The sequence below is a fragment of the Carassius gibelio genome, chromosome B3 (assembly GCF_023724105.1).
Source record: "Carassius gibelio isolate Cgi1373 ecotype wild population from Czech Republic chromosome B3, carGib1.2-hapl.c, whole genome shotgun sequence".
Classification (NCBI taxonomy): Eukaryota; Metazoa; Chordata; class Actinopteri; order Cypriniformes; family Cyprinidae; genus Carassius; species Carassius gibelio.
In genome coordinates, this window is record NC_068398.1 from 11,350,299 (window position 1) to 11,489,502 (window position 139,204).

The 139,204-nt window shown below is 38.7% G+C and overlaps 1 protein-coding gene and 1 long non-coding RNA gene across 4 annotated transcripts; both read left to right on the forward strand.

Annotated features, from left to right (window-relative positions):
- Positions 1-10,214: 10,214 nt before the first annotated feature.
- Positions 10,215-83,802, forward strand: LOC127953774 (noelin-2-like). Of its 3 annotated transcripts, XM_052553059.1 has the most exons (7): positions 48,901-49,313; positions 51,655-51,684; positions 68,417-68,566; positions 73,685-73,840; positions 75,899-76,118; positions 76,695-76,801; positions 82,837-83,802. In XM_052553059.1, the coding sequence occupies exons 1-7, from the start codon at positions 49,170-49,172 to the stop codon at positions 83,509-83,511; spliced, it is 1,482 nt and encodes a 493-aa protein (XP_052409019.1). In that variant the 5' UTR covers positions 48,901-49,169; the 3' UTR covers positions 83,512-83,802. The 3 variants fall into 3 exon arrangements, with proteins under 3 accessions (XP_052409022.1, XP_052409019.1, XP_052409020.1); XM_052553062.1 differs by lacking the exons at positions 48,901-49,313; positions 51,655-51,684 and adding an exon at positions 10,215-10,661; XM_052553060.1 differs by lacking the exon at positions 51,655-51,684 and having other exon boundaries at positions 48,902-49,313.
- Positions 83,803-129,036: 45,234 nt separating this feature from the next.
- LOC127951958 (uncharacterized) lies at positions 129,037-131,664 on the forward strand. Its single transcript, XR_008152781.1, has 2 exons — positions 129,037-129,841; positions 130,128-131,664. It is a non-coding gene; the product is annotated as an uncharacterized LOC127951958 (long non-coding RNA).
- Positions 131,665-139,204: the final 7,540 nt, after the last annotated feature.

The window sequence follows — 139,204 nt, forward strand, 5'->3', positions numbered from 1 at the left end:
TGATATGACCCCTATATATAACATACATGAAAACAACCTGTAGCAGATCTAGTCAGGTGTATTTGAAAGTAGAGCAGCATGCTCATTGGATGCTCATGTGAAAAGAAACCAATCAGCTGTGCTGTGTGATTAATGAGGTGATTATTTCAGATTAAGTTAGAACCCATTGACCTGCACCATCTAGGTTTTCATGACAGAACTCTGTGTTAAAAATAGTAAAACTGTTAAATATTATTAGTTAAATATTATTACAATTTAAATCAGCTAATGTATATTTGAATATATTTTATAATGTAATTTATACCTGTGATGTCAAAGCTGAATTTTCAGCAGCTATTACTATAGTTAATAAAAGTTGCTTACTATTTTTGTGGAAACTGTGGAACATTTTCTTTTTCCAAGAGTCTCTGATAAATGGAAAGTTCAAAAGAGCAGCATTTACTGTCACTTTTGATCAATTTAATGCATCCTTGCTGAATAAAAGGATCAAAACGTCCATACTGTAGGCTTTTGAACATTACTGTAGTCAGCAACTTTAACCTGTCATCTTATAATCAAAACCATTTGTATTCATGTGCATCATTAGAAGCAGAGGCAGAACTAGAGTTTTATACATGGGGTGGCCCAGGCTGCTTCAGGGGGTCCGAGGAAATTTAGTGTATAGGGCAGAGTGGAGCACAGCCTAACCGTTTTTAGCTTTCTCTCATTTTTGTGTATGTGTAAATTGACTTGGGGTTCAGAGAATTTTTTTTTCCCACATGTCTAGTACAAATATGTGTTCTTGTTTCCTTAAGAGTATACTTTTTTTATACCCTGAAAGAATGGAGGTAAAATGTGACATCATGCCCCATAAAGACATTGTAATGGGTTGTACCATGAGTTGCATGTGACATTATAATATGACAAAACATATATATACGGCACCATTAAAAACTATGGGAACAGACCGATGCAGAAACACATTTAGAGACACAGCAGTACAGCAGAGGTAGAACTTGTTCAGGAAGCCTATTTAAACCTGATGGTAAACAGCTTAATGTATTTCAGATATGATGCACAACCAATGAGAAGCACAACACCATCATGTTCTCACGTTCAAGGCAACAATCCAACATCTAATCACTCAGTCTAATCACCTCACAGGCTTGCTTCAAGAATGGAAAAATGGGCATCAATGAGTTTTGCTGTAAAAACAGTGTGAATGGAAAGAGCAATCTACTGTATATTATTATATCCCTCTATGAAGCATAGACTTTATTCAGCCCACAGAAAGACAGATGTATTACTGATACATTATCTTTCAGTCTAGGCTGAAGCCATTATGTACATTAACAACAACGTCAGACAAATATAATGCACATCTCCTGCAATCTGAGTCTACCTTTAAACTTATTCTTCTGTATCTTGCAACCAAGGTTAATATTTAATATTCAGTGTCTATAAATTAATAATGTGGAGTGTATGTCAAAACAAATACTTTTTTCTCAGGAGGTGAAATGAAACCACCAGCAGCCACTGAAAATTTGTGATGTCACCCCAGGGTGGCCAATCAGATGTCACAGGTATCTCAATTAAAAGTGTGGGCAAGGTTAGTGTTGTTGGTTAATGTTTTTAACGGTGCTTGCGCTTCAACTTATCGTCTTGGCCTGTTGTGATACAGAACCAGCCAAACCAAGCCGCTCTTTAAAATGAATGTTTTGAGGTATCTTGAATAGAGATGCATGAGATTGCAGTTTAGTATTGGCTGATCCACTACATATATAGTCAGGAACAACTGATATGATGTTGTCACACTTGGCATACCATTCCATGCTTTAGTGCTAGCAACAATACAATCATGAGTTCAAATCCCAGGGAAGTCATATACTGATTTAATGTATACTTTAAATATAGCCATGACTAATAAGTCAATGACTGCATATAACCTCACCTGATTTATTTCAGCACAGGCTTTGTGTGAAATGTGTGTCACATTGCAGGTCAGCCTAAAACAACCGCAGTGCCAACGATGAACAGTCTGCAGGAAGGAATAAAGCACTGCAGGGTGAGAAGTGAACAGTGTAAGATGAGCTGGTCTGCAACCATCAATCATCACAAACACAGTTTGTGTCTGCATGAAATGAACTTAAGCTTCACAAAACACTAAAAAGCAGCATGTTTCAATGTTTCAAAAGACTAAAAAAAAAAAAAAAATCTTCTTTTGTGTTCCACAGATGAATGATTTGATGAGTTAATGATTTTTGGGTGAACGATCCCTTTAATTGACAAAATAATAGTATTGTTTTCCTGATACACTCCTGATACCGCTCCACTGTAAGATTTTTTATCCAGGAACACATATTAACCCCTAATAATCCAATGAACTGATCAAACTTGTATTGATTAGAAGTTTTAGAATGATTGAAATTGAATTGAACCACTCTTTGGATTTGTTTTACAATGCCTTTAGAACACTTTTGGAGCTTTACCGTTTTGATTACCAAGTCCTTCGATGGAGAACTAGCAAGGTTTCATGAAAAATGTCTCACTTTGTGTTTTGAAGATTAACCAAAGTCTTACAGGCTTGGAACGACATGAGGGTATGTTTTTAGGTGAACTTTCAGCATATTATTTTACCAACCATCTCATTTCTCGTCGCCTGGAGTAATAAGTGACACAGTTTACCCCACTCTCCCCTGCCTTTTTTGCATCTTGATTATGCAATGCCCTTAAGAGCTCCATTCCTCCCGGACTCTGCAGAGAACAGCTGACAGAAGTGAGAGCAGAGGAATTCCTCCGTCAGAGTGCAGCGCTGTCGGCCGGCAGGGGAAGTGCATCATAATGACTGTTTAATTACTCTCCCTTTATCTCTGGGGTATAAGAAATGCAGGAAAACAGGGAAATTCGTCTCCTTTCCGGGCTGATGCCGTGCATTTCAGGGCAGGTTTGCGGATTGCTCCGACGGGTTTTGAAGCGATTGTTCCATAGCAGAGCTGTAATTAAACCATCAGTGACAGTTTGGAGTATTTAACTTCATAATGAGCCCAAGTGCATGGAGTTCAGTGCTCTGCGGCTAAGCTCCTGTAATCGCTACTATCTGCTTAATTATGTAAAACCATTCTTTTATCCCCCAGCCCGTTTCTCTCTGCGTCTGCTCATACCCACAGACTCATGGAAAAACACACCCGATTTCAGCTAACCTCTAAGGACGAGGCTTCACTTCCGGCCAAAGCTGAGCGAGGAAGCCAGGAAATTTCTGTTGTTTACCCCGTCTGCCTGTAAATCAGATCCTGCGACGCCAGAGAGGGAGTGATGTCATAATCTCGAGAGTCTGTTAATGGCTCGACGGCCCTTGGTTTACAAATACCGTTGCTATGCCAACTCTAATAGACCTTTACAGAATCAGTTGTCATATTTGCATGAATTATTCCCTTAAAAAAGAAAGAAAAGCTTGTAATTTCACAGCACAATGCCCTTCATGACCATACTTCTTCAGATGGCTATTACTGTTACCCCACGTTTGAGAAACGGGGCGCGATCGCCGCTAACGTAAGGAGGGTGACCGTCTAAAGACCTCCAACACCAGCACGCATTAAAACGACATTCACTGGGTTGTTGAAAACACAGGGAGCCCATTCTGAAATTAAAATTAATGGGGGAAAAACATGAAATGTCTTCTGTTTCAATGGAGCAGAAAAAAACAACAGGGAGAATTGCCGACAGCAAATAACTGCAGGTTTCGGTTGGCAGAGAAAACTGGGAGATATGCATTTCCTCGTATCCCATTATGCTTCTTTCTGCATCCAATTAGACACAAATACGGGCTACCGAGCGCGGCCCAACAAATGTCTCATCTCTAGACTGAATGTGTGCCTGTGGCTCTAGACTGAAGTGCTGTGATTGTACTGATGAACGGAACAATCTGGTGCAGTTCAGAGTCTTTCCTTAAATAATCAGTCAGCGAGCAGCAGTGAAGCCTTATCTAAGTGCAGATATGTGTTGTTTACTCATCTGAGTTCATGGCCATAACAAACAATGCTTCACAAGACTTCTCTATGAACTTTATTTGCCCTTGCCCCTGTTGCCTTGGTTACGAGCAGGTACTAAATGTGCAACCGTCCAAGGGAGGGTGTGAAACGCCATGTTTGGTTCTGTGTGCCGCTGGCCGACAAGCAATCTGCCTCTCACATCTTCTCCTACTGGGACCGTAATGGACATTGCTATGGCAACAAACCACTCCTCATACCTCTTGCCCCATAGGAGGGCAATGGCTGAACGACGTGACCAGGGCTTTTTATGCCCCAAAGAAGCACCTCCATCAGCAGGTACTGTGGCTTGCAGATGGGACTGGGGAATGACCAGTCGTCTCAATATCAGCTAGATAGTGACGGTGCAAGGGAAATAACTGTGAGCTGTGCTGGACTGATGCTGCACTCCCATCGGAGTTAGATGTTTGAAGTTCCTACTTGATATCACCAGCTTCTGGTCTTATAGCTTTCTGTTTTCTGATGTTGGGATAAGATGATGTATGAAGCAATGCAATCATTTGTTTTGTAAGGGCAGCGTTCCCAACAGAGAAGATTATCACCTGCACCAAAGTGGCATTTGAAAATTTCCCTCACAGTTTTGTTATGAGAAAAATTGCTACAGACTCATTATTATAATTATAATGTAATGTAATAATCTTTATCTTTTGCTGGTTTGCACAGCACACGCACATTTTTTTAGTGAAGTTCACTAAACATTAAGACTCGCTTAAAGTGTTCTGAGTAATGAAAATGTGCACATTGAATTGATTCAGTCGTGTTCAAATGATCAATAAACGTATGTCATGATCTCTCACTGCTTGGATGATAAATGTTATTTTAGAAAGTAATAATTATTTTAGTTTAACATGACATACTTGTTCAGTGATAAAAAAGATAGCCATAACAATCTTATCAATGTTGTATCTGAATGCAGATACGAAAAATTTTGTTACATGAAAATGTAAATGTGTAATGTCATAATTATAAAGTTTTTACTTATGTATTTACATATGTAATTGTTGCAAACGGATATGCATTAATAAGTGTTTATTGATGAAAAAAAAACTATTTAATGTCTTTTCATTTGCAATAGCATGAACCACAAGTAGTCGAGTAACTCGAGTATTTTTTAAATAAAAAAATCGACTAGTAGAAATCAGTAGCCGTGCAACCCCTAATATATATATATAAATTACATTTTGCAAAAAAAATTACTACATTTTAAATTTATATTTAAGTTATATTTTTTTATTATTTACTTTACTTTGATTTATTTGAATACTTTGAATATGAAGGCATATTTATGAGATGTCATACACCATCACTGAATTGCAGTTTGAACATGTTTGGGCCTATTTAAGCAATCTAATCACATGGTCTAAAGCGCACAGTGTCAGTTTAATTTTAAATAAAAATTTATGCAAGCAAACACGTAGCCTAATTCCAATACATCTGATGACTATCCATTTTGACAACTAGGCACTAGGCAAAAACACTTGCGCCACATTGCACAGGGTGTATGATAGGGCCCTAGGAGTTTGTGACAGTTTCCATATTTGGTCACTTTTGTTTTGTTCTCCCTGGATGCTGGGATTTTTGTGTTATGGGACACTTGCAACACTTGCACTAGCTTTTTATTTTAACTGTACAAAATAAATTTAGTCTGGTTCTTTGTTAATACATTAGGTACAATATGGTGGCCTATTTACATCACATAAGCAAACAATCACGCAGTGGTAATAATCTTATTATTATGAGATTGAAAAGTCAAAATTATGAAATACCAAGTCATAATTATGAGATACATATCAAAATAATGTAATAATTATTATTGAAATAATTGTAATTTTTTACTTTTTGTCACAACTGTTACTTTCCATTTCATATTTTTTCAAGTTGACTTTTTAATAAATGTTGTCATAATTTTGAATTACCAAAGTATGATATAGACAGAAACAGCCTTTCAAAAATGTGCAGTATGCCCTTAGTATGCTGAAATATAGCCACATGCTGGGCTTCACTGAGAGTGTTTGACATTTGTTTGGGAAAATGGAAGTGACCGGAAGAATGCTGATGGTGCTGACACACAGTTAAGCTGCGTTCACATGAGGACTACACAGCAGCTCAGACATCTTTCAGACTCCAGTGCGTCTTTCTACCGTATCAGGATGGGACCAAAATCAATGCACAGAAATTTTGAAATGAACAGGTATCGATCTCTTTCTGTTTCCACTGTTCACTCCTCCTTAAAACCACTACATTGCCTCTGAAGGCAGCCTGTTGTTGGATATCTGGTTCCCACAATAAGCATTTTCCACTTCATGTGTGTCATTTGGAAAATTAAGCTTTAGGCTTTCGAAGATTTGCTGTGTTGCTGCTAGAAACAATAACTGCTCAATACACACTTCTCTGACGCTTCCTCCTGAATAAATGTGCAAAATCACACACTAATTTCTAGACACTGTGTCCTGCAGTCTTCAGTATACAGAAAGACTATCTGCCACTTTTAAGGAGACAGAGAGAGATAGTGGGGAAAATATAGACGCTTTAGCTCAATGTCCTCTTCATAGTGTGTAGCCAAGTGTGCAAAAACACACACAGAGAAAGAGAGAGAACTCCTGATTTGGCTCTATGCCTCAGAAAACACAGAACTTTTTCTTCCCACTGTGTGTGCGTGTATGTGTGTGTGTGTCTTTAAAATAAAGTCACTTTTGTCATGCATATTTAATGATGAAGATAGATTTAGCAATCTCATTTGTATTATCTGATATGCATCAATGAAAACTGACACTGAAAACCAAGAAAAAAAAAAGCTGTATTTTCTGTAGCTTCTTAAATAATATGCACTTCTATCACTACTCAACAAAAGTTAAGAAACTCCAATATCTGCATTGCAGCTTCTCCAAACTGTCATTTCCTATTACAACACTAAATATTAAATGTCAAAGATTTATCGTAAAGGCCTGCGACCTTCACATGAGCCTTGATTGCTTTTAAACAAGAGAAATCAACAAGTAAGCCTACTATGGCCATTATAAATTTGCTCATATTTCTTCATAATTCATAAATAATGCACTGGGAGTGGCAGGCATTCGCACTGGAGTTTGATGCAGGACTGTGCGTTCTGGCGTCTTTGTTTATTAATGCACATTCATTTTGCTTGCGGGCAAAAAATATAAACCACCCCATCAAACCCAGGATGATCAGAGCCCTACCACACACTCCACAAACATCCAGAGGTTCTGCTTCTCCTCCTCCTGTCTCTCAACATTTTATTCTTATTTATTTATATATATTTTTCCCACAGAGCGATGCTTCATCTTACTGTGAAGAAACAGTAACAGGACTGCAGTGTGTAACATTGAAGCAACCGATACAGAAGTATACATTGTACAGTATAGTAAAGATACTGTTATTTCTGCACCATTTCCAGCACCACTAAATGTAAATGCAGTAGTTATGTGTGTGTGTGTGTGTGTGTGTGTGTGTATGTGTGTGTGTGTGTGTGTGTGTGTGTGTGTGTGTTTTGACACACCTTCTCATTCAAAGAGTTTTCTTTATTTCATGACTATGAAAATTGTAGAGTCACACTGAAGGCATCAAGGGCTATTTGAGCAAGAAGGAGAGTGATGGGGTGCTGCGCCAGATGACCTGGCCTCCACAGACACCGGACCTGAACCCAATCCAGATGGTTTAGGGGTGAGCTGGACCGCAGACAGAAGGCAAAAGTGAGTTGAAAAGTGAAAAGCAAGTGCTAAGCATCTCTCGAGGAACTCCTTCAAGACTGTTGGAAGACCATTTCAGGTGACTACCTCTTGAAGCTCATCAAGAGAAACCAAGAGTGTGCAAAGCAGTAATCAAGGTAAAAGGTGGCTACTTTGAAGAACCTAGAATATGATATATTTTCAGTTGTTTCACACTTTTTTTGTTATGTATATAATTCCATATATAATTCCACATGTGTTAATTCATAGTTTTGATGCCTTCAGTGTGAATCTACAATTTTCATAGTCATGAAAATAAAGAAAACTAAACTTTTGGTCTGTACTATATATATATATATATATAATGCCATGCATGGACCACCAAATATGAAAAAAAAAAATTTGAGATTTATACATAATGAGAAAGCTTTCCATTGATGTATTGATGAAAACTAAGCTGATTTCTTTGATGTATGGTTTGTTAGGATAGGACAATGTTTGTTTGAGATACATTTATTTGAAAATCTTCTTTAAAATTGTCCAAATTAAGTTCTTGGCAATGCATATTACGTATCAAAAAATAAGTTTTGACATATTTACAGTAGGACATTTACAAAATATCTTCAAGGAACATGATCTTTACTTAATATCCTAATGATATATGGCATAAAAGAAAGATTGATCATTTTAAACCATGCAATGTATTTTTTTCTATTGCTACAAATATACCTGTGCTACTTTTGACTGCTTTTGAGCTCCAGGGTCCCATATAAAAACACATTTACAAATTAAAATATTTGACATATTTACAGTTTTTTTAGTAAGATCTTTTTATGTTTTAAAATGCATCTATTTGATAAAAAATGAATAAAAAGTAAAGTAAAATTTTTAATTATGCAATTAATTCCTGTGATGGCAAAGGTAAATTTTCAGAAAAAGAAAAATAATACTTTTTAATATTTTTGTGGAAACTTCTTTTTCAGGATTCTATGATGAATAGAAAGTTAAAAAGAACAGCATTTATTTGAAATATAAATCTATATGAATATTTATAAATCTTTAAACTGACACGTTTGATCAGTTTAATGCATCCTTGCTAAATAAAAGTAGAAATGTCTTTCCAAAAAAAAAAAAAAAAAATATATATATATACACACACACACACACACACACACACACACACACACAGGTGCATCTCAATAAATTAGAATGTCATGGAAAAGTTCATTTCAGTAATTCTCAAATTGTGAAACTTTAATCCAGTGCACACAAACTGAAGTAACTGAAGTCTTTGGTTCTTTTAATTGTGATGATTTTGGCTCACATTTAACAAAAACCCACCAATTCACTATCTCAACAAATTAGAATACTACATAAAACCAATAAAAAAAAATTGAAATCACGCACTAAAAGTGAATTTTTAGTGAAGTGTTGGCCTTCTGGAAAGTATATGTTCATGTACTGTACATGTACTCAATACTTGGTAGGGGCTCATTTTGCTTTAATTACTGCCTCAATTCAGTGTGGCATGGAGGTGATCAGTTTGTGGCACTGCTGAGGTGGAATGGAAGCCCAGGTTTCTTTGACAGTGGCCTTCAGCTCATCTGCATTGTTTGGTCTCTTGTTTCTCATTTTCCTCTTGACAATACCCCATCGATTCTCTGTGGGGTTCAGCTCTGGTTAGTTTGCTGGCCAGTCAAGCACACCAACACCATGGTCATTAACCAACTTTTGGTGCTTTTGGCAGTGTGGGCAGGTGCCAAATCCTGCTGGAAAATTAAATCAGCATCTTCAAAAAACTGGTCAGCAGAAGGAAGCATGAAGTGAAAATCTTCTCTACAAGGCTTTTCTGGTCAATCTCATACACAATCTTAATTTAAAGTGCTTTACCTACAAATGATCAACTATTTTTTAATATTGTCGATTTCTCATGGCTACACTGTATGGGAATCCTGCATTTCTTAAATATTGCAGCAGCCTATCCACAGTTTCCAAAACTAAACAAAACAACTTCTCTCGAATTAATATTTTATGTCAGTTTATTTATTTGTGTTGTTAAGTAGCCCTGTAATAACTGGGATAATGTGCAGTAAGCTGGTCATTATCACCAAATAACCCCTTACAAGACACCTCTTGATCAGCCCGTCGGAGTCCTTTTGCAATAATGACCGGCTGACTACATAGATTATCCCTTACTTAGAGACGCCGCTAACTGTCAGCAACTCTCTTTCACATGCAAAACGCCGCTAATACGGTTCTCAGAGTCTAATCCAATCATCAAACCGCCCCTATCATAATGTCACAGCTTTCCTGGGGATATGCGTGTCATTTCATCCCATCTCAAAAATCCATTGTTTGTGCAACAGACTGGGATGTCAATACAAAGCCTCCTCTTTCACCCTCACACACACACACACACTGAAACGGCTGGGCTGCATCTCTAGCAGGGCATCTCTTTGATTCCGTTCCCAGAGCGTCAATGTGTGCTGCTCCTAGCGTCGGAGCATCGCAAGCACATTAGTCACCTTCCAACCTCTGCAACTCGAGCTCAGGCAGTCGATCCCATTTCAAAAAAGCCTGCTGAGAAGAGAACTGCTCGACTTCATTTCCCGTGGCCGTTTACAACGGTGACCTCTTGGTGGCGGTCACAAGCGAAAGATAGGAGACTAATCATAAAACACAAGGCGGCTCGTTGTGCCGTGGCACAGTGGGGGTAATCTGTCTCCGTGAGCGGAATAAACCCCAGCGCGTGCCGCCTGTGATGTGGATCGTCTCGCGCGCTCGACAGAACATTGACAGAATCCTGCGCGGAGCTTAAGGAAGGCAGACGAGCTCTGAAAACGAAAGTGTCCTAGAGCTGGTGGTGGTCGGGAACGCTGTCATTTCGAGAGGAATGCATCTCTTCAGTGCCATGTTCCTGCTACTGATGTTATCTACTATACCCTGTGAGGTAAGATGCCCTCGTAGCATGCGAAATACTGCTCATCATCACAACCTGTGTTGTTAATACGCATTGTGGCGAGATGCACAGTGGCTTATTTGATTATCAGTTTCTAAACAAGGGCTGAGCACTCTAATTAGCTCATTGGAGGTTAGTGGCGGAATCACTGTTGAGTTGTTTGAATAAATCACAGACGTAGACGCAGGGAAGGTTTTCTAAGAATCTGGTAACTCGATTAAGAGGACGACAGCTGAAAAGTTTAGCGATGATTCACAGTTCTCAACCCCGAACGTTTCATCACAACCGGACTTTGTGATTTGGTTTTTTGGAGCACTCTTCGTATCGTCACAGAAGCACTTGTAAGAGCTCTTTTTGTTTGTTCGCCTCAAGTGTGAGATTTCCTCGCGCTGGCTGATGAGAGCTGAAGTGACAGATGTGAATTGAAGTGAAGGACGGCGCATTACCTGACCTGGAAATATACAGGCAAAATCAGACATGCGAAGATTTCACACGGCTACTTGAGAGTGAAATTTCCATAGACTTGCCAATACTACTCTTCTGTTAGTCGTTGTCGTATAGGTGTCAGTTGTTAATTATCAATAGCCAAACTGGACACTTTGAATTGTGAAAAGTAAGCGTTTCCTTAGGAATCACGCAATGAAAAACTATGGCCAGATTGGTCAGGACCATGGACAGCGCTCAGCCAATGGCGTTTATGTTGGCTGAAGTCGCCTCGGACATTTCCGCAGACGCACTCTGTTTCGAGTGAAGTGTTACCTGTGCAACAACTTAATAAAAGCTATAACTAGCAGTGTAATTGGTAAATATTCAGTTTGTTTCAAATGCTGCTGCAATAAATAGTAGGAGAGGCTGGAGAGTGTCGTAACGGGGTGAGTTGTAATTAACCAATTGGGAATGTGCTACAGAGTGACATCATTAACATTCTAACGTTGTAGAATGTTGTAGGTCACATCTACAGTATGTTTTAAAATATAAAGATTTGGATGTGAGAAAACAGGTGAAGTCATTTTTTTATTATTATTATAATTTGTAGCAGAATAATGCAAATGGCTGTTAAATTAGTATTTTTCATTTTTAAATGACAGAAGTAGTGTCATCTGACTGAGCAGATGGGGACGGTTTTACAGTAAAAAAAAAAAAAAAAAACCTACTGCATTTGCCACACTTGTAAGACAGCTACTGCACACGGTCTGTTATGTTGTTAGAGACACAAGTCTTTGTTTTGATTTGATTTGCTATTTTGTATTAGGCCTTACATGATTACCATTTTTTTTATTAGATTAGGTGATGAGATGAATAGGTTAGGGGTTATGAAATTTTTATTCTGAACAAGTAAATTTGATTACCAAAATACATTCATGAAGCAAATTTATATTGTCCATGTTATCAGTTAATACAATAAGCTATTTTGAAAGAATGTAACAGCAAAGGATGTTTGACACTAATTACACTGATTACTATTTTCTAAATTTCTGAAATAACTTAATTTGTCAAAGTATATATATATTAATGTTACAGACTCTGAAACAATGTGTTACAACACTCCCTGGTCTTCCATAAATTTGTTCACTTCTGCAAAATAAATAATTAAGGCATTTTCTTAAAACTGTGTTAGCACAGCTCTGCTGTGTTTTATCTTATTTTCAGTCTAGAACTGAAAATTATACTTTTTTTTGCATTTGATGCATTTGATTAGGTGTAACCTGTGTGCTCTATAAAGCAGTATGTTAAGCAGTCTGAGACTGATTTTAATATTAGAGAAAAATGAAATGATATGGTGCAAGATGTGTGCACAGTTTGCAAATTTTAAGATTTTGCTGTTACAGACATACATTAGAATATGTAAATGTGAATGCATCAGTAAAAGATATGAGAGTCCTGTAGGCATGTGCAGGAATGTATATTTCTATTTCTTCACCCCAAACTTCTTATAATTGGCCCAAGGGGACAATTTGTTGTAAGTGTTTGCATTAAATATTAAATGTAGAAGAGAAAATATGGCACCACCCATCTCCCTGATGTAGAAATGTAGACATAAAAAATGGATGAATTCTTCTGGTGTTTCTCTATCCTGCTATAGGACTACTTCACATGGGATGCAGGGAATGTTCACATGCATGGACTTACAAACTTGTAGCTATACACACAAACCTTCAGACTAACACACCCATGCAAACCATGAAATATGCAACGTTTAAATGAGACAGATGCACTTGTTTGCTCACGACTTGTGTTTGTTGAGTACCCACAATGCCCTGGGGCCCTGACAACCAGTGATACAGATGGCGGTCAACTCGACCTTGATGATCCCCTTTTATGATGGGGTTACATCCCTTGCACACTTAGCACACTTCACACGTCTGTGCATCTCTGTGCATGTGTAAATGCTCTCCGATGTGCATTGTGTTCTTAAAAAAGGACAAACAGAGGATCAAATTCTATTTAGGCCATAAAACTGGATAGAACTGGGTTTAATTAGACTCTGGGAAACAGAGTTTAAGCAGAATGTAGATTAGCAACAATAACAGTTTAACAAATTAAAAGCTCGTTTTGTTCTCAGCTCTCTGCGATGATTCACTCAATAATCATTAACTTGAATCAGCTCACAGACCTTTATTGCTACACTGGACGCAAATGGCATTTTTGCTTTTCCTTTTCTCGGTTCATAGCGCATTGTATTATTTATAGGCAAACCTATTCAGTCTGTATCAACAGATGTACGTTTATTAGAGTCTCATATTCTTAATTAGTTTTGAGTGGCTGCTCGCAGTCGGGATCGGACATCTATTGACTGCTATCATTAGCACTGTTCAAAGCGAGGGCTACCACCAGGCGCTAACACACAGGCATCTTAAAGAAACTTTAATTAGTTTATTTTAAAACATTATTACACAGATTGACATTTTAAATCTACACGCTCCACTGTGAATCACGTACTGTATACGTTGACAGCAACGAGCGATGATTCCACAGCCACACAATGACAGACATTAGCCACAAATCTGCTCGCAATCAACATCTCCATCAAATGTAATTAGCTAGTGCGTTAGAGGCAAACACGTTAGCTTAGATATGCAGCTCAAGGGGCCCACTGGATGTGTCTGATCATTCCTTGCTTTAATGGCATCACAGAGCTGTCATGAGAGCATCGGATAGCTCCTTTCAGCTGGAAGGCAGAGCGCTTCCATTTGAAGCCATCCATCAATGAAATTATCATTTTTTATTTTTTTTTAAAAGGAATGATATGGGAGGTTCGGTGGACAGACTTTGCCAGGCCCCAGAGACATCGAGAGATGCAAAACCATTACTTTTAGCTTGTCAAATGAGGGGGTTGCCTGTTTACTCACTATTTAGCCCTGTTATATCAAACTCTCTGCGGGGGAGAGGTGCTAATTGGTTGCGACTGTGAGACAAAACCCTCATAAGTTGATCAAAATCTGTTCAGGGCCCTATTTTTCACTTTGTTTTGAAAAATACACTGGGGTACGTGCCTCAAAAGTAAATGGCTACAATTGTTTAATAAAAGTGTTTAAACGTGCAGGCTTTTGAGAAATGGAGAAGCCACTCACTGTGGAAAGTCGCCCAGCTGGAGAGAAGTGAAATAATGTGCTTCAGACCTGCTGTTCGCTAGAAATTCTCGGTTGTACTTTGGAATTCACTTTAATGCAGTCGTTTAATAATAAGCTAGGTAGGAACTGGCTGCCGCAGTCCCGAGATTTTATTAAAAGGGAAATATGAGATCAAATGAATAATTTCAGTAAAGCTGCAGTAAGATGTAATTTCTGCTCCCCCTGTAGGAGTTATTAGTCATGCGGGGTCAAGCGAAGCTTCCCCTGGATCATGTGAATGGGTGTCATTTTTTTTTTTTACAGCTAGTAAAAGCTAAAATTTTGGGCATGTGAAATAATGCCCAATTCGAATAAGCAACTGGTGGCAGCATGATCCAGCCAGAATTGGCCAGGACAGAGTGTTTGCATGGCACTGGACCAGAGCGTGTCAGATACGAGCAGCTGTATCACTACTTTCAGGGCACATCTAGCCTAAAGAAATATGTGCAGTGTTCTGAATTATGATTGGTCCAGTCCAAGTCAGTTCATCTTGCCCACCAGCTAAAAGGCCTATTATACACCCATTTGATCAGATGTGAGATAACGCGAGTGAAGCTATTAGGCCTCCTTTCTAAAGTTAGCTTGGCAATGAAAATGGCCTCATTGTAAATTTTGGATGTTGAGAGACTAATAAATATCAGAAGCGGTGATGGTGCTCTTGGATGGCGGTCAGAAAAGGGCAGTGAAGCTTCAGTCTCCTACGAGATCAAGGGCGTGCAGGCAGATCGGACAGGATGTGCTCTGCCAGCCATTGGTCTGACTTCCAAATGGTGAATTAGACAAATGAAAAGGCCCAGGACGAACAGCATAAATGTCTTCACCAGAACCTCGAGTACGAACAAGAGTGGCCACCAAACCCACTACTGCTCTGCATCCTCACTAACACCAGCAGCTGTCAACTTGAAACTCTGTGTGATGTAATTTTTATCATAAAAAAATCCACTGATGTCAGTGCAAGCTGTTCATGTGAAGGCCAGTTTTGCGTGCACAAACAACATCACTTGTGCGAGTGATCTGAGCGCTTGAAAAGAATAGTCCCATAGATAGTGTGGATGTGTGTGCATCTGTCCACGCTCATGGTCAAAGGTGTATAGGTTGAAAGGCATGCATGCTCAACTGTGTGCAAGATGGAAAATAGAAAATGAAGTATACCTGAGCCTTAATGCCCCACAATTAGGGCTGGGAATCCAACATCGATTCCAATTCCAGAATCGGATACATAAAGGGGTAGTTCACCCAAGATGAAAATTATGTAATTTATGACTCACCCTCATGTCGTTTCAAACCCATGAGACCTCCGTTAATCTTCGGAACACAGTTTAAGATATTTTAGATTTAGTCCAAGAAGTTTCTGTCCCTCCATTGAAAATGTCCAGAAAGGTAATAAAAATATCTCCATGTGACATCAGAGGGTCAGTTAGAATTTGTTGAAGCATCGAAAATACATTTTGGGCCAAAAAGAATAAAAATTATGACTTTATTCAGCATTGTCTTCTCTTCCGGGTCTGTTGTGAGCATGTTCATAACGCTGCAGTAACACTGCTGACGTATGACGCTGCTGACGTGTTTTCTGGTGCGCCCAATGACAAAGAAAACACGTCAGCAGCGTTGTGAACATGTGAGAAGACGATGCTGAATAAAGTCGTAATTTTTGTTATTTTTGGACCAAAATGTATTTTCGATGCTTAAACAAATTCTAACTGACCCTCTGATGTCACATGGACTACTTTTATGATGGTTTTTTTACCTTTCTGGACATGGACAGTATACCTTACACACAGCTTCAATGGAGGGACTGAGAGCTCTAATCTAAAATATCTTAAACTGTGTTCCGAAGATGAACGGAGGTCTTATGGGTTTGGAACAACATGAGGGTGAGTCATTAATGACATAATTTTCATTTTTGGGTGAACTTCAAGGTCAGGAATCAGATACTTGTACTTGAACTTTAAGGTCAGGAATTAGATACTTGTTGTAAAATTAAAATTTTAATTCCGTATACTAATGGATGTATGCACTTTTTTCTTTTTTTTCATCTGCCATGACCTTGCTCACTAAACTAGCGGTTTGAGGTTAGAAGGGAAATAGCTAAAACTACTGGGCATGCACACATCTGTATAGCATGTTTTGTGTCACACTGCAAAGCAATAAAGTAATTTGACATTTCAAATAAAGATTTATCAGTTACATCGATATGCCAGTAGGTTGAAAAAAGCCTCTGTTAAAATGTATTTATATTTGAACCATTCAAGAGATTCGTTCAAAAATGCTGATTCATCCAGTAATTAAACAAGTAAATCTTGAGTGAGCCATTGAATAAATTATTCATAAATTACATGTGATTTTTATTTAGTTGAGAGAACCAAACACACACAAAAAAACCTGGAATTCAATAATTCATAAATAGCCCCCTTTTTTCTTGTCATTTTTTAATCACATTGGATTTGAAACCGGGAATTGAAAATAATCGATTAATGGGAATTAGAATAATAAGAATCGAAAATTGGAATTAACAAAATTCTAATGATACCCAACCCTACCCATACCCATATCCAACAATAAAGTTGGGGTCAATATAATGGTGCTGTCCTTTGGATGAGATGTTAATCTGTCGTGACTCTCTGTGGTCATTAAACATTCCAGTGAGTGTCTCAGAAGATTAGGAGTGTTAACCTGGCTACATTTGCCATTTGTCCCCGATCAGGCTGACCAGATGTTCCCTATTTTCTTTGTACAGTTCGTGTTTTTGGTGACTAGTCCCTGTTTTTTATAACCAGTCAAAAACAGCCCACAAATTCCTAAGACTCACTGAACAGAAGACATTTAAAAAGTAACTAAACCGCTAGTGACTTGTCAAGTTGCTGTGCTAATAGGGGCACAGAGAGGACAGAAGATTATATAAATGATTAAAATAGCTTCATAGGTATTGCTTGCCAGTGTCAGTTTATTTGTAGTTTGCCTCATTAGAATCATGAAATAAATAATTAGATGAAGTACATTATTTGAATTCATTTAGTTTCATTAAGGCCGGCGGTCAGCCAATATCGAGCCATAGTTGAGTGTCTGTCGGCCTAGTTTTTGAGGTGTGTTCAGCATCATTGGCATAAGTTGGACTCCCATCGGCAGCTTTCTGGCCAATTGAGCATTTTGAATGGGAAGAGGAGCCCACTGGTGAACAAGATACGATTTTGATTAGCTGATTAGCTCACTGAACCATGCGCAAGGAGAAAACTGCAAGTGACGAAGGCAAGCAAATGGCAGAATCATTTATAGAGTATACATTGATGAATGCCATTTAGAGAAATATGAGTGAGCATGATAAATCATGGCTAACCATAATACTTCATTTATTTAATTTATGGCAAAATAAAAAATGGAAAGTCCTCCAACTCTGACGTCCGACTTGAAAGGTCCAGTTTTCATTTCAGTAACTGATCACCTCAGTCTGCTGTAGAATATAAATAAAAGAAACTACTAACTAATGCAACATGACCTTCCCTCCTTCCTGTGAGTGTGTGCTTTTGCATATGTATGTGAGGGCACACCTGAGCCATGCAACAATCACAGTGGCAGGTGGACAGAAAATAATGTTAATATTTTCATATGCGACACATGCAGGGGTGTCTGCTTAAAATGATACTATAGCTGACATCATAATAATGTCACAGGCAGCGTATGAGCTGCACTAATAAGCAATGAGTAATGAATAAACCCTCCTCCCTTCGCCCACCTTCAAATGTTCCCATTAACATTCAGTTGTAAGGCATTACAATCAGGGAGCATACGCGGATGCATGGCTAGATGAGGCGATTGAATGGCACAGCCTACACTGAGAGGTGGCTGATTAGAACCCACTGATGAGTCTGTATTGTGTGTGGCACAGCGGAGGGCTGAATGTGGGCAGAATGCATGCATGCGCGTGTGTCTTTGTGATGCACATGTCCGGTGTGAACAGAGATGCTACTGCTGTGCGACTGTGGAGGTGTTTGTGTTGTCTGCAGGAAAAAGGAACAAGAGAAGTGTGAGATTAGATTCTAGGTTTTGTTCCCTCGCATGACAGTTGTGCGAAAACCCGCTGCTATCAATATTTATTTATTTATCCACATAAGAGCAGGCTCACAATGTGTGCTGACACTTCTGTGGGTCCTCACAAACACGCAGGCCTCAACTAACAGCACAGAGCTGTTTAGATTGTAGTTGCCCAGACCTACAAAATGTTAGCATTTTAACCATTGTGGTTTTTGATTTATGAGTAAAATAAGGTATGTTGTTAATAGTTCCTATTTTAACATTTTGTTATACAACTTAAATTACACAGTACATCAAGTGTGAATATTTAAACCTTAGTGTGGTTTAACCCTTGTGCTGTGGATTATTTTGTCAATGTTAATTTAAAAACAGACGCATAAACTCAGATTACTAATGCCAACTACATGTATCAGTAAGGCTGGTTAATTTTGACTGTGAATAACAAGGAACGGAAAAGTCCCTATTTGAGCAAAGTCAGTATGTTTTAGACCAGTGGGCTAACATTAAGTAGCATTTTTTTAAACATGAGATTTAAAAATGGAAGTTGCTACAATTGGACCATAGATCTTTTTAAACCCATGTAAAATTCACAGGGCAACTTAATGGAAATCAAGCCTTCGGGTTGTCCTACAAATTTACATTATCAAGTCAAGTCACCTTTATTTATATAGCACTTTATACAAAACAGATTGTGTCAAAGCAACTGAACAAAATTACTTAGGAAAACAGTGTGTCAACAGTGCAAAATGACAGTCAAAGGCATTTCATCATTGAATTGAGTGATGTCATCATGCAGCTCAGTCCAGTTTAAATAGTATCTGTGCAATAATTTGCAATCAAGTCATTGGTATCGCTGTTAATGAAGTGTCCCCAACTAAGCAAGCCAGAGGTGACAGTGGCAAGGAACCGAAACTCCATCGGTGACAGAATGGAGAAAAAACCTTGGGAGGAACCAGGCTCAGTTGGGGGGGGGCAGGTCTCGTCTGACCAGACAAAACCAGCAGTTCAATTCCAGGCTGCAGCAAAGTCAGATTGTGCAGAAGAATCATCTGTTTCCTGTGGTCTTGTCCTGGTGGTCATCGGAGACAAGGTCTTTACAGGGGATCTGTCTCTGGGGCTCATCTAGTTTTCCTGATCTCCGCTGTCTTTCAGGGCAGTAGAGGTCCTTTCTAGGTGCCGATCCACAATCTGGTCTGGATACGTACTGGATCCGGGTGACTGTAGTGACCATCTGATCTGGATAAAGACTGGATCTGGTGGCTACAGAGACCTCAGAATAAGAGAGAAACAGACTAATATTAGCGTAGATGCCATTCTTCTAATGATGTAGCAAGTACATTGGGTGTTATGGGAAGTGTTCCTGGATCCGGTTTACCTAAATAATGCAGCCTAAAAATCCTTTAATGGATTTGAATATTAGAAGCATATTAGTGTGTTATGTGTAAGCCAGGTTAAAGAGATAGGTATTTAATCTAGATTTGAACTGCAAGAGTGTGTCTGCCTCCCGTACAATGTTAGGTAGGTTATTCCAGAGTTCAGGCACTAAATAGGGAAAGGATCTGCCACCCACAGTTGACTTTGATATTCTAAGTATCAGAGTTTCGAGAACACAGTGGACATGGAGAACTACAGTATAATGTAACAAGAGCTCGTTGAAATACTGAGGTGCTAAACCATTCAGGGCTTTATAAGTTATAAGCAAGATTTTAAAATCTATACGATGTTTAATAGGGAGTCAGTTTAATGTTGACAGAACCAGGTTAATATGGTCATACTTCCTGGTTCTAGTATGAGGCTGCTGCATTTTGGACTAGTTTGTTTATTAAGCGTGCTGAACAACCACCCAATAAAGCATTACAATAATCTAACCTTGATGTCATAAACGCATGGATTAACATTTATGCATTTTACACTGAAAGCATAGGTCGTAATTTAGATATATTTTTGAGATGGAAAAATTCTGTTTTACAAATGCTAGAAATGTGGCTTTCTGGGGAAAGATTGCTATCAAATAGCACACCTAGGTTCCTAACTGATGACGAAGAATTGACAGAGCAGCCATCAAGTCTTAGACAGCGTTCTAGGTTATTACAGGCAGTTTTTATGTCCTATAATTAACAGCTCTGTTTTTTTTCAGAATTTAGCAGTAAGAAATTACTCATCATCCAGTTTTTTATATCGACTATGTATTCTGTTAGTTTTTCAAATTGGTATATTTCGCTGGGCCATGAAGTAATATAGAACTGAATATCATCAGCATAACAGTGAAAGCTAGCACCGTGTTTCCTGATGATATCTCCCAAGTGTAACATGTAAAATGTAAGGAGTAACGGCCCTAGTACTGAGCCTTGAGGTACTCCATACTGCACTTGTCTGATACCTCTTCATTCACTGCTACAAACTGATGGCGGTTATATAAGTATGATTTAAACCATGCTAATGCACTTCCATTAATGCCAACACAGTTTTCTAGTCTATGCAAAAGAATGGTGTAGACAATAGTGTCGAATGCGCTAAGATACAATAGCACTAATAGAGAGATACAACCACGATCAGATGATAAGAGCAGGTAATTTGTCAGTTGTAGGAGAGCAGTCTCAGTATTATGATACGGCCTAAATCCTCACTGGAAATCCTCACAGATAAAATGTTTCTCTAAGAAGGAATATAATTGTGAGGATGCTACCTTTTCTAGTATCATAGACAGAAAAGGGAGATTTGAGATTGGTCTGTAATTAACTAGTTCTTTGTGGTCTAATTGTGTTTTATTTTTATTTTTTTGATGAGAGGCTTAAAAACAGCCAGTTTGAAAGTTTTAGGAACATATCCTAATGACAATGACAAATTAATAATAGTGACTTTAATAATTAATAATCTCTGACTTCTGGAATCACCTCTTTAGGAGCGCAGATGTTGCATTCATGTTGTTTGTTTAGATGATTTAACAAATTTATACAATTCTTCCTCTCCTATAGTAGAGAATGAGAGGACCTGTTCCTCATACTTAAGCTGACAGCTGCATGGTTACAATTTTATGTCTCATAGTATCGATCTTAGAAGTCAAGTAGTTCATAGAGTCATTACTGCTGGACTGTTGTGAAATGTCAACACTTGTTGATGCTTTATTTTTTATTAATTTAGCCACTGTATTGAATAAATACCTGTAAATAACAGTGTCAAGGTCCATAAAAGGTATGAAAGTCGTCGTCAGAATACTCCATCTACCATCAGACATGCAATCTGTGTTATAAGAAGCGACGGGAACACTTTTTGTGAGCGAAAAAAAAACTACTTTATTCAGTAATTCTTTTATCAACGGTCTCCTCTGTGTCAATCCATAACACTGTGCTGTGTGTGCTCTTCTATGTCATCCACGCCACAAGGTTTCTACGTGTATTTAGCTTTGATTTAAAATAAAACAGCGCATCCTTGTGGCATGGAGGACACAGAAGAGCATACCCAGCACAGTGATATGAAGTGACACAGAGGAGATAATTGACAAAGGAATTATTGAATTAAGTTGTTATTATTGTTTTCTTCACTTACAAAAAGTTTTTCATACCTTTTATGGACCTTTTATGGAATATCTTAAATTGTGTTCCAAAGACGAACTGAGCTTTTACAGGTTTGGAAAGAAATGTGTAAGTGGGTAAGTAATGTTAAGTGATTAATGACAAAATTTTCATTTTGGGGTGGAGTAACCCTTTAAAGTGTCCCCCCAAAATAAATAACAATTCAATAAAATGTTTCTACATTTAGTGCAGTGAATATTACAAGATACAATGGAATTTTGTTTGCTGGTGGGCCAATAAAAACATCCGAAAAATAGATTGAGCCTGCTAATCTGATTAAATCTCTCAATTTGTGAAAACAACTATTGTCATTCTGTGTACAATAATCATCAGACAGTCTGAGAACAGTCTGAGGCGACCATTTAACTAATGGATTCAGTATTTCTCTTTTACTAATTACTGGTAATGACCGAGTTTTTCCTCTCAGTGTTTCTTTCCATTTTAATGTGAGTGTACCTTTTGGGGTAAGCAGTGGCAAACCTCAATGAAAAGTGAGCTATGAAAGGCTCTCAGAAGCAGTTAGTGAGGATTTTATGAACATCTGCTTGATGATTCTTTGACAGGTGTAGGGGCATTGCGGCAGGATGTTTGGGTAAATTTGTGAACTCTCTGTGTCCTGATTCAAACCTGGCCCAAGGACCAAACAGGAAAAATATCTTCCTCATTCGCTAATTTTTCTACCTGAAAGCATGTTTGTCCTGGTGTGACACCACACTCCAGCAGGGCTCAGGGGAACAACGGCCTGAGCTGACCACTCCAGGTGTCTTGACTGAGCTTTTATAAGCCTCTAGGTGCCTTTTTTGAATGTCAACGATTTGCAGATGCCCTTGTTTGACTATCCCGCGGCCTAATGGAGCACCTAACAACGCGTCCTTAGATGACAGCTTGAGTGAAGGGTCTGTTTCCATCTCGTTCCCCAGGCGAGACCCCCAGGCTCTACTCTGCTGCAGAACGCTGTAACATTAAAGCGCTACAACTCAATCCGACCCCAAATATCTGTCACTTCCCTTTAACGAATGGCAAAATAAAAAGCCACGGGACTCTGCAATTTCACCCCGTGAGGAAAAAAAGAAAAGAAAAAAAGCACAGCGTGGTCGGGTTGACATTATTAAATTACATTTAGTACAGCTGGTACATGAAATTCTTCTTTTAGTTCTGCTGAATCTGTTCCGTCACCCAAGCGGCAGATTAACAGAGCATCCTGTTCAAGCAGCATGTCATCGTTTCCTGCCTCTCTTTGTGTCGGGCTACGGCTCTGTCTGCTTGGTGGCGTGAATATCAGGCATGTGGTATCAGGTCTGCTGGGCTCCCTCGGCTCTGTGGCCTTGACTCTAAGCGAATGTGACATTTTTCTGACAGCCGCGAGAGCAGCCAGTGAGAGGCCCATCCTCCTCTGCTCTGGCCTACTAATACTGTACGCCACCGCACATCTTGACCTAATAAAACACGTGCACAGATGTACCCTAACTAGACAACACACAGCGAGCGAAGGCAGGGTCATCTGTGACCAGTCAAAAGTCTCCAGGAGGTTATCGTAATAATGGGACGGTGGGGATCTTGCATGGCCGCTTTGCGTTTGCCAGACATTGGTGTGTTGTAGTAACTACCTTCTGACCGGTTTCCTGTGCGACCTTGCTTTCCACCGCCGAATGAATCTTTTATGAGCTCTGCAATGTGGGTTTTCGGTGTGGGAGATTGGAATATAAATATGGCAGTTGCACACAGGGCCTCAAGCCGTGTGATATTAAACTCTTTATGCTGGGAGTGTGCTTGATGCGTGTCACCTGGCGACATGCTTCACATATATGTGTGGTGTGAACCATAAACGTACTTATTTTTATGCATAAGGATGCTTTAGAGTGATGGAAAGATTTCACGATTTTCTTTAGCAGTGGTATCTATGCAACAGTCTCATTTTAAAATAAAGCAATCTGCTTTTCAATTTTGTAACAGAACAATGCACACTATAATTTGCTCTCCAAACTCTTAGCAACAAGGCTTGACAGTACTAAATATATTGACAAGGTGTTTTAAGCCTACTATCTCTTTGGTGTCTCATTTGTGTCAGCCTGCGTTATGTTTTGTACTACAAATAAATGTGGCCATCTGCTCGCGATAAATTGAAATTTGATATATGATGGCCATCGATGGCAAATGTGACACACTGCAAGGGTGCAAAGCTAATTAAGAGTGAACTCTTATGGAAAGGTCACATTTACACTGTCAGCCAGTTCCGCTTTTGTTTGTTTTCATTAATATCTGGCACAGATTGGATCTTGTTGGATGCGTGTAAACAGCAAAAACATGTTTTCACATCTGATAGTTATCTGATGTCATCTGAAGTTTTCTGCATGTTTATGTGACACATACTATTCAAAAATACAGTAAAATATAAAATATAATACAGTAAAAATGTAGCAATATTTTTACAATATTAAATGACTGGTTTATATTTGAGTATACTTTCAAATGTAATTTATTTCTGTGATGGAAAAGCTAAATTTTCAGTATCATTACTACAGTCTTCGGTGTCACATGATCCTTCATGATGATAAATCAGTCTAATATGAAGAATTTGCTGCTCAAGAAACATTCCTTCTTATTATAAATGTGGACAAAATGGTGCTGCTTATGTTTTGTGGAGTATTTTTTCAGGATTCTATGATGAATACAAAATTCAAAGTTTTTAACACCAAACTTTAAAAAAAGTAAGCGAGTAAACGATGACAGAATAATGCACTATTGCTTTATTTAGTTTGGAACATTTAGAACAACATTTTTGAGATTGAGAGCAATTTTTATACAAAAAAGGACCTCAGCAATCTCATGTGAGTCTCAATTTAATCTCAATGCACTTATTCATGAAACAAGTTAAATAATTTTTAAAGTAAATCATAAGTAAAATGGGAAATTTTACGTGAGATGTATATAGAAATTCACCTGACACCAGACCTTTGGTGTGTGTGGCAGAAACAAAATTATTTTATTTTTTCATTTTCTTTATACTAGCAACCCATTCCCAAGTCTTTTTTTCTTCCCTTGATTTCTCTCTTTATTTTATCTCCCCCTGTCCCTGTTTATTGTTTTTCAGAGCATATTTTTCCTCTCTGCACCCTCAGGTGTGACAATGCAGAATCTCCTGCAGAAAGATAACCTGTCAAAGAGAGAGAGAGCGAGATAGAGAGAGATTTGAAGGCAAGAGATGCAGATGCCGTAGAGGGAGAGAAGCAGAGAGAGAGGAGATTCTTTTTTATCGACATGTTTGTTCTGTCATAAGACAGACAGCCAAAGAGATACGCTGGCCACTCTGGGTGCCGAAGCTGTGGCAAACTCTGATGAGGAAATGTTCGTCCCTCTGTGGCGGTGCTTAAAAGCAGACTCAGAAGTAGAATATCTGCAGTGGCTACACCTGAGCCAGGCCCTGTACTGAGGGAATTCCTTTACAGAAACCAAGAAAGAGAAAGAAGGAGCCCTTATTTGATATTCTCAAAGATATCAAGCCTCTCCTGTTTCCACACAGCAGCACAACCTGCTCGCTCTGATACTTACTCCTGGGATTGACGTGGAGCACATGAAGTGCACAGACATTACATGTTTGAGGAGCAAGCAGCTGATTGCAAAAAAAAAAGCTTGACATGTCCATGCTGTAAAACATTTCCACCTGATTCAGCCTTCACTTGAAAAAAATTGTGTAGAAACAATTTTCACTCAGGAATTGCTAGTAAATTTGACAATAAATTACAATGTGACAGCAACTAATGCATTGAATTAAAAGTGAAATTTTGAAGAAGACTGAAATAGTATGTTGCTGTAGAATGTACTTCAATAATCAATAATCTGTTTTTTTATTAATTCTTGTCTAGTTGAATCTTGTAGAACTTAAATGGAAATATATACAGTATAAATGAGCCATTCTACAGAACTGATCCAAAGTCGGAGTTGGAAATGTCTTGAAAAAAAAATGAACAAAATAAAAATCATCATCTTTTTTTCAAAAATGTGTGCATGTATGCAAACTGTATAATGTCCAATGTACACATTTCTAGTAAATGTGCACTTACATACTCATATGTGACCCTGGACCACAAAATCAGTCTTAAGTGCCAATTATTTTCAAAATTTATAGATTTATACAACATCTGAAAGCTGGATAAATAAGCTTTCCATTGATACATGTTTTGTTAGGATAGGACAATATTTGACTGATACAAAACTGTTGTGGTCCAGGGTTACATATTGTGTTTTCAGAAAGTGTTGAATATTTGTTCTCTGCCTAAATTTGTCATTACTGAAACTACTAATTAGAAAGGTTACACTGACCTATTAGGATTTTGCTTACATCTACATTGTAATATATACACACACACACACACACACACACACACACACACACACACAATATTTAACAATATTTCAAGTGTAATTTATGAGATTTGTTGTATTTTGAATCCAATTTTTCTTTGTAAAATTCATTTTGATCATATTTATTTCAAAGTGAAGGATTCATTAGTTTGAATAGATATTGAAACAAAAATCATAACATCTTAGTTGATAATTCAATATACTTAATGTTTGAAAAACATCCCATGTTTTGGTATTGTCTGCACTTTTTTTGGTAAAAAAAAAAAAAAAAAAAAAAAAAAAAAACCTCCACCAAATGTTATGGTAGTGGCGATGTTAGATATTTTTTAAACTAGTTCAAAGATGCTAATAAGCACATGGTTATCCAGCACAGTTCTGAACAGTGGTACACATATGAAAACTAAATGGTTTCTTAATTGCAGAAAAGCTGTTATGGATCTGCACAGCCGAATCCCTCCATAACTTGCACAGATTTGCAGAAAATTCACGTCTTTTGACAAATAATATACATTTAGTTGCATGTGTATTCCCAACTATTTATTATGTAAGCTTTATGTTACACTTCAAATAACAAGGGAATTTAAAGTAACGTTAATAGTAATTAGACAGTCTGCAAATTCATTAGCTTGGGTATGTGGAGAATTTGCTGCATTCATTATATGGACCACATGGCCTTTTAAGATGTGGAGGTTCGGTTCAAAGTAAAATATTCTCCATGTTTGAAATGTTCTGACTTCTTAATATTCTTTAGAAATGTTTGTCCTTCAGTCAGGAATATATATTAATTTAATGTAAGAGATGATTCCCTTCATTTCATGTGAGAGATGATACTTTCATCAAATTAACTGGACCATTTTTTAAAAAGTTAAGGGTTGCAAAACATTCTTTTCAGCTGCACATCCTCATTCGAATATTTCAGCACCTCCAACCCCAAATATCGTCTCATATTTCTGTCAGATATACAGTTTTAATAAAACCACAATATCATAAGTAACTTTAAAGACCCTATGAAATGAAAATACGAGAGGCCATCTAAATGCTAATGCACTGCTTATTGAACCGTCGATGCATGAATTATTAAATCACAAAGAAAAAATATTTTTTTTTTACATCAAAACTTTGTAAACTTTTTTTATACATTTATTATTTATTTTTATTAGTAGTACAGTTACACGATCGTGCATTATAGTGGACATCCTACATGTAATATAAGTTTAGACAATAACAAAATAATGAGTACTGGAGTACCTGAAGAACAGTGATCAACAGATATTGATTAAAGATCAAGGTAACTGGTGCTTCACCATTTCAGTCAGCCATGTCAATTTTTTGTCATAAAAAACACAATGACATATATTAGAGAGGAATTACAGGATCACAGGAAAGAAAACATGGCTCTCCAAACCAATTCTTAGACTGGAAGTCTGTAATGGTTGGCTGCAGTACCTGTGATTACCTGCTGTGTAAGAAGTGAACTGTAGCCACAGAGTCATCTCTGTATTAAAGGGGAGAAATTATTCTGGAAAATATGTGTTACTTTATTTATGTTCTTAAAAGACACTTTTCTGCTAATGCACTTCACAAAGCACCTTTCACTAAAATGTGCACGTACATCATTCAGTGCTAAACTAAGAGATACCAACTAATAGATAGCCCAAAAAAGCAGCAGCATTCATAATAAGAATTCAGAGCAGAACGTCCAGTTTCTTCCTGCAAGCAGTCAGACTTATGAACGGCTGCGTCTAACAGCTGTATAATTTATAGATATATAAATCTGAACAGAAATTGAATATTTGGGTGAATTTTAATGACTTTGAGTCATTAATTTTATCCGAAATCCAGAGTCTTCACCAGCCCATACTAACAGGGGGGGTTTTGGGAGCCTCATTGAAATCAAGATTGGGAGATTTGTTCCCTGTCAAATCGGTAAGGTTGGGGGGGGGGGCACAGGGGTATGACACTGCTAATATCACATTTTATACGGCTGGTCTTTTGTAATATACTTTTATTTAATTTTTTATATCCTGTAGATTTTCTTGTTATGGTGTAAATCAGTGGTTCCCAACCCTGGTCCTAGAGGCACCCCAACACTGCATGGTTCCCTCTGACACACCAGTTTCAGGTCTTGGAGTCCCTACTAATGAGCTGATGAACTGAATCAGGTGTGTTTGATTAAGGAAACATGCAAAACGTGCAGTGTTGGGGTTCCTCCAGGACCAGGGTTGGGAACCACTGGTGTAAATAATCCAGTTATACTATAAAAAGTCGAGGTCTGTTAAATCACAACACAAGCGCTCGTTTCTGCTGCTCCACTCCTGCACATTTTATATTGTTCTGTTTTACACACAATGGTGGAACGCAAGACAAATCGGTTAATTTCAGTGCTGAGCAGAGGAAGAGTGTGTAGACGTGCTGAATCCATAATCCTGCTGAAGGGATTCTCGAAAAAATAAATGTGAGTGAAAGGAAAGAGACAGAGACAGACAGAGAGAAATAATGACAGAAGTTGGAGAGAATGTGCCTCTGGGGTTATTATCTTAAACATCCTTATAAAGAACAGAGCAATAATTAGAGCCCTATCACTCTGTCACTTTGATTTTATCTTGCTGAATAGCACTGGCACTCCTTACAGTTTGCTTTTAATTAGAATTATATTGTTAAATCGATACTTGCACCACAAACTTTTAACAATAGTGGGTGAATGTGTCTTTTTACTGTAGGAAACAGTGTACTGAAAGGAGAACCAAAAACAGTGGTGTGTGATGGACTTGTTTCCATGTAAAAAGCATAGACTTACCTTACACCAAAGTTCAAACTCTTTCTGTTTCAGTGACAAAATGATCTGTGTTTGACCCTTTCTGTATACAACCCTTTCTTGAGGTGACATCTTATCACCACGTTCGCATTTCTGAGATGCGCACAGTTAAAGTAGACAATGTGCAAAGCACATTCAGATCACACTTTAGAATTCAATTAATGTTTAATTAACCAAACTTTAGTCAAACTGGCAACACAGACTAACCATTGCTATGTAAATTCAAATATGTTGATTAGAACTTCACTTCCTCCTTGTGCTTATCTAATAGTCGAATCAGTCTAGTAATTTTTACTATTTTAGTAGAATTCTTCTTTCTTTATAAGTCATTATTTGTAAAAATCACTATCAATCAATCAATTCCAGAATATAATATACTTTACTATATATATATATATATATATATATATATATATATATATATATATACAGTGGGGATCGAAAGTTTGGGCACCCCTTGCAGAATCTGTGAAAATATGAGTAATTTTCAAAAAATAAGCAAGATCATACTAAATGCATGTTATTTTTTATTTAGTACTGTCCTGAGTAAGATATTGTACATAAAAGAAATTATTAAAATAACCCTACTCAAAAGTTTGGGAACCCTTGGTTCTTAGTACTGTGTTCTGTTACCCGATGATCCTCGGCTGTCTTTCTGTTTTGTGATAGTTGTGCATGAGTCCCTTGTTTGTTCTGAACAGTTAAACTGAGCAGCGTTCTTCAGAAAAATCTTTAAGGTCCTGCAGATTCTTCAGTTTTCCAGCATCTTTGCATATTTTGAACCCTTTCAAGCAGTGACTTTATGACTTTGAGATACATCTTTTCACACTGAGGACATTTGAGGGACTCAAACACAACTATTTAAAAAGATTCAAACATTCACTGATGCTCCAGAAGGAAACAAGATGCATTAAGAGCTGGGGGGTGAAAACTTTTGAACACGATGAAGATGGCCAAATTTTTTTTATTTTGTTGAAATATAATTGTTTTCCATTTAGTTCTGTCCTTCGTAAGCAACAGAAGATACTTGTATGTTTCCCGGTACACAAATTAAGTACAATTTACATTGATCTTCAAATTCCAAAAGCTCGTAATGCATCTTGTTTCCTTCTGGAGCATCAGTGAATCAAAATCAAAATCAAAAAATGAATCAAAAAATAAGAGAGATCTGTATATATATATATATATATATATATATATATATATATATATATATATATATATATATATATATATATATAGTTTTTACTAGTGCTGTCACATTAATCACATCCAAAATAAACATTTTTGTTTACATAATATATGTGTGTACTGTGTATATTTTCATGTATATAGTATATAAACACACATACATATAGTATATATTTTTAAAATATGTACATGCACAGTATATATTTATATAACTTATAGATAATTATATTTAATATACAAACATATTTTTCTGAAATATATACATGCATGTGTATGCATTTATATACACATAACAAATATACACAGTAGACACACATTATGTAAACAAAAACTTTTAATTTGGATGCAATTAATTGCGATTAATTGTATGACAGCACTACTTTTTACATATGTATTGTTATATATATATATATATATATATATATATATATATATATATATATATATATATATATATATATACAACATATTTAGACCACAGTCAAAGGTCTGTGGAATTTTAAATTCTGAAATATTTATTTTAAATAGTTAAATATGCTTTAATATAAGTGAGCTACTGTATTTTTTTCCCTTGCTTCTCCGAGAAAACGCCCATGGAGGAGGGACAGGGAGTGAAATCGAGTATGATAGGGATCCTCTGATTTGATGAATGAGGCGACTGTGATGCATGTGACATTTCTCTGAGATTGAGCTTCAAGGCTTTGTCTCCCGCTGATTGCCATGTTCTCTGAGCGATATGGCTTCACTGCGATCCAGAGGTGCAAGAAGAGCAGTGGAGGAGAGAAAATACTGACACAGACAGACAAAGGCAGAGATTAGATTTAAGCAATGACAGCATCCAAGCCATTACGCTGCATGATGGACAAGTAAAACCCAGAATAATTCTTGCAAAACAGTCGCTAGCACATGCAGCGTGCCTGATCAGGGCTATACCACTCCCTGGCTCGCATGCTGCCATCTTAATTCTGAGCTTGTAGCAAGCAAGGACAGGACAGATATGTCAGCACTCTGCCAGACTGGGGGGGTGAATATGTCTGCCGCATGAGGAGGCCCCCCCAGCCACTCAGACGCCCTCAGAATCTCTCCACACCTCTCTCCCGCAATCTGGCTCGTGAAGCCGTGGGAGAGGAGAAGGGAGAAGTGGAGTTTGACAGGAACAGAGACAGAGAGCTCCTCGCAGCCTGACATACACATTTTTCTCGTTAGGCTCGCCGGGGATCGATGGTTGCAGTTGGGCTGATACCTTTGTTGGTGCTCGAGCCCTCTGGAAAGCTTTATTAAAAACGAGTGACTGAACGGATCCTCTGCCTGTCTTTATTTCTTTAGCGTGTCTGCCAGTTTTGCGTGTGGGGACTATAAATGGTTTTTAGTTGTAGTTAAAGCAACAGTTTACCTGAAGATGTCAATTACACAGCTTAATATCATTCTGTCAATACAATGTCTGTAGTGCTCTTTTCCATACAACTGAAGTAAACACTGGGACTGCTGAAATAATAAAAAAAATATCATAGAAGTGGTCCATTCCAAGTCTTCTAGAACCATACATTAGCTTTGTGTGGGAAGAATATGTTGATATGGATTGAAAATATTACTGTCTACAGAAGTTTGCAAATCTCATTCGCTGTTTTACACTGCTTAACTGCTTAACTTAAGCTTAACTGTCACTGGTAGTGTTGTTTTATTATAATTTGTATATTATTATTCATTTGATATTTTTTATTCATATTTTGAACTGACTTTAATTTCTCTTTTTTTGTTTTTTTTTGTTTTATTAAAAAAATTGTTTATAAATGTTTACATTTATTTAGATTTTTTATTTTGTTATGTGCTATTGTCGTTTTATTATTAATTAATTAATTGTTACACTATGCATTTTAAATTTGGTTATAATTATTTACAACAATATATAATGCATATTATGAATAATAAAGCATTATTCCCTTTAATAACACTTTATTATGGATTATACATAAAGGCTTTAAGTGTTATGTTTTTTTTTAGTCTTTATTTATAATTTAAATAACTTTATTTTTTTTTACGTTTTTTCAGTTAGTTGGCAAGGCAATATTTAATTGTTTTAGCTTTAATAATTCTGGTCAAAGGTCAGTCTATGCTTTTATTGTGTAAAAAAATGTCAAGGTGTTTATCAACAGAAAAGCATTTGAAATAAATAAAAAAGGGTGAAAAATAATTTTGAACCCCATGAGGGAAGTAAATCAGAACAGACAGTTAATTTTCTGGTGAATATCCCTTTAACTGTGCGTTACAGAAATGTAATTCATGCAGACATACTAAAAACCATATTCAGTAAATCAGTAAACCATTTTCAACTTTATTTCATTTACATAAAGTAGAATAAATTGAATGGATACTGCACTTCCTAATCCTCTCACATATTCACAGAAACAAACCCCATGCAGGTTTGACCGAGGTTAGTCATTAGACTAACATATTTAACAAATGTACCACACCAGTGCTTCCAGTTTACTTGATGCTTCAAATTACCAACAGACCCTGAGAGGGTGTGCAAACAGACATCTATTAATGAGGAAAAATGGCATGAAGTATAACATATTAATAAAGGGAAATTTGTCTCCAGGGAGGTCTCATTTCACATTCCCTGCATTATTCTGAATGGATTAGCAATGTGATAGCATGCTACGGAAGCAAAGCCAGGGTCTCATTGTTATGGGCCATGGCTCTTCACCTAAGTGCACTGCTAATACACTGAATAGAAATGTAAAGCTACAGGAGTATTTGCCTGGCATTTGAGAAATCTCAAATTGCTGCTTACAACCCTGCAGAAAAGACCAGCTTAGACTAGCATGAGTTCCCATGCCGGATCAAACTGGTTTATGCTGGTGAAACAACACACAGTAGTATAAAACTTTACTGCGGAATAGTTTTCTAGGAAAACTGGTTGATTAAAGAAGTTTTAGGTTAAGAAGCTTGGTGGGGTCCCAACATCCCATGATCTGACATTCAATGCAGAACATAAGCTGGTGACCAACTATGCCAATCTTTCCATGCATAGTTTTAACAGAAACATCTGTGCAATAATTTATTTGGATATTTTTATATATGGGATAATCCGACTTTTTATGACAAGACAATGCAAGTTCAGGTTGTAATGTCATCGGACATGAATTATCAAACACATTCATGATGATATGATGATATTAATTTATGATGCATCTTGGAGACGTTGCCAGAGTTTTTCTGGATTGAGTCTGTCTCAGTTTGTTCTGTTTCTTCATGTCATTCCAGAAAGATTGATGATGGTGAGATTAGATCTCTGTGTGGAGCACCGGCTGTTGTCGGTGAGCGTGATTTCACCAAGTACAACATGTTCCTGGATCAACATCCTTGTTGATTTTGGAAAAACATTCCAATCAACCAATCAGAATTGAGATATAACATTTTAAGAAATATATTTTTTAGGCTTACAATCAGAGTTAGGTGCTTCTATGCCCTTGTTAATCAGCTATCATTTCCCACTGATTTTAGGAATAAATTATGGGTAGGATTAGGTTTAGGGGTAGGGATTGGGTTAAGTTTATATTTTCGTACAATAATGTTGATCCAGGATCATCAAAAGATGTTGATCCAGGAACATGTATTACTTGGCAAAATCACTGCGACCGGCTGTTGTAAGACTCCTTGTGCAAACAAAAATCTCACTGGATTTTTACCATTAATGGCAAAATTAATGTTTGGAAATGTAAACTATTGACACACTACAGCAAAAGATAGAAATAACTGACTTAAGACCATTTTTTAGCTGCTGAAATAATAGTATTCTAATAATTATGGCCACCACTGTATTTAAAAACATTTTTGAAAATAATGAATAAAAATATGCATATAAACAAATATTTTAATATATTTTACTTGGTTACATAGCTTTGTTTTAATGGTTTACATTTTTTTCTTAAAAATTGTATGGTAAATTGTTAAGACTTAGAAACCAAAATTAACAGAGAGACAAATTTTTCCCATTTTTTCTTTACTCTAATGTCACTGGCCTACGTCCATAGGAACTGTACAAAATCACAAGGTCATTGAGCAAGAAGGGACAAATAAGTTCCTGCATGTCACGCTTTGATGACTATGCAAACTATCCTCTTCATCACATGAGGACAAATCTTGTTTGCCTGCTTATTTTTTCCTATACTTTCCCCTTCTTTCGTTTGTGCAATCATGAAACGAATCAATGAGCTATACATGCAATTACTGAATGTCACCAGTGGGACACGGGCCAAAAGAGTCCTCCAGTAGCCACAGGATTAGTAGGACAAGAGGAGTGAATGGAGACACACTCTCGACTTAGTACCATCCCTGCCTGCCTGTTTAACTTCATCTTATCTAAATTATCACTTTATCGCCTGTTTTTACGCCCACAACTGAAAAACTGGCATGTTAATGCATTTCACTCATGTTCTCATTAGTCACTGTAATCTTCTGTCCGGCAGAAAATCCAAGTCTAAATGTAACCAACATTATTTCTCTGAAAGGAAGCTGTGTGTAGCAATAAACAAGTTTCTAAATGCCAAACTAAACACACAAATCCTTGTAGAAACCACAACACATTATTCATTTTGAAATTATGGATGTTTACTCTACACTGCATTAAATGTGAAATCCTTTTTTTTCTCCTCAAGAACATTTCCCATTAAGGCGCTGGTCTGGGTGTTGTGATTTATACGTCCGTAGCTGTTCGAGTAATTACAGCAGCCTCCTCATTAAATTAAACATTCCACATTCGCATTCATAACCTGCAGAGAAGCAATCTCTGGAAGAAAGTTTGCTCGTGTTGCACACTAGAGGCGTCTCTGAATCTGCACTGACCCTCACTTCCAAATACCTTTCGGTCTCTTAATAGCCATTTGCACCTTCACAGTAGCGTCAGTTAAACAACTACCATTTAATTAGTGGGATTTATCTATTTCTTTTGCATGGAAAGAAAGTTTGTTCATGTTGCACACCAAAGGCATCTCTGAATCTGCACTGACCCTCACTTCCAAATACCTTTCGGTCTCTTAATAGCCATTTGCACCTTCACAGTAGCATCATATAAACAACAACCATTTAATTAGTGGGATTTATCTATTTCTTTTGCCTTGTCTTAATGAGCACTCAAAGAATGTGCTTTTGTCTCAAAGGGTCCAGTAGGGTCTTTCTGTGCCAGCCTCTCGTCACCTTTTAGCTCTAAAACAATAGTAATCTAATTAGTAATTAGTGTATTATGAGCACTTTTATTATCTTTTACCACTGAAAACTGTGGCAGTTTATGGCTGGTTTCTGAAATGTCACTAGTCTTTCACACTCAGAGCACTTGAGAGTAAATACATGTACTGTAGCCCCATGGTCTGAGGAAAAAATGACTCCTGCGAGACCAGGATTGACACACAATCTTTATAGCCCACTTGATGTCATCATGTTTGATGTCCTGGAGTGAGCATTTTTTTCCATCTATAGAATGCTAGAGGCCACTGACCTATTTTACACAATCATACGCACTTATCCAGACATGTTTTACAAAAACAAGAATATATATCTCTGTGTTTTTTCTACTTTTCTATACTGTAGGCTAGAAAGGATTGAAAACTATGTTTAAATGTTATCTGTGACCCTGCTGCTGCTGCTGCTGCTAAAGCTTCAAAACAGTCTTGTGGTATTATAAAATAGTATAATGTACAGTTTCATGTACATACACACACACAATAATACAGATTATAATGTGACAGATTATAAAGTGATTTACAAATGAAGAACAATTTGTCATGAGCCCAATTGTAATTGTAATATATACACAAATCTATACATACATGCATATGAAGTATACATACATGTGTCATACACATGACATTTTAAGCTGAAGTGATGATGTCTATGCAGTACATGAATGTGGAATTGTAGTCATTGGTAGACCAACTAATGCAGTGCAGTTGCCAATGGCCAAAAAAAGGGAAAAAATGTCTCACCAATTGAGTTGAGTCTACCTGAAGGACCCCAAAGCAATTCCACTGGCTGAAAGCACTTTTAATGAATACTGTATTTAGAGCCTTCATGACCATAAATACCTTTTAAACAGTTACATATAATAGTATATAACCATAGTTGTAGATTAAATACTGTGAAATTAAATACTTCCCAATCTTTTGTTTTTAAGTAAGCTTAGCAAACCAATAACCGTTTTTCCTGTTGGCTTAGCATGTTCTCTCTTTTGTTTTATTTTTCAACCTTTAATTCATGTAATGATGTTCAACTATACATTTAATAGGTAATATCAAAGACTATATATGCCACAACAGTGCACTGGTATTGTCAAAAGTTTTGAAACTTTATGATTTTTAAATATTTGAAAAGACTTCGTAAAGTTTTCTTTAGTAATACATTTTAAAATGTATTCCTGTTATGCAAAGCTGAAATTTCAGCATAATTACTCCAGTCTTCAATGTCACATGATCCTTGGTCAGCCTTGGTTATCATGACAGAATTCATTAAAAATATTTCAAAATCATGATGTTTGCAAACTTTTGACAAGTATACCATATGAACGGGTAAAACTGCAACACATAATGTGGCTCCAGGGTGACTCTAGTAATGCAAGTCCTATCTTCTAATTTAAAGAGCCAATTGGTAAAGTCATCTCAGAACTGCTGTTAGTAACTCTTGTAAAACTTGCACTTAGGCTATGCATATGAGCATTGGTGGGACCGGCCTGAAATATGCTTTGGGACAGTTCAGACTTTTGACTGATTTTAAATATATTTTTTAAATGTCCTTTAGCCAGCAGTGAGACTTGATACAACATTTCATGCTAGGGCCAATGTAAGCACAATACATCCATATGTGATCCTGGACCACAAAACAAGTCTTAAGTCGCTGGGGTATATTTTTAGGAATAGCCAAAAAAAAAAAAAAAAAAACACTGTATGGGTCGAAATTATTGACTTTTCTTTTATACCAAAAATCTTAAGGATATTCAGTAAAGATCATGTTCCATGAAGATATTTTGTCAATTTCCTACTGTTAATATATCAAAACTTAATTTTCGATCAGTAATATGCATTGCTAAAACCTTCATTTGGACAACGTTAAGTTTTTCTTAGTATTTAGATTTTTTTGCACCCAAATAGTTATATCTCGGCCAAATATTTGTGTGTATGTATAAATCTCAATTTTGAAAAAAGTTTTGTGGTCCAGGGTCACATATACTGTATGAATGGGCCCATATGAATCTCATAAATAATCTGACTGGGGCTAATTCATATAGAGCTGACATGAAACCTATTTGAGTCTGAGGATGTTCAGTGAACTGACTGTCCTTGATAATAACTTTTGTATTATATAAAAAAAATATTTTGCATATTTTCTTTTGATCAGGCATTGCAAACAGCTGTGCAGCATAGGTCTAACTCTTTGTGACACTGTAACCAAAAAGGCTGTTGGTCTTTGTGACCACCTCTTGCTCGTATAATGTGAGATGGCTTTAGAAGGGCACATCATGTATTTCTTGGCTATGGTATTGTTTGGATGCAGTTCTTGGCAGAAGTAGATAGAAACCACATTCAAAGGGAAACAAACAATGCTGCCTCTATGGCAAGTTGCGAGGACGATCTTTGGATATTAAATGAGTGGTTGCCACAGTATACAGTCAGTCTTAACCTCTTCTAGAACCTGATTAAAAAGGTAGGAGCTATAGGTAGTCTTGTGATTATGAGACTTTTTTAGAGAGATATAGGAGGTTTTCACAGCACTGGGACCCTGTGAGTTGAGCAAGTTCACTGTAAGTTCAGAAGTTCAGCACAGGGCTTTCTGTTGCCTACACCATCTGATCCCGAGGCTTTGTGGATTTCAGCTGCTTTGTGGATAACACAATCTGAAAGGTTTAAACAGAGTTTACAAGCTTTGTGTAATTTCAGTTACCTGTCATGATAATTGCCAATAACGCTACTGGTTCATTTAACTGTGTGCTGCTTCGGTGAGGAAAGCATCTGCTGAAACATAAATGCAAATGTAATGGGGGGTGCCAGTTTAATGTGATTTACCCAGTTGAATGTGTCAACATGTTTGCTGTTTTTGGATCCACATGCCCATAAAAACCAATCAGATTTTATGGTTAGGTTCAGGGTTGCATTTAGGAGCTTGAGTATTCATCTTTATCATCCAGTCCTTTCCCTTTTATTTCAGGTGTAGGTTAGGGTTAGAGATCAGGTTAGGACTATGATTGGTTACTAGCAATGGTGGTCCATGGCAAAAAGTTAAAAGGATGTAGATTCGGGAACACATTTTGCTTGGTAAATCAAGTTGTGTGATTGGGTGTAAGGGACTGAATGTTGCCGTGTCAGAAGGTGGGTCAGACCACCATAGCAGGTGTAAAGAATTGAGTTCACTGGTCAGAAAGACTTGAGTGTTACACGCCATCTTTTGTTCTGCTTGTTCAAGGCAGCCATCTTTAAAGTATTATCTGTTCTTGTCTCTTTCTGGGTCCCATGTGAAAAATAACCCAGGGTTTATTGTTGAGGGAGTATTATCGTTTTTAATCGAAACTTACTCATAGAAACATCACAAAAATTGTTCAAGTAAATAAACATGGTTTACTCTTGGTATGTAAAAACTGATCATACCATAGTACCTTATCATGATCTACTGAATCAAGGATGACAGATCCACATCTTTATGTTTTAACCATGTTTTCATTTATGTCTTATCAATCAGTGTGCTTATTTTAAAAGATCAGATGCATAGTTACATAATGAAGTTCAGTTTGAATAAATTCACACATTTTTCTATAACCATGTATTGGTATCTTCTCTGTTATCACTAGCTGTTGACAGCTTTTGATTCATTGGGACTATTTCCCAACTTATCATTCTGAATGTACTGTTTATATGAACGCTAAGGCCGGGTTCACACCGCAAGCTGCAGCAGAGCAGAAGCAGCGCGTATTTTTTTCGGTGCCTATGTTAACAGATGAGAGCGTTCACACCGCACGCAGAAGCTGCGCGGCAGAGCGTAGCAGAAGCAGAGCAGAAGCAGCAGTGCCGCGATCGTTTCGGCGCTGGGTCTATTTTTGCAGCGCTGCTGACGCTCAGTTAAAGTGAAAGTACACCTTTGATGGACAAAATAAATATGATTTCACACAAAAAGTGCTTTAACTGCACAAAAAAAGCACATCTAGGGTGTTTTAACAAGAACTAGAGTATGTTACGAAAAGGAAATTAATATAAAAAAATATGTATAGAAGATAAAGTGACCATGGCCAAAATGATCATGATCATGGCCAAAATACACATGTACTTAAGCGAAAATTTGCCCAAAATTTGCATTAATGATATCGACTGTGTTCTTAGCAAATTACATAAAAAATGTATGATATTTAAAACCACATATTTTTCTATTTTTTATTATAATTTTATTTTTAATATTATTTTTTTTTTTTACAAAATCTGTTAAAGTACTTACAGTTCTATCCAAAAATAGACTTTTTTTTGCCGAAATACAAAAAACAACTTTAAATAATTTATATTGCTAGCTTAGCCTTGGAGATTTATTTATTATTAGTAGTTGTCGTATTCTTTTAACTAGGCCTATGTATTGGCAGAAGAACGGATGTCGTGCTAACAATCATAAACAACAGCACGTGGTGTCACAGGCGGTGGTCTTCAGAGTGCACCTGGAAAGACAATAATGGACGACACTCGTCTCATTGTGGAAGTTGAGAAATATCAAGTTCTTTATGATCCACACAATGTACTTTAGAAAGACTTGCAGGAGAAGGAAAAAGCATGGGATGAAGTTGCAGCGGCTCTTATTGCAGATGGTAATTAATTTTATAGTGTTTTTGACGCTTTCGCTGGCACACGAGCAAACAACTCAATATTTGATTCAAAATTGATTCAATTGGAACCATTTATTTACAATTTCTAAATTACACAAAAGCACACAAATAACAAAAGCAGGTGATACATGCATATATAATAAACAAGTAAATGCTGATTTCAAGATGAGCAGGAAGTCAAGGCTGTGAACCATTTACAATACACGTAATTTAAAACCGTTTATTAAATTGGTTTTCAGGGTGTTTATTGGTCAATTTGATTGCAAACAAACCCAGTGACAAGATGGTAATATGCACCATGTTCTCTCCTACGTCGGTTAATGGGATGAACCCAAAGTCTGGGTCTTTTTAGTCTCCTTAATAACAAATATAGCGCGATGGCCTTTCTTCTATCAACAACACGTACTGCACGGAAAACAAAGACAGCAAAACAAAGATCCAACAAAAGTAACAATTAAATTAATAATTAAAAAAAGCTTCTTGCCTAGTCTTTTTATTTAAATGCATTTTAAATGGGAAATAAAGCAATGCGAACGTATCCATTATAGAGCACTCTGACCAAAATCTGCTGTTCAGTTGCGCGCTGCCTCCGCTGCCGGTGTGAAAGCAAAATAGGCGCGCGCTGCTTCTGCTCTGCCTACCTGCTGCTAACGCGCTGCTTCTGCTCTGCTGAAACTTGCGGTGTGAACCCGGCCTTAGTAATCATATTAATGTGTGAGTTATTTGTTGTATACATTTATATTTATATCATAGTCAACCCATCCTGTTTTTATTTAGTTAAGTTGCCCAAAGGCAGGAAATTGTAGTCTTGGGCATATCTTAGTCATGCTGCATAATGATTGAACTACACATCACAATTATTTGTTCATCAGATAAATGTTTGTTGATATTTTCAGGTCATCAGCACTTATTCCACAGTGTCGAGAGAGTGTGTGCATGGTTGCCAGGTTGGATAGATAAAGTAAATCTCTGGGTAGACAATGTGTCATATGACAGAAGGATTTAAACTCTTCACATTTTGTAAAACCCATCAAGGTCTGCTGTTTGTTTTTTTTGTTAATCAAGAAAATATAAAGAGAGATTTTACATTTTACATTTTAAACAACACTGGCCATTCGTTTACACAACACGAGTGTTTAGACAGCCTGAAAACTCAAAGTTTTGAAAACGGGTTTCAAAGTGCATGTTTTTGAAAATTATATGTTATTGTCTCTGTATAAACAAAAAAAAAACATGAATTTGTGGAAATGGTGGCATCATGCGCTGCACATTCCCTGTGATTGTTTTGACAATACTGATGTCTGTACCTGAACCTTCCCTAGTGAAAAATAAATATGCTAAAATGTATTTGAAATACATTTATTTATTTATTAAGTATACTACAAATACATTTTCATATCTATTTACTTAATAAAAAATACCCTGCAATTGTACTGTTGGTATACTAAACTGGTAAAGTCTGCTAAATTAGTCTTGTCTTGTTTATAGTTAGAGTGTTTAATGTTGTTGGTGTCGTCTCATTTAAGTATACATGCATGCTGGTATACATGCATTTCAATGATATGTGCTAGCCATTGTCTTTCATGCTACAAAATTATGGATGAAACCATGGGAGGAAGACCACTGCAGGCAAACATTGCACAACAGGAAGTCAATGTCGGCTTCTCACGTGACAACTTACTAGATACATTTTCCTCTGTAACGCTAAAAGCACTCCCCTCAAGCGAGTTATTGTCCTAGAAGCCGACATTAACAATTGGCATATGTTTTTTTTTCTTTTCAAACTGCGCTAATAATCTGATTATTAGGCTCCATGTAAGCACAGCTACTGAAAAGAGCCTTTTAAGTCCCATTAGCAACAAATCCTTGGCTAATGCTGCACGTGTGCCCAGTTCGACCGATTAATTGAAAAAAAAAATTGAGCATGAGCATTGACTTAAAAGCCCCACTGGGTCCTCATACTTTCCCAGAATCTTATTAGTACAGGTGCCACGTGTAACATATGTGTAATAGCTTTCCAGTGCTTTCTCCTTGGTCTAATGGTTTATAGTCACATGGTTTGTATACAGAGGTATAGTAGTACATATAGTGTTTAGTTTGCAACAAGCATTTAGTAAGATCGCAGTTCCCTTATCACAAGGGTTTATGTCAGTGCGCAGTTTTTAAATTATGGGATACTGGAACATAAATGTGAAAAGGCTATTTTGTTGAACATTCGCTCATCCCTGAATTTATAAATCACTGGTGAGAAGGAAGCACTCTTAAGGGGAACTTAAGAGCAAACATGACAAGTTACAAAACCTACTCATATTGTTAAAAAATATGGCATTGCTACTTATGGCTATACAGTTTCTAGAGGGATATTTCATGGTTATTAACACCATTACTGTTTATTTTAGCTTTAGCATATAAGGGGATCCACTTTATATTTGTCAAATCTGGCACAAACAGACCCCAGAGAACAGTTTGAGAAGTCATATTACACCAGTTCCTATTTATTTAAGTGATTTTTTCTTATTTAAGTTATCTTTAAACCTGGTTTTGAGTTGCCAAGAGTACCAACCTGCTGTCAGTAGTACAATACAATCCCAGCAGTTTCAGTGAGATCCAGGCTAGCTTGGAAAGTCTTTCAACTTAACTTTCAACCGTTTACAGGTTAAAGGTTTACTTCCATTTTAAAAGATTGTGCAATTTAAAGAGAGTAAAACCAGCTCAAATGTGGAGTAGCTTTCATTCAGCTTCAGACTGAAAAGCCAATTATTTTCAAAGACAGCGTCAAGGCTAAACCCAGAAGCGGCCAGACAGGCATTTAGACGACACGCATAACCGTGTGGAGTAACCTCAATTAACAGGCCTTCTCATGGCCTCGGCTTCCTCTCGCTCAGGCTTAAGACACTCAATTTTCTGTCAGTAATTAGTCAAATTACAAGAACGGAGGGGATTTTTTTTTTTCATTTCCCACCACAGAACGAATGTTTGATTAGTTCAGATCAGCGGGAAGGGTCAGCGTGTCGAGTCAGTGTTCACGGGGAATGTTATTCACAGAATTAATCTCCGTGGCTGTGGGTGTAATTGGGTCACTGAGGCGCGGAAAATGCGAATGGTAATCATTGTAATCGGTTGTGAGATGAATGTGCACAGCATCATTAACTCAAGGGGGAGGAAAAGCAGTCTTATTCTCACCTAGAGAGACAGCGAGGCATTCGGCTAGTTCGCCACTGCTCCGGTTTAAAGATCTCTTTCTCTTCGTGCCTATTGACTCATCGTGGTATACAGAGGGACCACTCACAAACAGAACAGGCCAGGATGCTATTGCTATGGCTCTGTGTCCCCCCACAACAGCAGCGTTGAGCCATATTGGAAAAGGATGTGAGGAGAGGAGACAGCTTGGCTCTATTTGCAGTTATGTTCTGCCCAAACCACTGTGTGCATGTGTGAGCTGCTGCATGCATGTGGGCAAGGTTAGAAAAACATCTTAGATAAATAACATTGTTGTTTTCATACTCCTTAAAGGTGAAATAATTTCTCTGCCACTCGTGGCAATAAGGAAACTTGTAGAAATAATGTTTGGCTATATTTGAAACGGCACGCTAGCATGTTATAAACTAATGCTTATTTACTGTATGTATAATGTGCAAAATATGCATAGTATACTTAGATGACCTACTGCATTTGCAGTATTCCACAGAGCACACTGCGGGGAGTGCTGTATCCATCAACTTGACCATGCATTTCAAATGGAACAAAATTCAATTGAGATGTTTTTTTTTTTTTTCGTTTTTTTTTTTTTATTAAGATAATATAAAAAAAAAATGTAGCTGTGGATGCACTGTGTATCAATACCATTTCAGTTTTGTATAATACCATTTTCATTGTTATTTTGTTTATTGAATAGATTTGATTGCTGAATTGTTCATATGCAATCCCGTTTATAAATCTTTAGATTACCTTCGCTGTCATCTAAAGCTTGCTTAAAGTTTAAGAAAACAGACAATTTTATTGAACATATATTTTCATTCTGCACATTGCAAATTAATTTTTTTGTATATTATTTTTATCTAGACAAAATACAGAATATATAGAATTTTTCATAGTATAGAATTTGTATTAGATGAAAATAATGACTATATCTGCTTATAGGCTTATTATGCATTAATAAGGATAGTCATTTTTATTTATGAGATGGGCTCCACATGCTGAATGAAACGAGTTTATTTTTGCATAATGCATACGCTTTCATTTTCCTTTTAAAATTGAAATCAGGGAAATCAACCTACAGGTTGTATACTTTTACGGAGTTCATTTCACAGTAAAAGCTAAATAATTTAGACACTTACCAATGAATTTTAAAACTTCCCATTGTGGTCCTTTAAATTAACGCAGTGACAATGAAAACTGTTTGACAAGGCATTGACAGAGTCTGGCCTTTATGTAACTTCACACACATATACCAAACAAATATGTTCAATGTATTAGAATAAACACACACACACACACACACACACACTCACACACAAACAAAAAACAACCTGAATCTGAAATACTTCTAGTTGACTCTGTACATTAACCTGGGATAGTAGAAAGTATTTTAACATCAGAAAAATTATACATTTTAGCTTTAAGCTTCTACTCACAGCCATCACTCATAAGAGGAAATTACACACTTGCATCCCTACAGCATCAGCTCTCAAAACCTCTTCTGCCTCCAAAGTGCTTCATCTCACAGAACATCCTGTTCCCCGCTGAGCACCAGCTCAATAATGCTGCCATTTTAGACATTTATCATGGGAAAGGTAACGCTGACATAAAATAGGAAGACAAGTTTAACCAGCCAGTCGCCTCAGTCATCCCTCATTCAGCACTGTCACAGTCTGTTTGTAGCACATGGCTAAATGCATAAATGCAGGCCTACATCACGGCACTAATATTTCTCAGAACACGTAATGGGAGTTGATGTGTTCGGGGTGCTGTGACGCTGCTGGATCCAGGGCTGGCTGTGACAGGCTGCATTATTAAGCGAGACTTGGGCAGGAGTTAAGTGCTGGCTGAGGGAAAGCGAGATGGACGTTGCATGTTACGTGCACGGTGGTCTCTCGAGCGGCTGCTGTATAGCACACGCTCTCAGGAATCTATGTCGTAAAATCCCACACGCACAAAGCATTTACTATCCATATACTGATCTGTATGCAACAACTGCGGCACAAACCTGAGCTGCATATAAATGCATTTTTGTGAAGAGAAATAGGTTAAGTTCACGCCAAAATAAAAAGAAAATTTTAGTATTCACTCACCCTCATGAAGACTGGTTGTGAATGATGAGGAAGTTTAATTTTATTATAATTTTTTTTTATCTATCCCTTTAAAAACAGTTAAGCACTTGATGTAGAAAACAGTGCCTTGTGTAGTTTGTGGTGTTTGCAAACTGAGAGTGGTGAATATTTGATGCGTTGTTGACTGAATTCTTTGTGCATGTGCAGGTGTAGGAAAGCATTTACAAGACAGTGACTGTGGTCTTGGACATGCCGAGCGGACACATTTATTATGGTACAGGTTCTTGAATAGGAAATCTGTGTCCTTGGAATTGGTTCTGAGGCCATTGGTAAGCTCTAGATCTTTACTGCCATCTGCAGGTGGCCAGAGGCACTGCGCTCTGCAGCTGAAGTTCATTTAAATTGTGTGAACTGATTAAAAATGCCCTTTAAACCAGACGCCCTGAAGGCAAGCACCACAATCAAATTTTAAATGAATGCTTAGCATTGCGTGCTCGATAAACACGGCAGCCCGTGTTTGAACAGGTATGTGTGCCGTGCATGTTTGCCTGTGCGAATCCATTCTTTAGTGTGTATGTGAGACCGCATTAGTGTGTGAGAATATGAGTAAGATCATTAATGAGGATGGGATGCTGTGGACAGAAATAGCAGACTGAGAGGCCTGCAGGGCAAGAAGGTAACAGCAGCTCGTGACTGCAGCACAAAATGCACGGCTGTATGGTTCACATAGTCAGAGCTTGGGATTTTAAACTGTATTTACAGGTGTGATTCTAAAATAGTCATGTAGTCTGCATATAACAGCAAACAGGCACGGATTGAATGGCGTCTGCATTAACGAAGGGGATAAAGTTTGGCTGGTAAGCCTGGCCCTGTTAGTACACTCCCTAATTAAAACACTTGCCCCCGGTTTCACAGACCATGCTTAAGTCTAGTCCTAGACCAAAATGTAAATCTGAGCTGTTGCAACTGAAAGAAACCTTTGCTTGCTCTTAAGATGCACACCAGTAATGCTTTTTTCTAAGGCATGTATATAAAAATGTGGTCTTTCCTGGAGTGGCCATCTGTTGAACAACAGCATCCTCTAGTGGACATTAGCATAGGACAAGCTACTTTATAATGCAAAACCTCATTACCACAGACCGTCTCATAAAATGTACCTGACACTGAGAAGGACACTTTTGTGTTTACTTTAATGATTAGAAGAATGAGAAGGTTGTTTGTTCTGTCTTTCCAAAATCAATTCTCGCTCTGATACATTTTATGAGGCTATCAAACATAGGCCCAAAGTAATATACTCTGGCACTGGAGAATAATACAGCAAGTGCTAAGTACATCTGACAGTATTTGGATACAAAGTGTAGTTCCATTTCTAAATAACCTCAGATGAACTGTAAGCATCTCTATCTGAAAAGTGTTTTCGCTCAAACAGAAAGGCTAATGTAGCTTTGGCGAAAACCTTCAGTTGGTGAGGTTAAGTGTTCTCAGGTGGGCGAAAATTATTTGTCCTACTTAAAAAAAAAAAAAAAAAAAAAAAAAAAAAAAAAACTACAATGAGTCATTTAAATGAAACAGTGTTGCTTGTGCTCTCTTTGCATGATAGTAAAATCTGTGGGTGAGGTGTTAGATTTGTGACGTGACAGTTGCAGATCAATTTTACTGATTTTTACATGTATGCATTTGTCAGATGCTTTTATGCGAAGCAACTTTTATCAGTATGTGTTTTCTATGAGTATAAAAACCCATGACCTTGGTATTGCTAGCACCATGCTCTACCAGTTATATTTATATATATGCTGTATATGCTAGTGTATGGTAAATATGGAAGTATATGCTTGTTCAAATGCATCTTAACCTGATGTGTATTTAAGAACACAACACAAAATTTACATTTCAGCCTTTTTCTGATAGCTGTTCAAGTAGGCGCTACTTACACAGTGCCTTCTGGTAGTTTTTAAAACTTTGAGAGCCCCATTCATTTTCATTATTTGGTCATTCTGCAAAACAACTTATTTTGTGTTCTACAGAAGATAGATAGTTTTACAGAAAATAAACCGCATTCTGTTTAAATTATGATTTTTTTTTTTTTTTTTGGTTTACATGTTTACATTTGCTTGTTGCTAGGGAATTGTTTTTATCATCTCTTACTGAAAATCCATTTTAGTGTGGTTTATTTTACTGAGAAATCAGGTCATGCTGTTCAGTGTAACCTTTGAATTCCCATTGATGTGTCAAAAACAAATAAAACCGATTGCTCTGGAAGCCTAGCAGCCAAAAGGCTTTGACTAGTTATTACTGTACAGTCCACAGAGTGTGTAAGATACACGTGTATGTTATGCAGTATTACTCCTGCTCTTGCAAAATTTCAAGCTTGGGTGTATAATTAATGTTTAAACAGAAAAAAAAAAAAAAAAAAAAAGGTCAGGTTTGCCTAAAACTCCTGTCTGCCAGGTAGTGCCATAGCAAACTCAAAAAGGACTATTTTAACGCTGAAAAAAATTACACATAGTACCTTCAAAATTTCACAGTAGTTGCAGTACTCATATACAAACACATGATGGCAGTGTTGAGCTGATCCGACTCTATCACTACTGATGCATCAGGTGAGTTGAGACCACACAGGGTCTCAGGCAGCTGTCACTTTTCATTCACTGTTGTTATTATGCTGCAAAACTCAAAGTCACTCTTAACATATTTGTGAGGAAAAACCTGAGGTAAATAACTAGTGAAGATCAAACAAGCTATTTAGGCTTTATAATGGAACAGGTTGTTTTTGTAAGTAAAGTGTGAAGAACTGTGACATTGTGCATACTTGGAACTACTTAAGGTTTGAACGACACAGTTCTCCAACAGTCCATCGCTCAAAGTTAAACAGCCTCCACGTAGCTCATCTGTTTAATTATGTGACTTATGTGGCTTCAGGCTGGAGATGATGGGAGAGAGCGAGAGTGGCCTGCATGGCTGGGCTGCTGATGGACTGCAGTCAGCTCTGGTTAGTGCCGAGCACCAGCTCCATGCCCATCCACATTCAGATGTCCCATTACTCTTTGATTAAGGGAGTGCCAGATGCACATGTGATTGATGAGCTGTCGGGGAAAGCCGCCGACTGGAACGCCTTATCCTCTTCCTCATTAGACACTCCAGTAGTACATCTCCTCTTCTTCTCGCACATACAAACAATACACCCATGGAGAGAGATCCTAATTTAGCTCGAACTGTGAGCCGCCTCTGTGCGGTTGTGAGGGAAGACAACCCCTTCAAACAGCGACGGCTTCAAACAGCTGATTGTTGCACAAAGATCTGGGGGTGTGCATCTCCCCTGCCTCTCTGATTTTTTGGTGCTCACAAAACAGAGGGATCAAGAGGCGAAGAGGAGCCAGAAGAGAGGGAGAAGAAAGAGGGATGGATGTGAAACAAGGCTGGAGAGAGGCAGGGGAGGGGAGGGAAGGGAGAGAAAGAGAGAGACAGATGCAGCCAATGCGCAGCGCGGCATCTTAAAAGAGCGAGAGAAGGGAGAGAGAGAGAGAGGAGAAGGGAGGGAGAGGGAGCAGAGGAGTGCGAGTCAGGCACTGGCAGTTGCTCTTTGGCTGAAGAATAATGTGTGTCGTGCATCGCTGTGATGCTGTCGGATCCAAGCAGCTGGTACGTGTGAGCTGGTTTTGAGACTCTCTTGTACACGTGCAGCCGATTGTCCCTTGGTTGGAGGAAGAGGGAGGTTCGTGTCCATTCTTGCGTACTGCATCTGGACCCCGGTGCCAGGGAGTGTGGGGGGGCACTAGGGCCAGGCGGCTGGCCGGGGGACGACATGAGCGTTCCGCTCCTGAAGATTGGCGCGGTGCTCAGCACCATGGCCATGGTCACCAACTGGATGTCCCAGACGCTGCCCTCGCTGGTGGGGCTCAACGGAACCACCATCTCCCGCGCAGGCACCTCGGAAAGGATCGTCAGTGTGCGTAACCCTCGGCTTTTCTACTCTTTCTGTCTGTTTATCTCTCGGTGTGTCTGTTTGCTCATGCGAATAAGCCAATAAGTCAGGACCTTATGTGTTAAAGAGTAGTTGCACTCCTCTGTGGTTGCAATCCTCAGAGATTTGCTAGACAGGCTTTTAGAGGGATTTTCAGGGTGAGAGGCAGCTAAATTGAATGCGTGTCTGGCTTTGGGGGTTGGTTACAGAGGAATTGATGGCTGCTGTGGGTGAATGATTCTCAGTGGGAGATGATAGACGAGGAAGTTATACCCGGTGAGATTCATGACTCCTGCGAGGACATCCTCACTTGGCAGGGGGAGAGGAGTTAAGTGCATCATGACTGATGTTCAGGTCAAATAGAGACAGGGAGGCAGGATTGTCTCCATGAGGCAGTGTCTCGTCTGCTGGAGATGATGCTCCTCCTGAGACATGAGGTTAGACTTTAATAGCATTTGATCCAACTCTTTTCTTCCAAAGAGGCACAATTTCTCTCTTTCCCACTCTCCATGCTCTGTTTTTAATCAAATCCACTGTACTTTTTCGTGAGAACTGTGCGCTAGGTTTCTGTCTTTAACAGAATTAAGTGCCTTGTGGCAGAGGGGCCGAGCCTTTGGCACTGTCAAAGCTGTCACATTTTTATAGTAAAACACCGGAAGACAAGAACAAAATCAAAGTACGACTCTAGAGCTAAGCACCTTGTTATATCTTCGAAGGCTGTTAAGTAAGCAATTGCTGAAATTTAAACCTTCACAATTCTGCCAGCATGCGAGTAATTCGATTGCCTGTGTGAGTGTGTATGCTTTTGTTGGGTATTGAAAAATGGGACCAGGTGTGAGTAGGTGGAGGAGGGTGGATAGAGAGTGAGATGTGATCCCTGTAATGTTTTCTGGATCATTAATGTTGAGAGACCATGGGGTATCTGCTGTGTAGTATCTGAGCATCTGCCCCTCAATAAAAGCTTTGCTTATGGCCAGGGACGACACTCCATCTGGATGAGAGAGGAGATGCTGTAGGGGTCGTTTGGGTCGGTCAGGATGCCTATGCTGATTTCCATCTGTCTTAGAAAGAGGAGTCTGCAGAAACTATCACAGCTTTGTCTTACTTGTTCACACTCACTCTGGAAGACTGTTACTACTCACCACAAGCTAAAAACTGTAGGAATGGATGTTCCTACTCTACACTCAACGCTAACACTGCTTCTTATGAAGCCTGATTATTCATCTACTTTAGACATCTGCTTGTGTGCACCCAATGATCACGCCATAAAATGGTCCACTGAGTATTATACTGTACATCCACATGCCAGTCACCAGAAGTTAAGCTTGGTATGTAGGTAAATGAGAGGAAGCCAAGCAGGAAATTCAGAATTGGCTCCTTTTCAATTAATGAATGTAAATTTAAATTGAATCAGAATAACAGGATGAGTAATTTACCGAACTGCAATTCTGTTAAATGAAGCAGTCTTTCATTCTGATCTTTCTACCTTCAAAACTTGACAAACTGTGCTTTATTAAAAATTATAGTCACGTGAACTTAAGGAATTTCAGTTCATTTTAATGTATACTTGTTTACAATCAAATTTGAACTGCAGTTGTACATCCTGCTTGCTATTTTGATTAAAATTTCATTCCAATTTGCGACAATTGGCATTTAAAAGCCATTTTCAATTCAGGGCTTAAAGCTACACAAATCGACAGCTCAGGTTAGGTGCAAGCTCCATGAATTTGATGATGCATGCATTCAATAGTTGCAAAGTGGAAACTACAGGAAAATGAGCCAAAATTGTTCAGGACATTTATTTATTTAGCTAAAGTGGCACCCATTGAAGCTCCGCTATCGGTAGTCATCATTACCCAAAACACATTAGCATTTGTGAACTCCCCTGTATCTCATTTCAAGCAATCACTTTAAAACATTGCCTCACTTCACCTCAGGAAAAAACCAAGGGGAAATTAGCATACGTAAAAAAAAAAAAAAAAACAATCTTCCCTGAAGCGAAGACTTTCGCTTTTAGATTTGAGGCATTAGACAGATGTTACTCTCATGCCGGGGACTAATTTATTCTCTGTGATAAGTGTGAACCCATCCAAAGCGATCTGGCTTTGTAAAGACTCCAAATCTAATCTCAAAAGCAGCTTGCTCTCAGTCAGAAAGAGAGATGCATCCCTCTGTTCTTGAGATGAGGTGATGATCATGTGAAATGAGCTGCAGGATGGAGGTGTGGTCTGTGAAGCAGAGTGACTGATGGACTCATAGCAGGCTGCAGGGAAGTCCTTTCTTCTCTAAAAAACGACTTGTCTTCCATGCTGCCTTGATGATCTAGGACCCACATGACTGTCCAGTCTACCGTCATGTCAGTGCTGCACGTTAAGTGTGCCATATTCCATCAGCTCTGAGCAACAATCAACCTGCGCTTCACTTGCTCTTTTTGCCCTCCTCAGTTCAGCTGCTAATTCATGTGAACTCGTCACGTGTAAAGATCATCCCTACACTTGGAGGTGAAGTGTGCAATTTCTCCGCTACTAGTCATACCAAACCGAATTTTAAAAATGCTTTCTCACTTTTCCCACTGCCTATTCTGTCCTACCCTAATTTTATCCCAATGTTCAAACAGGTAGTCTCACCCCTAATTAACGGAGCTGTTTAAACATGAAGCTGATGTCAAAGGGATGGTTCACTCAAAAATGAAAATTACCCCATATTTTTTTTCAGACAAATACATTCTGATTGATATTAAAATATGTCCTGTCTATTCCAAGCTTTATAATGGCAGTGAATGGGAATTGAGATTTTTGAAGCCTAAAAAAATGTGTTCATTCATAATAAAAGTCCTCCACATGGCTCCAGGGGGTTAACTCAATCCCCACCAAACATGGAATTTCCCATTATTCAGGAGACAACACTTCCCTGCCAAACACAGAATTTTGTGTTTGTGTTTTCACTGTTATACAATAGGTGGCGCTATTACGCATCTCTTGAATGAGAATAGAAATTATCATTTAGCCTTTTTCACACTTCTGTGTATCTGGCTTCCAGATTGGCGCTTGCAAGGTAAAGGGTTTTCCGATGACAACTGCGCTGTACTTAACAAGAATGAGTTTGAGAATTTAAGTCTTCTTATAAAAATGAGAGATCATGAAAATGCTTGAACTGCCAGTACTTTACTCTACAAAGCGCAAACATTTCAATTAACTTTTTGCGCCAGCTTGTGTGGCAGTTAGTAATTCAGTTAGTTTTGCCTTTCTCGCTGTGCATTATCACTCTCCACGTGAAATTTTTTTTGCCTATTTTATTATTCAAGTAATATTGTATTTTCTACTTGCTCTCCTTTGCATTATTAACTTGATAGTTTAAATGTACGTTGTATGAATTGACATGGGAAATAAATATTAAACAAAAGATGACTCAGACTCATGACTTTATTCCTATTTTATCAGATTATGTTGTTGTGTCGAGTTTAATATGCTTCAACCAGACATTGAATTGTTTAATGTAGTCTTAGAAAAATATGTGCATCTGGACATAAATGATGTCATTTTAAAGTAATTAATCATGTGGTGATTCGAGGGAAACTGAGATAATACTCTCAAATGTACCATAGATCAAGGACTATATAAAAAGGGAGAATAGAAACCATGTTGAGCATATTATCTCACTAGTCAGCAGTCTTAGTGGCCATACAAGTTACTAACAAGTAAAATGTTATTTCTTTTTAAAAAGGTTAATAAAGGCCTTCTGAAGAGATGTGTTTATAACTGTAACTGTCATACACAGATTCATTGATATTTTTCTTATGCAAGCTTCTTCAGAAAGCCTCTATTCACTTCCAGAGCCATGCAGAGTATACTTTTACGAGGGATGGATGAACTTTTTTTGGGTTTCAAAATCTCGACCCCAACACTTAGGATGGTTTGAAGGTGAGATACTCAAAAATGTGACAAAGCTACAATTTACTTGTTATTTAAGTTACACTTCACCAATAAGGATCAAAAACTCATGTAGGTAAATAAACTACCTTTACACATGCAGAGCAAGAGCAGCAGAGCTGTAGAGGCTGTAGAAGCAAGTAGACAGGAATGTCTTAATACCATAATGATTGCTGGGTAAAGATTTTGTTCCATGTATGCGTGTAGGCGAATGTGTGTGGCGAATACTGCTGGTTCAGGGGTGAGTCTGACACTAACTGTCTCCTCGATTATGAGAAATAAATGAGAGGCGAGTGAGAAGCTGTAGGACAATTTGCAAGAAAACGTGTAATGAACACAAACGCTTAACAAAGCCACATGCCCATGTGGCTGAAATCAGCCGCTGTTTCTCATTTCCATGGGACCAAAATATTAAAGGAACGTCATGGAAACCGATATGCATAAATAAGCACCAGAAACAACATTCTGCTAAACTCTACTGACTCTTTGGGAATTGGAAACATGGAGCTTTGGATTTTTTTATTTTTTTCGTTGAAGCGGCTCAGATGTGTCTGTTATGAAAGCACCAAAACACAGCTCTGCTCAGCTGTTGCTGCCCACCAGGGATCTCTAAATGAAAGTGAGGTTGAACAACTTTGGCTGCTGTCACCGTCACACACACCCACAGATGACAACGTTGAGATTTACAGCCTTAGAAGGGACATCTAATCAGACTCAGACTTCACGTTTATTTACTCTTTACAGGCTGATAGAAAAGGTCAAAGTGTTGAGGTCAAAGCCTCGTTAGCCCATGTTGGTAGATGCTGTTACCATCTGACTGTGAAAAGCACATTTCTCCATTTGCGGTCCTTAAAAATTAGCTGTGTATTTTGACTACAGTTATATTTCCAAGCACATATATTCATTTTAATAACGTCAGTGTTTGGCCAATGCACAATTATGATTTGGAGTGCTCTTAAAAGCATGAAACGGACCTTAAAATGTTTATTCTTTCCATTCTGATGCCTTTGAGTCACATCTCAGGACATTTTAATGAAAGTTTTGGGACTATGTTTGTTACTGTGGTGGATCAGCCAATCAGCTCTGGCATGACATCATTTTGCTGCAGCCCTAGAGACACTATGTACAGATCAAGAGATTCGCTTAAAATGTTATGTGGTTTAATAAGCTAAGATGGCAGAACAGCATCTGCCATTCAGATGAATTTAAATGCTAATGCCTAATATGTTTCTCAATGTAATATAAACCTCATGGTTCCACCTCAGAAAGGTGCTGATTAACAGGAAACTACTCTTGATGTCTTTGATGACAAGCTAAAGGACTGTGAGAAAGAAACCTTCACATGAATATTAATATTCCCGTAGTTAAAAAACTGTAAATCATGTTGATGCTATATCCCATCAGTCCCTTGAGTGGCACCTTTGCAGATATGAGGAACCAGGACCGTATTGGAGGGAAAGCTCTTCCAACATTTCAGTCAAATTATCAATACCATACTCAAAAATGCTAGCTGAATCCTTATTTTCAGAGGCAGAAGCAGGGCAGTCTTTAAGAGCGCCTGCAGGAAATTGAGCATCTAAATATTCTCAGAGGGCAAACATAGTAATATCTCGTCTGCTCTATTTTTTTTAGAGCTTAGAGAGGGGACAGTAGCAACTGTGTGTATGCAGGACATTCATGTTCATTTGCATCAGCATCTGTGCTTAACAAGAGTACTGGATATATTAAAGTTGTTCATGAGTGTTATGGAAGTATGCTATGATAGAAGAAGCGCTCCGAGCCATGGCAGAAGCTCGCATCCATGTTTTAGAGTAGAGACAGATGCCAATGTTGGGCTTCAGGGTAATATGTAATCACAAAGCTCCACTCCAAAGCCTTATGTTGATAAAAAAGAGAGACGAAGAGAGAATGGTAAAAAAAAAAAAAAAGGTCAGAAAAACGAAAACACACTAAAGGACATCTAAAGAGAAAAATAAGGCAATTTTCTCGCTCCTTGTTACTGTGGAAACCCGGGTTCACAGAGCGCCAATAAAGGTCTTTCTGTAGAAAACAACTCGTGGCCATCTCCCACACACTTTTTATGAAAGTTGTAATAGACTTCCCGTCACTTTCATGAAATGGAGCCTACAGATTTACGATCTTATTTACGCACAGACTACAGTGCCGAGCTCAGAGCTCGGTCTAATGAAAACCGCCCTAGGTTCAAACCCACATACGTCTCGGGGGCCAACAGGCCTCTGTAATTGGTTTATATTTTCCGTAATGTGTTAGTAGCGACCTCAAAGTAAAGGCCAGCCGGAGATCATGAGCAGAAGTGGCAACGGTGAGTGAGAGGAAGCCCAGAGAGGGGAGGTGACCCGAACTTCCTGCTCTCAATGCTTATTGATCAGCTTTCCTTTGTCGCAATTGGACGTCAATACCTGGGTGGTTCTCCACAGTAGGGAGTGTGTGGGATGTGTGTGACGGTTTCCAACCGAGCCAGGGCTGAAGATCAGACTGCAGGATCGAGGCTGGTAAAGGTCGAGCAGCGTGTGGGGCTCACAATGAGGGCTGGGCACGTAATGGAGCTGGTGTCAGGCTTTGGCAGCGGTTCGGCTGAGTAAGAAACTGCCACTCTAGGTCTGAAATTAGACCTCAGCATCTTCCCCCTCAGCAGCTCTCTGCTTTCACTTGGTGCTGTCACTCACTCTCTCTCTTTCTTTCTCTCTCATTCTCAGTTTTTTTTTTTTCGGTATTTCTATCCCTCCCGCTCTCACAAACACTAGCTGCGGCATCTTGTTATCTACTGCCCTCATACCAGGTTCTTTCCTCCTTTTGATCTGTTGTTCTGGATTTCTCGGTGAAGCTATCAGTGTGCTCTTCTCCATGCCTTTCACTTGACATTTTTGTGTTGGAGTACAAAGTGAGCTTGGGCCTGTGGGACATCAGTTTAGACTCTCAACTTGCCGATTATTCCTCTGTGGTGCCTAGGACACCATTCAGCCTTGATGTCATCCCTATTGGGTAAAATGTGCCAAATTGATTTCTGATCTCCCATCAGTCTTTGCTCTCAATGCTGCTCTTATCCTTGTAATGGCTCAGAGCTCAAAACAAATTTAGGCTCTCACATAGTGCTCTGACCAGGTACAACAAAACAGCTCTCCAGTGAAAATAAATCTTGCTGTTCAGTAAAAATACAGCACAATGTGACAAACAGGGCCTCAACTAATGGTTAGGTAATAATCTATTAATTGTTATTCTGTTTGATTGATTGGTTAATCAGAAAGATCCAAACGTTAGGATAAAACTAACTGTCTATCATTCTAAAGCAGAAGTTCACTTAAGATTCACTTAATTAAGAATCACTTAATTATAATTGAACAATTACTATGAGGAACACACTTATTGTCACGGTAGGAAATCCAGTGTTTCCTCCGTGTCATGTTTTGTTATTGTTTTTGTACTTACGTTGTCTCCATGTGCTCGTTTAGTTGATTGTCATCACCTGGGTGTTGATTGTCTCGCTCCAGCTGATCGTCATCATACCTCTGCTACTTATACTCACCTCGCTCTCTCTCTGTTGTCAGATCCTCTCTTATGTCTCCATGCACTAGCTGGATTACCGTCCTCCGCGTTTGTGTGCTGGTTTGGATTCGTGTTGTCGTCCGCGTGTCAGTGTTCCGGTCTGTTCCTGGTTCCAACCATTGACCACCTTCACCTGCACCGCTGACTTCACCATCCCGCTCTTCTCACGCCACCGTAGACCTTCCTTGCCATTGCCAACACTCTGGACACTCTTTATCAATAAACAACATCTGATTGCCTGCAATTGCTTCCTCCTCTTTTATCTGTCGTTACAGTAGGATCTGACCATCATGGAAGCAGCAGGCGATCGCTCCCCATCTCATCTCGAAGAATTTCTGCAACGAGCTGTGGGTCGTATGGATCGCCAAGACAAGGCGATAGATGAGATGGGTCGAGCCTTCCAAGCAATGGTGACGAAGGTGTCCGAGCTCGTTCTCCAGACGCAACAACAACAACAATCGTCACCCGCTGCGCCTCCCACGCCACCCACACCGCCGATCGTCTCCGGGGGGATTTCCCAGCCCGAACCACGCCTCCCCATCCCGGAGAAATATGCGGGTGAGCCAGAGTTCTGTCGATCATTTCTGTCTCATTGTTCTCTGCACTTCGCCCTGCAGCCCCGCACGTTCTACACCGAAGAAATGAAGGTGGCATTCGTCTTATCTCTACTTACGGGAAGGGCTGCCCTCTGGGGGACGGCGGTGTGGGAGAACCAAGACAGCTGCTGTGCCTCGTTCCACGCACTTTCGGAGGAGATGAGACGGGTCTTCGACCGCTCCGCCGCCGGGAGGGAAGCGGCTTGGCTTCTCACGGACCTACGTCAGGGGGAAAGGTCCGTTTCCGATTATTCGATTGAGTTCCGCACCCTGGCGGCGGAGTGTAAGTGGAACGAGCAGGCGCAGTGGGATCACTTCCTGCATGGGTTGGCTGACCGCATCCAACAGGAGATCCGCGCCGTCGAGCTCCCCACTTCTCTCAACAGTCTGATTGACCTAACCATCAGAGTGGAGAATCGACTCGATCAAGCCACCAGACGGAGGGGGAGAGCAGTTCTCGCGAACAGACCGGAGGCTCAGTATCAGCGCTCAGATGTTGCGGTCAGCCCACCGGGAGATCTTGAACCCATGCAGGTGGGGCGAGCTCGGCTCTCCCGGGAGGAGAGGATCAGGCGGAGATCCCTGGGACTATGTTTATACTGCGGCAGTCAAGAACATCACATCCAGCGTTGTCCGGTAAAAGGACCAAGCCCGATAGTAAGACGGAGGCTACTATCGGGTGGGATCTCTGCCAGAAAGACCTCATCTACATCGACACTCCTTCCGGTGAGTCTACGGTGGTCCACCCACGCACTCGAGCATCACGCCTTGTTGGATTCTGGGGCAGAGGGTAATTTCATGGACTTCCAGTTCGCTAGTAAGCTTAACATTCCTCTCACCTCCCTCAAACGCCCCATTGCACCCTTTGCTCTCAATGGACACAGACTACCAGTCATCACTCAGACCACCTTACCTGTTTCCCTCACCACATCTTGCAATCATACTGAGGAGATATCATTTTACATTACGGACTCACCTCAATCCCCCATCGTTCTCGGTCACACCTGGCTTCAGAAACACAACCCCAGCATCAATTGGCGCCTTGGATCTGTGGTTAGCTGGAGCGAGGAATGTCATTTGTCTTGTCTTTTGTCTGCTGGTGTTAATGTTTCTGAGTCTGTGTTTCAGGGGGAAGCAGTGGATTTGGCTAGCGTGCCCGCGGAGTACCACGACCTGAGGGAGGTGTTCAGTAAGTCTCGTGCTGATTCTCTTCCTCCTCATCGTCCCTATGACTGTGCGATAGAGTTATTGCCAGGTACTTCTCCGCCTAAGGGCAAGTTATATTCTTTGTCTGTTCCAGAGACGGCGGCCATGGAGAAATATATATCCAGTTCTCTAGCAACGGGGTTTATCCGCCCTTCCTCTTCTCCAGCGGGGGCGGGGTTCTTTTTTGTGGGAAAGAAGGACGGATCCTTGCGACCTTGCATTGACTACCGAGGGCTGAACAACATAACGGTAAAGAATACCTATCCTTTGCCGCTTATGTCTTCAGCTTTTGAGAGGTTGCAGGGAGCGTCCGTTTTCACTAAATTGGACTTACGTAATGCTTATCATTTGGTCCGCATCAGGGAGGGGGATGAGTGGAAGACTGCCTTTAACACCCCTAGAGGCCATTTTGAGTACTGCGTTATGCCGTTCGGGCTAACCAACTCGCCGGCAGTCTTTCAAGCACTCGTTAATGACGTGTTGCGAGACATGGTCGATCTGTTCATATATGTTTACCTGGATGACATATTGATTTTTTCTTCGTCTCTCCAGGAACACGTGCAACACGTACGACGAGTGCTTCTGCGGTTGCTAGAGAATGGATTGTTTGTCAAGGCGGAGAAATGCGTTTTTCATGCACAGTCTGTTTCTTTTCTAGGACACATCATTTCGACTGAGGGTGTTCGCATGGATCCTGAGAAGGTTAAGGCTGTGGTAAATTGGCCATCCCCAGAGTCTCGCAAGGCCCTGCAGAGATTTCTGGGGTTCGCCAATTTTTACCGGCGTTTCATTCGCAATTTCAGCCAACTAGCCGCTCCTCTGACCGCCTTGACCTCCCCTAGTTTGACGTTCAGGTGGTCAGACGCAGCTGAGGCTGCGTTTGCCAAACTGAAAAGCTGCTTTGTTTCAGCTCCCATTCTCGTCACCCCTGATCGCTCACGTCAATTCATAGTGGAGGTCGACGCGTCAGAGGTGGGGGTAGGAGCAGTGTTATCCCAACGCGCATCCTCAGACGGAAAGGTGCATCCGTGCGCGTATTATTCTCACCGTTTATCTCCTGCAGAAGTTAATTATGACATTGGCAATCGAGAGTTGTTGGCAGTCAAACTTGCACTGGAGGAATGGCGTCACTGGCTTGAGGGGTCGGGTGTACCTTTCATTGTATGGACGGACCATAAGAATCTCGAATACATTAGAACCGCCAAAAGACTTAACTCCAGGCAGGCTCGGTGGGCATTATTTTTCGGTCGTTTCGATTTTACACTTTCTTACCGGCCGGGTTCCAAAAACATCAAACCCGATGCTTTATCCCGTCTTTTTGAGCGTTCCGATCGTACTGCTACTCCCGAGCCCATTTTACCGGGGACCATCATTATCTCCGCGCTCAGGTGGGAGGTCGAATCGAAGGTGTTGACCGCCTTAGAAGGGGTAACGCCCCCGGCTCGTTGCCCACCGAACCGATTGTTTGTGCCGGAGAGGTTACGGTCAGACGTTCTCCAGTGGGGTCATTGTTCCAGTGTTGCTTGTCACCCAGGGGTTAGTAGAACTAGATTTCTGGTCAAGCAACGATTTTGGTGGCCTGGTATGGCTCGTGACGTCCACGATTTCGTCTTGGCTTGTTCAGTTTGCGCTATTGGTAAGACTTCCAATCGACCTCCAGATGGGTTACTCTTACCGCTGTCTGTCCCTTCAAGACCCTGGTCCCACATTTCGCTAGATTTTATCACCGCCCTCCCGCCCTCTAAAGGCAATACGGTGATTTTAACCGTAGTGGACCGGTTCTCGAAGGCGACTCATTTTATTCCCTTGCCCAAATTACCTTCAGCCAAGGAAACAGCGGTAGCTGTCATTGACCACGTCTTCCGCATACATGGCCTCCCGACAGACGTGGTTTCTGACAGGGGTCCCCAATTTGTGTCCAAATTTTGGCGAGAATTTTGTAAATTGTTAGGAGCGACTGTTAGTCTTTCTTCCGGGTTCCATCCCCAGAGCAATGGTCAAACCGAACGAGCCAATCAGGATGTCGAGAGGGTTTTGCGATGTTTGGTTTCCAATAATCCTTCGTCCTGGTGTCAGCAACTCTCAGTTGTGGAGTACGCACACAATTCTTTGCCAGTGTCATCTACGGGCATGTCTCCATTTAAGTGTAGTTTAGGGTACCAACCACCTAATTTTGTCAGTACGGAATCCGAGGTTTCGGTCCCCTCCGCACACGCATTAGTCCAGAGGTGTCACCGCACCTGGACCAGAGCTCGCAGAGCTCTGCTCCAGGCTAGGTCGCGCACCAAGGCTAAGGCCGATCGCCACCGGTCGAAGCCTCCCCGTTACGTCGTCGGTCAAAGAGTGTGGCTTTCTACCCAGAATATTCCTATGCGGTCCGTTTCTAACAAACTTGCTCCCAAATTTATTGGCCCGTTTTCTATTACCAAGATCATTAATCCGGTTACCGTGCGTCTTAGCCTTCCTCCGGCGTACAGGAGGATTCATCCCGTGTTCCACGTCTCCAAAATTAAATCGGTGATTTCTTCCCGTCTTAATCCGCCTGCTCCGGTTCCCCCCCCGCCTCGTCTCGTTAATGGGGAAACCACCTATTTGGTTAATCGTATTCTGGACTCTAGACGGAGGGGACGCGGTTTTCAGTACTTGGTGGATTGGGAAGGTTACGGTCCGGAGGAGAGGAGCTGGGTTCCTGCTCGGGACATATTGGATCACCACCTTATAGATGATTACAATCTACAGGTAAAGCAGGCTGGGAACGTCAGGTGACGTCCTAGGGGAGAGGGTACTGTCACGGTAGGAAATCCAGTGTTTCCTCCGTGTCATGTTTTGTTATTGTTTTTGTACTTACGTTGTCTCCATGTGCTCGTTTAGTTGATTGTCATCACCTGGGTGTTGATTGTCTCGCTCCAGCTGATCGTCATCATACCTCTGCTACTTATACTCACCTCGCTCTCTCTCTGTTGTCAGATCCTCTCTTATGTCTCCATGCACTAGCTGGATTACCGTCCTCCGCGTTTGTGTGCTGGTTTGGATTCGTGTTGTCGTCCGCGTGTCAGTGTTCCGGTCTGTTCCTGGTTCCAACCATTGACCACCTTCACCTGCACCGCTGACTTCACCATCCCGCTCTTCTCACGCCACCGTAGACCTTCCTTGCCATTGCCAACACTCTGGACACTCTTTATCAATAAACAACATCTGATTGCCTGCAATTGCTTCCTCCTCTTTTATCTGTCGTTACACTTATTTACTCATCAGAACATCCAATTGTAATTATATTCAATGTAGAGTGCATTACAGTAGTCCCTTTACTGTGTCAACTCTTAAGAAAATTGAATAAACTTATATAATTTCTATTAATAAATATTTAAGCACAATGTATATTGTGGTCTGGTTAGTTTGCTTATGAAGCAGTTAAAGTGGACATAACACACACAATTTCACCCAATCTCATGTTAGCCTTGAGTACCTACAGAGTAGTAGTGCATCTTTCCTATCTCCGAAGAGTTTGAATCATGACCGGGATCTTTTATGGCAGGAACAGCTCCATCATTCAGTATCAAACAATATGCAAATCCAGTGCCGAAATGGGCTGAATAAAATATTCGTCACCAAAATGACAGGAAGAAATAAACACTTGCCAAACTCTGTTTGTGCCCCGGAAAATTAAACTGCATTCACTGTTCACATAACGTTAGGTTCTTTGGGAAGCTGAACAAAGTTATATTTCCCTTACATCCAAAAACACACTGCTTTAGAGACATCTATCTTGAGCGAGTCCTGTGCAGCGCTGCCGATGATGTTGATGGGCATGCTCTCACTCTGGGGTGCGTTTCCCAAACACAACTATGGTCACAAGTTCCTCTGTTACAAGCAGAGTCAAATAACATGTTGATGTGTGTGTCTGTGGACAATTCTGAGAGAAATGCCCATACAAGAAATCCTGTCCTTCATGATGTCATGAAGGTCCATGCTCGAAAAAAAAAAAAAAAAAAAAAAAAAAATATATATATATATATATATATATATATATATATATATATATATATATATATATATATATATATATATATATATATATATGAACCTGGAAGGAGTGCATAAAATACAGAATTTCTCCGTCATATCTCCAAATCGTTTTTTGAAACATTGGCCAATTCAACTCTTTAACTTTGTAGATTACACTGAAACATTCTCATGTTTTGTATTGAAGAGGGAAGAGGGGATCTTAGGCTTAGATTGTGCAGTTTTTCTTTAGCAGCTCAGTCTTTGTCCTCCATTATTTTCCAGATGCATTTTGTCCATAGAAATGGATTTTTTCTTTTATATAGCTGTATAGTGACATGATTGATTGAATGTTTTCCTTGCATGTTACGCAGACATGCAATTATTTTTATTTTCAGCTGATAATTACAATTGATAATTGATTTTATCAATGCATTACAAAATCCCCAAAAAGAGTTGTGCATTGGTTATCGTGACACGTCACATATTCAAGTCAGAAACAACACAGAAGTAGTTTCTGTTGAAACTAACAGTTAACCCAACTATCTGAATTCTGACTACTCATTTTTATTACTTATGCATAGCATAAATATGCTATATTGCATGATGTATTATGCATATTATAGATTAGTATATAAACATATTATGTATATAATAGATTTGTGTTTCCACCATGTTTCAAACTGAAATGCAACCCTCAATTTCAAAACCCAGCCACTCGTGTATCATCTGGAATTCCGAGTTTCCCACCCGTAAATGGGACTTGCACGGTCATTCATGTGCACGAAACTTGTAATTACGATATTTCAGACTACACTTGAAGAGCTGTCAGCCACATAATTGCTGTCAGCCATGATTAATTTATTCCACAAGTGACTGAATCCTTTAATAGAGGTGAAAGTGAGTCATGTGATTAAACATGGCCGCCCCCTTGAGGTGACCCTCTTAATGTAGAACAAAACTACTTATATTAGGCATTTTCTCATGTAAGTGTATATGATTTTTAACTAGCTCCTATTAATTTCCTTCTGTACAACTATTTAAATGAGGAAAAAATGAGTATCCGGGGATTTTGGACCAATGTGATTTGACTGCAGACAGGGTCTTCCCTGCTCAATGCGACAGAGATAGAAACCAAGCAGCTGACAAAATGTCTTGCTCATCACTTACCATGACCCCGGCAGGTTAGGACAACAACTAAAATGAAGATAGAAGGCGTACCATATTTTGCCTTCTGCTTTATCGTGTCGCACCTGGTTAAGATACACAACATATGATCAGCAACTCATTCACTAGCTCGTCTTCTTAAATGCCAGCAAACAGACTGCGCACTACTGACAGAGTAATCTGATCATTTGCAGGCTGTTAAATGTAAATGAGAAGTAAAAAAAAACAAGCGCACGCGGCTACACTCACCCTGCCGTTTACGGATGGCAGCTCAACCATTACTAATTAAACCTTGGCTCATTTCATCTGACCTGTTTGTTCATAAATAACTGGCCTATTCCATAACACGCAGCCTAATACAGTACAGATGCTGGATAAGAAGATCTGAATAAGGACAAGATGCTACACCCATCTGTGAGTGAAATGGTGTGTGTGTGTGTGTGTGTGTGTGTGTGTGTGCCCCCTGTTCTCTACTCTGCCATTAGCAGTAGATGAGAGGAAATTACAGCAGAATGAATTGGTGGGTGGTAATGAGTCCAGGGGTGATTCTAATCAGTTCTTAAATTAAAACTCAACATTTATGCAACATTAATGAACAGAAAGCATATTTATGTGAAAGCACAGCTCCCCATTGGCCTCCCGGCTCATATCTTCCACCCGTCGGATGTACACACGTGCCTAACCGATGTTTAACATGTGAGGTGCATGTACTGCACCGATGATTGATGAAGGGGCTGCAGGCAGCAGATTGGGGTATAGATTGAGCCAGAGCTCAACGGTAACCATATCTGACGTGCTCAGACACTAAGTCGCAAGTCTGTCGTGACGGGAATGAGACTGATGAAGAAATGTTAGGGTGGTAATACACTCGAAGAGCGCATTCTTTCAGGCCAGGGCGAGACACGCTTGGGCTAGTTTCACATCGGCTACGAGTGGTCAACAGAGCGGGCCGTGTCTCAGAGACTAACCGGCAGACCTGTCTGTGTTCATCTCACGGAGAAGGCTGGATTTCTGTATCGGCTCACCTGGGAAAATACCATCCAGCAGTTTCAGCGAGTGTTTGATGATAGTGACACGAAGCACAGAAAATCTCTGCTAATGGAAGTGGAGACCCTGCTAGGTTTGACAGCCGCTGAATTCCGGACTGGACAGGAAAATGGCCATTTATAACAGTATGTGGCATTCTTATGCAAATCAATGTGTACTGTACAAGCAAGAGGTTAGATGAACAGAAGGAACGAGGCTAATGACTTTGAGCTAGAGCAAACTTTTCAAATCTAAATGTGTGACCACTGGGAACCATGTATGTGTGTGTGTGTTTGTGTGTGTGTTGAGCATCAGCAGTTGTATGTGTGTCTGCCTCTCATGCCTTCAGGCTATGCAAGCACCTTAACCGGAGTGAGAGGGGAGACTTTATGTGTGTCGTAATCTACTGGGTCAAAAAAAAAAACGAACGAACGAAATTTGGAGTTTGGTGCATTTTTAGACCTTTAATTTTCAATATCATTTCATCGTGTTGACATTGTGTTTTGTTTTGCTTCTTTTGAGAGAGAGAGAGAGAGAAAGCTAGGTTGTTAATGCCAGTGTTAGGTAGCCAATGCTACCTAAACGAAAATGTGCTCCAGGGGAGAGACAGAGATGGAGAATAAATTGGAGAAACGGATACCAAGAGAGAAATGTTCTCAAGGCAGGATTAATCAAAACAACAATCAATGTTTTGCCTGCATCTTCAAATTCAACAAACTGATCAAATTGAAAAGACAAGCGCCATTAGATGGTTCAAATGAATTGCAGCTTCACAACGAATGAAAACAGACCTTCAAAGGGATCAAAATTGTGCACATTCCTTGACTAATAAAGAATTCAAGTCGAATGAAACTCAACTGACAGTCAAAATGCTAAAAAAAATCGGGAAGGCTTGATGGAAGCAGAGTTGTTTTTTAAGGGAGCATAGCGCTTCCATTAGAGACAAGCAGAGGATGAAACATGGCTGTTTTCCAAAATAAAAATCACTTAAAGTTGTTTTTCCTCAAACAAAATCTCTGTGATGCTTACAGAAAAACTCATCAGAGAAACTCATAAAATTATAAAACTGCACTTCAATATAAATGGCAGAAAAACATATAAATTATCAAGTAGAATTGTTTTTTATTAGCATAATAATTGTTTGTTTTTTGTTTTGATTTCACAATTTCACAACAACATGTCATCATTCATAAAGCCGTAAATTGTTCCGTCAAAACGAAAAACATGCAACAATGAATGCAAGTCACTCCAGACATAACAGTACGATTTTCTAAGCTGCTTCGAAACGGTGTGCATTGTGTAAAGAGGTATACAAACAAATTTGACTTGAATAACATCCATTGTGATCATTTGTGTTTGTGAAACCTGTATTCTTTATTGCCTCTGCACCTAAATTTGCAAATCGATTCCTTTTGATTTTGTGAAATTACATTTGCCTGGCAGGCTAATAAAGCATTATTGAGTTGAATTGCCGTAATTTGAATTACATTGAGTGAGCGAGAGATTGCTCAGGGACGAACAGAGCTGAAAGATACAGGAAAAAGGGACAAATGAGAATGATAGGAAGGTGAGAAGAGGACAGACTATGGAGGAAAAGGAGTGATGTGGAAGGAGTGAAAAAGGGAAGGAGACAGAAAGAGGGCAGAGAATGGCAGGGATTGGCAGGAGTGACAGGATGTGACCGTGAGCTCATGGGGTGGCTGCTTTACTCTCCAATCACATAGTCTCTCTGTCCACTCGCCCATTTAATCTGATCGGGGAAGTGTGGGGAGAGAGAGGGTGAAGCGTGAGAGTGAAAAACACAGAAGAGGGTAGGAGAGAATGAAAACAGGAAGGTTAGAGCAGAAGGAGACATTTTATTGCTGCTCCTTTTTCTTGTAAATGCTATTTATCTTTAATGACATCCTCGTGTTCTTTTCCAAACTGGCTTTATTCTTCATTTACTCTTAAAGGATAGTCTCTAAAACATAGAGCTGCTCAATAATGGCTAAACAGTTAATAACAAATAAATCTAATTATTAATCATGATTTTTCTTTTTTATAATTTTCACATATGCACAAGTCAAGAGAATGTCAGCTTGCATGTTTTGCTCGCAGATTTATTCACAACAAACCATGTGAAAGAAAACCGACCATTACACATTTATTTGAGCAGAATATCTCAATACAGATTGCTAAACTCCAAATTGTTTACCGGTGATTTTAGCTCATCTGGGCTTTTTCTGTAAAGTAGAGTGAGCATGTGCACATGGTTTGGGAAGATTACGTAGACAGAAAGCAAAAAATGCATCGATTTATGGAAAAAGCTCTGATTGAAATCTGGCAACCACAACCATGAAAGCCTGTGGAGGCTTGTTACCAATGCAAGATAACACAAATGGCAAATTATAATATAGGGTAACACTTTAGTATAGGGTCCAATTCACACTAATAACTAGTTGCTTATTAGCATGTCTATAATGAACATATTGGGTGTTTATTAGTGCTTATAAATTGCATATAATGCATGACATTCATAATCCTACACAATAACCTAAACTTAACAACTACTTTATGAACTATTAATAAGCAGCAAATAAGGGGTTAATTGAGGCAAAAGTCATAGTTAATGGTTAGTTAATAGTGAGAATTGGACCCTAAAATAAAGTGTGACGAAATATAGTTCTCAGGATAAATATCCAGTGGGCAAATGTTGCAGATGATTATGCTTAAGAGAAGCAGAAATTGTATTGTGCAGCCACAGTAAAACCTGAAATCACCAGCATCATAAACATACCTAATTGTGTTCTCTACAACTTAAGCTCAATCAAAGGCATTTGTGTAAATGATGATTAGCACAATCATTTATTTCCATTTGTCCTTCCTGGGCTACAGAGAGGCACTTATTGTCAGAATACAATAAAATATTCTATTAAATAGCTAGAAGAGATAAACAATGATTAGTTTAAAAATTTATTTCTAATTGTGTATTTCCACTTTTACAACTTTGTTGTCAAGCCAACACCATAAACCCAACTGTAAAAATGATTTAAACAGCTTTACAGCTCAATTAATACACATTCTTTACAGAAGAATTCATGTAAGTGCCTTTAAATTTTTGTGGTTTGCCAAAATTTACCCATTTACTTTAAATAAATATTTAAATAAAATCTCTATTACCTCTTTTATGAAAGGTTAATATTCAATATTACTCCACAAATGTTAAGTTTAAATTGTTTCTATACTATTAATGAAGAAGCAGGAAGGTTTGTGTGAGTTTTAGTGTGGAAAGAAACCACTATAGAAGTCAATGGAAAGTCTCCACTATGATAAAAAGCAAACATCTCTCTGTGTGTTTGTGTGTGTGTGTGTGTGTGAGTGTGTGTGTGTATTTGAGTCTATGCATTGTTTCAAGACATCCATCTCCTGACTCCACCCCCAATGAAAAAGCAGCATTATCGATCCGAAGCAGCTCTATTTCCTCCAAGTGTCTAAGCTTATCAAAACATCCTCCTCTCACAGATGCCACATTCTATTCTGCTCATGCATTTTGCTCTGTCTCTCCATGCACCTTCTGCTATCTCTCTTTTTACATCTCTCCATGTCTTTTTCTATGCAGGCCCTGTATCCGAGCCCAGAGGAGGGCTGGCAGATCTACAGCTCGGCACAGGACGCAGATGGGAAATGTATCTGCACAGTTGTGGCTCCAGCACAGAACATGTGTAATCGAGACCCACGCAGCAGACAGCTCCGTCAGCTTATGGAGAAGGTGACATTCGTCTCTTACATGCACAATAACCTAAAGGACACACACTTGTCAAGAGCAAATCCTAGTTGAGTAATATTTTGTACATATATTTCGCAGCCATTAAACATGGATCCCAAACATTGCATAATACTGTTCCCCATTAGAGAAAGTTTGTGGAAGTACATGATGCAAACAACCGGCTAAAAGAGGACGCGTCCTAAATACTGCTGTGAAATTGGATTCATTCTGCTGAGCCGTTAGGATTTTTTTTTTTGTGCTAATCGTGCTCATTAGACTAAGACCAGGCAAAGAACAACTGAAAAAAACTGTAAAGTACATCCTAAATCAGGAAATGGAGCACTCAATGCACAGGGCTTTACTAAAAGCCTCAGATTCACACATAAAGCCTGTTCGAGAGTATGAAAATTAGCCTCTACATGTGAGCAAATGATGACAGAATGTCTTTCAAAGTCTGTGTCATACATTTCTTTCATCTGTGGAACACAAAAGACTCTATTAAACCTGAATGACCACATTCTGACTTGGTGTGAAGTAAAAAGGAAAGAGATGGAAAGCCCTGTTAAAAAGACTATTAGATCAGCAAGCATTTCCATGCTGGTTCAGACTGGATTTTGCTGGCAAGTGGTGGTTTTATGCCGGTCTGTTTTGTGAAACTCAACCTTGTTAGCATAGCTGATGGAGCTGGTCAACCACTGGCAGTATCCAACACACAATATAACCTTGTTCTTTTCCATATGTAGTGAGGGACAGAATTTGAAATGTAAATAAAAAAGAAATCAAGAAGTGAGAGAGAGAGAGAGAGAGAGAGAGAGATGTTTTGCTCTAGAGAAACGACTAGGTATTGAGTCTGCTGATATGCACAGTTCAATCGATTGGCAGTTAAATGCAGAGTGTCGGCATAAATAGAGTGTTAGACTCTGAGATAGTTGACTGGCCCCCATTTCCTCCTTCCTCACCAAGCCCTCAGTGGTTTCCAGCCTCATCTGTGAACAGCAGCCCATTAAGAACCGCACGTCCCCATCAGCATCATGCTCAATGAATCAGAGAGAGCATTGGAATCACACTACAATGAGAAGCAGCTGTTTGACTAGCTAATGAGCACAGCTGATGGTCACAGAAGCAGAGATGAAGAGAGAAGCAGAGAAATAGAGACTGAAATTAAAGCAGTTTGGAGAGGGATTCCTGAAAAGACAAATTTGGGACTCCAGACAGAGTGAGTCAATAAGGCACAAGACTCAGTCACAGTCACACTTTGTTCGTCTTCAGAACACAATTTAAGATATTTTGGATGAAAGCTGGGAGGATTGAGAAAGTCCCATAGACTGGTCAAGGTCCAGAAAAGTATGAAAAGCATCGTCAGAACAGTCTATCTGCCATCAGTGGTTCAAAAACAAAAATAACGACTTTATTGAACAATTACTTTGTGAACAGTCTCTCGTACAAAAAATATTCTTGTCATACTTTTTCTGGACCTTGACAGTGTTATTTTCTTGGCAGTCTATGGGACAGTCTCAAGCCTCCCCAGTTTTCACCCAAAATATTTTCAATTGTGTTCAGAAGATGAACAAAGATTTTTTCAGGTTTGGAACAACATGTGGGTAAATGATTAACAAAATTTTTTTTTGCTAATTTGGATAGCTTCAAAGGCGATTTTCTCAGTATTTAGATTTTTTTGCACCCTCAAATTCCTGAATTTCAAATAGTTGAAATACTTCACTAAAATATTTGGCAGGGGAAAAAATACTCCTTATAAAAAAAAAAAAAAAAAAAAAAATTTATATATTAGTACAGGTGCTGGTCATATAATTACAATATAATCAAAAAGTTGATTTATTTCACTAATTCCATTCAAAAAGTGAAACTTGTATATTATATTCGTTCATTACACATAGACTGATCTATTTCAAATGTTTATTTATTTTAATTTTGATGATTATAACTGACAACTAAGGAAAATCCCAAATTCAATATCTCAGAAAATTAGAATATAACTTAAGACCAATACAAAGAAAGTAGGGGTGCGCAATAAATATCGTCTGATAATTAATGCGCATCTCGTCATTAAAGCCAGTTCTCTAATCAGTGGTAAATTCCATAAGTTGCGTGATTTCACATAGAGCGGCTGTTACTACAGGTAGCCGTTGTGTTAACTGACTAGCTGCGCAAATAAACACTGATAATGAACGTGCTTGAATTACTGCAGCAATGCGGCATGGCATGGAGTCGATCATTCTTTGGCACAAATCAGGTGTTATGAGAGCCCAGTTTGCTCTTATAGTGGCCTTCAGCTCTTCTGCATTCTTGGGTCTGGCATATCGCATCTTCCTCTTCACAATACCCCATAGATTTTCTTTGGCGTTAAGGTCAGGTGAGTTTGCTGGTCAATTAAGAACAGGGATACCATGGTCCTTAAACCAGGTACTGGAAGCTTTGGCACAGTGTGCAGGTGCCAAGTCCAGTTGGAAAATGAAATCTGCATCTCTCATCTCTTCCTCCAGACTCTGATATCCAAAGGAAATGCAAAATGTACTTTCATCCGAGAACATAACTTTGGACCACTTAGCAGCAGTCCTTTTTGAGGCGAGATGCTTCTGACGCTGTCTGTTGTTCAAGAGTGGCTTTACACAAGGAAAGCGACAGCTGAAACCCATGTCTTGTATACGTCTGTGTGTAGTGGTTCTTGAAGCACTGACTCCAGCTGCAGTCCACTCTTTGTGAATCTCCCCCACATTTTTGAATGGATTTTGTTTCACAATCCTCTCCAGGGTGTGGTTATCCCTATTGCTTATACACTTTTTTTCTACCACATTTTTTCCTTCCCTTCGCCTCTCTATTAATGTGCTTGGACACAGAGCTCTGTGAACAGCCAGCCTCTTTTGCAATGACCTTTTGTGTCTTGCCCTCCCTGTGCAAGGTGTCAATGGTCGTCTTTTGGACAACTTTCAAGTCAGCAGTCTTCCCCCATGATTGTGTGGCCTACAGAACTAGACTGAGAGACAATTTAAAGGCTTTGCAGGTGTTTTGAGTTAATTAGCTGATTATAGTGTGGCACCAGGTGTCTTCAATATTGAACCTTTTCACAATATTCAAATTTTCTGAGATACTGAATTTGGGAATTTGAATTTTTAAGTTATAAACATCAAAATTAAAAGAAATAAACATGTGAAATATATCAGTCTGTGTGTAATGAATGAATATAATATACAAGTTTCACTTTTTGAATGGAATTAGTGAAATCAACTTTTTGATGATATTCTAATTATATGACCAGCACCTCTATATTTTTCAAAGCTTTGTCTGGATATTCAACCACGGGTTAAGAAAAATTGACACTTAAGACTGGTTTTGTGGTCCAGGGTCACGAACGTCAACTTACATGGTTGGTTAACCCACTTGTCCAGATGTCATTAATGTTTGAAATTTGTCACCATGTTTGTTTTGAGAGAGAATAATGGATCAATCTGTTTATTATACAAAGGGATTAGTGGTTGACAGTTTTGTACACCACTGACCTCACTGTAATACTATCATTCTGTTTTATTATCATCAATTGTATCAAGTCACATTGGATAAATGCGTCTGCTAAATTACTAAATTTTAATGTAATACTATATGGACAGAAACAGTTGACATTTCCGCAATTTATCATAAATTACATTATATTAAATTAAAATTTTGAGAGTTAAATTTTTTATGGACTTTCCGTTTATACCCCACACAAACTATCTTAAAGGGATAGTTCATCCAAAACTTTATAATTCACTCACCACCATGTTGCCCCAAACTATTTCTTATGAAATACGTTAAAGAAGGATTTTTGAAGAATTTTTCAACATAAAGAGGTTGCATGAAATGAATACATTTGACTCAGTTGTTATATTGTCTTCTGAAGTGATACAATCTCTTTGTTTGAGAAACAGATTTGAAATGTAATCACTCTCAAAACAAATCACAGCATCAGTTGATGTAAATGTTTACACAAACTAAAGTGTAACTTCAACTAACATCAAGGTTTAACAGTTCTTAATGTCATGTGACCAAGATACTTGATGTTTGCATTGCTATATTTGATGTTATCTGCATATATGTAATGTACATTGACCAATGTTTTGATTTGATTTGAGAGTGAATAAAGAATCAGCTGGTTTTCAGAATGACTGTTGTCCTTTTTAGAGTTTTCTCAATACTGTATGGACAGAAACAGCTGAGACTTCAAAATAACTTCTTTTGTGTTCTGCAGAAGTATTAAAGTCATTAAAAAAAGATCGGAACAGCAGGAGGGGCAGTAAATGATGACAGAATTTTCATTTTTGAGTGAACTATCTCTTTAAATCCTGCCACAAATGCTATCTTAAATCCGTCCTTACCCCTTTGTAAGGGTCTAAACACCTTATCTAAAATCGTAGAGCAACACAACTCAACCACTTAGACAATAAAATGTGTGTGGGGCTCTGCAAGCAGCAGTGAGGCACTAATGCTACTGCCTAATAAAACGCAGACTAATGAGGACACCTGGGTCAGTCCTTCTCTGAGAGAGATGTGTTCAGAATTAAACTACCACCGCCCAGCCTCTTGTGTTTGTGTGAGAGCGTGTATCTGCTCAGTCCTCCTAAACAGTCAGCGACATGCATGACAAACAATAACTGAATGCAGAGTGAATATGTGATCCCACCTAACCCTTGCCCGAGTCCAAACATCCACAATCCTCAGTTCTAAGTGTGACCATTGGGTCTGACAGCTATGCAGATCAGCTAATTAGACAAGAGCCCTCATGCACATCAGTGTGGACATGAGGAGAATACCAGCAATGCAATCCTTGTCCTTTCTGATTCTCTTAAGAGCAGCCAGGAGGAGGGTGTGTGAATGTCTACGTGTGTGTTTGCGGCCTCTGAGAGTATGTGGGTGTATATTGGAGCTAGTAAGGTGTGTGTGCTGATCAGCAATCTCATTCCCATCGCCTGTGTGTTGATGTGGGCAAGATGCACAGTGGGTGATCTGAATATGTAGGATGGCTGATTTGAACTACAAAAAATTGAAGGCGTCATACTGTTGTGTCCTCCAAAAGCATGCCTTGATGACTCACACTGTTTTGACTTTGTGTTTTGTGGTATTTAACAGGTCCAGAATATCACTCAATCCATGGAGGTGCTAGATCTGAGGACGTACAGAGACCTGCAGTACGTGAGGGACACAGAGAACCTCATGAAAACAGTGGACGGCAAATTGAAGACTGCCTCTGAAAATCCACGCAGCCTCAACCCCAAGAGTTTTCAGGTACATATGCAACCTAAAAAAAACAAAAAAACAATCAAATTAGTTGTACCTTTTCTCATAAAAATGCCTACACTTTTCACAACGCCTACACTCACCCTCTTAACAAGTGCTAGTCACAAGTGCACCTCTTGTGGTCAGGGGAGTAAGTTTACTCCACATCCTTTACCAGTTAGACTCCATTAGATTCACCCCCTATCCGGTTCATGGCACCAGTGCAACCAGTTCCACTTGGCCTGTTCCAAGCAAGACTTGATCCAGGTGACAGCCAGCATTAGAGGCGGGTGTGCTAACAAAGAAACATACTTTAACATCAGTCGAAAGTGTGCCTCTTGTGGTCAGGGGAGTAAGTTTACTCCACAGCCTTCACCAGCTGGACTCCATTGGATTCACCCCAATCCGGGTAAGGGCACCAGTGCACAAAGTTCCACTTGGCCCCTTCTGAGCAAGGCTTGAACCGAGTGACACAAAGCATGGGAGGTGAGCTCGCTAAAAAGGACACTAAAGACTGCAGCCTCTAGCGCCAGTCACTAGTGCACCTCTTGAGGTCAGGGGATTGAGTTTTACTGCACAGCCTTTAACAGCCAGCCTCCAGTACATTACGCTTTAAATAATAAGTAGGTAACATGACTGGAGATTGAGCAACATCAGTGCATGCTAAATAGCATTCACAGTCTCTGTATTTTTATATAGTGACATCACAACCTTCCCACCTCCAGTCTACTCTAAAACTCTTTCCGGCGCCTCTGCCCCTACATGAAATTGACACTGACACTAACCTTCAATACCTCTGATTTTTGTGCTTAATTGAGACACACCAAAAGGTCTTCTGAGAGAATTCAAATACACCTCAATTATTTATACCTAGAGCTTGGAACTTTCAGTAATGAGTGTGTGCGTGTGTGTGCGTGCATACAAAAGGTTATGCTTTTTTTTTTAAACTAGCAGCTCCTTTCCCAAAGGCTAAGATTCAGGCCCATTTATCATTAAAGCTTTTTATCCCTTGAATACATGGGTGTGCTTGTAGCTCGGCACAATCTCAGAATAGTAGAAGGACTCAATATACAGACGACTAAATGGAAGAGCACACTTTAAGATGAATAACATGTAGCCGTCTGCTAAAGAGAGTGGAATGGAAGCCACAGACACTCCTCCCAAGAGTATCACTATCATTCAAAAAGCATCACCACCACTTACCCATCCACCCCACTCTGCTGCGGTGTGAGTCATCTCACCAAACCTATCATAGTAAATTATTCTAAAATGTTCCAGAAATCATTCCTCTTCTATCGATACATGTTCAAAGCACCATAATCCTTTTCCCTCCGCTTTCTCTCTGCTGGAGCTGTGAAAAATTAGCGAGATGTGTCAGTGTTAAGAGCACTTTTTCAAAGAGTGGGAGCCTCAAAGCCTGGCATTATTTCGGCGAGGCTGCTGATGAATGTAGAGAGCTCAAAGTCGCCTATGGCAGGTAGGGAGATTAACGAGACTAAATTTTTGTGTCCCGGAACTGGAAAATGAGATTTATGATGTGGCACCGCAGGGCTGAGAGGAGCTCCATCACCAGATTTACGATAAACTTTAACAAGGAGGAAACAGCCCCTCCTGTGGTGAGCATGCTTTATTGATACACCTGCTATTCAGACCCCCTTTATTGATATGCCTCAACCAATGCCAGACCTGCCAGTCCGCATGGCTGTGGTAACTGATTGTCCACACTGAACTGAGATCAGCCCACAGGTTTTAGCTCTTTCGTATATGCTTGGTAACACCGAGGTGGAGAGCTGACAGCGCTTTGATGAGTGGGCCTGTGACACTACGCCGGACAAGCAGTAGATAGTGAGAGATTGCAAATTCATGAAATCAATATTTGGTTCTCATGTGAGGATGCATTCGTATCCGGGGCAGGAGACTGGTCATGCAAGATTAAATATTGGAGATGAACGTGGTGAATAGTTAATAAAATCCATGCAAATTCCCAAAACATCTGTGAGAGGGAGATTAACGTTTCTCATCTTTCCTAACCACCATTTCACACCTTCCTTTGTCCGTTTACCTCAGGAGTTAAAGGACAAGGTTACTCAGCTGCTTCCCCTGCTGCCAGTGCTGGAACAGTACAAGGCAGATGCAAGAATGATCCTTCGCCTGAGGGAGGAAGTGAGGAATCTGTCTCTGGTACTAATGGCAATTCAAGAGGAGATGGGAGCCTATGACTACGAGGAGCTCAGGCAGCGAGTGCTACTTCTGGAAACTCGCCTGCACTCCTGCATGCAGAAACTCGGTAAGACATCTAGCAGCAGGGGGTTTGAGTTGATTTTAATAATTAAGAAAAAGCAGCAACCAATCTATTGACTCTGGACACAGAGTATGTGACCTATTACAGCAAGAAAATAGACAGAATTTGTACTTGTTGGATTCTCAGTGCAGGACCCGTTTTATGTGATTATTTGTGGAGTTATTTTAGAGCAGCTGCAGTTATTTACTGTTAAATGTAAAAACAAAAGGAAAGTAGACATGCCTGATGGTCGGGGAGACCACATTAGACCCAATTAAGTCAAAATGTGCTTGCTGTCCAATTACATAAGTCATTTAATGTTAGAATGTTAAAAACAGCCAGAAAGCAGGCCTCAAACTGAAACGCCCAAAGTATTTTTGGCTGAAAGAGTAATTGGCTTTCAGATGCATGATGAGACAAGCTCATGTTCTAAACTGATGACTTCACAAGAAAATCCAAAATTATTATATAACGGATATTCGTTAACTCCATAAATGTCACTTTTGGCAGTTTAATGCTGACTGGTTCAGTGAAGTTCCGCTGAAGCTGTCGTTCATAGTGCCCCCTCTGTTTTATCACCAGGTTGTGGGAAGTTAACTGGCGTCAGTAACCCCATCACCGTCCGCGCTTCAGGGTCAAGGTTCGGCTCATGGATGACTGATACAATGATCCCCAGCTCCGATAATAGGGTAAGGTTGACCGCACTGCAACACTCTATCACTCCATCACTGCCACTGCTATGATGAGCCGTCTCTCCCCGGAGACACACACATATACACACATTGTGACTGAGTCAGTGTTTTGGTACAGTGAAGCTGCTCCTCAGCGGTGAGAGCTGAGTCATTGATGGATGGTTCTTCCACCATTTTTCTCCGTCCCACACTCTTCCCTTCTCTATCATGCTCATACTCTCTCCCCCACACTTCGTTCTTCTCTCAATCCTTACATCTCCTTTCAAAGCCACAGTCCTCATATTAATTACTCCATCAGGGGGTTGGGTATTAACAGCTTGTTTAGGCAAATGTTTCACCAATCAATGCCAGCTACTACTAGCAGCTATAACCATCATCAGGGGAAGACACATACTGTAGGAATGTGTCCTGGGACCAGTGATGAAAGGCAGTGTTACCCAACCCTGTTTCAGGAGGCATACCAAAACTACACATTTTCAAACTTATCTTAAACTTGCTATTCGGCTGAAAATATCACAAAAAATATCTATTTCGGTGTTTGGAATAAACTGTATAAGAATAGACTGAATAAATTGTACTGAATGATGATATGACACGATGAAATAGCAACCAGCGCAGAGTGAGAGACACGAACTCTTTATAATGCAGCACACGTCAACAGTGTGGAAGCATTTAAAATGGTCCGAGAAAGATGCAAAAAATTATTATAAGCATCGACAGTGAGAGACTGTCTAGAACTGCAACGCATGTTTCGATGAGAAGAGGAAGGGGTAATTGTTGCTGGTTACTATATGATGACTGAAATCGCAAAATGGCCTTATTTACTCAATTAGTAAATAAACAGCAGAACATTATGTTTTCTAATACACACACACGCATTGTATGTATTCTGACAGCGCTGTACGAACCCGCCACGCTCTCTGCTTGTTAACCAGGGTTCAAAGTCCAAAGCGTGAGGAAAATCTGTGCCGAACAAGTGTTACTCGTCAGTTTCTCTCACATTTTTATGATTTTTAACAAGACATGTGACGATGCGATACGTGTGACGTATTTGTAATGAGACTCAATTATAAATCTGCTGTTGTGAACAAAAAGCATTGAGGTCTTGCTGCACGTTTTTTCACCAAAATAAAAGTTAAGCTATATATCTCCATCAACATTCATAAACATTGGTATTGTAATTTTACTGTTGTTCTAAAAAAAAAAAAGACAATAATAGTGATAATAATAATTACAACAGCTCTGTAAATACATTTATTTTAACATACATCTGTAATCTGTAATATTTTCTAATGTTTTAACCTGTTAATTGTCACCCCGTCCCTTACATGGGACGCCTACGTTGACTATACTATATTACAATCAAATCTAATCTAATCTTGACAAACTATATATCGTTGGAAAGTTCTAAGACTCCCAAATATATATTTTACCAATATTTTTTGTTAAAAATTTTGTAGGAAAAGTAATAGATTAATTTATGACAAGAGTGCACCCTCAGAAATCTACATTACAAAAGGAGCTTTGACCTTTGTTTTAAAATAAGACTTCCTCGTTGCCTTTTTCTCTATCACATTTTAGAAATCATCAGAAGTTATATATCACTTGAAAACATAAAATCTCAAAATTCATCCTTTAAAACCCATTTTAAAATCAGACATTGCATTACCATGTAAATGGCACATCAAAATCATGTTGCAAAATGTTTTCAGTCATGGATTATAAAAATTTAGGTTTGTATCATGCACATTCAAGTCAATCTTCAAAAACGTGAGTGACAGTTAACAGGTTAAAAGAAGTCTCTTTTATTTGTACAGTAGAAAAATACACACACACACACACACACACAAAAACATGCATAAAGGGTTCTTGGTGGCCAAAAATTTTTATTTTACTAACTCATGCATTTTAAGTTAAATTGTGCTTTGTTGGTATAATGTCTGCTAGAATGTTAAAAAGTTAGTTCAGTGTTAAATATATTCCAAGTAGCCGCTTTTCCACTGTCGGGCCAGTGCTTTAAACGGGCCAGGCTAATGGCCAAAATAGCGCAGCGTTTCCACCGTTGGGCCAGAAGCTCTGCTGTGCTTTACTAAAACCTGCCCTTTACACGCCTCTCAGGAACAACGTCATGAAACCACATCATTTTACAAATAAGAGAAGTTATCAAAAAAATAATAAGGAATAAATCACTGGAATTAGTGCAATCACAAAACGAACATGATAAAAGCGCCGTTTTTTTTTTTTGCACGCTTTGTTAAATATTTAAACCTAAAAATGCATTAATGTTTTACTATAATAATAGGATTCTAATAAAATCCTAATAGAATAGGATTGAAAACTAGTTACACAGAAATAAAGCGTCATGAACACAGCAGCCTACCTGTTTATTCAGTCGAATCGGTTTCTGTTTATTTGTAGTCACAGTAGTCTATTTATAGACTTGAATCTACTCTCGAGATGAGACATATGACAGACACAAAATATGTTACTAAATAAATACACTATTGTGAAAGAGAATAAGAAGCTGACATCTGATTTCTTCAAGTGGAAATTTTACCATGTTTGCTATGGCAACGTTAATGCCTAGTCTTTTGCATCGCCTATAAATATTTCTGCCTTGTATGGTGATTATAATCCACATCGGAAGTTATTTTAAACATCCGTTGCTGACTGAAAGTGAGTTTTGAGCTCAACTTATTTTAAAAGTCTTTAATGCTGGAGTTATATAGCTGTTATCTTTCTAAAATGATCCACAGCGCCGACGCTCTCCAGATGCAGAGAAACTCTGCCTATGTCTATAACCACTCCTCTAGCCCCGGCTGGCCCGCTTTGGCCCAAGGTTTTCGTCGGGCCAGAAAACCCAGGCTGTTGGCCCCCGAGGAAGCACAGACGAGGCATGATCAAGCCCCGTAAGTGACAGTGGATACACGACTGTCCCTGGCACACACTAGCATGCCCGCTTTTGGCCCAAAGTGGAAACTATTGTTGTTTTTTTAATTGATTTTTTTTTTGCTTTGAAAAGCAAGACAAAACAGTAAAAAGCACATTTTGGCTAGTTAATTTATGCAATGTTGTCAGGCTGTATGTCATGTCATTTTCACTTTGTCCCTGGAAAAAAAAATTGGCAAAATGCATGAAAAAAAAAAAAAAAATACTATATGCACTACATGCGCTGTTTCTGAGCACTGTCAAAGAGGCATACGCACGTGAAGAACGTGTTCATAGAGTGTGGAAGTTATTTTTCCACTTTATAGGCATTGAACTGTTAAATACATGCTTTGAAGTGTCAAAATGCCTGTCTTTGCAAATATACTCATAAGCACAACAAAAGAAAACGTCTAACAGTATTTTGGATCTGGGCAGCTCTTAAACTGACAGCAGTCTAATATTCTAGCTGTCTGTCTGTCATTCATGTTCATAAAACAAAAAATGAGAGAATATCAATTTCGTAACTATATTGTGATATTTATTTACATACAGTGAAATAAAATGATTTGTATCGTGATATAAGCAATAAGTGCGATGTGTAATGTCAGTGTGTTTCCAGGAACATTGTTGGAAAACACTTTATGTTGTAATCTACTCATCGGTCCATTTACGAGAGGGCCTACCGAATATTGTCCATGGGCTACATTAGTTTTAGCAACAGCCCTGTCAATCTCAATGGAGAACAGGATTGAAGAATTTAATAAATTGGCTCTTTTTAAATTCATCAGTGTGAAGCCGAAAAGGAAATGGAATGGCAGGTAGAGGAATTTAATTCAAAGACATTCAACACAGGTAATCTATCTACTGTTCCCTCTGTCCAGTCTTAAAATTTCCACTATAAAAGGACTGACATGGAAAGCACAACAAGCAATGATCATCAATTATTCAGTTTAAAGGGGGCAAGTCAAACGTTCATCATCAATTATATAATCCTTTATCTTTGGCTTTAATGATCACATCACTCGTTAATATCAATCACGATCACAAAATCACGAAATATCGATCAGGTAAAGGGACAAATAAATCACTGCAATTAAGATAATGGTCATATCAATCTGGCAGGCATCTGAGCATTCACTGTCCCTAGATTTACAATGTCGCACACTCATCATTGCAGGTTAATCAAGTAAAGATCTGGACTCCAGCATCCAAAGCACAACATATGCCATTCTTCTCAGAAGGGAACACGGAGGTGGAGATGAATGCTCCACTCGCAGATCTACAGGGACTCGTTTAGCCCACAGAGGAAATGCTATACTTAATGTTCCAATTATCCTGCCTGTCCAGAAGTCACCTGCTCTCCTCCTCTCCAGTCACCACGCAGCCCCACAGTAGCCTAAAAATAAAAATGCACTGCATCTCTCAGTGGAATGAGAAATGGGGAAAGAGGCAGGGAGGGAGACTGCAGGAGGGAGGGAGGGAGGGAGGGAGGAAGGAGGAGAGGAGGCCAAAGATAGCAGGGGAGCGTTAAATCCTCAGAGGGGCTTCATTATGCAGGAGAAAGAACATAATAACCATCCTAAATAAGCTGACTGTCTGAAGTTTTATTACGATGTGTTAATAAACAGTGCACAGCGCATGGCTTGGTAAAGATGGGGGCACAGCATGGCTGTTGTGTGCCTGATAGATACTTCAGCCTCATACAGTGACGGCGAGTAAGGAGAAGAGAAATGAAGAGAGATGGAGAACTGCTAACAGGATTGATTTCCTGTGAATGTGGGGTGGAAAAGGGCAGGGAACAACTGCTGCAGCCGAGTGCAGAGCACACACAGCATCTCCACTCCCACACAAAGAGCAGATCAATAGATTTAACAACACGCACAGACACACCTAGACTGTGCACAGTGAGAGTCACCGCTGGTTACACAGGAAGAAAGGCTCTGCTGTCACTCTCTCAAAAGTAAGTCAGGAGATGGCGTCTTTTGATGTACTGTACTTTCATCCGGGTATATGCTCTTTCTACACCATTCTCGGCAAAGAAATCTCAGCTTTCATTTCTAATCTGATTCCTCCTTCTGCTTACACAGGGGTCAAAAAGTATTCTATTTCAGATTCTTGTTCAATCTGATGTTTTTTTTTTGTTTTTTTTTTCAATGTTTTAATATCCTGTATGTGCCCATTTAGTTTTAATGTCACCAGCACTCAAGCTGCATGAATGACAAGTTTATGTAAAACTCGATCCTCCAGCAGATTTGAAAATTATCCAAAAACCTCTTTTAATGGAAATGGAAACATGAGTGATTAGTGTTTTTGTACAAAGATGTTCACGCGGTCATGAAACATTGATTAGTGACTAAGAATTTTTTATCTTATTTTTTTCATATTTGGCTAGAGTCTTTCATTCAAATTAAAAGTTTGTATAACCATTTGCTATTTTTTATTTATCTTTTATATTTACTCATTTTATTTTTAGTTTATATAGTTTATTATTTTCAGTTTTTCATTTCAGCTTCAGTATTTAGGGCTGACAAAGTTAATCAGTGTAGATTATATTATAATAATACACTGGTATACTGTATACACATTAAGGATGTGCATCTCCGTAACTGATGCCGATGCAATGCATAGCAAACGATATGATACAATGTGATACAATTTCCAATGTGATGCGATATGTTTCACCCTTATTATGATGCAGTGCAATCCGATGTTGATTCGGTTCAACACAATGTGATGCAATGCAACACACTGTAATGAAAAAAAATATGATGCACCCCTTGGTCTCCATAGTGCTGTAATATGTCATATCCATGTAGCAGCAATGGTAATGAGAAACAGTTTAGAGAGGAGAAATCAATCTACATATAAAATATCTGTCACAAATTATTGGTCACTTTCTAAATAATAAAAGTTAGAAATGATGCATCATGATACAAATGCCAATTTATATCTAATGCACACTTTTTTAAAATTGATGCATTGTTTCATAAAATGTAATGCCAATTCACCGATGGGAATCTGTGAATTTTACCATCCTTAATGGTTTTTTTTTTTTCATTGTTTGTATCATGCAAGTTACATTTATATGTCTTATTGTGTCTCAGGTGTGGTCAATGGACGGTTACTTTAAGGGACGTCGTGTACTGGAGTACCGCACAATGAACGACTTCATGAAAGGCCAGAACTTTGTGCAGCATCTCCTGCCCCACCCTTGGGCTGGTACGGGTCACGTGGTCTACAACGGCTCCCTCTACTACAATAAATACCAGAGTAACATCCTCATCAAGTACCACTTCCGATCCCGAAGCATCCTGGTGCAGCGCAGCCTTAGCGGCGCGGGCTACAACAACACCTTTCCCTACTCCTGGGGTGGATCGTCCGACATCGACCTCATGGCTGACGAGAATGGGCTATGGGCTGTCTACACCACCATTCCCAACGCTGGAAACATCGTCATTAGCCGTCTGGAGCCACAAAGCCTGGAAGTGCTTCAAACGTGGGATACTGGCTTCCCTAAACGGAGCGCCGGCGAGTCGTTCATGATCTGCGGCACGCTCTACGTCACCAACTCCCACCTGGCCGGTGCTAAAATCTACTTCGCATATTACACCAACACCTCAACCTATGAGTACACGGACATCCCCTTCCATAACCAATACTCCCACATTTCCATGATGGACTACAACCCCCGAGAAAGAGTGCTCTACACTTGGAACAACGGACATCAAGTCCTCTACAACGTCACATTGTTCCAGGTCATCAAAACAGCTGAGGACTAGGTCATGCAGACCTTACAAACACATTTGCTTATACACAAATGTACACACACTGATATGCCCACACACACATACACACACATTTATGTGGAGGGGGACATTACTAAAGCTTAGACTTTTTTTTACTGCATTCCAAACTTCATAGAGTGCTATTATTCATCTTATGTTCTGAAGAGAGCAAGATTGGTACTGGTACAGAAACTGAGCCTTTATTTCCTTTCCTGTGATGATTCAGCATGAGTACTTTCTTTTGATTTGTGGAAAAAGAATAAATAAACATCAAACTTTACCATTTTCAAGATTCTCCTTTTTCTTTCCCCCCCATGGTTAATAATGGCCACATTCTGTAGTGAAAAGTTTGAGTAAATGTTTGTTCGCCGAGCATTCTTTGTGAAATCATTCACAAAGCCTTTTTCTAAACTCCAGCTGTAATATAACTAGAGATGTGCCACAGCAGGATGAGCCAAGCTCTTCTTGACTGCCTGAGGAAGTGAATCCAGCTCCTGTTTGGTGTCAGCCATCCTGAGGAGAGACGTCAGTCAGACGGAGCTCCATGACATGAAGGGCTGAAAGGTGAGGTGGCTGAGAAGAAATGAGAGACAGCGGAAGAATGAGAAAAAAACAGCAAAGCATTCAGTCGGACAGATGAGGCCCCGGGCTACACTGATGCCTGCTGCTGCTGCTGTTGTTGTTGTGTGCACCTGCCAAGTTGCAATCTGTTTCCATGTTTCTTTCGAGGCATGCCTCCTCAGCAGGCTATGTAGAAATATTAAATTAGAACCTGTGGGCTTGTCCAACTACCTGTTGGATGTGTTCTTTATTCAATTTGAGTTAAGACGGAAATATACTTCCCTTGTCCGACCTGCAGACAGTCTGTGTGATGTCATTTTGTGACACAGACAATGTAAGTTCAAATGTTTTGAGTACTTAGAAATATTAACTGTACACACCGAACCCATCAATCAGCGTTCACGATAAACAGAGCCTCCATACTGTTATTTTATTAAACCAAAAATACTAAAAGTAGTCCAAACTGCTAAATCGACTTATTTCTGATGCCATACAGTATTAAAAGGTGTTAATGTATAACCATCCTCAATTCCAAATTAATTTTTACATTTGAAACAGGTATGAAGTAGGACACTATTATTCATGAACACCAGTAAAATTTGAGAAAGTCCACAAAACTCTAACGCTATTCCTGGCTGTGTGTAGCACCTACTGCTCTGCACGTGTATTTTTAACATGAAGTCTTAACAGGTTATGTGGCACATTTCAAAGCAGACTGTTTTGTGAATCTGTCGGTTTACACAAGTCTTAAATCACAGTAGCAAAAAAAGTAGCAATTACTTCAAAGAGACAGAACAAACAGGGTCAGACTAAATGGTGAAACTATAAACATTGACTAATGGTATGATATAACCCCTTTAGCAGTTATAAAGGTAAAGGTACTACTTGTATAAGACAGGAAGTCAGACAAGTGAAGGAGAAAATAGTGCACATTTTCAGATCCCACTGTCTCCTCTTCAGTTCTCCTCTGTGAGTTCAGCAAACTGTTGTTGCAAAGAGCAGCTCTGCATGAATCTCAAGATTTGTTTCACATTGCATGCAAAAGAAGCACGCAAATGATGCAGCAGCCCAATTACAACAGCAGAAACACATGATCCATGAATATTAGTTGTGTAACAGAACTGTAGAAATACACAGAAAATAAAGTGATTTTCAAGTTTTTTTCTTTAGTAAATTATGAAATGACTATCGGGAGTTAAGCCTTTAGGAATTACAAATTTGATCGTTGTGAAAGTGAATTTGCATCCAAATTGTAATTAACTGACGCATGAAACCGAATCTGATACAGTGTATACCGTATGGTCTATTATGTTTCCCCCTTTTACAAAATATTCCCACAGTGAAATATAATAGGGAAAAAAAGCAATGAAAATTAGGCAAATTCACTGTCTCCACAAAAATACACAGAGAAAATGAGAGTGAGAGAAACAACACACAAGAAAAAAAGTGAAATCCAGTGCAATAATTCATGGGTTATTGATTAATAAATCAAGTGTGCAGATCACAAGAGAACTGTGTCTTTCTTAGACCAGAATAAAAAGACACAGCCACAACCCCACAAAACAACGCCTTAACTTTTCAGTGCATCAGTGGCGTATGTATAATGCTTTATCTGCAGTTTAAACTCTTACCAAGCCAAATGTGAAACAATAACACATTTGCTTTTACATCTTCATTAAATGTGGTTACAGTCTTTCTCAGACCCTCTCCAAATGTAATTTCTAATGCATCTCAGGTGCATTTACTGTGTACTGGGCTTTTAATGTTAAGTGCCATTCGATTATAATCTGATCGCCAAAAATGTTAAGAGGGCCTGTTCATCATGCATTAAAGTTCTTTTTTCAAAGAATGTGAGTAGTTTTACATCACTTAAAAAACTTTATATTGCTTACAATTGTATTTATAAATAGGTTTATCAGTCCCTCCAGAAAAACGCATATTATTTTTGTGATTGTTGCGGGCAAAAATACTTGATTTTGCGGCAGGTTTTCTTAAAAAATGCGATGGAATATGCAGGATATTTTTGCAATCTTATGCGATGAAATTGCGGGAACTTGCAAAAACTGCAGTTTGAGAAAAAGGTGACCCCCCCCCCCCCCAACACCCTGTTCTCACTTGGCTACTACCTTACTGTAATGAGTCATTTCTTATGACTTCCTATGATAAGCAAGCATACTAATAGGAATATTCAACAACTTCTGTAAAAATGAATACAAATAAAATATACACACAAATATACAAATGCTGTTTTACAGGAATTGCAAAGCGCAATCTCTTACTGCAACGTAAATTATTTTACATACTACTAATATACTTACAACTGTAAGGATTTGGTACTATTCTGTAACAAAAAAGTACAATCTTACAACTGTAGAGGTGCATCAACTTCTGAATGAAACTACAACAGTCCACTGTGAAAATGAAAACTAACTGCATAGCCTTTAACACTGGCCTATCATTCGCCATCCTCATCCTCTTCCCTCTGTCAAAATAATTTGCCCCCCCCTGTCATGTAACACACCGGGTAACTGCTTCGCGTGGTCTTTTGCGCTTATTTTTGTTGGCAGATGAGAATGATTTGCGTCCTTCACCCTGGATTCACCGCAGGCTTCACAGATGATGTTCACGTCGCGCAATTACGTCACTTGATAAGGTTCCCATTGAAAAATAATGGCGATTTACTTGTGTGAAGTAAACGCAACATTTTTCAACTTTCTGCTAAGATATATGTGACTTTTTTGCAACGAAAATTATTATTATTATGAAATCATGCTACCTCCACCTATTTTGCTTCCTGAAATCGGCAATTTATGCATCGAAAGTGCGGTGTATTTGAAAAAATGCGACCACCACATAAATATACGGCCCTTGGCTGATTATGCATTAAATCACGCGATCGCATAATAGCGTTTTTCTGGAGGGACTGGTTTATAGTGAATTTTCAACATATTTTCTTCTGAGAGTACCGTGCTACGTAGGGCACACAAAGACTCCCTGTTGAAACTCTTTTGAAGGCTGCTTAAGAGTGCAGTGTGAGTGCTGCCAGCTGTTAATAAGACTGATGTTCATGTGGTGAAAAACAGGCATTATGCAATTTACAAGCTCAATAATGGGGAAATTATCTGATGTGTGTCACACTGCGGCATCTAAGACTAGTGAAGTGTTCTAAACAATTGTTTCATTTGTATACGTACAAGGAATTAAAGCTTCGATGCATTGAGGCCGCTAAAAATAGAAATCATGCTGAGAATGCAGCAACGCTTTGAAGCCGAGCTAAAGAAATCTAAAGAAAGATGTACCCTCTCCCTTCTTCATCTTTCTCTTTCAGGCACAAACATGCACCTAGGCCTCATGAATCTTGATTGTGGGGGGAACAACATTAGCACAGTCACATTTCTTATTTGAGTGCCTCAAATCAGCAGGCATCCCTGCTGAATAAAAGATGAGCCTTTAACAGCCTCCATTGCATCTACACTGCGTCCTTCTCTTTACACTGCTCTAGCAGACTAGTGCATTGGGACTACAGTAAACTTTCAATAACATAAGCAAAGCTGTCTGTTAGCATCCTGCAGCATGTTTGTTTAAGTGACGGAGGTGATGTGATGGAGAGAGACAGACTCTCGGATACACCACCCTTGTGATCGTTTGAGTCTACTTGTGTTTTTGTGCAAATGTGAGACATCGGTGTGATTCACACAGCATCTTCTGCTTCTCGATGAGACTGCAGTCGGCCCAGCATGCACTTCTGTTTAATTAAGACTTACAGCCCAAACGGCAGGCATGACAGCTGTTTCATTCGCACCCAATTAAAGGAACCACAGGCCCTGCCTTCCACTGCAGTGTAAAACACTGTAACTGTAAAATGGCACACTCTCCCGTACATCATTTCTTCTTCACATCCTAGAACGTGCAGGGTCCACTCACTTTGTGGTAATTTGAGTAAAAATGCTAAATTTCTTCTAGGTTCTTTCGCTAGGGGTTGGCGTGAGCTTCTTGCTAAGCTAACATAAAAACACAGCACAAACAAATCTTGAGCAAGATAGATTTCAATTCAACTGAATTTCATTTGGTTGTGTTAAGAACCATTTATCACTTTTTGGTAGTGAATTAAGTATCTTTTTACTTGTTGCAATGCATTTTGATATTGATTGCCCTGTTGAATGAAAAAAAGCTTATTCTTGATATGTTTTAAAGCATGGCAACTAGTTATGAGCTAGTCCTGAGCAGGAGCTAGTTGCTTAGAACCAGCATTGCCATTTCTCTGCCCTTATTCAAACCATACTTAACCAGAATATGCTTTTTTTTTCAATAGGGTAAACAGTTAAATTACGTAAATGTTTAAACAACTCCAACTGGTATTGGTTTATGTTGTAGTGACAGCGTTTTATCATCACTAGCATCCCTAGGTTTCTGCACTGAAATACCAAAAATAAAGTGCCATAAATGTTTGCCCTTCAATCTTTCCGCCTCCATTTGAAATTAATTCTGGCTCTCTCAAAGGTTTGCACAGCTGTTATCCCCCCCCCCCCCCCCCCCCCCTTGAGAAAGAGGTGTAAAAGAGGACAGCTGAGAGGAAAGCAGGTTGTAATACGTTTTCATTCTCTTCCTTATCTCCCACGAGACACCCCTTCATAATTGCCCTCGTAATTGCAATTTTTTAACTCACAGTGATTGATGCACCCAGCTCTAATTTCATCACATGCTGATTTGTGAAAGACAATAAAGCAGAAATATTTTGCAGCGAAACCACAGGTCGTTTGTCTTTATACCCCTTCTGGTCGGACACAGCACACTCCACTAAAGCAATAAAACCATTACAGCTGGTTTAATATTATAAGGTTTTAGTGAAATTCGGTTTGACGTCATAGAGGGGACGCTGCAGGTGTGCGGGTCAGAGAGGTGGTTGTGGTGTCTGGGTCAACTCCGAATCATTTCGATAAGAAGAGAACAAGATCAAGACAAGTTCAGAGTGAGATCAGGTGGAATAAAGATGTACTGTGCCCCATAACATGGAAGAAGAAGAAAAAAACCTTGCCGGTACAGCTCCCGATCGTTATCAGGTAAGAATATAGGGTAAGCTAGCCAAGCAGCCGTAATAGGAATCCAGCTGCTCAGCCAAGCCGTGCAGTCGGTGTGATTAAACCTGAAGCAGGCCGGAGCTACACAAATAGAACATTCATAATCCGCCCGTGTCCGTCTCAGACAGTATTACCTCTATTTCGCTCAATCACAAACTCAAATTCTCCTCAGCCCAACAGCTGCATTACAATTTGTGAGCAGACGCCATACTGTCAGCTATAGAATTTCCCATACCCTCCTCTCGAATACACCTCTCTCTCAGTAGGAAATCTGTTTTCTGATGGACTGCCTGTTTTCTCCCAGAACCCCTTGAGTGTGCCATCTGTGCTCGTGTTGTTGTGGGAGTCTGCGTAGGTGTGTGGGGGCTGGATAGATGGGCACAAACTAACCCACACCAACAACAGGGCAAAGCACTATGTTTACAACAGATTACCCAACACTTCTGCTAGGGAAAACAGTCCTTGTTAGCCATGCCCAGACATTATCTCAAGACTTGTTTTCAGTTTTTGAGCTGACTTTGTCAACATGATCTTTATGCATCTTTAGCTTTATGCATATTCCTGCTTTTTTTGTGAAGTATTCATCCACAGAAGACATGTTACACTTTATTTTGATAGTCTACCTTAAACATTCTATTAACTATGTGACTTCACAAATACTTGCCAGCTAACTCTCATTAATTTGCAGCTACATGTCAAATAACTCTGATTAAAGTATTCGTAGATTGTTAGGGTTTAGTGATTGGTAGCTGACATGTAGCTGCAAAATTAATTACAGTCAGCAGAACATCTCAAGTGGGCTATCGATATAAAGTGTTACTGTTATTCCAAAGACAATTATATTTGTCATCATATTTCATCATAAAATGTAATAATTTTTTCCGCCTGGGAAACAACTTTTCAGCCGATCCAATCCATTTCTGATGGTTCAGAAGTTCTATCCCATTTTTCTTTTCTCCATGTATTTCTAGTTTCAGAAATATGTAAAATACAGGAGTAAAATGCAAATGTTGTGTTGCAAATGCTGTTTTATTGTCAAAGTGTAGCTGTAGCCAGGGTCAATTTATTCCAAAATATGTAACGGACCCACAAGAGGTAGGGAATATTTTTGATTGACACGTTTTCAAAATCTCTAAAAATGTAGGTAGATTTATGTTTCTGCGGCTGCAGACTCCATGTGGACCTGCATATTGCGGCTACTTTCTATGAATACAAAAGCCTTTTAAAAGCCTCTGAGGCAAACATCCTATGTTTTTCTCTGAGAACTATTACATATGCAAGATAAAACTAATACCATATGCAACAAACAAACAAAAAGCCCAGCATAACGTAGGACATTTGAAAAACATTAAATCAGTATGCACCTGCTGGCAGAGGCGCCGTAATGGGGAATTCTAAAACTATTTAACCCTGTTCCCCAAGTTACTGTAAGTAAAAATTATTATCAAAATGTATTTTCTTCAATTTTTCTTTCAAACATATTTATAGAATGAGCACTGAAAACTTAAAATATACAAACTTTGGGAATTTAAATAGGATCATTTAATGTTTATTGCGATCACGCTTTATTTTAAGGTCCAATTATCGCTGTTAATAACCATTAACAACGACTTTTACCTCAAAAAACAAAAAGATTTGCTGCTTCTTAATAGTTAGTGAGGTTGTTAGTTCAAGTATTGGGTAGGATTAGGGATGTAGAATATGAATATGTCTTAAGTGACAATTTTTCTAAATTGAGATTTATACATAATCTGAAAGCTGATTCAGTTGATGTATGGTTTATTAGGATCGGACAATATTTGGCTCAGATACAGCTATTTGAAAATGCAAAACAAATCTAAATACTGCGGAAATCGCCTTTGAATTGGTCCAAATGAATTCTTAGCTGTGCATATTACAGTACTACTTAAAAATTACGTTTTGATATATTAAGAGTGGGAAATTTATAAAATATCTCAACCTGTCCTCCAACCAATACGCTTGTATAGGTCGTTTGTCCAAATCCCTAAAATATGACCCATCAGAGCATATACTACAATTGCTCACCTATCGGCAAAAGGTCGGTTTCATATTTATGTTTTGTACTCTTTTATTTGCCCCCTGGTTTGCGTTTCGTGTAGCTCAGTTAGTAGATTATTGCGTTATACCTTGATATGTAATCATGCTATCATGGGTTCGATCACAGGGAACAGATGTGCACGAAAATGTATATTCTCAATAAATCATAATTTAGCACGATTTCTGTGAGGGTTAAGTTTAGGGGTGGGGTTAGGTGTGGTCATTCGAACACATTGCAATTTAATAAACGTGCGACGCAACGCGATACTGTCATTATTTTTGACAGGCTCAAAATATCTTCATGGAACATGATCTTTATTTTACCAATACAACGTTTTTTGCTACAAATTTACTTAAGACTGGTTTTGTGGTCCAGGGTCACATATGTGCTAATGTGTAAATAGCCAATATACTAGTTATATGCATGTTAATAAGCAGCTAGTTAATAGTGAGAATTGGTCCCTAAGCTAAAGTGTTACCTTTTAAAAATGACAAAATTACAAATCATACAGTGTGTTTTTCACTGTATTGACACATTTCCAAAATTAAGAGTTATGAAAAAATTGCGAACCTTTTGTGGTGAAACTAGAAAGTCAAACCAAAACAAATGAGACTTTACTGATGCCACAAACAAATAGAAACACGAATATAATATGAAATGACGTCAGGTCAAATTCTTGCACTGCAATTATATATAAAAATATATATTGTTTGGCCCTCTGAGGCTGATGATCATCATTTTCTGATGGCTGAGCACCTCTTTTCACTCACTATTTATGATAAAAAAAGTTTTAGTCTTCAAGAGTTTGAGTTTCAGTACACTTCAGTACACACTTGATGTGTATAAAATGAGGAAGCGTGAAGCTCGCCTCACTTTGGCACCTGTAACATTACTTAAAATGAAGTTGTATCCCATCAGTTTTGGTGTCCGCAGGAAAAGTCTGGAGCTCTGAAACAAATGACCGGCCTTCGTGAGAGCTCTCAGTGTTTCAGTGTGATTGAGTTGTTCTCTCTGCCTGAGGATTTGGAGCAGTCACAGTTCAGCAGAAAGAGAGTCTTTCCTCTCACACCAGCCCTGAGATAAATGAGAGACCTGTTGGAGAGAAAATTAGAAAAAAAGACAGTCTGGATAGTGCAGCCACGGGCAGAGAAAAGCAGAGCAGAATTCAAAGAGACAGAGAATAAGATAATGGCTAAAAACAACACAACAACTAATTTGCCTTTTCCGAGAAATACGAATTCATAGAGGCCAATCTCAGGGGCATCTCTTTAGATGCACATGCACTGAATTCATACCGTATTCCTTTTGCATATCTGCTGTATAATGCAGGTGTAGCGAATGCAGCTGTCCCCCAAGCTATCACGTAAATCTTTATTATGTCTTTGGGCTCAAAGTGTCAATTCACCACACACCCCATACATAATACATCAAAATATACATTAAAAGACAAGTGCCTGCAAGTTTATAAGCTCTGCTGGAATTTTGAACTGTATAACATCTACATTACCAAGAAGCTACCAGATTATGCTTACATAGCAGATATCCGACACATGATTCCCAGAATGAAGAGTGTGTTTCCCACCATTATTCCTCCAATGTATCAAGGGAAAGACTGTTTCCAAGCTGAACAAACAAAACACAGCTCAAGGGGCAGCGAAGGTGATAGGTGACGGCTGCTCGCCCAGAAATGCCTCATGCGCACATTTTCATTAATATGGAAATTGGGGCGAAGCCACAATCACAACGCCGTACTGATCTTGTTATTAAATTAATTTCCTTGAAACAAGCTGCTGGTGCTGCTGAACTAGTCAAAGGAGACTCCTCTTGTCTGTGAATTTCAATGAGCCCTATCAAATTTGCATTCATCACATCTAGCCAGTGTCACCGGGAGAACGTCGCTGCGGTCTCCAGCCCGTCACCACATCCCAACATACACCCTGCAGTCCTCAGTCCAGCGCTCATACGTCACCGCCGCGTGCTGACGAAGGGCCACGCAAGACCCCCCGGAGGGCCCTGTTCCCCATCTTTCCGAATCAGCTAAAGATTCCCCTCACGTCTCAGTCTCACCCACGCTCTCAGACAGTTGACTTCACTGAGGGATGCCGCAGTTCTGTCTCTGAGAGCCCATTTCCCCAGCTCTTTAACACCAATAGAGTGATAAGAGGGTGTCAGAATGGATTCTATGCCATGCTGAGAAAGATCAAAAACCATTTAGAGCAACAGGTCTGCTGGTAGAGCTGGACGCAGACATACTTTGTAATTAATCTCCCTGCTGAAAATTCCTACATGGCTGGTTTGAAGCATATGTTGTGTTATGGATGCAGGAAGTCTCTGAAGGCACACCTACAGACCGCCCAGTCTGTTCACGGACCGCCTGATGCATACTGCACATAAAAATTGCCAGCCTTTTCTTGATCTGGCAAGCTCTAATATGACTGGATTATGTGCAACTATACTAGGAGTTATAGCACAGTCCACTTGGAAGCAAATGCAGCAGGTTGCAACATTTCAAAAAGTTTCAACTTGAAAAAAAGTGTTTATGCTGCCTTGAAGTTTAGTCAACTGAAGTTTCAATTCATTATAAGAACATTTCAAGTTCACAATTTACAATAAGGAAGGCTTTTGAGAAATAATTGAATTATGGAGCTTCGCACATGACAAGCGGGAAATCATCCGCCCAACTTAATAATTTGTTCCTTTGAGTTAGGTAAATCGTGCACTCGATATAATAATTTGTTCGCTCTGTTTATTAAATTGTGTGCACTATTAACTACTGCGTTGCCAGGTGCTAAGTAAATCATATACTTAATAAAAATGTTAAGGTGTCCTTGTTACACATTGAATCTACTTACTATTGTAATAACAATAAATGATGCATAATTACATGCAAGGAACCCTAATCCTAACAGGTAGTTTAATAATATAACAAAATGACAAATTCCCACCTCAAAATTAAACCCAGTTAAAGTGTCTCTGTCCATAACATATAACAAAACATAACAGCAGCAACAGGTTTATGAGAATGCACAAATTATTATTTTGAGCACACTGTTTACTTAAAACAAGGGAATGAATTAGACCAAGGGAACGAATTAGTAATACTTTACTTTTTTTCCCTGAAAGTCACTTTGCAGCTAGTAAACTAGAACTGTATGTTCCTGTTCTCACTAAATATATCATTAAATAAATATGATTCTTGGATAAAAAAAAAAAAAAACATTTTAATAGTAGAAAATTCCACTATATAAAATAACGTATTCTTGAAAGAAAATAAGTATTCATGAAAGAAAAAAAATGTTCCAACAAATATTTTTCAAAATAATGACAGTCAACATACAAGAAGAGTAAAGGTTGTAAAGGTTGCCTGCAGGCGTTCAGGGTGCAGTGATTATTATGTATTAAGCCTGTTCTCTGTTTAAACTAAGTATTCAGCCAGATATCAAAGTCTTGTCATCAGCATTACAGCGACATCCCCACATTAAGCCAGTTTCCAGCTTGGAAACAAGAATGCTTATTATGCGGGGAATTTTTTGTGTTTTATGTTTCTGAACACTTAGCTGCTAACATACCGTAGTGCCGGCTTAATGTTTAATGTTAACAGGCTGTATTTTAACATTATTGTCTTCAATTACTGTATGTTGGAAACTGCAAGTGGAAGCAGAACTGTGACACTGCAATGACGGCTGCATTAGGAGATCTTTGTGTCATGCATGTGTGACACAACAGTTAGTCTGCTTCCTGCACTGGGCTTCAGGTGACCTTGGACAGTAGCTGCTGGTCTGGGATAGCTGAAGCACAGTTTGCAATCGTTAGAGCAATTACTACAAAAACAGAAGGCCACAGGGAGCAATTACACACTCACTGTTTACTCTCCTATGCTAGAGGCCAACGGGATTGAGGGACTGCTGATAGAAAGAATGCAGGAGAAGAGATGAAATCTAGCGAAAGGACAATGAAAGAACAGGCGAAAGGGCACAGGGAAACAATAGCAGGGTTGGATAAGATGAGTAAAGGGAAAGAATTTGCTGGGGAGGAAATTTAGGAGGAATCCACTGGAGAGGATCTGATGTTAGAGGGGAAACAAGGAAATCCTATAATCAATATTTTGTCACACTGGGCAGCTAGATTAAAAGCCATTTTACATGGTACATGGTAACCCGATGTTCTCAGTTTATTTTAATGGGAGAAAGGCAGAAGATGGAACTGAAAACGACAATGCTTGCTAAGACCTAGCTAAGATGAACTCTCTACTCAAAGATACCTGGAAAAAAATTACAAAATGTATTTTGTAATACATTTGTTTTCAACATTGATAACAATAAATGTTTCTTGAGGAGCAAAGCATCCTATAAGACTGATTTCTGAAGGATGATGTGAGACTGAAGACTGGAGTAATGATGCTGAAAATTCAGCTTTGCATTACAGTAGAAAGAAAATATTTTACAAAAGAACTGTTATTTTAAACAGTATGTGTAATTGTGCACTACATGCATTTATTTTGTTAATCACATATACGGTTTCAAAATCATTTTAATACAAACCTCTATCAGTCTCTTCCCCATCTCTTTATTTGATACATTTTAAGCAGGTAAAAAAAAAATAAAGTTGCAGACAGCAGTAAACAACTTAACACAAGCAGATACAGTATAGCAGAAATCAACATTGTTGGTACTACACTTTTTCAATCTTAACAATTTTAGAATAAAGTAATATGTAATATTACAGTGAAATATAAACCTACAGTCATATAAACCCATTTCATGCACATTTACATTTTTAGCAAAAAATCTGAACAAGCTCAATCTGATTTAACCCTAGCCACAAAACAAGTTAGCATTTACAATGCATTATTTTTAAAAGTGTTAACTGAACAAATACATTATATTTCATACACTCTTGGAAGCAAATATATAATCTCCTCAAGGCCCGGTTCCCCAAAACGTTCTTATCGCTAAGTAGTTCTTAACCTATTCCTTAACCTCTCTCTTAATCTTGTGGCACGATTCCCGACACGTTCGTACGCTAAGTATATCTTCTGTAAGTCATACTTTCGTAAGGTTTGTCTTGACCATTCGTAAGCTCTCTCTTAGCGTTGTTTGAGCTCAAGACGCTAGTGTACAGCAGTCTTTAGAAACCAGCGCAGCGAAGTACAAGTCAAACTATTGTATGTTGACAATGTTGTGGCTCAACAATGATTTTGTTATTTTTTAAGACTCATAATAAATTATGTTCGCAATGGATACAGGCCTATTTATGAAGTTGACTTTATGTGGTGGTAGTTAGCCTAGGCTTTTTCGTAATGTAATTAAAACGAATTGACAATCAATCTTTTGATAATTAAAATCTGGCAAGAGTGAGCGTTATCGGGAAACCGGGCCCAATACTGTATATAGCAACTCCACTGTACAATCTGTATGTCATAGCTTCACTTACTCTGCACTTTTATGTATATAAAACACTATATTCTAGCACTTCTGGCTAGATGCTAACTGCATTTTATTAGCTCTGTACTTGTACTCTGCATATTGACATTAAAGTTGAATTTATCTATCTATGTAAATGTGTAACTATGCTTGGAAACCTGAGAATGCCATGATTTCTGTAAATGCTGGTAATACAGCTGTAGTTCCTTTCATTTTGTGTGACGCTACACTCTGGATGGATTTCAATCAGACAAGCTCATTGTTTTCATGCTATCTCCTATCTGTCAGCACGGATGCTGGCCTGGCTGATCCGAGGGTTGCTCTCAGTATGGTTTAAAGAGGCAGAGGTGAAGGAGGTCAGCAGGGAGATGTACAACCCCTCAGTCTCATCTCTGCAGACACAATACTCTCTGCTGCAATCACAGGCTTTAAATCCATCTCTCCATCCTGACCTTTCCCATACCGCACGAAGGAGAAGAAAAGAAGTGGGCGGGGGCGATGGGGAGGATTAGCAATAGCCTGGAAAATCTTCATTTCCAGTTTCAGCGATTGAACCAACTGATTATGCCACTGTATCTCCTCAAGAAAGAAGAGAATAAGCGCAGAAGACCTTTCCCATGGATACAGCAGTGCTCCAGCTGAGCACATAAACAAAAAGCATTTAGATAAACATTACAGATGCCATTTTCATAACTGATTAGCTTTTATTTAAAAGAGTTACTGTGGACACCTGTGACGAGGAAGCTCCTGTCCGACTCCTGATTGGGTGGGTGGACGGACGGATGGGAAAGGAGATAGAGAGTCGACTACGACTCAGTGGAACGAAGACTCATTCTGCAGTGGCCATACATCAGCTTGAAACAAAATAAAAGATTTACCATTCTGTCCTACTTACCATCAAACATCCTGGCATTCCCTTGTTATTTTACCAGCTCCCGGTTCAATTTTTAATGCAGGCATATGCTTATGCTAAAACCGCACCCTGCTGCTTTCCCGCCCTCTCAAGTTCCTCCAAAGACAACAAGATTCCCGTCAATCCAACCGAAATCAGATAAGAAAAAGATTTGGGGACAAAGGGCCGCATGCATGATGCAGTGAGACATGATTGCAAAGCCTCACTGCTGGTCAGGAAGGTCAAAATATCAATAAAACAGCAGCCGAATTATGTATTGGGTTATTTTCGGTTGATGTAACTCAACTGGTTGAGGGTGGCAGTAGCAAAGCCAAGGTCACGGGTTTGATTCCCAGGGAATACACAAACTAATAAAATGTTTACCTTGAATGCTCTGCAAGTCGCTCTGGGTAAAAGTGTTTGTCAAATGGATGAATGTAAATTTATGAGGGACTCTGTTTTGATATGAGGAGAGGAGCTCTCCCAAAAGACGAAAGACTTTGATATGGTGAAATCTCTGGCACTCACACAGACACATACCACACATTTCTGAATGAAACATTTGGATAGATTTGACAGAGAGGGGAGAATCACAATGATTCCCATTTTGCCTTTATACTGTCATGTATTTCAAAGTGAAACAGACTATTCAGCTTGACAAAAAATAAAAAAAGCTTCCCATTGATAATTGATTGCATCATAAAAAAAATGGATGTTACATACCGACTTCAAGTTTGCAGTTGACTGTGGGTGGAATGCTCTTCTGAAAATGTAATCACCCTCACGCCATTCCTGTATCACTTTCTTATTTCTGTGGAACACAAAATAAGTTGTTTTGAAGAGATTTTTTGGGAGAACAATCCCTTTTTCAAAATAACTTAAACTTTGTGTTTAACATTTTTTAAACAATGCTTTTATTAGATTTATACAAATAGTGTTAACATTAAAGTTACATGGCCTATAATTGATAAATAGGTGTTTAACTAAGGTGTAAAATACTACACTTTGTTCAGTTGTAATGCATTCATGATGAGGTTGATGTCATACTCTGCTATTTTTTTTTTTTTCTATATTAATGTTAGAACTAATTATCTAAAAACAAAAATAAGTAAGGTATCTCACTTTGCTATAATAATAATAAAAATTTGATATTTTAAATTGACATTATGGGAAACAAATCAGATCAGAGAATATTTAAATTGCTCAACAGTCAACAAGGTTGTTACTTATAGTATCCTGAATATAAAATTAATATTTTATCATAAATGCACTATACAGTAAGGACCAGTGTATAAGGATAAATGTCAGCCGAACTCACAAAGATCACTGGTATTGGATTTGTCTGTGTAATGAACGACAAACCGCTCGAATGTGTACTTTGCACAGTCATTTTTATAGATGCACTAAAGAATTGTGCTGTTGCATTAATGCCGATTTCTCATTTTATTGTTGACGAAGATTGAAAACTAAGCTGTGGGAGACTTACTTGACAAGCTTTTTGGCAGCGTAGAGAAAAAAGCCATTCGTGCCAATGAAAACAGAACAAAAATGAGGCAAATGTGACGATCAAAGTAGCAAAAGATAGAGAGAAATGCACATCCCTCCAGTTTGGCGCCAAATGCGGGGCGAGGGATGGCAGAGAGGATGAAGAGGAAGTGATGAGGGGCCCAAAGGAGAAAAGCGCCTGATGAAATGATTGCAGGATGGAGAAAATACAAGGAGATGGATGCTAGAAACACGAGTCTGTGGCACCAGCACGCTCTGTAATCATCACACCCCTCATTTCCCGCTATTCACCACCTATATTGTCTCACACACACTCACAGTAAAGAAACACTCTCAAAGCGAGAATCCTGACCTGATTACCTATTGTGTGGAGTTTATTATTACAACAAAATAAAAATGCACACACACAGTTCAAAACCTCAGCCCGAGCCACATTAGCCAGGTAAAGAGAGAGAAAAACCCAGCTGAAGAGTGGGAGGAAACAGACGGCCAGCAGTTTCTATGGAGATTTCAAACTTGATCATGCAGCTACCATGGCGGGCTCAGACAGAGCCGTCAAAGGTCATCATTTATTATATCTCTCATCAGACCGGTGTGTGTGAGCACGTTCACGGGAGTCAATGAGTTCGTGAACGTGTGTTGTGTGATGTGAGTTGTGTTTACCATGTATGGTGAGTTGTAATAGCTTGTCTTCTTTGAGGAGATAGACTGACAATAGTGGATGGAAGGGAGGGGCGATGGATGGCAGACTGAGAATGGGAAAAGAAAGGGAGAGGAGGAGGATGAATGCGAGCTTCACTGATGTCACTCAAACACCAGGGATTCATTAGTCAGACAGCAATGCAGCAACTCAGCCATGAGATCGTGAAACATTTCACACTGGGCTTCTCCACTTCTTCCCACCTCTCCTTCCTTTCTTCTCCTGCTAGGTTTTCTTTCTTGTCAGTGATCCCTGCGAGGGCCAGAGCTTCAAAATCGAACCTCTGGTGCTCTGTCAAACAGACACCCAAACGGGAGGCATAGTTTCATTTGTACATTGAGAAGGCAGGTCGGCCTGGTCAAGAAATATTATGGCTTTTGGAGCCTGTCTGGCTTTTAAATATGAAATAATGTGAACACCCATTACTATAACATAATTTGTGTAGGCTACATTGAATTTTCTTTGAATCTTTTATTTTTTTTTCTTCATTGACTATATTGTGTAGTTTGTAAATCGGTAAAGAGTAAGTTGTGCTCAGCAGGGTTGAGTACCTGCTGTGCGTGAATAGGGGACTTGTCAAACTTTCAAAATCATATGAGACTGTTTAGCTGTTTAACTCCTGTATGTAGTCACCTACATTAAATCATTTGACGCATGTAATACGAATAGCTACTTCTAGCTATGTTTATTTCAAGGTATCTTTTACCCTGGATAAGCGGAGTTGTTTAAAACTGATTCAAATTATTCCTTATTTGTGACCCTGGACCACAAAACAGTTTTAAGTCACTGGGGTATATTTGTAGAAGTAGCCGAAAATACATTGTATGGGTCAGAATTATAGATTTTTATTTTTATACCGAAAATCATTAGGATATTAAGTAAAGATCATGTTCCATGAAGATATTTTGTAAATTTCATACTGTAGCTACAGTATATTGAAACTCATTTTTTTTATTAGTAATATGCATGGCTAAGAACTTCATTTGGACAACTTTAAAGGTGATTTTCTCAATATTTTGATTTTCAAATAGTTTGTATCAGAATCAGAATCAGAAAGAGCTTTATTGCCAAGATGCAGGAATGTTCTAGGATGGAGGGTTAACAAATAAATATAAGGATATTGCACGTTTATAAGCATAAGTAGGGAACATTTAACTGTTCATGAGGTAGATTGCCTGGGGGAAGAAACTGTTCTTGTGCCTTGCTGTTCTGGTGTTTGCGGCTCTGAGGCGCCGGCCAGATGGCAAAAGTTCAAAGATGGGGTGACTTGGATGTGAGGGATCCAGAGTGATTTTCTGAGCCCTTTTCCTCACTCTGGATGTATACAGTTCTTGAAGGGTGGGCAGGGGAGCACCAATAATCCTTTCAGCAGTCCGAACAGTTCTCTGTAGTCTTCTGATGTCTGATTTTGTTGCTGAACCAAACCAGACAGTTATTGAAGTACAGAGGACAGACTCAATGATGGCCGAGTAGAACTGTTTTAGCAGCTCCTGTGGCAGGTTAAACTTCCTCAGCTGGCGAAGGAAATACAACCTTTGCTGGGCCTTTTTAACAATGGAGTCAATGTGATTATCTCAGCCAAATAGTGTTGGTTCTTTGTTCATAACAAACCTTGCATGGAAAGCTTATTTATTCAGCTTTCAGATGATGTATAAATCTCAATTTCGACTAGTTTTGTGGTCCAGGGTCACATTTTACAGTACATGCAATAAAAAAAGGAAATCATTTAGAATACTTCACTAAAATATTTGGCAGAAGAAAAAAAAATAGAAAAAAACAGCACTCCTTTAAGCTACAAATCTGCATAAAGCCTTCACTAAATAGAAAATAATCTGAAACTGCTCATGTCATATTTATTTGTTTATATAGAAGCAAAAACACAAAATTAATATATTAGTATATTTTTCAAAGCTTTGCCTGCATACTCAACCATGGGTGCACAGCAGTTTGTGATAGGATCAGTGAAAAATATGACTCATTTACTGTAACTTTGTGGGTTTAACAGGTGCATCTTATCCAAACTTAAAGATAAAAAAGAAATCATAACATTTTTGTACTAAATTCTTCAAGAGTGTTGCAATCACGGAGCGAGACGCTATATGTGCTGCTGAAATGAAAAAGGGTGCCTACACTCTAGAGAAAGCTCTCTGATCGATATAAACATGCAAGATTTGTTTAGAGGGAATGGAAAGAGCTAGTCCATGTTAGTTTGAAATCATTTGAATGGATTTCTAAAACCACAACTAGACTTGGCCCCTTCATGAAAGTTACAGTATTTTCAATTCTGACTAACAAAAAAAAAAGGTAAAAAAAAAAGAACTTATGAACCAGATGCAAAAAGAAACAAAGAAAGCAGTTAGTGTGTACATACATATGTAACAACACAACAGTTCAGAGTGAATGGCATCTTGAGGTCTTGACAGAAGAGCACATTCTTCCTGAAGAGCACATCTGAAAGCTAACGAACATACAAAGCTCTCCTGCTGCTCCGACACTCTGAAAAGCCTTCACAGCAACAAACAACACTAGCTCAAATGGTTTATTGGCGATTGCTTGCTTCAAGGCGTATTGTTGTGAGCTACAAAAGCTTGAAAGAAAGTTAGAGAAGCAGAAATAAAAATGGGAGGCATCTGTTAGCGGCAGATGAGTGAAAGATTGAGGTCGTCCTCCTTCAGATCCTCATTAAGTATTGAGGCTCCAAATCAGAGTCTGCAAACCCTGCCGTTCCACATGGTGTCAAATATCTCCAGCTGCAGGCTGAGGAGTCGAGCACAGGGACCTACTGTACCCTGTGTAGCTCAGAAGCCCAGTGTTCATGTCAGACTGGAGCACAGACATCCCGCGAGTGACTGAACAATCACAGACAACTCCAGCGCAGACTTGTGCGCATTTTCGTTTCATGTTATACATCGAAATTCACGCCTCAAGGCAGTTCTTCCTGGGGGGGCTCTGCAGAGGCAGTCAGGCTTGTTGTGTTTTTGACAAACGAATGAAATGTTCCTCTGATGCCATCAGTCCCGATCTCGCCGCACATTACTGCAATATCACGGTCTTCATCACGAATGTGTTGTGGCTTGAGACTTCTGTGGGGCTCACCATTTTTTATGGCATATGGCAGCTAATGTATTTCGCAAGATATTGAATGGCACTGCTTTCTGCTGCTTCTTTATAGGTTAATTAAAATTTCATATTCGCCGCTTTTTATCGCCATATTGGTGGGCTAAATGGCAGAAATGAATTATCGTTAGTCCCCTCTAAGCTATTTATGAGAAAGCTGTTAGACTGTGTGCTAGTGGCTTGTCGGTTCGTGAACAAAATGTTCACCCATAGAGTCGTAAGTCCTTCTAATGTAATACACTGTCCTATAGCAAACCCGAGATTGAGAAAATAGCCTTGGATGGTGATCTGTGAAGGAGTCTATAGACTGGACAAGCTCACTTAATAAAAAAGACCTTTAGTGAATGAATTGGTGATTTAAACCTAATGAATGAGGGAGTGCAGTGCCATGTTGGTCATTCAGTTTGACATATTCGCTATTAAAATTCACTACTAAATTAACAATTTACATTGTTTATGAGTTTATGGTCATTAGTGACATTTACTATATATGTATATAATATTTAGCTTTTTAGTTTTAATAGACATTTAGTTCAAGTCCACCAACGTTAATGTACGGTTTGATTGTCGAACAAAATCCTAGTGTTATGATTGGTCAGATCACCTGTCAATCAAATTCCCTGCAATGGTTGCAGCTGCAGTTGCAGCTCTTTTGTTGGTGTTGGTTTAGTGAAGTTCTCCGTGGTCAGTTTTTGTTGAAAGAGGGTCTTCATGGTGAATATTGAGGATTGCTGTCACTTTGCTGCAGTAGTTTTGTGTTGATTGGACAATCACGTTTGACGGTCCTTTATCACTTTTTGTTTTCAACTACTATTCTTTTTTGCTAGTCTTGCCAAGCTTTGCATATGCAGTCATAAAGACTGATGTTTTTAAAACACGAAACAACTGGACTGTTTAAGTTACACCTGCTTCTGCTTAACAGGCTCTCCTGATTTGTCGTTTTTCTAAGTCTCACAAGTCACCCATTTAACCAAGCACTTATACCAAAAAATGCAAGCAAAATGTATTTTTCTTTTTTTTTTACGGACCATGGCCAAAATGCCTGAAAATAAAAACTAATTAAAAAAGGCACTGAGCAAAGGAATTGGGCCAAACTGGAGTCCATCACAAAAAAAATCTGCTCCACAATATCTCAGAGCAACCTTATTCCGCCAATGTATTGCAAGTAACATTAACACTTTTCTGGATACAATGCATGGCACAATGCCTCATTCTCCACCGCCGTGTTCACCTTTACTCTTAGCGGAAGCTTCGGGTCATAGTTCATTGCTGCGCACTGAAACACAGGCATTGCTAAAACACGAACTACAGGGATGCTGGGGTGGACTGAATACTCAACAGTTCAGAACAATACAAGCACCTCCCCTATAGTCTCCTGATGGGATAAGCATCTCATTCATTCCGCCTGCTCAGGGTCATTATCACTCATGCGTGTAATCTGCAAATACTGCACGCTTACCGTCAATATTTTGACTCCCATGGAAATGGAATCACTTCTTGCTTTAATTACATTGGTTTGCAGCAGTAAATGAAACGCATACCCCAACCTCAGAGAAATGAAGTCATTCACTGTGGAGATCTGCTTCCACACACACACACACTCGCACCTCTCATTACAAGCCACGTGCCAAGAGAACTGGTGCGCGCAGGCAGGTGTGCTACGTTCCACTCTGCCTCCAAGGAACCAGCATATTTAATTAACCTCCCAGCTGGCCTCCTACCTCTCCCAACACACACACACACACACAGCAGACATATGCTCCTTAATTACTATGCACATTTCCGTGACTGCTAAGAAAACAGTAGATTGTAGAGTAGATAGCGACAAATACTCAACATGCAGTTAAATATGCATGCATTAATTAATATGCACGCTAGCTTCTGCGGTAAGAAACCAAGGTGTGCATAGTACACCTCCCGTTCTATAATACAAAGTTTGCTTTGTAAATGCCATGGCGCTCACTTGCATACTAATAAGATAAATTGAACACAGAACCCCCGAAAGCCCTAATGTTTTTATATCTTCCATCTGTATACCAGACCTTTTTCATCCTCACAAGATGTTATTGATGATCCCCATTTCTATTTGTGCAAAACTAGGTCTTCTGCTGTAGGCTGGCTTCGCCTGCACACAGGTTAGCCTAATTAAACGCTGTTATAAAATATGGATGTTCGCCTTATAGTTATGCTCCTTCTGTTTCGTATGGTAATGTGATTAAAATGAATGAGAAGTGGGAAAAGTCATCAATAAGAAAACAGGGGATGAGGCGAGTGCTTTTATGAGCGGAAATCAGCAGGAGTAGAGGCCGGGTAAAGCAGGCATTAGCCTTTTAAAGCTTCTTCCTGAACCACAACGCACTTAAAGCAGTTAGCAGCAACAGACAGCACTGGGTTTTCTTGAATGCCTGCAGCGTCTAACCTCACATTTACATTAACATCTGCCGCGCTTCCCTCTGACTGACATTTATGTTATCCTTCAGTCATTTTAGGACGGCTCTTACAGTAGCTGGGCTGAAACTAGTAATCATGCGGCATTTGTGATTAAAGATCAAATATCGTAGTGTCCAAAAGACGGATATTAGCACTGAAAAGTAGCAAGGTTGGCGATTAATAATTTTCTGGTGTTCAGTTCACCTTTTCAAATTGCTTTTTGATGTTTTTTATTAATTGTTTGAACTGATTCACAAATCAGCCTGATTTGGTAAGAAAAGAACTACTGAGTATGGCAATTACAGACTTTGATCAGTATGTTCTATCCCCAAAAACTAATGACATACAGCAAACCTGTGCGTCCCCATCATAAAACCATAACGCAGGTCCCATCAAAAGGACTAATATCATGCAAGAAAATTTTGTAGCTGAATAATTGAAGATAAAGATTAGAATAAGTGTCCTTCTCTTAATTTAGCCTTTCCATACCCCGAGCAAAGACACTGAAATTGTCCAAAATAAAGAAAACATGGCACATGTGGCAAGTTCTCAGGAATGCAATTTTTGTTTTCATGTTTCTTTCATGTGGTTTTGGACTTTTATATCATTTTCAAGAAAATATTACATTTAATGATTAATAATATCATGTGGTATTATCAAATATTTTCATAGGTCTTGATTATTTGTTAGAGGACACATCTTAACCATCATGTATCATTAATTCATAAATACACTGTTTTGGGGAGGGTAGCATGACATTCCTTTTTTTTTTTTTTTTTTTTTTTTTGTCAGACAGTATTTTTACAGAAAATATTCAGTACATCCATTTTACTAAAACTGTTGTCTTTCCAAGAAACCATAATAAAAGATTGTCAAAAGAATTTACTGTCACTTTTGATTTAATGCATTCTTGCAGAATAAAAATAATAATCTCTTAAAAATAAAACAAAGACCAACCCCAAGCTTTTCAAGGGTAGTGTATGTTCTGTGTATTTTTCTAATAAAAAAAATTACATAGATCCACACACCAAAACAAACAAACAAACTAAAATCATTCTCCTTTCACCTTTCTGAATTTTTGTTGTTTAAAAAGTTGAAAAGTGGCAGGCAATAAATTGTGGTGTTGTCAATCAGCGTGCATATTGCTTTCTGCCGGCTGTGCACGAGAAGATGAAGATGGATTTGCTACAAGCCCAAAATTGTGTAAGCAGACTTAGTTTTCACACAACATATCCCAAATTAAGTCTATTTTTCCTATCACACTGGCAGTTTGTTTTTGGTTAGTGCCCCCAAACTACACAGACTGCAGGAGGGTTGCTGGACAGCAGACCCTGAACCTTCAGGGGCCGAAAAAACAACAGAAGCTTCCTTGTTCCATCTTCTTAAAGCCAGCTGCACAGGGATTGACCCAGCAGAAACACTGAGGGACAAGTCGAACTAACATTTTAGACATTAAATACTGTAAATTCGAAAACTTCTCCAGGGCCAAATAATTAATAAAAATGAGCAGCAATAACAATGTTCTTTGCGAGCAAACAAACGATGCTTCATCTCTGCTTCTCATCTCGGAAGAGAGCGAATCCAAAACATTTGGCACCAAATGGTTTGTTCTGCTGCCAATAACGCTGATTTGAATTTTAACATTAGTCAGAGGACACGGGCAGGGAACGGGGCAGGGAACGAGAAAGAGAGGGACGAGGGAGCAGGGGCTGGTAAGTACAATCAGTCACAGATGAGATTCATTTGTCTCAGTCTGAGAGGTACTCATTCAATTATTCCCTAACTGTTTACTCTGGTGGGAAAAGAGACATGCAGGCAGGAGTATTGATTCATTTATTTTTACACCACACCATTAAACAGCAATACACAAGCAAAATGAGATTGAATTAAGGCTTCTCACTTCCACTGTAGCCATGGCTGAATTTAAGGTAGTGCTTATCCGCCGGTCACAGACTCCCTCGCTCTCTCTCTCTCTCTCTCTCTCGGCTCGTGTCGGCGCACGCTGTGAGGGATAGCAGTAAATCGTTAGTTGTGAGACCGCCATAAATTGCTGACTCACGTATAGAAATGGTGCCCAATTACACAGCGGGACTACCTGCCACTGTTATTTGAGCTTTTTAAAGTAATTTGTTATTTCAAAGATTTTTTGTCCGTCTTAAAATTGTACAAAGCAAGCCACACATCCTCAGCTGAGAAGCCAGAAAGGAGCTTACTGACAAGTAGCTTTTACAGCCCAAATTAAGTTCTTGCTCATGTTGGCAGCAGCTCAGTGCCTTCTGTTTGTGCCCTTGCATTGCTTACAAAACTTCTCCATCACATAGTCTCCGCAGCTAAGAGGTCCCCCATCGGATGTGTTATGCGGGCAGTGAGCCGTGTAGCTCTAAGTATAATTACTCAGTCCGGCCACGGCGCAAGGCAACAAACCCAATTTGCCAGAAAATGGAGATTCTAAACAGAGGATCAAGATGGACGTCCAAATTGAGGGTAATAGAGCAGATGGGCTATGATGGGATTTGGAGTGTAGCACCGACAACAACAACAACAGGAGGTAGAACAACAGGTTTGTTAAGCAAGTGTAACGGGAACAGACCCATGCAGGACTGCTTTTCTCTCAGCAACTATAAACCAGGTCCATTATACCAGAAACTACACAACATTTTGGTGCTAGAATTTGATAGGGAAAACACTTAAGGTAGAAAAGCTGTCACTAGGGTGGTACCTTTTCAAAAGGTACACCTTTCTACTTTGTTTCACCCCAATAGTGCATATGCATAAGTACATTTGTGTTCTTTGAGTGTAGATTTCAGTACTTAAATGGCACATCTCCATAGCTTTTAAAAGGGTACTGCCCCAGTGACAGCTTTTGCATCATTTTTCCTGAGAGTGCTCATATTTCATAGGGGGGACCACTTTGTACCTTATTTACTTATACAAGGTTCACGGTAGTAATTCAATTAAATGGAATTATAGAAATTATTTACTCAACCTCAAGCCATCCAAGGTGTATGTGAAAATCTTCTTTCAGACGTACACAACTGGAGTTGTACAATATTTTAAAAAGGAAGTTCTGGGTCTTCCAAGCTTTATAATGGCAGTGAATGGGGGGTTGAAATTTTGAAGCCCAAAAAAGTGCATTCATCCGTGCAAGAATAAAGCAATGCATTTGTGTAAGAAAAATATCCATATTTAAAACTTTATAAACTGTAATGTATTTTTTTATGTAACTCCAATTGTATCCGTCTGAAAGAAGAAAGTTATATACACCTAGGATGACTGGAGTATGAGTAAATCATGAGGTAATTTTCATTTTTGGGTGAACTAACCCTATAAGGATAGATATTACTACTCATCATTAATATGCACGTTTTATGGGCAGATAAGGTACAAATTTGTCCATTAATGGCACTGCCCTGTTGTTATCTACTGATTTATTTATTTTCACATCTAAAGCAAATTATCACAAGCTAAAATACTGTTAAAATAACCTAGAAGATGTGATGATAGCACATCTTTTTGAAAAGTACTTTTAGGCGTATAAACCTGAATAGAAACATTTTCAATTCAGCTCAGTTGCACTTTCACAAATGCATACTTTTCCAAAACAGCTTTTACAGAGCTTCTCACAACAGCTGCTTGCAATATTGCCTTACAATACGCAGTGAGCAAGGAGATAAAGGTGACATTGGTGAGGAAAACTTCTATAGAAAGATACAACAAAGGCAAATACCATTCATGAATGCAAGTGCACATCGAAAGGAAGGACACTCACAAATATATTCACAAAATTAAAAGCAGATGTGTTTGTATTTCTTGCCTGGCTGCTAACAGAATAAAATAAACACATTGTTTCCAACTAGTCTTTAGAAAGCAAAGTAAAAAAGAAAAACATCAATCCCTTTGGCCCTTACACTCCATGAAAACCCTGCTTCAGTGTATTAGAGTAGAAACTAAACTAAATGAGGAAACAAAAAGATGTTATAGAAGAAGAAAAGCAATGAAAGTATCCATCTTCTCAGCAGACACCACTTCATCAGTCAAACCGAGAATGCTACATAATAAATGGGGAAATTTGGGCAGAGTTGTGTAAGCTGACTAGCACACGGAGACACAGACACATTACTGTAACTTAAAAAATTATTTTATGTGACAATATCTTCATATAAAAACTATTTCTGTCTGCAGTCTGGAGTATTTTGTCTGCAGAGACAATATTTGCTGAAAGTCTGCACACACTGAAAGCCTGCTGTGGAGAAGGGACTTATAATTCACATCACAGCAGATGTGCTCTCCACACTTGCCTGCCGAGAGGTATTTCCACCTGTTGTTATTCTGCCACTCCTCTGTTACAGCCTCATTTATAGGCTTTCCTGCTCAGGTCAGACCTGCGGCCATCAGGGTTGCACCGAGGGACTGCCTGTCCACACCTACCAATACAGAATCCTCTGGGGAGGTGAACTACAGGAACTTGATGTCAAATCGAGAAGGAATAAATGTTTTTTTCAGGGTGGGCAAAAGAGCAATGATGCGTGTGAACATGCAGGAAAAATCATATCATTATTAATCATATTAATCGTTGTGAAGGCCACAAACACTGTCATGCCTTTAACATTTTACAGTTGTGTTCTGTCTGCATTGTTTGATTTAGATTTTTTGGTAATAATATAATTGTGGTATGTGCAATATGTGCTGCTGGTTAAGAATAGGATGTCATATTTACCATGCAAATTGTTTCAAAGCAGCTTCACAGCAATAAAAAAAAAAAAAAAAGGAAAAACAAGAATAAGTGTAGATGTTGCAAAATTCAACCATTCTGAACAGTGTTGGTATGTCTTGTTTGCTCAATTTAGTTCAATTTTCATTCAGTCTAGTTTGTTCCTAAGAAACAAACTCGATTTAATTTAGTTTCAATTCAGTTCAGTTCAATAACACAGCTATAAGCAGCTCTACAGAAAGCAATATTGTTATTATTCAGATGGGTTCGATGTTCATTCAGTTCAGTTTAATAACATTGTCAATGTTGAAACGTTGCACTGTTATCATCATTATCCAGCTCAATTCAGTTAGTCAAATCAGATGGAGTCAGTGCAGTCCAATCAATAATATTACTGAATATTGTCTATTTAAATCCCAAAAACACACTGCAAATGCTGTGCTATTGCCACAAGCTTAATCAGAATGAGTTTATTGTCAACCAACTTGTCAACATACTTTAAAAGTGAACAAAAAAATCTTGTTTACCTACTTTTCAGGGGGTCCACAGACCATGACAGAAAATCAGTGTACAACTCCAACCTAGCATAAAAAAGCATGAAGAAATCCTACTATTGCTGATTACTTCACATTACAACACATTACTATAACTTCAAACGTTAGAAATGTATTTATCTTACTTGTATCCTCTCATTAGCCAGTGGTTGGAGCAGAAGATCTAACTTGTAGGCTGCAGTGAAATTTGTAAATGTTGTTCAGGAAACCTAAAACTTTAATAACTTCAAACAGGGCTGACTGTTTTTAAGTTCATCCTGGAGTGAGAATTCGGGAATAATTAATAAGCCAGCGATAACTACCAATCAAACATTTTTGAACAGAAAGATTTGTAATGTTTTTTAAAGAATACTTTTCCGCTCAGCAAGCATGCAGTTATTTGATCCAAAATACAGCAAAAGCAGGAATATTGTGAAGTGTTTTTGCCATTTAAAATAACTGTTTTTTTTATTTGAATATATTTTAAGACGAAATTTATTCCTGTGATTTCAAACCTCATTATTCCAGTCACATGATCCATCAGAAATCATTCTAATATCATTCTGATATTCTGAACTGAGGCATACTGGGAGCGCGCATGTGAACTGTCACGCCAATAAAGAGCTCCAAAATTGTATTTATCATTTGAAATTCTTAATAAAGTTACAACAGAATTTGAATGCTGGGACTTTGTTTCCTATTATCAAAAGTGACCTGCTCTGCAATGTTTTTCACTCTGTAAATAAACATGTGGAGCGAGCGGCTGGAAATGGGCGAGATAAAGCACGATGCGGAACTCCAGACACGTTGCATTCTTCATTTTGAGGCTAAAATAAATGCTTTATTCAGAATGATTAAACAAGGAAAAATAAATAGTAGCATAATTATTATTGGGGTGGCACCCAGTGTGGCCGATCAGATGTCAGGGGTGTCCAGTGCCACCCTGGACACCCCTCTAGCTCCGCCACGGCATCTGTTTCACATCCCTAGAAAATAGTGCAAACTCAGCTACTTTGAAAAGCTCCTTCCACACCTGCAAAAGCAGCTTTATCCTCACCATTCAGTAGCCAGAAATTTAATATAGAAAAGAGAAAAGAATGAACAGACATTTTCATAAAATCGTTAGTAATTTCCTGACCTCTCTGCACTATTCTGTTCTTTCTCAATCTCAAGGGCACGAGAAGAGATTGAACAGCAGATTTCAATCATACTGTGTGTGTGTGTGTGTGTGTGTGTGTGTGTAGGCAGTGAATGAGATGGGTAAGGAGATAGTGGAAGTGCAGAACAGGGTCCTTGGGGTAACATGCTGTGCTGGCACACCAGACTTTTGATAATAAATGAGGAAATTCATGAAATAAGATTTGAATATAAATGCCTGATATGACAGATGGGTGATATGGGTGAATTCAACCACAGTGACACGACATTTAATTCACAGAAGAAAATTCCAAAAACTGCTTTATGTATTTATCAATGCAGTGATTATTCACAGCAGATTTCCACACTGATAGCCACAGCGATGACCTTCATTTGACAAAGACTGATTCGAGGAAAGAATTGTTGAAGATTTCAAGAAAAACTGTCACAAAAGCATCACTATTTCAAGGCTTCTGAAGCCATACAATAGCACTGAGTCAGAAACAGACCAAACATATTCCCAGAGTTTTTCCCTGAAGATAGAGAAGAAACTGAAAACCCAGTTGTGACCAGATCGAGTAAGTGAATGCATCCACGGGCACAACAATAAACCACTACCAAAAACACTACAAATCTATTTAAGTTTACATTACATAAGGGTTTATGTTACACAAATCAATAAACCAGCAATGCAAGAAATTGTTTACATAATTTTTAATCCAAAATGTCCACAGGAAACATGTCAGGAGTAATATAGTACTTAAAGGTGTTTAGATACAAACAAGAATAGAGGTATTGGGAAAAAATCTATACGTGCTGATAAATTTTTGCTTAAGCTGCTTATGACCTTTAGCCAATAAAAAAAAAAAACTGTTAACATGACCTTGCAAATTAGCAGATTATTAAGCATAAACACTGTCCATGTAAAAGTGAGAGACACAAATCTATCTGATTCATGAATGCATCTTTGAAAGTATTTCTGTGGCCTGGATCAAGTCCAAATTCAATGGAATCAACTAGAGGCATTGTTGCTCCTTTTCAGTGAAGTTTACTTTTCTTTTCTTTTTTTCAATAAATAGTGACCAAAATGCATGGTTCACCCAAAAATGAAAATCCTGCCATTTACTCACCATATGTCATTTGTAACCCATAAAATTTTTGTTAATCTTTGCGACACTTTTATAGCACACATATATCATTGCTCTTTTTGTTGTTTTTGATTGCTTCCATTGCCCTCATTTGTAAGTCGCTTTGGACAAAAGCTAAATGACTAAATGTAATCTAATGTAAATGTAAACACAAACGATGTGCAACAAGCATGCATCCCTTTCTCAATGCTTTGAAGATGAATTATCATATGGGTTTGAAATGGGTGAGTAAATGATGACAGGTGAGCTATCCCTTTAAATAGCTGCTGTTCCAAACACTTATTTTTTGTATAATAGAATTTCATTTCATTTCATTTAAAAATCCAGTCCCAATTTATTGTAATTGTATGGAAAAGAACAACCACATTCTTCAAAATTTCTGGTTTTGGAATGACATGAAGGTGTAAATGATGACAGAATAGTTTGTTCCCTAAAAACGGTCACAAGAGCCAACACGGATGACAGAGCACATCCCTTCTTTTGTGTGACTGAACAGACAGCATCAATATGTCATCTTCACACATTCAGAGAACACATCAATAGATAGTTTCAATAAGAAGTCATTTTATTATTCGGTAACAGCTCTTAAAAAAAACTACTATCAAAAATATTGATAAATGTTCAAAACTACTTTATCTACAGTGAGACAGGAAGTGTTCTCTATCAATAAATGGTTTTCTGAAACTACATGGAAAGTTAAAGCAAAAATGTAAATAAATCAAAATTAAGCTTTTTCGAACCATGAAATGTCCAGAGAATTAAAGAATGGTTCCATGTGTGAAAGACCTTGATTAAAAGTGTATGAGAGCTAATTTGAATGATTGTTTGTCTGTGTTCTTGGTTGTGTGTTTAGAGCGTCCTTGCGTGCCCCTGCATGCATCTCGGCTCTCCGCTCAATATGTGATGGACCTCAATGAAAAGGCAAGCTGACAGCCATGTTTAATTTCCCTGCAATAACAGAAAATTGAACTCTCCAGTAGGACGGCGGAGCGAAAGAGCTTTTCATCACGCGCACAATAATGTTATAATATCGGCGCACGTCCCGCACATATAAACACCACACACCTGCATTTCTGTCTCATGACCTGACAAACGCGCTTTGAAGCTCGCTAGCAAAAGAAATCAAAACAGGAGAGGAAAAAAACAGCATTAACCGTCTGAGCTGAGGAAAACAAGGACATGAGGGCGGTGTAATCACTGAAATAAGTCAGAGGTGACCTTCCCTCACCTAAAAGAGCAGCGAGAAAGCCGAGAGCGATTCTTTTGTGGAACAGAGATAAAAACCATTAGGCCATGGAGATGAGACCCGGCTTAATTTGTTCCACGTCCGGCTTTCCCCGGGTGCCGTTTACGTGTGTCAGAAGGGGTCACCGCTGATCCCAGGTCTGTAATGAGGCTAAAAAACATCACCTCCTCAGTGTAGCTAAAGATGCGCTCGCGCAGATCCAGCTTCTGCTGCTAATCGTGTTTCAGGCAGCTGAGCGCAGCGCCTGATCCTCACTCGCCTCCAAACAACAACAACAGTGAAGAAGGAAAAATATAAATAAAGAAAATACCCCACCGACTATTTTCTGAAACTCTGAGCTGAGATGAAAGTGTTCAGGCTTTTGATGCAAATGCTAAGATGATGAATATTTATACATATTTAGATGGAACAGAGCATGTAGGGAAACTCCGTGGAGTTGTGCGCCTCCCTCAGCCTCTTGAAGCTGAAGGCCAAAACGTGTCAAAAATGGCGGTGTTTTAAAAAACACACACACACAGAGAGAGCAGCATGGCTTCGTATAACCATGGGAGTCGGGTATTTGTTTAAACCTGAGTCAACAGAGCCGTTCAGGAACATTCTTGAAAAAGGGAGAAATACAACATTCCTGAATTAAAACTGAACAATATATGTATTTTTGTTTTGTTTTGTTTTTGTACAAGGAGGTCATTTTCCTGGAACAAAAGCTGCAGTAGAATGGGACAAAATTATATCAGCTCGCTCCCAGTGCTTTGAGCACCGCGGCATAGACAAAGACACATAATCCTGCTGTTAATTTCGTAATTTGGGAGCTGAGAGGGGAGCCCGACACTGACATAATAATAGAGCCATTTCGCAGTGGCTGTTTAATAAGATAGGGCAGAGCTGACTCAGACCTCCTGTTTCAGTTCAGAAATGGACTATGAGTAATGGGTGGGATACATGCTGAGATCTGTAGAAATAGTCAAAGCGTAAACGTCACCCAGGCCAGTGCGAGCTGCATCTTTTGGGTCTGTTGCAGTGGTACTAAACCGAATTCAGGAGCCAAGCTCACTAATTTCTTTTGTTTGTGAGAGGCACGTGTTTAAAGCGCTCTCTATACGTGCCTTGAATATTCCCTCTCCGCTCTCAGTGTTCTGGAATATCTCTGGTTCTTTTTTTCAGCATTGTGACAACATTTACAATGAACTAACAAGCAAATGAGTCAAGGTGAGTTAAGGTGTAATGGATGAGTGTCACTTTAAATGTAATAACAAAGAAATTACAGATGTAATTGGAGGTACTTTTAAAAAAATAAGTAAAATGTAAAACATATGTTCACAATAAGTGCATTGTATTAAATGATTCATTTAAGTACACAGTAATGAGATGAGTCATTAAATGTTTATTTTTTATTTCTAAACTTTTGATAAATATACGTTTTGTTTAAATATACGTTACAACAGAAGTATTTATTAAAAAAAAAATATTTAATACCTAATTTTTATGAATACAATGGATTAGATATACATTTTAAACATCAGATCGATTTATTTTGACTGGGTTTTTGATTTGTCTGGCATTAATAAATTATTCATCTAAATTCTCTAATTTGCAATAAATTTTACATTCAGTAGTTAATTTAGTACTTTCCATTTGTGACAACTTTTATAAAATTACTTTTATGTTTTGGTGTATAACAAATAAATGGGCAAATGTTTCCATTAACAAATTATGATGCATAACACTGCACAACTACGTTCTAAATATGTTGCAATTTAGCAGTACGTACTGTTCTTCCCAGGGTAATTCTCCCTACCCACAAACCTTTTATCCCAGGCCCAAACATGAATTTCAATTAATTTTAGCCTTCCATTTCTATAAAAATAAATAAATAAAAGCTTACATCACCTTTTATCTATAGTTCTGCTCAGTGAAGTAGACAAGAGCTGGGCAGTTTCCATTTTAAGACACACACACATATCCCGAACACCAAGTCCATCCACTAACGTGCCTACTTAGGATGGCTACAGGGCACACCGGCGTTCCCAGACGAGTGTGAGATTGTCTTATCTGGATGAGTGATAGCATCTGAGACTATATGAAGCCTGGTGCATGTCCTCCTTTTTTTGGCTGCACAGCCGGCAGCTACAATAAGCACATGGCAGTTTTATCACTTCTGCAACCTTCATAAAGCTTGCCTGGAAAAAAAGACTTGTCTGCTGATAATAAAAACATGTTTTGGAAAGTTGCAAAATTGTTTGGGGACTGTAAAATCTAAAAGATTGATGCCATCCCTTGCTCTTATTTTGGCTGCGCCTGCTCTCTTTGCTTTCTTTGGCAGACAGGAATATGTTTACTGTGGCAACAAGAGGAACGGGACACGATCACTCAAGATGTGCAAGCAGTGCATGGACACTTGACACACATTCATTTTCAATCTGCATGGATTTGTGCCATCAAATTGGCATAGCATTCTTTTTGTAAATTTGTTAAGAAATTGAGCTATTTATTGTGACACAAACAGGCCAGCGGTATAGGGTACAAGATGTTAAAACCACAGGATGCAAACAACAGGTGAAGCTGAGGTCACATGATCTAAAGCAGGCCATTTAAAGAGCTATGAACATCAAGACTGTGCTGAATGAGAGAGTATTCCTCTTGAGATGGACTATAGCCTGTGGTCATAAATGCCCAGACTGGATAGGGTCCTAAAATTGACATCTGATATTTGAATCCTTCACCAGAGAGCTTTGTTTGATTGACCAACACTGTTAGACTCAGTCTGCCTGCAGGCAAAAAGAAAAACCCTCTTTGAACACACCTAGGTGAACCTAAAGAAAACAAAAACCCACGTCTTTTCTCCACAAAATCAAATATGTCCTTGACAGAATTTCCAGGATTCACCAGTGCACAAACATTCTAGCAGCGGGTAGACTCCTCTTCACACCACAATTTGGCACACATGATATTTTTAATTTAATGAATAAATGTTAATGCTGCTCATGCTGACACAACTCTAGAGACTATACTTGCAAAGAAGTGTTATCATTTGGGCTTTTTTTTTTTTTTTTTTTTAAATGCACTGCAAAGAAAACTGGCCAATCAAAAATATTTGTGCTTTTGGTCACATGCTCACATCTGCTAAACAGACTATTTAGCTAAGATGCAAATAGGGTTTTTCACCATCTTAACGAGAAAACAGAAAATTATACTGCCGCTAGAACTGGGCAATATGGCCAAAATATTATTGCAATAAAATTTCTAATCTCTATTTATTGCAATACAAATTTTCCTGCTTAACATTTGTGTTCCTTTAAAGTCACCACCAAATATTTTTTTTTTATTAGAATGCTGCAGTATTATTTTAAATGATTTATCCATGCACATCGTTAAGGCCATGTACACACTGTAAAGTTTCAGGACTGACAGCAAGGGGTGCACAATAAATATCGGCCAATAATTAATGCGCATATTATCAGTAAAGCCAGGTTCTCTAATCAGCGGTAAATTCCATCAGGTGCGTGATTTCACATAGAGCAGCATTTACTACACAGAGCCGACAGACATGTCAATGAATTGGCTGGACCACAGACAATAGGCGTTTCTCAATGTCAAGGATACTTCCTTAGCAGGACTGGTCTTTCTAAGTCACTTCCTTCAGAGGCTAGGCAATACTCCTCTTTAGCATACGGAGAACACGTGAATGGAACAGGCTAGGAACTAATGCACGTAATTGCGTCATTACGTCAGTGAAAAGGTCTGTTTGAATAATGCTGTGAATGGAATCATTAAATTACTTTGGACAACTTAACTAGTTATTTATAAAAGAAATGCCGATGACGCAACCAATTGTTAAATGACAGGTCCGGTTCAGTTAACCATTTGTATTTGTATAATTTACAATATCAATATAGTAGTAATTTGTACTGGCATTTAAAAGTCAAACGTATATTTACTACAGTTATAACAAATTTTTGGTAACGTAAATAAAAACCGTTAATGCTCGCACTCTGACAAGCTGCGCACATAGGATTGTGGGTGATTTGAGAGCACGAAGAGCGGGAAGGATACACATATGCATCCTTTCCTGTGTATGGGATATTCTTCGAACGAAGGACTCAGTCCTTGGTTGAAATTCCGAGGATCCTCGACATTGGAACAGTCCTTCGACGGATGTCGATGACGTAGCATCCTCAAAATACTGGCTTTCGAGGATGCTTCCTTGACACCTAATGTCAGAGGCATCTTACCTGGGCTAAGGAGAAGAAGAACTGGACTGTTGCCCAGTTTTCCACAGATTTTAGGAATAAATTATGGGTAGGGTTAGGTTTGGAATAAGGTTAATTCTATATTTTTGGACATTAATATTTATCCAGGGACATGTGCATTCACGCACCTGGTGGAATTTAGCACTGATTAGGTATTCGGCTTTACTGACAAGATTGCGCATTAATTATCGGCCGATATTTATCATGCACCCCTAGTGACAACCGCATTTAAATTACTGTTTTGCATGTGATCAGAGTAAAATTCTCAAAATTGATGATTGAAACGATGATAACCATAAGACTCATTATGTATACTAAGTATATATTTTATGTATATATTTTTACTATTCCACCATTGTCAGAGTCATCGTGTTTTGTTTATGTTTGGAAGCACTCTTGATGGGTTGCCATATTCACTTACTAAGTTTTGCTTGTTAAGCTTGTTTGGGATTGGCTCATAAAGCAATCCAGTGCATGTTAACAATGTAGGCAGATGCGGGTCACAAAATGTATCTATATGATAAAGTGTTTGGATTTAGGATTATTATGGGCTTGTTCTTATTAGATTTTTCTTTTTTTCTTCTTCTTTTTTTTTAAGCAAGATCCAATTCTAAAGAGTCAAGTCATACCTTGTTCCCTGTGATATCTTGCACCACACATACAGAGGACAGACTCAACTCTGATACATGATAAACTAGTTGATTAGTTATTTTCCGCACACACTGAAAATATTTTTTGTAAATGTGGATGTCACTACAGTACCTTAATTTTTCAAGAACTAATTGTGTTGTAGAATGTGGTCTTCACTTCTACATAGCTCTGAAAAGAGAGGTGTGCTCTGATTGGTCAGCTAATGCATTGTGATTGGCCGAATACCTCAAGCATACGACGGAAATGTTACGCCCCTTAAACATACTGTGATGCTGTGTGTCCCGGTGTTCTAACAAATAATGCTACCTATCTTCTTTCTTTGTGTGAACATTTAGCCGGTGCCATGCATATTGTCCCACATCGTGACGTAGACATGTTTAAGGAGGGCATGGACAAATCTTAACTTTTATAAAGAATCTCTTTGGATTTGAGACTTTTGTCTTTGCAACTTTAGAAATCTTATCTATTCACTAACAGCTTCTGACACTCCAAAGAGAAACGAAAACATGAAATCACATCATATGACCCCTTTAAGACCAAGTTACATCAAATCTATCAAATGTGCGAAGTAAAATTATTTGTCTATTATTACTATAATTAACAATAATAACATAGAGTTGAAAACACTTCTGCTTACATCTCCCATAACAAAAGGTCCATTTGGCATTCCTGAAGGCACTTTTCTGTGCTGGTGATCTCTTTCTTCTCTGGGCCCCCTTTCTTGGGACTCTGCTCCCTCTCTTTCTCTCTATCTTTATTACTCTCTCTCTCTCAGGTAATGTTTTACATGGATGCTGGGTATAATTAACAGTTTATGTTTTACCATCCTTCATCTATTTTGTAACCAATTCAAGTGCAACCATAACAAAATACTGTTATTAAACCATTTCAATAATAAATTCTTATAACTTGTCTTGATTCAACATTTACTTTGAAGTGCTACATTTTCCAATATAATATTGCCACACGATAGCAATGCTCTCCCACATAATTTGCTATTTTAACTGCAATTATATTCGTTGTTGGTATAAGTGCAAGTGGGTGGTAATAGAGTCATGTTTCTTTAGTCATTCAGCAGTCCTACAGCCTGAACTACTGTAGGGAAACCACCCTTACTAATAATAATAATTCATAAAAGGTGAAAAATGAAATCAATGAAAAGTTGATATATGTACAGTTGTGCTCATAAGTTTACATACCCCTTGCAGAATGTGCACAATGTTAATAGTTGAAACAAAATCAGAGGGATCATGAAAATTGAATGTTATTATTATTATTATTATTATTATTATTATTATTATTATTATTTAGTACAGGCCTTAATAAGCCATATCACAATATATGTTTACATATACTCCACAAAACAAAATAATAACAGAATTTATAAAAAAATAACCCCATTCATGAATCTTATTACTTTGTGTCATTTCCTGGATGATCCACGACTGTATTTATATTTTGTGATAGTTCATGCAGAAGATAGATCATGAGTCCCTTGTTTTCCTGAGCAAAATCCTCCAGCACCTGCACATTCTTTGGTTCAAAAGTTTACATCCAGCTCTTAATGCATTATGTTGCCTTCTTGAGCATCAGGAATTGTTTCCAGCTTTTGTAATAGTTGTGTATGAGTCCTTCAGCTGTCCTCATTGTGTATATACGGATCTCAAAATACAGTCAATGTTGAAAAAGGATCAAATATGTAGAAGATGCTGGAAAACCAAAGAATGTGCAGGAGAATTTTTCTGAAGAACAGCAGGAAGTTGAACTGCTCAGGACAAGCAAAGACTCATGAATAACTATCACAAAATATAATCATCCAGGAAATGACACATTGAATAAAGATTCAAGAGTAAACAAACTTTTTACTCTTGAATCTTTATTCAAGAATGGGCTAATTTTTATAAATTAAGTTATTAATTTTTGCATTTATATATATATATATATATATATATATATATATATATATATATATATATATATATATATATATATATATATATACACATATATATATATAGATGTGTATGGGTGTGTGTGTGTGTGTGTGTGTCTTATACATTATTTGATTCTTATATTCTGTAATATGCATTTAATTTTTGTATATTTTCTGTTTTTCTCATTTCTAAATTGTTCATCTCTCTAGACGATATTTGTCCTCTCTCCTCCAGGCCAGCACGGGCTGCCCCTTCTAACCCCTGGTTATCAGAAGTTCTTTGTGAGTATCGGACCAAATTAAGCCAGCAGAGGGAAAATGGCACAAATCAAAGGACCTGTCAGACCTGATTATGTATCAGTCTTTGCTTTCATCTTTCTCTGCTGAAGTCCACACTGCCACACATAATCTCTTCAAAACATTTAATTCTCTCCTCTGTCCCCCTCTATCACTTCTATAACAGCTAAAGATTTGCCACATTCTTCACACACAAAACTAGAACAAACAGTAGTCAATTCTGAGTTTCCCACACACAGGACCTCAAACCAAACACACCCACTGCTAAAACCCCCATCATCTTCTTCTGTCCCCTCACTGAGGCAAAATTATCAAAACATTTCCTCTCCAGCCATCCTACAACATGCCCTCTATACCCAATCCCCTCACACATTCTCCAAGCAATATCTCCTACACTCTTACCAGCACTCACAGACATCATCAGCACATCTCTCCTCACAAGCACCTTCCCCACTGTATTCAAGCAGGCTTGGGTAACACACCTGCTCAAAAAACCTACATTAAACACTTCACTTACAGATAGCTACAGACCTGTCTCTCTACTTCTCTCTCTCAGACTGCCTGGCGGACATCTCTGCATAGATGAAATACCGGGAGAAGTTGGGGGTTCAGTGCCTTGCTCAAGGGCACTTCAGCCATGTGTATTTAGTGTGGAAGAGCACTGTTCATTCACTCCCCACACCTACAACTCCTTCTGGCACTGAGACTCAAACCTGCGACCTTCGAGTTACAAGTTCAATTCTCTAACCATTAGGCCACAGCTGCATCTTGCAGGTTTGCATTTTCCACATCAGAAATATCAGGGAAAAGCTAGAAAAGAAATTCTAATTGGGCATGCTGCACAACTTTTGTCCAGGCCCTTGTCATTTCTACACTGGACTAATGCAATGCTCTTCTGGCTGGACTTCCATTAAGCACAATCAAACCTCTACAAATGATTTAGAATGCAGCAGCATGACTTGTCTTCACCGAGCCCAAAAGAGCCCATGTTACACCTCTATTTATCTCCTTGCACTTGATACCAGTTGTGGCTCGCATCAAGTTCAAGAAATTGATGCTTGCATATAGAACAGCCACAGGCTCAGCAATCTCCTACTTTAACTCATTAATACAAATCTACATCCCCTCCAGAAGTCTGAGTTCCTCTAGTGAGTGACATCTCATGGTACCATCACAGAGAGGCTCAAAATCACTTTCCAGAACATTCTCTTTCACCATTCCTGGCTGGTGGAATGATCTTCCCACCCTATTCAGAATTCTGAATCCCTGGCGATTTTCAAGCGACAGCTGAAAATTAATCTCTTTCGTCGCTACTTGACTGCTTTCTAAATATTAAAAAAAAAAAAAAAAAAATTTATTTATCCCTTTCTAGCTTGTACTTATTTGAACAAATGGCTCCAACTTGGTATTACGAGCACTTCCTGTGCCTGTTTACCTCTTTAAAAATAATTGCTTTATGTATTCCCCAATTTTAAGTCGCTTTGGATAAAAGCGTCTGAAAAATGACTAAATTTAAATGTAACTGTTGAATAATTGTTTTGTGAGGAGGCACTGGCTGCCCGACAGTTTCTCAAACACAGAAACCATTGCCTGATCCACTGCATTCATTTTGCACTTGTTGCCAGTGAATAAAGAAGCACGAGTGTCTAAACGATGAAATATCCTCGCATGCAGCCTAAATGTCAGTGGTGCAATGCAGTGAGCCCCAGGGCTCTAAAGAGAGGCTGAGAGAGTTAGACAACAAGGGAAAGGCAAGAAAGAGAAGATGGGTAAAGGTGATAAATGATGTAACTGCTGGGTTCATCTTTGACACACCACACTTAAGCACAGTGCAGCAACCCTAAGACAACACATATGAAGATAGATGCATTTAGTCACTAACATTCATACTCCAAGTAAACATGTTTTGTTACTAAAGCCATTTGTAATGAAATACACAACTCGTTCTATTCTAGTCATCCAATTAGAAGCGCATTAGTGTGTGAGTCCGTGTGTTATGAATCTACTTTTGATGTTCCCTGGAACTCCTTGCTACAAGGATCGACTCCAAAAAATTCTCATTAGCAAAACAATAGAAATCTGTTAACAAATGGCAAGATTAGCACTGAGCTGGAGAGCCTCAGACATATGTTTGCGTCGGGTTGGAAATGGAGAGCCAGCTGCTGCAGCAGGGGTCGATGGGTAACAGCAGACAAGCCAAAAGAAAAGTGTTTGTGTGCAATGGAGGAAAAAGATTGACATTATCTGAAACCGAGATGAGCATATGAGAAATAACAAGTCCCTCCAGCTCCTCCTGTCTCTGGTCATAATATCAGACTGCCAGAGCTGATGATTCCATGCTTGGTTTCCGTCAAGTGCCTCTCCACCAGGTGCTGACATTTCATCTGAAAGAATTAGTCTACGCTTTCCACAACACCAATTTAATCTGTTAAAATGTCCAATTAATCACCAATACTTTCCTGGTAGAGTGAGTATGAAAACAGGCCTTGACCAACAATGTGTGCGCATCATAATATGGTGGCTTAGTAAGATAACGGACAAAAATAGCAATGCTGCTAACATAACATTTTTCAGTAGATAAAATCCCAAAACAGTGCATCTTCCCCACAATTAACTACGTTTTCCAATGAATAACAGGGTAATGTGACATAAAGCTAAATCACAGTTGTTGTTTTTAACAGTTGCATCGCAAACAGCATAACAACCCTAGACTTTTTCAATGTACACAAAAGGCCTATTTCTCTCAAATATTGTTCAAAAATCTGTCTAAATCTGTGTTAGTGAGCAGTTCTTCTTTGCCGAGATAATTCCTCCACCTCAGAGGTGTGGCATATCAAGATGCTGATTAGACAGCATGATTATTGCACAGGTGTGCCTTTGGCAGTTTTACTGTATTGGGGGGTCTGGGGGACCAGTCAGTATCTAGTGTAGCCACCATTTGCCTCACGCAGTGCAACACATCTTCTTCACAGAGTTTAACAGGTTGTTGATTGTGGCCTGTGGAATGTTGGTCCACTCCTCTTCAATGGCTGTGCAAAGTTGATGGATATTGGCAAGAACTAACTGGAACTCGCTGTCGTGTACACTATCCAGAGCATCCCAAACATGCTCAATGGGTGACATGTCCGGTGAGTATGCTGGCCATGCAAGAACTGGGATGTATTCAGCTTCCAGGAATTATGTTCAGATCATTGCAACATGGGGCCGTGCATTATCATGAGGCAACATTAGACCTCAGGATCTCTTCACAGTATCTCTGTGCATTCAAAAATGCCATCAATAAAATGCACCTGTGTTTGTTGTCCATAACATATGCCTGCCCATACCATAACTCCACTGCCATCGTGAGCCACTCGATCCACAACATTGACATCAACAAACCACTCACCCACACGACGCCATACACGCTGTCTGCCATCTGCCCTGTGGAGTGAAAACCGGGGTTCATCCATGAGAACACCTCCCCAAAGTGCTAGTGCTCACTAACACAGATTTAGACAGATTTGTGTACAATATTTGAGAGAAATAGGCCTTTTGTGTACATAGAAAAAGTCTTAGATCTTGGAGTTCAGCTCATGAAAACAAAAGTGCTGCATTTATAATTTTGTTCAGTGTATTAGTTTTAGTTAAATCGGAATAACCAGATACAGTTCAAATTATCTTTCCCAAAAAGCTTAGTTTCAAGTTCAAGGGCAGCACGACAATGGCTTAACTGTAGTGGTGGAAAAAGCACTAAGAAATTGCACTTAAGTAAAAGTATTGCTGCTTAATTTACTTGAGTACAAATAAAAGTACTGAAAAATAATATGACTCTATTAAGAGTAAAAAAAAAACTCAAGTTAATGCATTACAAAGTACTTTAGTATTATTTTTACGATGACGACTACGACACTTCTGAAGTGTTTCCACTTTTGTGTCCCATATGCATCAGACGTTCAGCCAATGGTCTGTGGGTGTGACATCTTAGGCTGAGACTACCCTAACCATAACACTCATGCATTTTAATGTCTGTTTCACAAGTGAGACCCTGGAGATCCCTTATTGAAACATGAATCAGATACCACTACAGCTGAATATAACATGCATATAGAAAGGCTTTGATTTGATTGTTTGATTACTAACTGTTTCAAACATGACTGATGATGTACAGTATAGTGATCTTGGAGCAAAACATAATATTAGTCACATTAAGTTTGACATAATCTCTGTTGCCAGGAGCAACTGTTTTATAACTAATTTTGAAAAGTACATTCAAGTAAGACTCAGGAGGAGAGAAGAGAGTGAAAGAAATGGGAAGAGGAAATGCACAGGGAGAAAAATAGGAACTATCTCTGTGTTGTTTTAAAGAAGGGGAAAGGCAAAGAAGGGTAAGTGAGGGTATAAAAGAAAAGAAAGGGTTTAAAACAGTGTGCATAGACATGTGCCAGTAAAATCAAATGTGGGTTGTAGGTAAGTTTGGGGATTGTTTTTTTATGATTCCGATTCTTGTCAATTCCTACTTTCAATTCCATTAAGGTAAAATAATAATAATAAAAAATTAATTAAAAATCTTAGATATCATTAACATTTATTCTAACTCTTATTGCAAAATATTTCCTTGTTGGCTGAGTACCATAAATGAAAATCAACAGGCTAAAGAACAAAGAGTTAACAGCCTGCGAGTCTTCAAAAGGGGATTAGCCATCATTTCCAGAAAAGTGCCTGTCAAACGTCGGAATTTTTTAAAATATTATTATTATTATTTTTTTTACTTTGTACTTTTGGTGAAAAGTAAATGTAGCTAAATTGAATATTTTATTTTATTCTACTCAAGTAAAATTAAAAATAACAAAATTCCATTTGAAAGTGAATAAATCTAATTTTATGATACATTAGCATTAGAAAGTACTGACAGTTTGCAGGATTCATAAATTTTTGCTTTGATGTTGGTCTTGCACCTGACGCAATAGTTGTCATGTCATGCCTGGCTGCGTCACAACACCTAAAGTCTGTCTACATTGAACTAGACAAAAATAGGTTTTCAAGAAATGTCAGTTTTAGACTTACAGTCAGGATTAGATGCTTCTAGGTTAGGTTTAGGGGTAGGGATTGGGCTAAATCGATATATTTGGACAGTAATGCTGATCCAGGGTCAACAAAAGATGTAGATCCAGGAACATGTCTTACTTGGCAAAATCATGCTGACCCTCACACCGTGCCACATCCAGAGTACACAGCATCACTGATTATAATAAGTTCTACAATATTTTGTGGCACCGCGCCACTCGTGTCCAAATAGTGGAGAAATAAATATGAAAGCCCAATAATGATAATAACATATTTTTTTAAATCATTCTAAATTGAAACAAATTTCACACCAGAACTATAAGCTTAATGATTTTGACACCATTTTTTTTAATAAAAAAAAAAAGTATTTCAGCTGAGGAATGATAAAAACGTTGACAGTTAATGAGAATCTATTCTGCTTTTAAGAGCTTAAGCATTTAAGCTGCACGCAACATAACTGCTCCACATACTGATAATTAACTAAATGTTATCATACATTGGTATAGACGCTATTGTAGTATTGTTATAGTTATCTTTATGGTTATCATTCCTGGTGGGAACAGGCCTTTACAAAAACTTGTGGTGGCTTGTCACTAATGCAACAATGCAAATGTCTAGTGATGAAAAAAATTCAGGACTAATAAGCAGTAGGCAAATATCAGAGCCAATAATGCTTAATCAACGGAAGAAATAATTTGCGCTAACGAACACGTCATCATTCAGACCTAGTTTCTACGTACTTTGTAACAAACCAATGTATTAAAAAAAAGGCCCTCTTTGCACTTCTAAGCTACTCATATCAGATTCATTCATATTCCAAGTTCGAAACAAAGAGGGAAGTCACAACCATGTACCCAATAGCAAGGTTAAGCAATAGCAAAACCATCATTAGCATATCCACCGCTGTGCATGAGGGCATCAGGAAACACCACTTGAGCCTTATGAATAGTGCAGTAGGTCAGTGCGGCTCTACCTATTATTTTTATGAAAGAAGAAGTGAGGACTAACGAGGCTTAAGGCGGGGTAGGAAAGGGCTCAGGAGTGGAGATCCAACGCTGTCAGGCCTGATGTTTTCATAAAGCTCATCTCAAAGCCTGTGAGCAGTTATTTCTACCTCTTAAGATTATAAAAACAGGGATTATATTCATTTTCTGTCAACCTTAGTAAAGTCTTTGCCCATCACAGACTGATTTTGGTACATTCACAGAAGTCAAATAAGCTTCTGCAAACTTTAAAAGAGCACAATGTGTTTGTATTAACAGTTTTGAGCTAGATTCTCTTTCTCTGCTAAGGGAAGTTAAAGAAGAAGTGACCAGAATAGAACTGCCAGCCATCTTCACAGAGAGGAACACTGATTTACTGTAGATGTGTTTTGGTTTGACAACATGAAGAAACCCAAAACACCAACAAGTAGGACAAATAAAAAATGAATCATACTGCCTGGATGACAAGCTGAAAGAGTGATACAAACAGGAAAAAAAAAACATATGAATTGAATAAAAAACAGTAACCTGCACATGAACTTCCTGCCAGACAAACACACAGTAACACACCAGGGAGAACTATGGTGAAAAAAGTAAGATGCCTAAAAGAACTGTTTATATAAGTGGTAAAATAGTGCATTAGTAGATTATACAAGGATTTTAAATAAAGCTCAGTGGATTTCTATGAAAAGGCTTTTCAAATAATAAAAGAAATGAGTAACAGTAATTAAAAAATAATACAACCCACTTAAAAATAATGAAACCCATTTTTCTATAGAGTACAAAAAAAGTGAATAAAAACATAATTTTGCAATTACAAGAAATGAAGTTGCAATTATGAGAAAATCATGATTATAAAATTATAATTAAGAACGGTTAATTAAAAAAACAACAATGTGCAGCTTTGAGATATAGTCCCAGGTATGAGAAATAAAATTGTAGTTATAAAAGATAAAAATAAAAATGAAAAAAAAAAAATCAATTATCTTTTTACTTGTTTACTTTAAAGGTAACACACGTTTGATGATCATGTTTGCAGTAATGCTTTACAATTATGGTTAATGGTTGGAAGTACTGTAAAAGGAAGACCATGAAGGATTTTGTACAAGAAATGGGCAAAATGGTGCAGCGCTGTAAATGATCGAGACTTTAAATGGCAATTTTAGACACATATGTGCTGGTGAATGTGTCTTGGCAAGGACAAACATCAAATGAGATTTTTGCTTTGTAACATCATAAAATGGCAATTTCAGAGCTTTATCAATGTTCTATGACACTATTCAGCAAAAATTCAATAACTTCAATAAGACTGCCATGTTGCAGCGAGTAGACTCTACCACAAGAATGAGCTTATTTCAAGCCACAGCCTTGCACAGATCGATCAGATTAACAGTCATATCAAGGCATACGGTGAAACAGTATTGTGCATGTCATACCATTTGACAAATGAGTCATGCTGGAACTGAAGACAAATGACACAATATTTTTCATCTCAAGCAACTACAATCCACACAAGTATGTCTTTTAAATGAAGATCTTCCACCCACCTTGTTTTCATCCGATATAAGACATTTCCCTTTAGATTCTCCTTCCTACCAATGTAAGGGCATACACATTATCTCTCAGAAGAGTCACAGTAATTAAACATAATCTCTTTCATCATGAGACAGACACAATAAAGATGTCAAGTGCAAAACAAGACAGTACAGGGAAAGAATATAAGACATTACAACACAATGAAGAAAGTAATTCTTTAAACCATTATTCTTTGAAGCATTAGTACAAGCAGCCCTGTCTCAGAAACACCCTCAGCCCTCCTGTAGCAAATCCATGCAGTTTTGTAAGAAAAATATCCACATTCTAAACTAAATAAACACTACTCTCTCACTTCATCTAACCATGATGCATGGAAGAAGCCGTTCCGACGGATGACGCAGAACGTAGGCGCTGCGTGATTAAGTGACGATCGCAGAGAGAGAACAAAACAAAACACTGGTCATAAATTAGACGTACAAACGAGACTTTGTAAAGAAAAACTTAGGAGGATTTTAATATAAGCTAAGAGGATACTTGTTTTACCTTTGCTAAAGTAAGGAAACTTTGTTTTGTTTTCTCCTTTAGACAAACTCGCGAGATTAGCATTTATCAAAAGAGTGCGCTGCGCACACGTTCTGCGTCATCTGAAAAACGTCGGAAGATTTCGATATAAGCCAAGAGGAGACTTGTTTTACCTTTGGTTTGCTCCTGTAAACAAACTTTCGAGCATTTCTCAAAGGAGCACGCTGCGCATACGTCCTGCGTCATCTACCAGAACTCATTCCGTATATGACAGATACCTAACCGGAAATGAGAGAAAAGTGTTTATGATGTTTTAAATATGGATATTTTTCTTACATAAACACAAGGATTCATTACAGGAGGCCTATATTCACCCCCCGGGAACGTTGTGAGGCACGTTTTGTTATGGATGTTGCATGTTTTATTAAACGTCTTTTGGACTGTTGAACAGAAACACCCACCCACTAAAATAATAATGCTTGGAAGAACAAGGACCATTCTTGATATAACTCCAACTGGATTCATCTGAAAGAAGACACCTACAGTATACACCTAGGATGCTTAGATGGTGAGTAAATCATGAGGTAATTTACATTTTTGGGTGAACAAAATCTTTAAACTAGGGTGTCTTTAAATGAACTGATCCGGGATAAATTTGCCAATAATCTTTATTAATTGGCGCATCATTATTTGATATTACATAATTGACATTACATATTATTATATAACCTATTATAATAATTTATTTATATTATATCAAGCAAATATCCAGAATAATAATGAGGATTTCTAGGCAAACTGATTCATTAATAATTAGCATTTAAATAATTAATAATTGTAAAAATGTCTTGCAGCTGTTTGCCTTCCTTCTTAACATCAGCCGCATACCACAGTCTTCTGCTATAAAGAGACTCAATCTGGAGCGTTACAAACCCACCCACAGACAAGAGTGACTAATATAACATGAGGAGTCATACGCTGTTGTGCTTATTAAAGCATCTCAACCCGGGACAGGGTCAGCATATAATACAGAGTGCATTTTTTTCTGCTGTACTACATTAATGGAAACATCAACATACACCAAACAACTGCACAAAGTAAGACAGAACAGATTTTATTTCATGGAGCATGAATAAGGAGGCTGTTTCCTTCTCTGAAATACACAGCCCTTCTAGGATTGGAATGGCCCATGACCCATCGGGCCAGCATGCAGCTCAGAGGGGCCATCCATCACTGGGCCACGGCTGCAGCCTGGGGATAGAGTTGCTCTCCCCCAGCTGACTCATCCATCAGCACTGGCTCCCCTGCATACTCAAGCAACCTGGAGAGGCCCAGCAAGGCCAGGCAATGTCACACTCTTCCAAAACCTGCCAAATGCCTTTAGATAAGCACATTGAAACCAGTGACCAGAGGCAGCTTACTGCTTTACTCCAATGAGACCTGAATCTTGGGAATATTCATATACTCTATATTTGCGTGATCTATTGCATGGCAAAATGGATGTTGCTGAGAAATGACCGGGACAAATCTGCTAGCTAATATTTATAACATTTATATTTATAACATAACATGCACTATTTAAACATAATCCTCACTCAATTTTGTCTGATTTATAAAAGAAAAAAAATCAAAAAAAAAAATCTAAACAATTTGGTATCACTTTAGGTGATCACATTAGGAGTTTACTGAGGCAAAAGTATTAGTTAATGGTTGATTAATAGTGAGAATTGGACTGACCAAAAGCGTTCAACCATGACCAAACATTTGAATAATATTTTATAACCAGGGTTTTAAAGTATATCAGTGCCATAACGGTTATTAAATATGTAATTGTGCGTATATATATATATATTAGGGGTGTAACGATACGCGTATTCGTATTGAACCGTTCGGTACGACGCTTTCGGTTCGGTACGCGGTACGCATTATGTATACCGAACGGTTCGTTGGAGTAATTAATTATATTTGAAAAAAAAAAAAAAAAAAGAGAGAGATAGAAATATAATGATATGCGTTCAACAAGGTAGCCCAATAACCCAAACAACGTAACAGGCAACGCCCCTGACACTCCCGAAGAAGAAAAAAACACCATCTTATATGTTTATGTTAGGCTACTCAGCAGGCGCTCGCTCACTCAGTACACGCTGAAGGCTCGTTGCAAAATAGCCAATGCGTTTAACAGACTAGAAATGAGAAGATCCTCCAATAACCAACAGGTCTGGTGTTTGGGTGCACTTTGGATTCCCTTTAAGCTATAATGGTGATGGCAAGAGAGTGGTGGATAAAAAAACAACGGTATGTCGCATCTGCAACATGACAGGGTACACCAGCGGGAATAAAAAAAAAAAAAAAAAAAAAACACCAGCGGGAATATCTGGGATATATGCGTCAGTACTATCTGGGAAAAGACGAAAAAAAGGAGAAACATGCACGCAGCAAACTATCCCTGCAGCATTTAGACACTATAGCTTACAGGGAATCCAACCTAAACACCAGACCTGTTGGTTATTTTAGGATCTTATATTTCTGGTCTGTTAAATGCATTAGACATTTTGCAACGAGCCTTCAGCGCGTGCTGAGTGAGCGAGCGCCTTAGGGGCCGTTCACATATCGTGCCTAAAAACGCATGGAAAACGCTAAGCGCGTCTTTCTCCTCCTTTCCAAAGCGCTCGGGCAGAAGCGCTCATGAGGCGTCTGTCTTTGCTAAGCAACAATGACGTGCTCTCTCCATGAAACGCGGAAATTTCAGCGAAGGATAAATGGATTTGCAGCTCTAAAAATCGCTTGCAGTAGCTCTGCTACTAAATTTATTTCAAAATTGCAATCCATATACAACTATGATCAGCTGTTCCTTCATCTTGGCTGAGCTCTCAACCTTGTTACGGGAAAGGATGAAGCTGATTGGTTGGTTCTTGTCACATGACCCGCGGTGCGCTTGCGGCATTCTGAAAAGTTGAGATGTTTTTACATTTTGCTGTATCTAAAACGTATCGAACCGAACCGAACCGAACCGTGACATCAGTGTATCGTAATCGAACCGAACCGTGAATTTTGTGAACCGTTACACCCCTAATATATATATATATATATATATATATATATATATATATATATAGTACATCTGTAATAAAACAATTTATGCTTATTTTCAGCATTTTATACTTAATTTGTCAACAACAAGTTAACATGAACAATGAAAAATACTTTAATAAGTTTAACTTAAGTTATAATACTTTTAAGTTTTTATTATGCAATAGCAGTTGTGTTTATAATAACTGAAATAATAAACACTTTAACAAATGATTTGCTCAAAATTAATTGCATTAACTATTGTGTACTAATGGGACCTTATTATGTCACAAGTTTATCTAGACACAATTTAGAATGAGCAATTTATCGGTTAAATGTATTATGAATTATTGGCTTATTACTATAGCCAGAATTTAATCAAACAACTTTTTCCCCACTTCTCTTCACTATTAATTTGGCCTCGTTTGAAACATGTTTAGATATTTTGACTGGAAAACAAGCCAAGAAGAAATTCTGATTAAGAAAACTATTTTCACAGCCTTCCCTTTCATATGTTACCGTACTACTTCGGAAACACTACAGGAACTATCATTGCTCCGAGAGCTAACCAGAAGCGATCTCTGATGCAATCAGCCTGAAAGATGATGACGAGGAAGCAGAGAGTAGAATTTGCATGTGGCTTAACTCAAATCCAGTGCATAGCCATTTAATGAAGGAACAGTATCGCAAGGTTAATGATGATGCAAAGCCATTATCACAGTGCTGCTCTGGGCTGCCATGTCGACAAAGGGTCTCATAGTGTGTGTGTGTGTGTGTGTGTATTTATAATGTTGACCAACAGTGTGTCCCCAAGTGTCAACAGAGCGGATGAGAGAAGTATACAGATGTCACTGTTGGATGACACCTGTATACAGCCCCTCCCCCCCAGCACCCCACCCACCCCTTTGACTGACAGCAAGAGGCCAGCACCGCTAGCAATTAAAAACTTTAATTAATCAGAGCTATTTAAAGATGCCCATTCATCCCCCTCGGCAGGCGCACAGACGACAACGGAAGATAAACGGCAAAGCTCTCTCCCTTTCCCTCTCTCTTCTTCTTCTTTCCTGCACCTCTCTCTCTCTCTCTCTCTCTCTCTCTCTCTCTCTGTCTCATGCCTCCATTCTGGTCTGCACGACCGGAGTGACACAATATCAGCGGCGTGAGATTTCTATGGCTTAATAAAGTAACTATATTAATCTTTAAGAGCTCAGCTGGATCACTGGAGGTCTGTAATCTGTGGCGCTTATTAAAGCAAGCATAACTATTACTATTGCTCATGCTTAGGGTGAGAGATTTGAGCAAATCGTTTGTGCTACAGACGTGAACAATACTTCAAATGGTGCGGATTGTGGAGGAGAGGTGTGTTATTAGTTTTCCAATCGATCAAGCGTACTATTTTTACCTGGTGGAGGATAAAGCAGGTGTAAGAATCCTACATTGATGGAAAAAAAGAGCCATAACTAGAGACCATATCAAAGAGACTGTGGGTGGGATATTTGAACCACCTAGCAACCGTCCAGAAATCCCTAGCAACCACCTATCAGTCTGCACTGTAGCATGCAGCACTTATATTTTCTAGAGAGAATTTAGATGCTAATAGTTCAACAACTGGTGCATTACAATTAAGAATTTAAACATTTTAAACAATCAACATGCATTTGATCTTTGGGAATTGGGGATTTATCACAAAGCAATGGTTCTTGATTGAGAGGTCTCTTCAGCTTCAGGAAAACGCCCTCGGGTCAAACACAGAATGTGGGTGGCTCATCATTTACTGGCTGTCATGACTCTCAAATGGGACGTATAGTGACTGATGCGCTCAAAGGCTGATTTGTGTTGCCCTGTGTGTGGCACGGCTCACAGAGCATAGTCTTTTATCTCTGCTCTCTTTAAACAGGGACTTGATGATGAAACTACTTTTTAAACTTTAATCAGCAATGTTAGGCTGCGAATTAATTGCTTGCTTTGTCTCAACCTGCTAATGAAAATGAGGGTGATATGGCAAAAACATGAAAACACTGGCACTGAAATACGGATGCATGAAGAACATTGTAAAAGGTCAGACGTTAACCTTAACACAAAAACTGTGATTTCACCTAATCCATTAATTATATTTTACCTGCAAGCTCACGGGATTACATAAAAACATGAATGAAACTTTCAAACCAGCTGAAATGCACATTAAAACTCACAAGTATGTCTAATTTAAATAGCACAGACAGACAGACACAAACATTAAAAAAATGAACGGATGAACCGATAGATAGATAGATAGATAGCCAGACAGATAGACTGATGAAAGACAGAACATTTACAATAGCTGTTTTGGTTGAACTGCGGTACTAAAGGATAATGTTTGTATAGGGCTGTTCATAAGTGGCTCATTCTCTAGTTAGGAGACTAATGTTGTGTGAAAAGAACATTCAAAAGCTCTCTCAAATGTTCAGATAAGCAATTCCATCCCTGAAAATATTCAGCCGCTGTGATACAAACGCAAAGCGGAAATTGGTCTTTTGATAAGCTGTAAACAAACCACTCAGACATATATACAGTTAGCACAATACAAGCAGAAGCACAGCCACGCGTGTGACATCAAATGCATCATACATTTACACATAAAGAGCACATATGGACACACACACACTCTTACACACCTTATCCCCACCAGCAGCTCACTCAGTGAGTCACACATGCTGACAAGGAAATGGAGAAAAAAATTGCCGAAACAATTCATCATCCTCCCTTGGGAACGTCCTCCGTCATGCTCATATTTCTGCTGTTTAGTATATGTCATGTTAAATCAGTATGTTAAGTGCTCATGTGCCATGTTTTATCGAAGTTAAAAATCATTAGTCGTTAATAGATTATACACCAGAGTAATACATGTAACCTCCAGACTAGACGTATCAAAATTGTACAGCACAAACATCATTCATCATTCCATTAACAGAATGCAGGTATTGCCTCCTAACAGATTTGGCTGTTATTCCATCTAAGCGCAAATAATTCTTGCTGCATGAGCTACATTCAATACACACAAACCTTGGGGACATACATAGTCTATAGCACAAATAACCTTGCTGTAAAACCTACAAATATCATACTGTGGCATTGTGCTCATCCTGACATCAACTACGCAGCAAAAAAATGCAATTAGGAAAATATTATATATTATATATATTATATATTATATCTTGTTTTATGCATGTTATATTTGTAAATTCATCTTGAACAAGACAAAAAATACTTATTAAGAAAATTATGTGTTGCACTGTGCGAAGTCTCTGAATGATAAGAAAATCAAATCAGTTGTTAGACATATTTTTTTGCTGAGTACAGAATAATCTTGAATGCTGGAGATGTTTTATGTATCGGCTTTTGTAAAGTGCTGGTCTTGCTCTTCCCAGTGAAAGAGTGATGGTTCCAGTGGTGGGGTGGCTCATCTTTGTGAAGAGCCTGTTCACCAGAGACCCCTTCTTTACCACAGACCTCTCAGTTTCAGCCAGGTTGGCACAGTGTTATGGTAAAACTGACCTTTAATGTGTTTTCGAGAGCAATGTCAAAGCATACAAATGAGGTAGAACACCGCCTGAGGAGCAGACAAAAGAGACACAATAAGAGCACATCACAACACAATAAAAACACAAAGAAATTCAAAAAGCATGTAAAAACAGTAAATTAAAGCAAAAAATTATGCTTTAAGATGATTGCATATAAAACCACTGCAGATATGACTCAAGTGCATACGTAGTAGGTACAATATGAAGTCACAATCTTCTTGAATGAGGTGTACAATTTTTTAGCCACTAGCGTCCAATTTTTTTTTCATTTTTTTTTTACTGTTTTCAAAGACACTCCAAGCCCCGCCTCAAAATTACACCATTGGTTGACTCAATCTAGTTTTGCCCACCTCCCAATGCCTTAGGGAAGTCGTGGCCTAATGGTTAGAGGGTTGGACTCCCAATCGAAGGGTTGTGAGTTCTAGTCTCGGGCCGGACGGAATTGTGGGTGGGGGGAGTGCATGTACAGTTCTCTCTCCACCTTCAATACCACGACTTAGGTGCCCTTGAGCAAGGCATCGAACCCCCAACTGCTCCCCGGGCGCCGCAGCATAAATGGCTGCCCACTGCTCCGGGTGTGTGCTCACAGTGTGTGTGTGTGTGTTCACTGCTCTGTGTGTGTGCATTTCGGATGGGTTAAATGCAGAGCACAAATTCTGAGTATGGGTCACCATACTTGGCTGAATGTCACTTCACACTTCAATCACGTTAATAAAAAAAAGGGGGGGGGGGCTCCCTAATGTGAGTGAAATCATAACATCTGTGCTATTATAAAATATTCTAAATTATCGCAGAGTTGTTGCGTATAGAATGAAATAACTGAATTGTATAAAATAGATACAATTATCCTAATTGCATGTTTCTCTGCTTAATTGTATTCAAAGCTTATTATTTCTTGCATAGTAGGCCTACCAAGGCGATTGCAACTTTTTAAGAAATACTTTTGTGAAATGTTAAAAATACTTTTTAGTATATTACTATTTTAGTTTAATGCTTGTTATTTAAGAGAGAGAATGCATGCATGCAGAGTATGTTTTAATGCATTAGAGTAGAATGGTGTCTGTTTATAGCAGATAAAAGTGAAACTACTTTGGTAGTCCTCCAACCTACTTAGCCTTACTTAACATAGGTTTTCATGTCAGTGCATTAACAACAGCTGCTTTATTGAATAGGCCCGCCATTATCTTCCTTTTCAAGATTACAAAGTGGAGACAAATTCCAATTAAGTATGTGTTCTGACACAACATAGGGGACGAGGGAGAGGAACAGCCCGGATAATTGGGTTAATTGCAAAAAGCATGCAATTAGCTCTAATTGAAGTTACTACGGCTGTATTCAGAGGTATACTGATTCACTGCAGAGAGTAGATAGAGTAGCCTGTGTGTTTAACAATGTCTTCTAAACATTGGAAGCAATATGTATGCTACAGAAATCATTTATAAAGGTCTATCAAATGTCATGTTTTGGGTAGATAATGAGATGTGATTTATTTTTTAAATCCTCAGGGCTCCAGACACAAGGGAATAAAAATGGAGCCACATGTAGGCTGCTATCAAGAATCCAAGACATTAGACCGCCGCTGTGTCCTAATTTGCATATCTGCCCCAAATAGTAAGATCACGCATGTTTTTGTCTCAAACATAGAAATTTGAAAACAGTAGGCTGTTCCAAATGTGAAATGGAAAAGGAAGTGATGAGGAGTTAAACTGCAAAGCAAGAGCTGTCACTCACACACAAAGAATTTATTTTAAAATGTTTCAGTTTGAAATTAACAGGCCTAATGAATTTAATGCTTTGAATAAATGTTCTTATTTGCAAACATAAACAGTGCATGACAAGGCAGTTCTATGTTGAAAGTACTACTGTTGCACTTTTACATACAGAAACATACATTTTTTTAATTAATAAAATTCCTAAATGAATTAATAATCTTACACGATAACAGAATCTGTTTAAAGACTGCAGTCTTTTTTCCTCTTGATAAACCTACACCTACAAAACAAATGCTTTTCTAAGCATCAGACTGGCGGATGTCAAATATCATTATGAAAATCCCACATCTGGACTGAATGGACTGTAATATTTCTAGTTACTGACACATAAGTGAACTATTTTTCTATCAGCAGCTTAATACATATTTTGGTTAAATCTAAATAGTTTAGTTGCATGCCATTGTAGCATAAGCAGAATTAAATAATTTATACCACTATATTTAACAATATAATACTCAGTTTCATTTATTTATTTTTTATCCACATTTGATGAGCGAAAATCTTTTACATAATTCACTTCAAATTATGTAAAGTGTTTGTACAAAAAGTGATAGGCACAAGATCACAGCATTTGAGGGTTTTACGTTACAAATTTGGATATGTTTAGCTTTAGCGCCCTCTAGACAAGCGTTGATGCTGAAAATGTGGAAGAAGCTCAGTGATTCTCCTTGATTTCACAGCCGAGAATCATTTTTCTGAAGCACATTAAATGGCCTCTTTATTCAGTCAGTGCATGTATAGCGAACATGACCAGGCCTGTTGACCGATGCTGCTTCATCAACGAATGATGCCTTTTGAGAGCGAAACAAACAACTGTATATTTTCGTTTTTGTGTGATAACATTGTTAATTTAAGTAGGCTAATTTAATGGTATGACTATAGAAATGAGTCGTTCGTATATTTGTTTTATTTATTATTTTTATTTTTTTAAATTGCTCTAGTACAGTTTGCAACTGAACATCTGGAGAAAGCTGAACTGCATTGACACCTGGATCTTATATATCTGTGGATTTTTTTAAAAATGCTTTTTTTTCTTCTCCTTCTTGATTGTCCTATTCAGATTTGCAACGTCTGTAAAAACATCACTCTTGGAGATCTGTCAGTCAACACAACCTTGACTGATTTTAGATTTACTCTAGAAAGACGTGTCTGATTGTTTGTTTTGGACTGGTCACATAATATTTCAAATCTATTGCAAATGCATGAGCAAGAACGACGAGTAGCCTACCGGTTTATATTTGCTGTGCAAATACTGCCACCTGTCGGAAGCCTTCCCTAATAAACCATTAGCCACGAGAGGTCGTGATTTCACGACTGTTCTTTTTTACACGAATGAAAAACACCGATGATCAAAGGTACATTAATCAAGTAGAATAATGATAAAAAATTGGCAGAGTCATTAAGTTCATTCGCATAATGTGTAGCCTACGACTGGGAAGCAACGCAGCAGTGCCGTTAATATAACGTTAGAAGTCAAATAACGTGCGGTCACGATTGTACTTTAGTTGTATTACAGCTGATTTATTAGCA

What these genes read in the sequence shown, in the direction of transcription:
- LOC127953774 (XM_052553059.1), top strand. Translation starts at nt 49,170, where the DNA reads ATGAGCGTTCCGCTCCTGAAGATTGGCGCGGTGCTCAGCACCATGGCC. An exon ending in CCTCGGAAAGGATCGTCAGT is followed by an intron (nt 49,314 to 51,654) that starts GTGCGTAACCCT and finishes TTGATGATCTAG; the next exon opens with GACCCACATGACTGTCCAGT. An exon ending in CTCCTGCATGCAGAAACTCG is followed by an intron (nt 76,119 to 76,694) that starts GTAAGACATCTA and finishes TTTTATCACCAG; the next exon opens with GTTGTGGGAAGTTAACTGGC.